Source organism: Phacochoerus africanus, chromosome 1 (assembly GCF_016906955.1).
Source record: "Phacochoerus africanus isolate WHEZ1 chromosome 1, ROS_Pafr_v1, whole genome shotgun sequence".
NCBI lineage: Eukaryota > Metazoa > Chordata > Mammalia > Artiodactyla > Suidae > Phacochoerus > Phacochoerus africanus.
In genome coordinates this window covers 141,003,436-141,147,614 of record NC_062544.1, presented here as the reverse complement: position 1 = coordinate 141,147,614, position 144,179 = coordinate 141,003,436, and positions in this window count along the sequence as shown.

Genomic DNA, 144,179 nt, shown 5'->3' with positions numbered 1-144,179 from the left:
TTTCCACTAGTCAGGACTATTTGCTTAGATATATTTGCTGTGATTAGGAAACTGGCATTTATGTATCAATGATGAAGCAGTTAAGAGCTTGGTTTTATCTTTGTATGTAAGCTCAACTTCCTAGGTGTTTTCTGGTCAAGTAGTTCTAAATGTTCATAGACCTGTACTGAAGATAGCAGTTACCTGAACTTCAGGGGTCATTATTTTGCTTTTACATAGAATTATCTTTAAATTTTTCATGCCTCTGTGGAGCTGGGAAAGGGAGCTCAGAAGATGAGTAGAAGAGAAAATGTGTGTCAGAGCAGCGGTATGAATTACCCAAATTCATGAATTATTAGAAAGTCTTCAAAAATATCCTATTTCTCCATATTGGATGATTTGCTAATTTACTTTAAGCTCTGCTTAGTTGATAATAACAGAATTTTCTAACCACAAACAACTGCCTAATGCAGAACTAACCAAGGTGACAGGGAAGAGCACTCCACGCTTTAAATCTCTTGTTACCAAAATGCATAGAGGCACCTGGGGGTGAGGCAGATCACAGGGGATACTGCAGAATATTTTAGATATTCAAGAGAAACACAGTGATATTCCACATCATTATTAGCTCTGAAATAGTTCAATTTCAACCTTAGATCATGCTACATTCCTTTTGATTAGGTCATATCTTTGTGAAGTTGGGTTTTGGAGATTACTGTAATATAAAACAAGTACCAGTAACAATGTGTGACAGGAAATGAGAATGACAGTTTTCAATCTGATTCTAAGGTCTGAGGAGTATGTAGTGACCGGTAGGTACACATATCCCATTTAAATAACTGTTGTTAAGAATAAAATAATTTTTTTTGCAGGTTATGTGAATTAACCTTCCAAATGGCTAACAAGTGGTTGGAACATAGTTAAGTTGTTTGGATGTAACAGAACTCTTAGGTATTTCTCTTTTCTTAGAGATGTCATGAAAGATGGTTAAGGTTACCATGAGCCGAAAAAGTTTGGTAACCTGTAGGTCAAATAATTTTTAAACTTTGGTTTTGTTTGTCTTTTTTATTTTTTAAAAGCTTTTGTATTTTTTTTTCTCCACAATTTTATCTAAATGTACAAATGAAATCATATACATATTTCAAGGTATATTTTGTTTCTGCTAGCTTTCTTCTACCTCCTCTTTCTACCTCCCCACTTACCTACCAGATAGGAACCTGATATATGTTATTAGCAACCTAGTGTATATCATTTAATATTTGTCAAGGATATGCTTCTATAAGATATATATACATAATTATTTAAATATATGCAGTTGGAAGGGGTACCTGTTTTATGGAAATGAGAGAATGATAGTCACAAAGGCAAGTGATATCTGGGCATTATTATGGAAATAATTTTAACCTTGCAACCCCCTGTAATTGTCTCAAGGAAGCCCAGGGTTTCTTAGGCCATGGCTTGAGAACATTTACAACAGACATGTTTTTACAGCAAGTGAAAACCTAAATCTGGATTGTAGTGGTATACCCATAGCAATTTTTTTTCAAGTTTCATGTAAGTATTTTTTGTCTAAAAATACTTGATGATTTTTATCAATAGTACATAGTGTTATAAACATATATTGTCTTACTATGTTATAATAGCATTATGATGGATTTTTCTTTAAAAATTTTTAAATTATAATTACTTTACAATGTTCTGTCAATTTCTACTGTACAGTAAAGTGACCCAGTCATACACACACATATGGGTGTATATGTATATACATTTATACATATGTGTGTGTGTGTATACACATACATTCTTTTCCTCACATTATCCTCCATCATGTTTCATCACAAGTGATGGGATATAGTTCCCCATGCTATACAGCAGGATCTCATTAGTTATCCATTCCAAATGCTATAGTTTGCACCTACTAGCTCCCAATCCCAGTGCATCCCACTCCCTCCCCTTCCCCCTTGGCAACCACAGGTCTGTTCTCCAGGGCCATGAGTTTGTTTTCTGTAGATAGATTCATTTGTGCCATATATTAGATTCCATATATAAGTGATATAATGTGGTATTTGTCTTTCTCTTTTCTGACTTACTGCACTTAGTGTTAAGTCTCTAGTTCCATCCATGTTGCTGCAACTGGCATTATTTTGTTCCGTTTTATGGCTGAGTGGTATTTCATTGTGTATATATACCACATCTTCTAAATCCGTTCATCTGTCAGTGGACATTTAAGTTATTTCCATGTCTTGGCTCTTGTGAATAGTGCTGCAGTGAACATAGGGATAAATGAATAAGAGACATTTCTCCAAAGAAGACATACACATGGCCAGTAGGCACATGGAAATATGCTCAATATTTTGAATTATTAGAGAAATGAAAATCAAAACTACACTGAAGTACTACTTCACAATGGTCAGAATGGCCATCATTAGTAAATCTACAAATAACAAATGCTGGAGAGGATGTGGGGAAAAGGGAATCCTCCTACACTGTTGGTGGGAATGTAAATTGGTACAACCTCTATGGAAAACGGTATGGAAGTACCTCAGAAAAGTAAGTATAGACCTATCATATGATCCAGCAATCCCATTCCTGGGCATATATCTGTACAAAACTTTCATTGAAAAAGATGATAGATTTTTCTTAGTATTTTCATTCGCTTTAGACACTGATAAAATATCTTTCAAACTTACAGTGCTTTAGGAAGTGAAACATTTGTAATATTCTTCTATATCGTCTTTTTAATTGGCATTTGCCTGATGGCTAAACATAGTGAGCACCATTTCATGTGTTTACTGATTACTTGTATATCATCTTTTGTGAATCATGTGCATGGAGTTTACTCATTTAAAAAATCCATCTGTTGCATTTTTTTCATGTTCCAATTTTATTTTATATATGTATTCATTTATTTTGTCTTTTTGTTTTTTTAAGGAAGCACTCGTGGCATATGGAAGTTCCCAGGCTAGGAGTCTAATTGGATCTGTATCTGCTGGCTTATACCACAGCTCATGGCAACGCCAGATCCTTAACCCACTGATCAAGGCCAGGGATCAAATCCGCAACCTCATGGTTCCTAGTCATATTTGTTTCTGCTGAGCCAGGATGGGAACTCCTATATATACATTTATTAAAGTATAGTTGGTTTACAATGTTGGGCCAATTTCTGCTGCACAGCGAAGTGACCCAGTCACACACACACACACACACACACACACACACACACACACACATTATTTTTCTCATACTATCTTCCATCATGTTCTATCCCAAGAGATTGGATATAGTTCCCTGTACTATAAAATAGGACCTCATTGGTCTAAATAGAATAGTTTGTATCTACTAACCCCAAACACCCAGTCCAGTGGACCTCCTCACTCCCACCCCTGCTTGGCAAGCACAAGTCTGATCTCTGTGAGTCTGTTTCTTTTTTGTAGATAGGTTCATTTGTCCCATATTTTAAATTTCACACATAGGTGATATCATATGAAATTTGTCTTTCTCTTTTTTACTGACTTCTCTAGGCATGTGAATCTCTAGTTGCACTTATGTTGCTGCAAATGGCTTTATTTTGTTCTTGTTTATGATGGCTGGGTAGTATTCTGTTGTATATATGTATCACATCTTAATCCATTTGTCTGTCAGTGAACACATAGGTTTCCATATCTTGGCTGTTGTGAATAGAGCCTCTATGAACATACAGGTGCATGTATCTTTTTGAATTGTAGTTTTGTTCATATATATGTCCAGGAGTGGGATTGCTGGATCATAATTCTATATTCAGTTTTCTAAGGAACCTCCATACATGGAAAATCTTCCATAGTGGTTGTACTAATTTACATTCCCACCACAAGTGTAGGAGGTTTCCCTTTTTCAACACCCTCTCCCCCATTTGTGATTTGTAGACTTGTTAAAGATGGCCATTCTGACTTGTGTGAGGTGATAACTCATTGCAGTTTTGATTTACATTTCTCTAATAGTTCAAGATATTGAGCATATTTCCATGTGCCTACTGGCTATCTGTATGTCTTTTTTGGAGAAATGTCTGTTTAGGTCTTCTGCCCATTTTTCAGTTGGGTTGTTTGTTTTTTGAGTTGTGTGAGTTTTTGTATATTTTGGAGATTAAGCCCTTGTCTGTTGCATCTTTTGCAACTATTTTCTCCCAGTTTGTAGGTTCTCTTTTCATTTTTAAAATTAATTAATTAATTAATTTTTTTGTAGTTTGTCTTTTTAGGGCCACACCATGGAATGGAGGTTCCCAGGCCAGGGGTATAATTGGAGCTACAGCTGCTGGCCTACACCAAAGCCACAGCAACTCGGGATCCGAGTCATGTCTGTGACCTATGACACAGCTCAGAGCAACACTGGATCCATAACCCACTGAACGAGGCCAGGGATCGAACCCCCAACCTCATGGTTCCTAGTTGGACTCATTTCTGCTGTGCTACAATGGGAACTCATCTTTTCATTTTTTAATGGTTTCTGTTTCTGTTCCAAAGCTTGTAAGTTTGATTAGGTACCATTTGTTTTTTTGTTTGTTTGTTTGTTTTTATTTCTGTTGCCTTTGGAAACTGACCTAAGAGACCATTTGTACAGTTGATGTCTGAGAGTGTTTTTCCCATATTCTCTTCTAGATGTTTTATGGTGTCATGTCTTGTGCTTAAGTCCTTAAGCCATTGTGAATTTATTTTTGTGCATAGTGTGAGGTTGCATTGTAGTTTCACTGATTTACATACAGCTATCCAGTTTTTGTAGCATCACTTGCAGAAGAGACTGTCTTTTTCCTATTTTATATTCCTTCCTCCTTTGTTGAAGTTTAATTGACCATAGGTGTTTATTTCTGTGTTCTCTATTCTGTTCCATTGGTCTGTATGTCTATTCTTGTACCAGTACCTCACTGTTTTGACTACTGTAGCTTTGTAATATTGTCTGAAGTCTGGGAGAATTATGCCTCCTGCTTTTTGTTTTTTCCCTCAAAATTTCTCTAGCAATTCTTGGTCCTTTATGGTTCCATATAAAGATTTGGATTATTCCAGTTCTGTGAAAAATGTCATGGGTAATTTGATAGAGATTGTATTAAATCTGTAGCTTGCTTTGGGTAGTATGGTCATTTTAACAATAGTAATTGTTTCAGTCCAGGAACATGGGGTATCTTTCCATTTATTTGAATTTCTTTAATTCCCTTAATGTTTTGTAGTTCTCATTGTGTAAGTCTTTCACCTCCTTGGTCATGTTTATTCCTAGGTATTTACTTTTTGGGGGTTTCAATTTTAAAAGGTAATTTTTATATTCCCTTTCTAATATTTCATTGTTAGTATAGAGAAATGCTACCAATTTCTCAATGTTAATCTTGTATCTGCTACTTTGCTGAAATCATTGATCAGTTTGAGTAGTTTTTTTTGTGGAGTCCTTATGGTTTTCTATATATAGTATCATGTCATCTTCATAGAGTGACAATTTTACATCTTCTCTTCCAATTTGGATACCTTTTATTTCTTTTGTTTTTCTGATTGCTATGGCTTGGACTTGCAATACTGTGTTGAATAAAAGTGGTAAGAGTGGCCTTCCTTGTCTTGTACCAGATTTTATTTTTAACTTTAAAAATTTTTTTAATTTTTAATTTTTTATCTTTTTGTCCACTCTGAAGCATATGGAGTTCCTGGGCCAGGGATCAGATCTGAGATACTGTTACAACATGCACAGCATCTGTGGCAATTCCAGATCCTTTAACCCACTATGCCAGTCCAGGAATTGAACTTACATTGTCGTGTTTCAGAGATGCCTCTAGCCCCATTTTGCCACAGCAGAAACTCCTTGTTCAAGATTTTAGCAGGAAGGTTTTCAGCTTTTCTCCATTGAGTATTATACTGGCCGTGGGTTTATCATAAATGCTTTTATTATGTTGAGATACACTTCCTCTATACTCACTTTAGTAAGAGTTTTTACCATGAATGGATTTGAATTTTGTCAAATGCTTTCTACATCTATTGAAATGATCAAGTGGCTTTTGACTTTTCTTTTGTTAATGTGGTGTGTTACAATGATTGATTTGCATATGTTTAACCAGAGTTTAAAAATTTTTTTTTGTTAATTTGTAGTAATCCTTTATATATTTTGGATGCTATCCCTTTGATATATATGCCATGTTTTTTTTTCTTCTTTTTTTGTTTTTTGTTTTGTTTTCTTTGTTTGTTTGTTTTTGTCTTTTTTTGGATTACCTCTGACTTTATTGTGAATAAAAGAGTCCTTGATTATCTCAAGAAATCTGTCTCCAGGAGAACATTAAGATATAATTCTATTTGCAAAATAAATCAATTTCTATTAGGTTAACAGGTGTAGTTTCACAAGAGGAAAATAATAATATTCCTTGGTTAGAGCCACTCTGATGACATTTATTGGCTGATAAATGGGTGATGAAATTCACTATATAAATTTCTTTATTATTTTATTTTATTTTATTTTATTTTTTTCCCACTGTACAGCATGGGGATCAAGTTACTCTTACATGTATACATTTTTTTTCCATCCTTGTTCTGTTGCAATATGAGTATCTAGACATAGTTCTCAATGCTACTCAGCAGGATCTCATTGTAAATCCATTCCAAGTAGTATCCGATAACCCTAAGCTCCTGATCCCTCCCACTCCCTCCCTCTGCTGTCGGGCAGCCACAAGTCTGTTCTCCAAGTCCATGATTTTCTTTTCTGTGGAGATACTCATTTGTGCTGTATTTCAGATTCCAGTTATAAGTGATATCATATGGTATTTGTCTTTGTCTTTCTGACTCATTTCACTCAATATGAGAGTCTCTAGTTCTATCCATGTTGCTGCAAATGGCATTATGTCATTCTTTCTTATGGCTGAGTAGTATTCCATTGTGTATATATACCACATCTTCTTAATTCAATCATCTGTTGATGGACATTTGGGTTGTTTCCATGTCCTGGCTATTGTGAATAGTGCTGCAATGAACATGCGGGTGCATGTGTCTCTTTTAAGTAGAGTTTTGTCCGGATATATGCCCAAGAGTGGGATTGCAAGGTCATATGGAAGTTTGATGTATAGGTTTCTAGGTATCTCTAAACTGTTCTCCATAGCGGCTGTACCAGTTTACATTCCCACCAACAGTGCAGGAGGGTTCCCTTTTCTCCACAACTCCTCCAGCACTTGTTATTTGTGGACATATTAATGATGGCCATTCTGATTGGTGTGAGGTGGTATCTCATGGTAGTTTTGGTTTGCATTTCTCTAATAATCAGGGATGTTGTGCATTTTTTCGTGTGTTTGTTGGCCATCTGTATATCTTCCTTGGAGAAATGTCTACTCAGGTCTTTTGCCCATTTTTTTCCATTGGGTGATTGGCTTTTTTGCTGTTGAGTTGTGTAAGTTGCGTATATATTCTGGAGATTAAGCCCTTGTCAGTTGCATCGTTTGAAACTATTTTCTCCCATTCTGTAAGCTGTCTTTTTGTTTTCTTTTTGGTTTTCTTTGCTGTGCAAAATCTTGTCAGTTTGATGAGGTCCCATTGGTTTATTTTTGCTCTTATTTCTGTTGATTTGGGAGACTGACTTGAGAAAATATTCATGATGTTGATGTCAGAGAGTGTTTTGCCTATGTTCTCTTCTTGGAGTTTGATGGTGTCTTGTCTTATATTTAAGTCTTTCAGCCATTTGGAGTTTATTTTGGCACATGGTGTGAGGGTGTGTTCTAATTTCATTGCTTTGCATGCAGCTGTCCAGGTTTCCCAGCAATGCTTGCTGAATAGACTTTCTTTTTCCCATTTTATGTTCTTGTCTCCCTTGTCAAAGATTAATTGACCAAAGGTGTCAGGGTTTATTTCTGGGTTCTCTATTCCGTTCCATTCATCTGTCTGTCTGTTTTGATACCAGTACCACACTGTCTTGATGACTGTGGCTTTGTAATATTGCCTGACGTCTGGGAGAGTGATGCCTCCTGCTTGGTTTTTGTTTCTCAGGATTGCTTTGGCGATTCTGGGTCTTTTGTGGTTCCATATAAATGTTTGGATTGTTTGTTCTAGTTCTGTGAAAAATGTCCTGGGTAATTTGATAAGGATTGCATTGAATCTGTAGATTGCTTTGGGTAGTATGGCCATTTTTACAATATTGATTTTCCCAATCCAGGAACATGGAGTATCTTTCCATTTCTTTACATCTTCTTTGGTTTCTTTGATTAAAGTTTTATAGTTCTTGGCATATAAGTCCTTTACCTCCTTGGTCAGGTGTATTCCGAGGTATTTGATTTTGTGAGGTGCAATTTTAAAAGGTATCGTATTTTTGTATTCCTTTTCTAATATTTCATTGCTGGTATACAGAAATGCGACTGACTTCTGAATGCTAGTCTTATGTCCTGCTACATTGCTGAATTTATTAATCAGTTCAAGTAGTTTTTGGCTTGAGTCCTTAGGATTTTCTATATATAGTATCATGTCATCTGCATACAGTGACAGTTTTATCTCTTCTCTTCCAATATGGATGCCTTTTATTTCTTTTGTTTGTCTAATTGCTGTGGCTAGGACTTCCAAAACTATGTTGAATAGCAGTGGTGTGTTTTTGTCTTTTTAGTGTTTCATGTGAGGCACATGGAAGTTCCCAGGCTGGGGGTTGAATTGGAGCTGTAGCTGATGGCCTACACCACAGCCACAGTAACGTGGGATCCAAGCCACATCTGCTACCTACACCACAGCTCATGGCAAAGCCAGATCCTTAACCCACTGAGCAAGGCCAGGGATCGAACCTGCTTAGTCATGATGGGAATTCCCATGTTTTTTCTCAGTATGGATATGTAGGGTTGTTTTGGGATTAAACTGAAGAATTGCATGTTAAGGACAGTACTTGGCAGATAGTAATTATTCAAAATAGGGAGAACAGAGGCTACCAGGGTGTGAGCCCCTCTTTTATATTTTCCTCATCAATTGAATTTTCTTTTGGAACCACAGGCTTAACATTGCTATTATTATGTAAATGAATTATGAACACTAACACTTTTGAACATCATTTTAATGTAGCATTTTACTAAGAAAATGGAGCAATCATAGCGTTTTTTTTTAAATAAACCATTTTTCATTCCAGAGTAAAATTTATTTTACTTTCTCCTGTTTCTTGCTCAACACCAAAAATCACCTTGTAATAATATTAGAAAGATGTGATAACGTTAGAGGATGTTCCCAGCCTTGTTTTTTTATTAATACAGTTTCTGCTTTTTTCCCCGTCTAGATTCATTATAATATTCAAAAAAACATTAAGAAACTATTCAACTTTATAGTCTTTTTATTGTCAGTGGTTATTTTTAATATTTTAAATAAAGTCTTGTATTTATAAATGTCAAAAAACCCTGTATACTTATTCCTTACACAAGAACTGTAACGCACTGAGCAAAAACAAAGGAAAAAAAGTGAACAATTTAGAAATAAAAGTAACCACGTAATTTGGGAATATTGTAAACTGGGGATACTCAATATGTCTTGTAAAGAATGTACAGTATATTCTTCCTGCATACTGTGATATAGGCCAAACAGATGGACACAGCAGATATTTCTTATCTATCAGTAGTATGGGAGGCCCTTTTAGGTTTTATCTTCATGACATATCCTAACAGTTGATTTGAATTAATGAATTGAACTTACAGTTTGTATTGTGATAATATAAAGTTTAATAATATAAAGTTAATTAAGCAGTTAATCTCTCTGCTTATTGCATTACTATTATAATGTTTACCAATCGGTATGGAAGTATTTCAACATTTTAGCAGTTCTAGTATATATCATATAAACATATCAATTCTAGTCTTTGCCTTCTTAAAAGCATCATTCATTCTTCAAATAGCTACTGATCACTTTACAAGTACGAGGCATTATAAATCACCATGGGAGGGCATAAATATGTAATAAGATCTAGGTTGTGTCCTCAAAGAGCTTATAATCTGCTATATATACAGCTATATTTATATATCTATATATATATATCTATATATCTGTGCAAGTAAATAGAACATATGTAAGAAAATGCTATTAGGAAATAAGTATTAATAACATCCTTTTGCATTCACAGAAAGGCACTGCTTTTGTTTGAGAAATTTCATTGTCAAAGGTTCCTTGTTATAATCATATATCCTCAATGTGAAAAATTCAGAAACTCTAGACAGTCACAAAGAAGAAGAATTGCTTGTAATTTCACTTGATGATTACCATCATTAGTATTTTCGTGTTTGAGCCATTTAATTAAGTAGACCATTTTGAAAAGTGCTTTGCAAATTTACTTATTCTGGATACAGTTCTAGGAGTCATATAGATATTATATTCAGCCCTTGCTTTTGGTGGTTCTGCAAGAGGAAATGCTACTAGGTTAAGTTTTATGCACAAGTTGTTTCATGGACAATAGTGATTTGACTGTGTTTGTGTATGAAACTTTACAGTTGTGTTCAAAAGGTCTGAAATAGGTAATGCACCTCCCTCACTTAGTGGCTTAGGAAGAGAAGAATCTCACTCATATAATTATAAGAATGTGATACTCAGAAACAGAAGCAAGTCTCATTTTACTTCAGAGAAAAGAAATACTGTCAGCTGATTTTTAGAGACTGTATACTACTTAAATGAGAGGTGGAAGCTTAGCAAATGTACCATGAAAAGTATGTCCACATAAAGGTTATCAGTTAAATCTTTGTATTTAAGCTAACATTTGCTTATTAATACTTTATTCTCATTTACAGGAAAAGTAATATATTAAATAAGCCCTTTCTCTTACCTTTTTCATATAAAACTACCATTCCTAGATAACTTAAAAAATGACCCCATGCTTCTTTCTTTTTTAAAATTTAATTTTATTGGATTAGTTGATTTAAAATGTTGTATTCATTTCAGGTGTACAACAAAGTGAATTAGTCATACATATAAATATGTCCTTTCCTTTTTCCCATATAGGTTACTACAAACTATTGAGTAGATTTTTTTTCTTTCTTTCTTTCTTTCTTTTTTTTGTCTTTTTGCCTTTTCTAGCGCTGCTCCTGTGGCATATGGAGGTTCCCAGGCTAGGGGTCTAATTGGAGCTGTAGCCACTGGCCTATGCCAGAGCCACAGCAATGCAGGATCCGAGCCACATCTGCAACCTACACCACAGCTCATGGCAACACTGGATCCTTAACCCACTGAGCAAGGACAGGGATCAAACCTGCATCCTCATGGTTGCTAGTCAGATTCGTTAACCACTGAGCCACGACGGGAACTCCTTGAGTAGATACAGTAGGTTTTTGTTAACCATCTAATTTATATAGCAGTGTGTATGTTACTTCCACTCTCCCAGTTCTTCCCTCCCCCCAATGGTTACACCTATGGTAACCATAAGATTGGTTTTTGAAATCTGTAAGTTTGTTTCATTTTTAAAAATAAGTTCTGGAGTTCCTGTCATGGCGCAGTGGTTAACGAATCCGACTAGGAACCATGAGGTTGCGGGTTCGGTCCCTGCCCTTGCTCAGTGGGTTAATGATCCGGCGTTGCTGTGAGCTGTGGTGTAGGTTGCAGAGGCGGCTTGGATCCTGCATTGCTATGGCTCTGGCGTAGGCTGGCGGCCACAGCTCCGATTCGACCCCTAGCCTGGGAACCTCCATATGCCGCGGCAGCGGCCCAAGAAATAGCAAAAAGACAAATAAATAAATAAATAAAATAAGTTCTTTTGTATCATTTTTTATTAGATTCCACATAAAAGTGATATCATATGGTATTTGTCTTTCTCTGTCTGACTTACTCCACTATGTATGATAATCACTATATCCAACCATATTGCTGCAAATGACATTATTTCATTCCTTTTTATGGCTGAATAATATTTCATTGTATACATGTACTGCATCTTCTTTATCCATTCCTCTGTTGGTGGACATTTAGGTTGCTTCCATGTCTTGGCTATATAAATAGTGCTGCAGTTAACATTGAGGCTCTTGTGTCTTTTTGAATTATCTTTTTCTCCAGATATATGCCCAGGAGTGAGATTGCTGTAACATATGATAGTTCTAATTTAGTTTTTTAAGGAACCTCCATACTCTCCTCCATAGTTTTTGCATCAATTTACATTCCCACCACCTGTATAGGAGGACTCCCTTTTCTGCACACCCTCTCAAACATTTATTGTTTGTAGATTTTTTGATGATGACCGTTCTGACTGGTGTGAGGTAATATGTCATTGTAGGTTTGACTCGCATTTTTCTAATAATTAGTGAAGTTGAACATCTTTTCATGTGATTTATCCATCTTTGTCTTTGAGAAATGTCTGTTTAGATCTTCGGCCCATTTTTTGACTTTTTTTTTATATAAACTCCATGAGGTATTTATATATTTTGGAGATTAATCCTTGTTGGTCACTTCATTTGCAGAGATTTTCTCCAGTTCTCTGGTTCATCTTTTTGTTTTGTTTATGGTTTCATTTGCTTTACAAAAACTTTAAAGTTTAATTAGGTCCCATTTGTTTATTTTTATTTTTATTGTTATTATCCTAGGAGGTGGATCAGATAACATATTGCTGCAATTTTTGTCAGTGTGTTCTGCCTATGTTTTCCTCTAGGAGTTTTATAGTATCTGGTCTTATGTTTAGGTCTTTAATCCATTTTGAGTATATTTGTGTGTGGTGTTAGAGAATGTTCTAATTTCATTCTTTTACATGTAGCTGTCCAGTTTTTCCAGCATCACCTATTGAAGAGACTGTCTTTCCTCCACTGTATGTTCTTGCCTCCTTTGTCATAGACTAGTTAACCATAGGTGCTTGGGTTTATTTCTGGGCTATCTATCCTGTTTCACTAACTGTATTTCTGTTTTTGTGCCAGTACTATACTGTTTTTGTTTAATTTTTTATTTTTAGGGCTGCACCTGCAGCATATGGAAGTTCCCAGGCCAGGGGTTGAATCAGACCTACAGCTGCGGGCCTATGCCACAGCCAGAGCAATGCCAAATTTGAGCCACATATGTGACCTACACTGCAGCTTGCGGCAATGCCAGATCCTTTACCCACTAAGTGAGGCCAGGGATCAAACCCACATCTTCATGGATACTAGTCAGGTACTTAACCCATAGACACACAGTGCGAACTCCTATTATACTTTTTTTTTAAAATAATGATTTTTATTTTTTTCAATTATAGATGGTTTACAGTGTTCTGTTATTTTTCTACTGTACAGCAAGGTGACCCAGTCACACATACCTGTATATATTCCTTTTTATCACATTATCATGTTCCATCATAAGTGACTAGACATAAATCCCAGTGCAATACAGCAGGATCCCATTGCTTATCCATTCCGAAAGCAATAGTTTACATCTATTAACACCAGATTTCCAGTCCATCCCACTCCCTCCCCCTCCACTTGGCAACCACAAGTCTGTTCTCCAAGTCCATGATTTTCTTTTCTGTGGAAAGGTTCATTTGCACCATATATTAGATTTCAGGTATAAGTGATATCATATGGTATTTATCTTTCTCTTTTCTGACTTCACTTAGTATGAGAGTCTATAGTTCCATCCATGTTGCTGCAAATGGCATTATTTCATTCTTTTTTATGGCTGGATAGTATTCCATTGTGTATAGATACCACATCTTCTTTTTTTTTTTTTGTCTTTTGTCTTTGTTGTTGTTGTTGTTGTTGTTGCTATTTCTTGGGCCGCTCCTGCGGCATAGGGAGGTTCCCAGGCTAGGGGTCTAATCGGAGCTGTAGCCACCGGCCTATGCCAGAGCCACAGCAACGTGGGATCTGAGCCGCGTCTGCAACCTACACCACAGCTCACGGCAACGCTGGATCATTAACCCACTGAGCAAGGGCAGGGACCGAACCCGCAACCTCATGGTTCCTAGTCGGATTCGTTAACCACTGTGCCACGACGGGAACTCTGATACCACATCTTCTTATTCCAATCATCTGTTGATGGACATTTTGGTGGTTTCCATGTCGGCTATTGTGAAGAGTGCTGCAATGAACGTAATGGTGAATGTGTTTTTTTCAAGTGAAGTTTTGTATGGATATATGCCCAAGAGTGGGATTTCTGGGTCATGTGGTAGTTCTATGCATAGTTTTCTAAGGTACCTCCATATGGTTTTCCACAGTGGTTGTACCAATTTAAATTCCCACCAACCGTGCAGGAGGGTTCCATTTCTCCCTACCCCCTCCAGCATTGGTTATTTGTAGACTTAATGATGGCTATTCTGATTGGTGTGAGGTGGCCCCTCAGAGTAGTTTTAATTTGCATTTCTCTAATAATCAGTGATGTTGAACACTTTTTCATGTACTTGTTGGCCGCCTGTATATCTTCTTTGGAGAAATCTCCATTAAGTTCTTTTGCCCATTTTTCAATTGGGTTGTTGGTTTTTTTGCCATTGAGTTGTATAAGTTGTTGGTATATTTTATAGATTAAGCCTTTATCAGTTGCATTGCTTGAAACTTTTTTCTTGCATTCTATAAATTGCCTTTTTATTTTTTTATGGCTTCCTTTGCTGTTCAAAAGCTTGCCAGTTTGATTAGGTCCTATTATTTTATTTTTGCTTTTATTTCAGTTGCTTTGGGAGACTTACCTTAGAAAACATTTGGAAGGTTTATGTCAGAGAATGTTCTGCCTATGTTCTCTTCTACGAGTTTCATGGTGTCTTGTCTTACATTTAAGTCTTTAAGCCATTTTGAGTTTATTATTGTGCATGGTGTGGGGTGTGTTCCAGTTTCATTGATATACATACAGCTGTCCAATTTTCCCAGTACCACCTGCTGAAAAGACTTTTTTTCCCCCAATTTTATATTCTTGCCTTCTTTGTCAAAGGTTAAATGACCATAGGTGTCTAGGTTTATTCCTGGATTCTCTGTTCCATTGGTCTGTATGTCTATTTTGGTTCCTGTACCACACTGTCTTGATTTCTGTGCTTTTGTAATATTGCTTGAAGTCTGGAAGAGTTATTTCTCCTGCTTGGTTTTTGTTCCTCAGAATTGCTTTGGCAACTCTGAGTCTTTTGTGGTTCCATATAAATTTTTGGATTGTTTGTTCTAGTTCTGTGCAAAATGTCGTGTGTAATTTGATAGGGATTGCATTGAATCTGTAGATTGCTTTGGGTAGTATGGCCATTTTTACAATATTAATTTTTCCAACCCTGGAGCATGGGATATCTTTCCATTTCTTTGACTCCTCATTAATTTCCTGGATTCATGTTTTGTAGTTCTCAGCATATGTCTTTCACCTCCTTGGTCAGATGTATTCCTAGGTATTTGATTTTTTGGAGTGCAATTTTAGAAGGTATTGTATTTTTATATTCCTTTTCTAATATTTCATTTTTAGTATGCAGAAATGTGAATCATTTCTGAATGTTAATCTTATATCCTGCTACTTTGCTAAATTTGTTGATCAGTTCGAGTCATTTTTGGGTTGAGTCCTTAAGGTTTTCTATATATAGTATCATGTCATCTGCATACAGTGACAGTTTTACCTCTTCTCTTCCAGTTTGCATACATTTTATTTCTTTTGTTTGTCTGATTGTTGTGGCCAGGACTTCCAATACTATGTTGAATAACAGTGGTGAGAGTGGGCATCCTTATCTTGTTCCAGATTTTAGTGGGAAGGCTTTCAGCTTTTCTCCATTGAGTATTATATTTGCTGTGTGTTTGTCATAAATGGCTTTGATTATGTTAAGGTATGTTCCCTCTATACCCACTTTGGTAAGGGTCTTGATCATGAATGGATGTTGGACTTTGTCAAATGCTTTTTCTGCATCTATTGAGATGATCATGTGGTTTTTGACTTTTCTTTTGTTCATGTGTTGTATGATGTTGATTGATTTGCATATGCTGAACTGTCCTTGTGCACCTGGGATGAATCCTACCTGGTTGTGGTGCATGATCTTTTTTATATGTTGCTGGGTTCAGTTGGCTAAGATTTTGTTGAGAAACTTTGTGTCTATATTCATCAAGGATATTGGCCTATGGTTTTCTTTTTTGGTGGTATCTTTGTCTGGCTTTGGTGTTAGGGTGATGGTGGTGTCATGGAATATCTTTGGAAGTGTACCTTCTTCTTCAACATTTTGTAAAAGTTTAAGGAGGATGGGTATAAGTTCCTCTTTGTATGTTTGGTAGAATTCACCTGTGATGCCATCTGGTTTTGGGCTTCTATTTGTAGGAAGTGTTTTTTATGACATATTCAATTTCATTTCTAGTGATTGGTCTGTTCAGTTGATTTATTTCTTCTTGATTCAGTTTTGGCAGGCTGTAAGTCTCTAGAAACTTGTCAATTTCTTCTAGGTTGTCAAATTTGTTAGCGTACAGTTGTTCATAGTATTTTCTTATTTTTTTTAATTTTACAGTATCCATTGTGATTTCTCCTTTTTTACTTCTGATTTTGTTTATTTGGGTTTTTTCTCTCCTCTTCTTGGTGAGTCTGGCCAGAGGTTTGTCAATTTTGTTTACCTATTCAAAGAACCAGCTCTTGGTTTTATTGATTTTTCTATTGTTTTTTGAATCTCTATTTCATGAATTTTCTCTCTGATCTTTATGATTTCCTTCTTTCTGTTGACTTTAGGTTTTATTTGTTCTTCTAATTCATTTAGGAGATGGGTTAAATTGTCGATTTGAGACTTTTCTTCTTTTTTGAGGAAGGCCTGTATTACTATGAATTTCCCTCTGAGCACTGCTTTTGTGGTATCCCATAGATTTGGAGTGGTTGTGTCTTATTTATCATTTGTCTAGAGGTGTTTTTTAATTTCCTTCTTGACCCATTGGTTTTTTAGTATCATGTTGTTTAGTCTCCATGTAGTGTGTTTTTTCTCATTTCTTTTCCTGTGATTGATTTCTAATTTCATGCCTTTGCAGTCAGAGAAGATACTTAAAATAATTTCTATACTCTTAAATTTGTTGAGGTTAGCTTTGTGCCCAGTACATGATCGATCCTTGAGGGTGTTCCATGTGCACTTGAGAAGAATGTATATTCTCTTTTTTTGGATGTAATGTCCTAAAAATGTCAATTAAGTCTAACTTTTCTACTGTGTCCTTTAGGATCTCTGTTGTCTTATTGATTTTCTGTCTAGAGGATTTGTCCACTGATGTGAGTGGGATGTTAAGTCTCCTACTATGATTGCATTCCCATCAATTTCTCCTTTTATGTCTGTTAGTATTTGGTGTCAGTATCTGGGAACTCCTATATGAGGGGCATATATATTGGTGATTATAATATCCTCTTCTTGAATAGATCCTTTTACCAATAAATAGTGTCCTTCTTTGTCTTTCTTGATGGCCTTTGTTTTAAAGTCTATTTTGTCTGATATGAATATTGCAACTCCTGATTTCCTGTCTTGTCCATTGTCATGAAATATATTTTCCCATCCTCTCACTGTCAATCTATATATTTCCTTTGCCCTAAGGTGAGTCTCTTGTAGACAGCAGATTGTAGGTTTTTGCTTTTTTATCTAATCTGCCACTCTGTGTCTTTTGATTGGAGCAATTAGTCTATTTACATTTAAGGTGATTATCGATAGATATGTATTTATTTCCATTTTAAACCTTGTTTTCCTGTTGATTCTGTTTCTCCTTTCTTCCTTTCTTTTTTTGGTTGGATGATTTCCATTTATTTTATGCTTGAGTGCTTTTCTTTTTAGTTTTTGTCAATGTAATGTTTGGTTTGGTTTTGTGGTTGTCCTGTTTTTTAAGTATGTTAACACCTTCCTGTATCTGCTTGCTTTAGCCTGATAGTTATATAAGCTCAAACACATTATTTAAAAAGAAGTCTATATTTTGTTACTTTCCTTCCCCACATTCTGTGATTTTCAAGTCCTTTTTTTTTCACATCTTCATGTTTGTCCTTTTGCTGTTCCTTGTGTTTATCATCACTTTTATAGTAGATTCCCTCCGCCCCCAGATCTGTAGGTTGGCTTATTTAAGTGATTGCTTTCCAGTTGTGGTTTCTTCTTACTTCTTTTTTTTTGTTTAGAGAAACCCTTTCAGTATTTCTTTTAGCATGCGTTTAGTATTGCTGTACTCTTTTAGCTTTTGTTTGTTGAAGAAATTCTTTATTTCCCCTTCTATTTGAAATGATATTCTTGCTGGATAGAGTATTCTAGGCTGCAAATTTTTTCCTTTCAGCACTTTAAATATATCTTGCCACTCCCTTCTGGCCTGTAGTGTTTCTGTAGAGAAATCAGCTGATAGCCTTATGGGGGGGGGCCCTTATAATTAACACTTTGTTTTTCTCTTGCTGCCTTTAGAATCCTCTCTTTATCTTTAACTTTGCCATTTTTATTATATTATGTCTTGGTGTGGGCCTATTTGGGTTCAACTTGTTTGGAGCTCTCTATGCTTCCTGTACCTTGATATCAGTTTCCTTTAAATCTGGAAAGTTTTCAGACATAATTTCTTCAAATATATTTTCAATCCCCTTTTCTTTTCCTTCTCCTTCTGGAATTCCTATTATGCATAGGTTAGCCAGCGTTATATTATCACATAGATCTCTTATATTGCTTTCGTGTTTTTTTCATTTGGTTTTCTGTCTGCTGTCCTGATTGGGTGATTTCCATTATTCTGTCTTCAACATCACCAATTCATTCATCTGCATTATTCATTTTGTTCTTTAGTGCCTTTAGTTCAGTTTGTGTCTCTGCAAATGAATGTCCTAATTTTTCTATGTTCCTCCTTATATTTTCTAGTTCCTTTCTAAAGGAATCTGCATTACCATTCATATCCACTCTTAATTCCTTGATAGTCAACCTTAAGTCCTTCAGTATTTTCACTATCTCCCTTTTGAACTCAATGTCTGTCAGACTGCAGAGGTCTGTCTCATTCTTTGCTGGTTCAGGTGAATTCCCCTGTTCCTTTAACTGGGAATGGTTTCTTAACGTCTTCATCTTGCTTATGTTTTTCTTTTTCTGCTAGTTTAGGGAAGCCAAACAGTAGTCTTGGAAGGGCTACTTCTATGCAAGAGCACCCCTTTGTATTTTGTCAGGGGGTTACTATTTATTTTTGGCCTGGGAGTTTGAATATTTGCTGTCTCTTTCTTTGGCATGAGCAGGTGTTATCCCCAGGGTTCTGAGTGTGTTTCCAGGGAGAATGAGGCAATGGATAGGGCTAGAAGTCAGTGCCTGGTTGCTGGCTCCTTAACAGCAGCAAGGACCTGCAGGAAGGTGGTGCAAGCTACTCCTAGTTGCAGGGCCCTGCAAAGTGGTAATGAGCCTTAGGCAGATTTACAAGGTACCCAGAGCATTTGGTGTTTGCAGAAGCAGGGTGTGTGAGTTTCCAGAGAATTGAGAGCAACAACAGGTAGTGTTCAATTGCAATGCCCTCCTCTGAGATGATTGGAGCCACAAGCAGTGCCTGTTCAGGCACCCCTAGTTGTAGTGGGCCATGCCCACCTCTGGAATCAGTGATAACTGTGGTGGTTTGCCCCCACCAACTTCAGACCATGGAAGAAGCACCCCATCTCACTTAGCCCCCACAGGAGGTGCTGCACCAGCTGCTCATAGCTGTAGGTTCCTGGGAAGGGACAGTGATCAAGCATCTGGGTACTGCCCAGAATGTTTGGCAGTGGCAGTGGCAAGGCAGGTGTGCTCCCAGGGGTGCAAGAACAACAATAGGTGGTGTTCAGTCACAGTGCCTTCCTCTGTGGTGCCCTTGAGGTAATTGGGGCCACAATTGGTGCCTGTTCACAGACTTCTATTAGCGGTGGGTCATGCCTCCCTCTGGCTTCTGAGACTACTGCTGCAGTCTGTCCCTGCTGCCTGTAGATCATGCAAGAGGCACCACATCGCATTTAGCCCCCTGCTGCCCTTAGCCCACACAAGAGGATCCCAGCCACCTATAGCCTGCACAAAAAGTGCCTTGTCTCCCTCAGCCTGAGCAAGAGGCTTCTTACCACCCATAGCCTGCACCAGAGGCATCCTGACCTCTGAGAGCCCATGTGCACATGCACAGGGAGATTCCTATGGTGGTCCACCCCTCCTCCTCTCACCTTCCCCAACAATGGCACCTTGCTTCTCCTGTGGGCCCAGATGTTCTCCTTGGTTCCCTCTGCCATGGCGTTCCACTCCTCAGCATGTGGCACACTGCTCCTTAGCCTCTCAGGCTGTCCCCACACAGCCAAACCCAGTCCTCTCCCCAGAACTGACCTCTGGAGCCTGTCTCAGTGCCCAGCTCCCACCTGAACATCTCAGGCTGTGGTGTCTGGGCAAGTGGTACAGATGATCTGTGTGGCTGTCACTCTACTTTGCCCTCCTCTGTCCAGCTGCTGTGCTTTTCTCCAAAACTTTGAGGTCCCTCTGTCTTGGCTGATCTCCCTGTCGGTTAGGTGGCTTCCCAGGATGTGGGTTCCTTTTCTCTTTCATAGCTCCCTCTCAGGAATGCTAGTCCTGTCCTGATTCCTTTTTAATCTCTCTCTGTCTTTCTTTTGTTCTACCCAGTTATGTCAAGAGTTTCTTGTCCTTTTTGGAGGTTTAAGTTCTTCTGCCAGTATTCAGTAGGTGTTCTGTGTGAGTCATTTTACATGTAGGTTTTTTTTTTTGATGTGTTTGTGGGAGAAGGTGAGTGTGACATCTTACTCCTCTGCTGTCTTGCTCCTCCTATCCCTATCATACTGTTTTGATGACTGTAGCATAGTCTGAAGTTAGGGAGCCTTATTCCTCTAGTTCCATTTTTATTTTTTAATATTTAAAAAATAGTTTTTATTATAGTTGATTTTCAATGTTCTGTCAATTTCTGCTGTACAGCAAGGTGACCCAGTCATACATCTATATACATTCTTTTTCTCATATTATCTTCTAGCATGTGCTATCACAAGTGATTGGATATAGTTCTTTGTGCTATACAGCTGGATCTCATTGCTTATCCATTTTAAATGGAATAGTTTACATCTGCTAACCCCAAACTCCCAGTCCATCCTATTCCCTCTCCTGCACCCTTGGTGACCACAAGTCTGTTTTTCATGTTTGTGAATCTGTTTCTGTTCTGTAGATAGGTTCATCTGTGCCATATTTTAGATTCCACATATAAGTGGTATCATATGGAATTTGTCTTTTTCTGACTGACTTCACTTAGTTATGAGAATCTCTAGTTGCATCCTTGTTGCTGCAAATGGCATTATTTTGTTCTTTTTTATGGCTGAGTAGTATTATATTGTGTATATGAACCTCATATTCTTAATCCACTCATCCCTTGATGGACAATTAGGCTATTTCCATATCTTGGCTATTATGAATAGTGCTGCATTCAATGGAAGGGTGCATGTATCTTTGAATTGTAGTTTTGTCAGTTTTGTCTGGATATGTGCCCAGGAGTGGTATTGCTGGATTCTATTTTAGGTCTATATTCAGTTTTCTGAGGAACCTCCATACTGTTTTCTATAGTGGTTTTACCAATCTACATTCCCCAAAACAGTGTAGGAGGTTTCCTTTTCTCCACACTTTTTCCAGCATTTGTTATTTGTGGTCTTATTAAAGATAGCCATCCTGACTGGTGTGAGGTGGTAACTCATTATAGTTTTGATTTGCATATCCCTAATAATTAGTGATGTTGATTTTTTTTTCATGTACCTGTTGGCCATCTGTATGTCTTCTTTGGAGAAATGTCTATTTAGGTCTTCTGCCCATTTTTCAATTGGGTTGTTTGTTTTTGTTTTTTTCTGTTGAGTTGTATGAATATTTTGGAGATTAAGCCTTTGTCTGTTGCATCATTTGCAACTATGTTCTCCCATTCCATTTTTTTTTCTGTTTCTCAATCTGTGTCTCCATTCTTTTTCTGAGATCTTGGGTCATCCTTACTATCATTACTCTGAATTCTTTTATAGGTGGGTTGCTTATTTCCTTTTCATTTAGTTGTTTTTGTGGGCTTTTAAAATTAATTTTTAAATTAAAAAATATCTGATTTACATTGTTTTTCCAATTTCTGTTTATAGCATAGTGACCCAATCATTCATATATATATATATATGTATATGTGTATATATATATGTATATATATATATGTATATGTATATATATACACATACATGTACACACACATTCTTTTTTTCATCATATCTTCCATCCTGTTCTATCCCAAGAGATTGGATTCCATTCTAAATGTAATTGTTTGCATCTCCCAACCTCAAACTCCCCTCCCATCCCACTCCCTACACCCTCCCCTTGGCAACCATAAGTCTGTTCTCTATGTCTGTGAGTCTATTTCTATTTTGTAGATAGGTTCATTTGTGCCACATTTTAGATTCCACATATGTGATGTTATATGGTATTTGTCTTTCTCTTTCAGACTTAATTCCCTCAGTATGAGAACTTCTAGTTGCACCCATGTTGCTGAAAATGTCATTATTTCATTTTTTATGGCTGGGTAGTATTCCATTGTATATATATACCACATCTTCTTAATCCATTCATCTGTTGATAGATATTTAGGTTGTTTCCATGTCTGGGCTATTGTGAATAGTGCTGCAATGAACGTTGGGGTGCACATATATTTTTGATTGATAGTTTTGTCCATCTATATGCCCAGGAGTGGGATTACTGGATCATAAGTTAGTTCTATATTTAGTTTTTTTGAGGAATGTCCATATTGTTTTCCATAGTGGTTGTACCAGTTTATATTCCAACAAGAGTGAAGGAGGTTTCTCTTTTTTCTACCCTTTCTTCAGCATTTGTTATTTGTAGACTTGCTGATGATGGCCACTTTGTCTGGTGTGAGGTGGTAATTCATTGTAGTTTTGATTTGCATTTTTTTTTGGTTTTTATCTTGTTTCTTTATCTGAAGCATATTTTTCTGTCATCTCATTTTTTCTAACTTTCTGGGTTTGTGTTCTCCTTTCCATAGGCTGCAGGATTGTAGTTTCTCTTGCTTCTGATATCTGCTCCTTGGTGGGTGAAGCTGATCCAGGGGCTTGCATAGACTTCCTGATGTGAGAGGACAATAGCCCTGTCCATTGGTGGATGGAGCTGAATCTTGTATCTCTAATGGTCAGGGCTGTGTAAAGGAGTGTGTTTGGAGTTGGTTGTGAGTTGAGGATGACTTTAGGCTATCTATCTGGGTGTGATTTTTTTTGTTGCAAGGTATATTTTTATTGTGGATGGCTGCCACCTCTTACCTATGTGTATGCTGGCCATTATTCCCTTGGTAGAAGGTGTAACTGGTGTTACATGGATAAACAAGCAGATGAAGAATATTGATGCTCCGTTTGCATGTAGATAGCAGATAATTCCTCCATACATTCTACAATGTTGGTGACCAGAACTTGCACTGGATATTGAATTGGGCCTCTTCTTTGCTTTCTGTCAGGGGCAGACTCTTCTCCCTAGTTTTGGAAAGAGGAGCTACCAGATCTGCTTTTTAGCTGTGTTTTTGATCTGTGGTGTGAGGTAGGCAGAATTGGAGTGCTCCTATTAGGAGAGGAGCCCCTGAGTATTCCTCTGCTAGAGCTGTTCACCTGTGAGTATGCTCTGTTTTATCACCTTTCACCTGTTGTGTGGGGTTACGAAGTACACTATTTCTGGCGCCGCTATGCTAGTAGTTGGCAATGGTGCTTCTCAGGTGTTGTTTTCACCAAACCATCAACACATATCCAATGATGTTTGTTCCCAGGACTGTGGTTTTTGTGCCCTTGTGCCCTCTGTGGGAGCTATTGAGACAGCTTAGACTCTGGCCTGGTCCAGTCCCCATGTGTATGTTTCCACAGAGCCCACAGATGTTAAAGCCAGACCTGTCTCAGCTGCAGGAACACTTGTTGCCTGTTGGGATGTTTTGCAGGTACCGAATCTACAATGTTGGCAGCATAGGTGTAAATCTGCAATTCTTGCTGCTGGGAGGAGAGGTTTCAGGTCTTCTTTCTTAATTGCAGGGCCCCTTGGGCTCATCTGTGGTTACGACCCCACCTCTGAGTGTGAACTACCCACTGGGGTCTGTTCCCAAGGTAGCAGGAATACAGGAGCCTATCCAGAAGGGTGGCAGGTGGGGCAGTGATCAGGCACATGACATTCACTTTGCACTCTTGGTACAATGGTGGCAGGGTTCAGGGCCCACTCTCATGTTTCCCGGGCTTCTGCAATTCTCTGCTCTCCTAGGATAGTGTGGGTAGAGTTTGGCGCCTGCTCCCAGGTTTCATGGGCTGTCTGCACTTCATTGCACTTCTGGGGCACTTGAGCAGATTCTGGTGTCCATTGTCAGTCTTCATGGGGTATCTGCAAGTCCTTGCATTCCTGGGACAGCTGGAGTGGAGTCAGGCTCCCACTGGCAAATTTCATGGGGTGTCTGCAACTCCCTGCACTCTCAGGGCAGCTGGAGCATATTCTGGTGCCTATTAACAAATTTCACAGGGCATCCATGCTTCTTTATATTTTGTGTTGAAATCTATTTTTCCCTAGTAGATTTCCCCATTTAAGAAATTTAAGTATTTTTTGACATTAGTGTGAATTCCTTGGTGGAGCTAGCTTAAAGACATTTTTAGTGGCAAGAAAATAATCACACTGGAGGAAAAGATATGTCAAAGATATTTAAAGTGAATCATTCACTTGTAGATAATGGAAAGTTGGTAGCAGTGCTGCCTGCATAGCATGCTCACTTTTTTGTACTTCTCCACTTTTTCTTTTAACATTCCTTATTCTTCACTTCCCTTGCTATTTTTCTAAGGTCACTTTCTGGCGGGTAACACCTACATCTGTCCTCATTATGTGGTATCCAATACTTAGGCTTATACTGTGTTTTCTCCCTTTATCAAAGCTTATGCGTATTGTCAGCCATTTTCTTTTTTATCATATTGGAATATAAGCTAATGTGCTGATCCCCTCAAAGATTTTTTTTAGGATGTATTAATTTATTAATCCTTCACTCCTATTTGCATTTTTGCAAACAGTTTTAACCAAGAAAGAAGAAATATTTAATGTTAAATTTTCAGGTAGGTTGGAGAAAGTATTGGGAGACAGGGTTAGCATTATAGACCCCTCAGTTCGTCCTATAGAGAGCCAGACATTTCCAGTTGAATATATACTTTTGTGTGTATCAGAAATAGAAGAGAGAAATGCTATCTGTGTCTTTTAATGCAAATAGGCATGTGGAAATTCCTTTTCCACAAAGTTTTATAGACTTTACTGTTGCCTCCAAAAGTTGAAATGTGGGGGCGATTTTATGTAAGAGATTTAAAGGAATAGTAGCACACTCATAGCACATTTTCAAGCCTTCTCTTGTTAGTTGTTTCTCTCTTTCTGTGAGTCTAAAGATCCTCAAGGGAAAGGCACCACATACAGAGTGTCAGTTCCTTTCAGACCCACAGAATGAACTCCTACAATGGTATAAAATGCAATCTGGAAAAGAAAGGCCATCATCTAATTCATTTTGTTCTCAGAGTAGAGAAGTGTAGTTCATGATTACAGATTGAGCCTTTAGGAGAGCAATAAAAATAGCTCTGGCAGTCATTTCCAATAAAAAATAATTTTTCAATGGGCAGAGTATCAATCAATAAAGACGTTTTTGGAGTTCTTGTTTGGCACTATGTTTGAAGATATTTTGTCTCCAAAAGCAGTCACAGGGAAAATGAATACATGATTGAGGCAGGGCAAAAAGCAGACACCTTATTTTAACAGAAATGCTTTATGACCTTTATGTTTTAAAGTAAGATTTCCTGTTAAGATCTTTTTTTCTAAATAAGAATTGACTGAGCAACAGTTCTCTCACATTCTACTTTTGTCTGGGTATCATTATTTTCACTGGAAAGTGCCATTTAGTATAAGAGGGTTGAAATTGTAATCACTGTGGCTAAGAGCCATTCATGTTGCCATAAAGATGTTTTCCCCCACTCTTTTTTAGTGATAATAATTTTATTTTTTTAATTTTATTTTTGTTTTTTAATTTTTTATTACTCAATGAATTTTATTACATTTATAGTTGTACAATGATCATCACAACCCAATTTTATAGTATTTCCATCCCAACCCACCAGCACCCCCCCCCCCAACCTGTCTCATTTGGAAACCATAAATTTTTCAAAGTCTGTGAGTCAGTATCTGTTCTACAAAGTTCATTGTGTCCTTTTTTAAGATTCTACATGTAAGTGATAACATATGATATCAGTGTCTCACTGTCTGAGTGACTTCACTTAGCATGGTAATTAATAGGTCCATCCATGTTGCTGCAAATGCTGTTAGTTCTTTCCTTTTAATGGCTGAGTAATTTTCCATTGTGTATATGCACAACATCCTCTTTATCTTCTCCTCAGTTGATGGACATTTAGGTTGTTTCCATATTTTGGCTATTGTATATAGTGCTACAATGAACACTGGAGTACATGTATTTTTTTGAGTCATGGTTTTCTCTGGATAGATGCCCAGGAGTGGGATTGCTGGATGAAATGGTAATTCTATTTTTGGTTTCTGGGGAATCCCCATATTGTTTTCCACAGTGGTTGCACCAATTTACATTCTCACCAACAGTGTAAGAGGGTTCCCTTTTTCTCCACACTCTCTCCAGCATTTATTGTTTGTAGCCTTTTTGATGATGGCCATTCTGGCTGGTGTAAGGTGGTACTGCATATTGGTTTGTATTGCATTTCTCTAATAACGAGTGATGTTGAACATCTTTTCATGTGTTTTCACATGTGTCTTCCTTGGAGAAGTGTCCTTTTAGATCTTCTGCCCATTTTTTGATGGGGTTGTTTGTTTTTTCCCCACTCTTGGGACCAAGTTGTTCTGTTTAGTTTGATGATGCATGAACTAGGGAGTAGAGAAATTGTGGAAGATTTGTGTGAAATGATTTTTGATCCCAATTTAAATGACTGTATAAATTAAATAGAAATAGCACTTCATTAATTATACATCATTTTCCCCTGTGTGTTTCTTCTCTTTAAAAGCAAGATTAAAAATTCTTAGAATAGTATTTTTTTAATGACTGGATCTTACTACTGGTAAAACTGCAAAAACAAAACAAAACAAAACAAAAACAAAAACAAAACTTCTCCTACCTTCCCATTCATTTGGATGTGATTTCTTTCTATGGCTAGATAAATACACTGATTTAATGTTTCATGGAGATTAATAGGTTAACAAAATGCTAATAGAGATTATCAATTCTAATTTTTTCTACATTGTTATTGGACTTAGGAGTCTTTTTAACCCATGCAGGATCTTTAAAGATGTTTTCTCTTTGTTCTAGACAACATTAAGTAAAATGCATAATGATAAGACAAATCAGGTGTTAAGTAAAGAAAATTAGAATTGCGGGTTTTTACCAAAGAGTCAAAGCCAGCTTCTAAGTACCTATATAATCTTCTGCATTCTGGCTTGATTTTGCTCTTCCACTGAATTGCTTTTTCTTTATAAATTGTTTTATGCTGCTTTTTGAAAATGATATACGTTCAAATGGATAAAAAAATCTAAACTATGTCAAAAGTTTGTGATAAGGATTCTCATTCCCACTCCTGTTCCTATTTTTCTTCTTTCTCTGCTCCTTACATTTTATTCTCTAGGTAACAACTTTTTTTAGTTTCTTTAAATCCTTCCAATTTTTCCTCATCTAAGTATGTGTATTTATTCTCCCCACCCATTTCCCTGATCCCCCCACCAAGGTCACTTAACATATAGACTACTCTAAATCTTTCTAAGTGTTGTTTTTTTTTTTCTAATTATTTTCTCTTACCCTTTTCCATTATCCCGTCCCTGAGTTAAAGGTATAATAACCTCACAAATCATCTCTGTGTCTCTAGTATAGCTCCTGTCCATCTAGTCTTTTTGCCTTTTCTAGGGCCGCTCCCATGGCATATGGAGGTTCCCAGGCTAGGGGTCTAATTGGAACTGTAGCTGCCGGCTTACGTCACAGCCACAGCCATGCCGGATTTGAGCCACGTCTGTGACCTACACAGCAGCTCACGGCAATGCCGGACCCCTAACCCACTGATGGAGGCCAGGGATCAAGCCCACAACCTCATGGTTCCTAGTTGGATTCGTTAACCACTGAGCCACAATGGGAACTCCCCCATCCCTCTATTCTTCACACTACAAGTAGAAGGGTCTTTTTGTAGTTCCTGTCACCTGAACCGAGGATGCATTTCAAAGACCATATGATACTTTTCATGATCCAGCTTCATTTTATGCAATTCCTCTTTTCTGCTCTATTATACATACTTTTCTCCCTGCCCAGAGTTCTCATTCCTTCCTTTCCAACTTGACAAGCTATTGTGGGTTGAATGTCCCCCCTCCCCCCAAAAAAGAATGTTAAAGTCTTAAACCTCAGTACTTGTGGCTGTGACCTTATTTGGAAATAGTCTTTGAAGATGGTTAGGTTAAAATGAGGTTTTCAGAAATGGTTCTCATCCAATATATTTTCCATATAAAAGGGGACATTTGGGCACAGAGTCAGACACATCTAGGCAAAATGCCATTTCAAGGTTGGAGTACTGGTGCCATAGCCAAGGAACTATCAGAATCAAGGTGAGAGGCCTGGAACAGATCCTTCCCTGGTGCTTTCAAAGGGAATATGGCCCTGCAAACAACTTGATCTTGGGCTTCTAGTCTCTAAAATTGTGAGACAAGTAATTTCTGCTGTTGAAATCACATAGCTCATGGTATGTTGTATGGCAGCCTCAGGAAACTAATGCACATGAGTCTTCAAAATTTTAATCTCAAATATCACCATTTATAAAGTGTTGCTGTCTGTGTGGTTTTTGTTCTTTTCTCTATTGGATTATCTTGCTTTATTAAAATTTTAAAGTACTCTGAGTACCTCTGGACCCTCAGCTACTTGAGAACAGGCTTTGTGTCTTTTCCCTTTGAATTTCCAGTGATCCATATTACATATCATGGAGCAAGCAAACCTGAATTAAGTGAACCAAGTAGGCTAAATCTTTGTTACAACCCTAAATGTTGGACTAGATCCTTAGTTCCACTAGTAGTGCATCTTTAAAATTCCTCTTGGCATTGTTATTTATTACAGATGGCTATTGTTTTACTACGGTTGAGTCACTTCCTTTAATGAATAGAATTTAAAGTCATCTTTAAGATATTGTGAAAGTTACCTTTAAAAATCCTTAAAAAAATCTCATATGGTACATACAGTGTATTGATATATACCATCTGGTAAACTAATTTTTATGCATACCAAGATAAGAATTGGTCTCCTTAAGTAAAGCCAAGAGCTGGGAAAAAGTGGTCCAATTTAAAAATTATATTCCATCCTGCTGAGGTGGCATATATAATTTGGTTCATATTATAATACTTCTCTCAGAGTGTAAACAACAAAAAAATTTTTTTTGCATTTGTTGCCCCCAGCTCTGTTATGTTGAACCTCCACCTCCCACAGAGAATGTAGTCACAGTTCAGTTGCATAATTTGCAAGTACTCTCTGTTCTTAGAACAACCTCACTTGATTTCTTTAAAGTTTAGTCCTTTTCACGAAAAAACTTCAGTCTCCTATTTAATTTACAGCTTTTTGACTTTAGCAGTTCTGGATAGTGAGCAACATTGGAAGTGTGGATGCTTCATCGGACTCTGCTGACAAATATCTTGCTCTCAGTATATTCAACTCTATAATATTCGACTCTATAATATTCAACTCTATAATAATGGTCCCTTTTAGGACCTGACCACATTCTCTGGCTGACCCCACTTGACAGCATTATGTCACATTATTTTTGCCATATGCTGTAACTGTAACCCTCAGTTTCATCTTTGGCCAACTATTAGACAAACAAAGTGATCCATAGGAAGTGGGTTACTTCAGATTGGGAGTAGATTTGGCCCTTTTTCCACCTGGCAGTCTCCACCCACATTTTATCTACCTAATGCTCTTCTCCATTTAACCAATAATACTGGGTAAAGTCAGCAAGTTTATTTGCTAATCTAGTGTCCATTCTGGATACAAATGACAGCTCTAATTATTGTTATTTTTAGATCCTTGACAAAAATGATCTATCTATGTATCTATCCATGCATCTATGTTTCTATCTATGTATCTATCTACCTAATCATCATCATCATTTATGTATATTCTACCTCCCTACCTAATTACCTACTTACTTACATTTTAATTTTATTGAGATATAATTCACATACAATAACATTCACTTCTTTAAAGGGCACAATTCAGTGTTTTTTAGTACACTAACCAAGTTCTGCAACTATCACCACTGTCTAATTGCAGAACATTTTCATTACATCAAAAAGACACTCTGTTCCATTAGTAGTCACCTCCCGTCCCTCCCTCCAGTCTCAGACAGCTAATCTTTTTGTCTCTGTGGATATATACATTCTGGACATTTTATATAAGTGAACTCTTACATCATGTAGCCTTTTGTGTCATATCTTTCACTTAAGAGTATTTTCAAGGTCTCCTTATGTTTAGCATGCTTCAGTACCTAATGCCTTTTAAATGGAATAATAGTCTATGTATGGATATTCATTATGTTTATTTATTTGCCAGCTGATGGCCATTTGTGTTCTTTCCACTTTTCAACCATGTTAAATAATACTGCTGTGGACATTTGTGTACAAATTTTTGTGTGAACATAGGTTTTCAATTCTAGGAGTGGAATTGTTGGGTTGTATGGAAATATGGTATTTAACTTAGTGATAAATTGTAAACTATTTTCCAAAGTAGCAGTACTATTTTGTATTATTATCAGAAATGAGTGAGAGTCCTGTTGAACTACATCCTTCTAGCATGTGGTATTGTTAGTCTTTTGGATTTTAGCCATTCTACTATGTGTGTGATGATATCTCATTTTTGTTTTAATCTGCAATTCCCTAATGACATATATTGTAGAGCATCTTTTTAAAATTGAGATATAATTGACATAGCATTCTATTAGTTTTGTCTGTTTTTTTTTTTTTATTATAGCCATCCTATCAGGTAGGCATTGGTATTTCATTGTGTCTTTGTCTTGCATTTCCTTAATGACTAATGATGGAAAGCGTCTTCATGTGCTTTTTGTGGCTGTTTGTATCTTTTTTGGAGACATGTCTATTCAAATCTTTTGCCCGTTAAAAAATTGGGCTGTCTTTTTATTTTTGAGTTGTAAGAACTCATTGTTCTTAATATTAGACTCTTACCAGTTACATGATTTACAAATATTTTCTCTCATCCTGTAGTTTGTTTTCACTCTATTTTTTTTTAAGGGCCTCACCTGTGGCATATGAAAGTTCCCAGGCTAGAGGTCCAATCAGAGTTACAGCCACCGGCCTACTCCACGGCTGGCCACAACAATGCGGGAACTGAGCAGCGTCTGCAGCCTGCACTGCAGCTTATAGCAACATTGATCCTTAAACCACTCAGCAAGGCTAGAGATTGAACCCACATACTCATGGATCCTAGTCAGGTTTGTTAACTGCTGAGCCATGAAGGGAACTCTGATAGTGTCTTTTGATGCACAAAAGTTTTAAAATTTGTTGTTATACAGTTTACTTATTTTTCTTCTCTTTCATGTGCTTCAAGTTCTTAGATATCTAAGAAATCATTACCTTACCCAAAGTCACAAAAATTTAAATAACCTAAAGAATGGTATATTTTGCAATTAATGAATATATAATGTCTTTCCATTTATTTAGGTCTTTAATTTCTTTCAAGTTTGGTTTGTAGTTCTTAGTGTATTAATTTTGCACTTTTTTGGGTTACATTTATTTCTAAATATTTTATTTTTTTGATGCTACTTTAAATAGAATTGTTTTCTTAATTTTTGGTTAGTTCATTGCTAGTGTATAGAAATACAACTGATTTTTGTGTACTGATTTTTACAGTGCATGTGGAAGCATCTACTAGGAAGTTTATTGTACTAGTATAATGAAAATAGTGGGAAACACTTCTTTACACAGATAAATTTAAAAAACCCAAATATTGAGGTAAAACTCAAAATGCAAAATCTTTGGTAATATGGAAAGCTGTATTTCTGTAAATTAAAAACCAGTGCACTCTACTGTTAACTTTATACTATTTATGAGGACATATATATGTAATAATAGTGTAAAATGTGCATGAGGAAAATAGACATCAAATTTATAATTACAGTTACTCTGCAAGGACAGAGGTGGGGAAGATGATGAAACTAACAGTTTCTTTAATCTTTATTTTATTTTACTGTATTGTATTTTTTTTGCAAATATATGATGAGAAGCCAATTTAGCAAAAAGGTAACATTGTGTTAGTCCTTATTGGTGTAGATATAGATATATGTTATATTGTATCTATTACATTTTTTCTGTACTTTGCTGTTAAGTGCTTCATGTTACAAATTTAAAATGGTGGAGGGAATTTCCCAGTGTGGCTCAGTGGTTAACAAATCTGACTAGAATCCACAAGGATGCAGGTTCGATCCCTGGCCTTTCTCAGTGGGTTAAGGATCTGGCATTCCTGTGATCTGTGGTGTAGGTCACAGATGCAGCTTGGTTACTCTGTTGCTGTTGCTGTGGTGTAGGTCAGGAGTTACAGCTCCGATTTGACCTCTAGCCTGGGAACCTTCATATGCCATGGGTGAGGCCCTTAAAAAAATATGAAACTAAAATATTAGACAATGGTAATATAAAAAGTGGAAGGGGCATATTTAGGATCAAATAAAAGTTTTATATATTAATAAGGGCCATGGTCTTGTTAGTCTAATATATGTTGGATAGTTTTCAAAATGAAGCATTGTTTAAAAATTCCTGTCTTAGTTACCATGCCCAGTCCTCTGTTCCCACAGTCCTCTGTTCCCTGATTTGATTCCTTTCTTTACAACAAAACTCTTTCAAAAGAATGGTCTATACTTGATATTTATAGTTTTTCTCTCCCATTCTTTTTTCAAATAATTTCAGTCTTCTTCTCATTCTAATGCCTAACTTCCCAGACTTTTACAAGGCAACCACTGTTCCCAGGTTCTTGAGAGTCCTTCCAGAAATCCCTTCAAATAAGTGTAGAGTTGCATATATACATATTTCAGTTTTTTTCTTATATAAATGGGATATAGCACTTACTCTTCTGTAATTTGCTCCTTGCACTTTATATCTTGGTGATAGTTGTGCATCAGCATACGCAAAGCTACCTGTTCTTCTTCACAGCTCTATTTTATTCTATCATATGAATATGTTATAATTTACTTAATTTTTGATGGGCAAATAAGATAGGTTAGCATTCTTTTGGGTATTGAAAAATGTATCTGCTCTAAAAGGGACTTGACTTTAATTTTGACAGTTTGAAACCACAAATTAACAGAATAAAAGATTAAGAGCATTTAGATGACTTTCTTCACATAATTATTTTTAATAAGCTATTTTAAGTTATCAGAACTCTAATGTAATACTTTAGTATAATACTAATAAACTTAATCTGTCAAATGAAGTGGTTGATGAGTTAGTCATTCAGTGTTATAATAGAAATATCTAATTTAGTCACACAGGATTGAATTAGAGTGATTCTTTCAAACAATCCGTGGTGAAAAATTTAGGTTTAATTTTTTTCCAAATTATTGGAAAATTTATAAAGTGAAGTAAAAACAAATTATCAGAAAAATTAAAATTAAAAATGCATACAGAATTCAAAATCTAATGTGTCATTTAAGGCCAGTGTTTCCTTGAATCTCTGTTTGACTTATTGCACTTAGCATAACGCTTTTGAAGTCCATTTACCTGGTTGTAAATCATAGGATTTTCTTGTATTTTTTAAAATGAATAATATCTCGTATATACATACCACAAATATACTACAAATAATAACTCATTGTATATACATATCACAAATGATGCCATTCATCCATCAGTGGATATTACATTGTTTCCATGTCTTGACTGTTGTAAATAATGCTGTTATGAATGTGGAGGTGCAGATATCCTTTTGAGCCACAGTTTTTATTATCCTTCAGTATTTTTCCAGAAGTGGAATTGCTGGATCATATGATAATTCTATTTTCAGTTTTTTTGAGGATCCCTCATATTGTTTTCAGTGATGGCTATACCAGTTTATAATCCCACTAATAGTGTACATGTATTTCCTTTTCTCTATAGCCATATCAGCATTTGTTATCTTTGGTATTTTTGATTATGGATTTTCTAACAGGCATAAGGTGACATCTCATGGTGGCTTTAACTTGTATTTCCCTGATGACTAGTGATGTTGAGCCTCCTTTCATGTACCCATTGGCTTTTCCTGTATTTTCTTTGGAGAAATGTCTATTCAGATCCACTTCCCATTTTTAAATTGGGTTATTTTATTTTATTTTTTTGCTCTTGAGTTGTATGAGTTGTTTATATGTTTCATATTAACCCCTTATCAGTTATATGATTTGCGAATATTTTCTTTCATTCCATAGGTTGCTTTTTCCACTTTTTAAAAAAATAATTATTTCCCCAATACAGTTTTTTTCTACTATACAGCATGGTGACCAGTTATACATACATGTACACATTCTATTTTCTCACATTATCATGCTCCATCATAAGTGACCAGACATAGTTCCTGGTGCAACACAGCAGGATATCATTGCTAATCCATTCCAAAGGCAATAGTTTGTATCTATTAACCCCAAGCTCCCAGTCCACCCCACTACCTCCCCCTCCCCCTCGGCAACCACAAGTCTATTCTCCAAGTCCATGATTTTCTTTTCTGTGGAGATATTCATTTGTGCTGTATTTTAGATTCCAGATATAAGTGATATCACATAGTATTTGTCTTTCTCTTTCTGACTTATTTCACTCAATATGAGAGTCTCTAGTTCCATCCATTTTGCTGCAAATGGAATTATTTTGTTCTTTTTATGGCTGAGTAGTATTCCATTGTGTATATATACCACGTCTTCCTAATCCAGTCATCTGTGGATGAACATTGGGGTTGTTTCCATATCTTGCTATTGTGACTAGAGCTGCAATGAACATGCGGGTGCATATGTCTTTTTTGAGGAAAGTTTTGCCCAGATATATGCCCAAGAGTGTGATTTCTGGGTCATATGGTAGTTCTATGTATAAATTTGTAAGGTGGCTCCATACTGTTCTTCATAGTGGCTGTACCAGCTTACATGCCCATCAACAGTGCAGGAGGGTTCTCTTTTCTCCACAGCCCCTCCAGCATTTGTTATTTGTGGACTTATTAATGATGGCTATTCTGACTGGTGTGAGGTGGTATATCATGGTAGTTTTGATTTGCATTTCTCTAATGATTAGGAATGTTGAGCATTTTTTCATGTGCTTGTTGGCCATCTGTACATCTTCCTTGGAGAAATGTCTATTCAGGTCTTTTGCCCATTTTTCAACTGTTTTTTTGGCTTTTTTGCTGTTGAGTTGTATAAGTTTTTAGTATGTTTTAGAGATTAAGCCCTTGTCAGTTGCATCATTTGAAACTATTTTCTCCCATTCTGTAAGTTGTCTTTTTGTTTTCTTTTTGGTTTCCTTTGCTGTGCAAAAGCTTTTCAGTTTGATGAGGTCCCATTGATTTATTTTTGCTCTTATTTCTGTTGCTTTGGGAGACTGGCCTGAGAAAATATTCATAAGGGTAATGTCAGAGAATGTTTTGCCTATGTTCTCTTCCAGGAATTTGATGGTGTCTTGTCTTATTTTTAAGTCTTTCAGCCATTTTGAGTTTATTTTGGCACATGGTGTGAGAGTGTGTTCTAATTTAATTGCTTTGCATGTAGCTGTCCAGGTTTCCCAGTACCATGTGCTGAAAAGACTTTTTCTCATTTTATGTTCTTGCCTCCTTTGTCAAAGATTAATTGCCCATAGGTATCTGGGTTTATTCCTGGGTTCTCTATTCTGTTCCATTGGTATGTCTGTTTTGGTACCAGTACCACACTGTCTTGATGACTGTGGCTTTGTAACATTGCCTGAAGTCTGGGAGAGTGATACCTCCTGCTTGGTTTTTGTTCCTCAGAATTGCTTTGGAAATTCTGGGTCTTTTCTGGTTACATATAAAGTTTTGGATTGTTTTTTCTAGTTTCTGAAAAATGTCACTGGTAATTTGATAGGGATTGCATTGAATCTGTAGATTGCTTTTGGTAGTATGCCCATTTTTACAACATTAATTTTTCCAACCCAGAGCATGGAATATCTTTCCATTTCTTTCCACCTTCCTTAATTTCCTTGATTAATGTTTTATGCTTCTCGGCATGTAAATCCTTTACCCCCTTGGTCATGTATATTCCCAGCTATTTGATTTTTTGAGGTGCAATTTTAGAAGGTATTGTTTTTTTGTATTCCTTTTCTAATATTTCATTGTTAGTATATAGAAATGTGTTGGATTTCTGAATGTTGATCTTATATCCTGTTATGTTGCTGAATTTGTTATCAGTTCAAGTAGTTTTTGGGTTGAGCCTGTTTTTTCCACTTTGTTGATGTTTTCTTTGGCTGAGAAGAAACTTTAGTTTGACATAGTTTTCTTTCATTTTTGTTGCTTGTGCTTTAGGGGTTGTATCCAAAAATTCATGACCAAGGCATGTGTCATGGAGCTTTTCTTCAAGGAGTTTCATAGTTTAAGATCTTATATTTAAGTCTTTAGTCCATTTCAAGTTAATTTTTTGTGAATGGTATAAGATAGGGGGTTCAGTTTCCTTCTTTTACATTTGATTATTCAGTTATTTCAGAACCAATTATTGAAGAGGCTATATTTTCTCCATTGAGTATTCTTGGCTCTCTTGTGAAATATTAATGGCATATGAATGGGTTGATTTTTAGGCTTTTGATTCTATTCCATTGATCTGTTTGTTTTTATACCAAGGCCATACTGTTTTAATGACTATAGCTTTATAGGATAGCTTGAAATTAGGAAATGTGATACCTCCTGCTTTCTCAACATTTCTTTGGCTATTTAGGGTCTTTTGTACTTCCACGTAAATTTTAGGAGTTTTTTTTTTTACTTTTGTAAAAAATGTCATTGGAATCTTGATAGGAATTGCATTGAATCTATATATGACTTTCAGTAGTATTGCCATTTTAACAATATTAATTCTACTAATATGTGAACATAGGATACTTTCTATTTATTTGTGTATTCTTTGATTTCTTTCTTCAGTGTCTTATAGTAGCCAGTGTAGATATCTTTCACCTCTTTAGTTAAATTTATTGCTAAGTATTTTATTATTTTTGAGGCTATTGTAAGTAAGATTGATTTATTTATTTCTTTTTCAGAAAACTCATTGTTAATGTGTAGAAACACTGCTGATTTTTGTTTTGGCTATTCCCTTGGCATATGGAAGTTCCTGAGCTAGTGACTGGATCTGAGCTGCAGCTGTGACCTATGCACAGCTGCAGCAGTTCTGGATCCTTAACCCACCACACTGGGTTGGGGATTGAACCTGTGCCTCAGCAGTGACCTGAGTCACTACAGAGACAATGCCAGATCTTTTAACCCACTGCGCTACAGTGGGAACTCCTGATTTTTATATGTTGACTTTGTTCCATGTGGTTTTACTGAATTCATTTATTCTAATAGTTTTTTGGTTGTTGCCATCTTTAGGGTTTTCAATATATAGGATCATGTCACCTGAAACATCAACAGTTTTACTTCTTATCCAATATGGATTTCTTTTTTTTCTTTTTCTTGTCTAATGTCTTGTGGGTAGGACTTCCAATACTATATTGAATAAAAGTGTTTCTGATCTTAGGGGAAATATTTTATACTTTTCACTGTTGAATATGATGTTAGTGGTGGGTTTGTCATGTATGCTGAGGTATGTTTCCTCTCTGCATACTTCATTGTGTTTTTTTAAAAGTCATATATGGATGTTGAATTTTGACAAAAGCTTTTCTTGTATTTATTAAGTGATTTTATGATTTTTATATTTATACTTTGTTTTGTTAATGTGTATCACATTGATTTGTGAATATACAAACATCCTTGCATCCTGGGGTAAATTCTACTTGATTGGGGTGGATGACCTTTTTAACATATTGTTGAATTTGGTTCGTTGATATTTTGTTAGTATTTAATTCATGATCAACATCAATATCATTAGCATGTAATTTTCTTTTTTTGTGTGTCTTTGTCTAGTTTTGGTCTGTTGCCCTTGTATAATGAGTTTTTTTTTTAGAATAATTTGAGAAAAACAGGTCTTAACTCTTCTTGAAATATTTCTAAGAGTTCACTTCTGAATCCACCTTGTCCTGGACTTTCTTTTTGTGATAGTTTTTTTCTTTAAATTACTGATTCATTTCATTGTTGGTAAATGGTCAGTTTATATTTTCTATTTACTCCTGTTTTAATCTAGGAGGACTGTATGTTTCTAGGAATTTATTCATTTCTTCTAGATTATCAAATCCATTGGTATATAATTATTTGTAGTTCTTTCTTATGATCTTTTATATTTCTGTGGATGTTGATTGCAGCTTATTTTTCATTTATTTATTTTTAAATTATTAACAAAAATTTTAATTTTCTTTTTATGGTGGCACCCAAAGCATGTGGAAGTTCCTAGGCTAGGTGTCAAATTGGGAATGTAGCTGCAGATCTATGCCACAGCCACAGCAATGCCAGATCCAAGCTGCATCTGAAACCTACCAATGTAGCTTGTGGCAGTGCTTAAACCAATGAGAAAGGCCAGGGATAGAACCTGTATCCATGATGGGAACTGCCTCTCTTTAATTTCTGATTAATTTGGGGCCCATTTTGTTTTCTTGATGAGTCTGGCAAGAGGTTGATCAATTTTGTTTACCTTTTTAAAGAATCAGCTCTTAGTTTCATTGACATTTTCTACTGTTTTTCAGACTTTATACCATTTATTTCCCTTTTGATCTTTGTTATTTCCTTCCACTAACTATACATTTTGTTTGTTCTTCTTTTTCTAATTTCTTTAGGTGTATAGTTAGTCTATTTAAGATTTTTCTTAAAATTACTGATACAGTCCTGTGTCATTACAAAATTCCATCTTAGAACTGCTGTTACTGCATTCCACAGATTTTGGATCATTGTGTTTCTGTTTTCATTTGTCTTTCGGTATTTGTAAATTTCCTCTTTGATTTCTTCATTGACCTGGTGGTATTTAGTACTACATTGTTTAGACTCCATGTGCTTGTGTTTTTTTGTAGTTTTCCTTATAGTTGGTTTCCGGTTTCACACTGTGTATTTGGAAAAGACACTTAATGTGACTTCAATTTTCTTAAGCTTATTAAGACTTGTTTTGTGGCCTAGCCTGTGCTCTAGCCTGGAGAATGTTTCATGTGCACTTGAAAATAATGTGCCTTCTGCTGATTTTGGATGAAATGTTCTGTATGTATCTATTAAATATGTTAGTCTAATTTAAGGGTAATGTTTCCTTATTGATTTTCTTTCTGGATCATCTATCTAGTGATGTAAGTGGGGTGTTAAAGTCCCCTACTATTGTTGTATTACTGTCAGTTTCTCCCTTCATGGCCGTTAATATTAGCTTTATGTATTTAGGTCCTCTAGTGTTGACCGTATATTTCTGAGTGTTATATAATCTTGTTGAACTGATGAATTTATTATTACATAATGCCTTTCTTTTTCTCTTGATACAGGTTTTGTTTTAAAGTCTGTTTTGTGTGGTATAGTATTGCTGCCCTGCTTTCTTTTCATTTCACTTTTTCGTGGAATGACTTTTTCTATCTGTTGGTTTTTCAGTCTCTCTGTTTTTAGATCTGGTTAGTCTCTTGTAGGAAGCATATATATGTGACTTTTAAAAATCCATTCGGCCACCCTATTTTGGAGTTTCTGTTGTGGCTCAATGGTTAACAAATCCAATCAGTATCCATGAGGACACAGGTTTGATCCCTGGCCTTGATCAGTGGGTTAAGGATCTGGCATTGCTGTGGCTGTGGGTAGGCTGGCAGCTACAGCTCCAATTTGACCCCTAGCCTGGGAACTTACATAAGCTGTGGGTGTGACCCTAAAAAGACAAAAGAAAAAAAATCCTTTCAGCCACCCTATTTCTTTTAATTGGAGCATTTAGTCCATTTATATTTAAAGTAATTATTGAAAGATATGTACATGGCCATTTTGTTAATTGTTTTTCAGATTTTTTTGTAATTCTTCTGTTATTTCTTCTCTTGCTTTATGTCCCCATGATGTGATAGATGTATTTAGTATTATGTTTGGATTCCTTTCTCTCTTTTTTTTTGTGTATGTTTATTATAGGTTTTGGTTTGTGGTTACCATGAGGTTCATATGTAATGAGCACTGTATGTTCTTTTCTTTTTTTATTTTTCTGTTTTCTTTTCTATTTTTGTATAGGATACTGAATATAGTTCCCTGTGTTATTTATCAGGACCTTATTGTTTATCCATTCTGAATGTATAGTTTACATTGCTAACTCCAAACTCCCAGTCCATCCCACTCCCTTCCCCCCACCTTGGCAACCTCAAGTCTGTTCTGTATGTCTGAGTCTGTTTCTGTTTTTTAGATAGGTTCATTTGTGCCTATTTTAGATTCCACATATAAGTGATATCATAAGGTGTTTGTCCTTCTTTTTCTGACTCACTTAGTTGCACCCATGTTGTTGCAATTGTCACTATTTTGTTCTTTTTTATGATGAGTAGTATTACATTGTATATATGCACCACATCCTCTTAATGCATTCATCTGTTGATGGGTGCATATATCTTTTCAAATTTTAGCTTTGTCTGGGTATATGCCCAGGAGTGGGATGGCTGGATCATATGATAACTCTTATTTTTAATTTTTTGAGGAACATTCATACCGTTTTTCATAGTGGATGTGCCAATTTACATTCCCACCAACAGTGTAGGAGGATTTCCTTTTACCCACACCCTTTCTAGCATTTGTGTTTTTGTAGACTTATTAATGATGGCATTCTGGCTGGTGCGAGGTGGTGCCTCACTGTAGTTTTGATTTGCACTTTTCTAATAATTAGCAATGATGACCCTCTTTTCATGTGCCCATTGGCCATCTGTATATCTTCACTGGAGAAATATTTAGGTTTTCTGCCCATATTTCTTTGTTGTGGTTGTTGTTATTATTGTTGCTATTTTTTGGTTTGTTTTTGTGCTTTTTAAAGCTTCATCTCTGGCATATAGAAATTCCTAGGTTAGCAGTTGAATTGGAGCTGCAGCTTCTAGCCTATGACTCAGCACAGCAGTGTGGGATCCGAGCTACATCTATGACCTATACCACAGCTTATGGCAATGGTAGATCCTTAACCCACTGAGCAAGGCAAGGGATCGAACCCACATCCTCAAGAATAATAGTCAGGTTCATTACCACTCAGCCACAGCAGGAACTCCCTTTTGTTGCTTTTGAATTGCATGAACTGCTTGTATACTTTGGATATTATGCCTTGTTTGCATCATTTGCAGATATTTTCTCCCAGTCATTAAGTTGTCTTTTTGGTTTTTAAAAAATTGTTTCCTTTGCTGTGCGAAAGCTTATTGGCTTGATTAGGTCTCATTTGTTTATTTTTGCTTTTATTTCTATTGCCTTGGGAAACTGACCTAAGAAAACACTCGTTCAATTTATGCCAGATAATATTTTGCCTAGATTCTCTTCTAGGATTTTTATGGTGTTGTGTCTTTTTTTTTTAAATTAAACTATAGTTGATTTACAGTGTGCCAATATGGGGTCATTTCTCATATTTAAGTTTTTAAGCCATTTTGAGTTTATTTTGTGTATGATGTGAGGATGTGTTCTAATTTTGTTCATTTATTTGTGGCTGTCCCACTTTCCCAACACCTCCTGCTAAAGAGACTGTCTTTTCTCCACAGTATATTCTTGCCTCCTTTGTTAATGATTAGTTGACTGTTGGTATGCAGGTTTATTTATGAGCTTTCTATTCTGTTCTATCAATCCATATGTGTGTTTTTGTCCCAGTATCATGCTATTTTGATTATTGTAGCTTTTTATTGTAGTATGAAGTCTAGGAGAATCATTCTTTCAGCTTTGTTGTTTTTCTTCAGAATTGCTTTGGAAATTATGGGTCTTTTATGATTCCATATAAATTTTAATATTATCTGTGAAAAATGTGATAATTTGATAAGGATTACATTAAATCTGTAGATTACTTTGTATAGTATGGATATTTTAACAATATTAATTCTTCCAATCCTGGAGCATGGGAGATCTTTCCATTTCTTTGAATCATTTAGATGTATATTTTAAGTTGATGTTCTCTTAAGTTCCAAAACATTAACAGCCCTATAGTCACCTGATAGTCTTCAGGAGTTCCCTTTTTGTAACTGCTTGCTTTTCGTCTTGCTACTTTTAAGCTTCTTTATCTTTAATTTTTGACTTTTTAATTATAATGTGGTTTTTTTTTTGTGGACCTCTTTGTGTTCAACTTTGAGAATTTCTATGCTTTCCAACCTGAATATCTGTTTCCTTTCTTAGATTAGAAAAAATCTCTGCTATTATTTCTTCAAACAAGTTTTCTGCTGCTTTCTTTCTCTCTTCTTAGTCTAGGACCTCTATAGTTCAAATCTTAGTATGCTTGATGATCTTTCAGAGGTCCTTTAAACTATCTTTTTTCTTTTTATGTTCAGTTTGGGTGATTTCCACTACTCCATCTTCCAGATTGTTTATCTGTTCTTCTGTATCATATAATGTACTCCTGATTCCATCTAGTGTATTTTTCATTTCAATTTTTGCATACCTCAGGTCTGATTAGTTATTTTTTATATTTTTTAACTCTTTGTTGAAAGTCTCTCTGTTTATCCAATCTTCTCCCAAGTCAGTTTGCATCTTTGCAATCATTACCTTGAGCTCTTTATTGGGTAGATTGTTTATCTCTGTTTTATTTAGATCTTTTTCTGAGGTTTTCTCTTTTCCTTAGTTTGGAACATATTCTTCTTTATCATCATTTTGCCTAATTTTCTCTTTTTATTTCCATGTACTAGGTATTTCTTTTATGTCTCCTTTATCTTGGATAATTTGCCCGGTATAGGAGATGTCCTGTGGGGCCCAGCAGCACAATTCCCTCTGGCTACCAGAGCTCATTATTCCAGGGTTGTCACTCACATGGATTGCATATGATTTTCTATTGTGTGTGGTTAAATACTGTGGGCATGATAGTAAGTGGGGCTGTCCCCCTGCTTGGAAGAATGCAATGCCAGCTTCACACAACTGCTGAGGATTTATTGTTGGGTGGTTGGCTGTGTGATCTGGTGGTGTACAACTGCTTGGGGCACTGGTAGTCAAGGCAGGCCCTCCGCATGGCTATTTGTGGAGCCTGGTGGTGTGTGACTGTCATGTTCATGTGTTGGGGGCACCTCCCCACACTTTGGTTGTGTGGCCATATTGTGTGCAACTGTTGTGGTTGCACTTGTGTGTGGGGCAAGATTCCCATGCAGCTGGTTATGAGATCTGGAGCTATGCAACTTTTGTGGGTATGGTGGCTGGTGAGGTAGGTTCTCTGTGCTGGTAGGCTAGTGGGAATATTTTAAACTGACATCTGCTAGTACTGCTATCATCATGGTAGAATGATATTACAAGAATTGTTACTGCCAGTGTCTCAGTCCCCATGGAGTCATCCCAGTTGCCTCCTGCCTCTCTGGGAGGCTCTCCAAAATCAGCAAATGTGCCTAACGAGGCACCTTTTAAACTTCTGCATCAACACTGGGACTTGGATTGTGTGGGATTTTGCCTGTGTCCTTTAAGAGTAGAGTCTTGGTTTTCTATAGCTCTCTAACTGTCATGAATGTAAGCCCTGCTTGTTTTCAAAGCCAGGTGTTTTAGAGGCTTGCTTTTCTCCTGCAGGATCTCCAGGCTGGGGAGCCCAGTCTTGGGCTTAGACTCTTTTCTCCTTAGGATGAACCTCCACTGTTTTCATATTCCTACCACTTGTGGGACACTGACTCAGGGTGTAAGTCCTGACTAGACCATATCTCCAACCCTCCTGCCCATATGATTGTGGTTCTTCTTTATATGTTTAGTCTTGAAAACATTTTCTGTTAGACTTTAGGTCATTTTCAGGGATAGTTGCTCCTTAAGTATTTATAACTTTTATATGGGAGGAGGTGAGCTCAGGTGCTATTTATTTTACCATCTTGATACTTTTCATTTTGCCTTTCTTGCTGCTTTTAAAATTATTTCTTTGTCTTTGCCTTTTGACTTTTAATTATAATGTGTCTCAGTGAAGCCCCATTCAGGTTCAACCTATTTGGGGTCTTCTGGGGACTCATGGATCTGGATGTCCATTTCTCCTTACAGATTTGAGAAGTTTTCAGCCATTATTGCTTTAAATATACTTTCTGTTCCTTTCTCTTTCTCTTCTTCTGGAATTCCAGTAATGATAATAGTGTTCTTTTCATTGTGTCCTCTAATTCCCATAGCCTTTCTTCAATCTTTTAAAATTCTTTTTTCTTTTTTCTTTTCTAACTGGGTAATTTCCAGTGTCCGATCCTCTAGGTCACAGATTCTTTCTTCTGCACAGTCAAGTCTACTTTTGAAACTCTATTAAGTTCTTCATTCTTCAGTTCTGTTATAATATTTTTCAATTCTAAGGTTTCTTTTTGTTTGGTTTTTGATATTTGTGTTTCCTTGTCAGACTTCTCATTTTGTGCATTATTTTCCAAATATCTGTTGGTTGTGTTTTCTTATAGTTCACTAAACTTTCTTTTTTGGCTACACCTGTGGTATGTGGAAGTTCCTGGACCAAGGACTGAATCTGAGCTACAGCTGTGACATATGCCATAGTTGCAGGAATGCTGGATCCTTAACCCACTGCACCACAGCAGGAACTCCCACTGAACTTTCTTAAGAGGATATTTTGAATTCTTTTTCCGAAAGTTCATAGATCTTTTTTTTTCTTTTTTTCCTCTTTGCCTTTTCCAGAGCCGCTCCCGAGGCATATGGAGGTTCCCAGGCTAGGGGTCTAATCAGAGCTGTAGCCACCAGCCTACACCAGAGCCACAGCAATGCGGGATCTGAGCTGCGTCTGCGACCCACACCACAGCTCATGGCAACACCGGATCGTTAACCCACTGAGCAAGGCCAGGGATTGAACCCCCAACCTCATGGTTCCTAGTTGGATTCGTTAACCACTGTGCCACGACGGGAACTCCTAGATCTTTTCTTTAGGGCAAGCGATTAGAGCTTTACTACTTTCCTTCGGTGGTATCACATTTACTGGATTTTTCATGGTCCTTGGTTCCTTATGTTGGTATCTGTGCATTTGACTAAAGGGGCTCCTCTTCCAAACTTTACAGGTTTGCTTTGCAAAAACAGTTCTTAACCAGTTGGCTTAGTTTATGTTTCTGATTGTGTCTCTTGGTAATGTTTTTGTGCAGACGATCGGTTTTTGGGTGAAGCAACTGAGCTCTGATGATGGGAATGGGGGTGTGTCACCAGCTAAGATGATTTGGATAAGACTGCTGGCTGGATTCCATACCCACATGAGGTTTTAGGATGATCTCTGAGTTGATTCTGAATTCTCTGTTCAGGCTTATTAGATGGTCAGGAATGGGTACTATACTCAGTAGTAGATGGGACTATGACTTAGCTTCTCTTCCCTGACAGGGCAAAAGTCCAGGGTTCAGGGCCTGTAGATATGTACAGTTTGGGAACCCAACTCAGGCCTGAGTAAATTCCTGGGCAACTGTGGACACTAGTTTTGCTCTGCAGACAAGGGAAGTCATGAGTTGTTCTCTATGTTCAATGCCACTATATGTAGGGATGTTGAATGGGCTATGTAGCTCCCGCTGTGCTCTGGTTAGATTCTCTTGTCAGACACCTGAAGGCTATATTCAGTAATGAGCCAGGCTACAAATTAAATTCCCTGCCTGGGTGCAATGAAAGATGGAGCTCTGAAACTGGTCAAGCTGTTTGTTGTCTTAACTCAAGCCATCCCTACCCCATGTTCCCTGTCTGAATAGGTCTACTGGCTTTGCTCTACAAACTGTTATCTCTGTCTTCCCTTCTCTATCTTAAGTGCCACAAGTCTTCATAGATTCTAGGAGTTGTGGCCAGCCTACTGGACAGATGGGGCCAAAAGACTCTCTCTACAGCAGGTGGGGCTATGTCTGAGACCCCTTGACTGGGCAGGACTTGGAGGAGCCTCTCTAGGCTACTCTGAATTTCCCAAACAGGATCTCCAGTTGGGAGGGGCTGGGAACTACCCTTAGCCTTGCCTATGAATTAATTCCCCTGTTTGTGCATAGCATGGGAAGCATGCACACCTGGTGCTGGCTTTTCTTTAGGGGCATTGGCTTTATCTACTGGCCTCATGGCTTGAGCACTGCTGGGCCACACATCTTCCAGGAGTTATCATCAGCCCTTCTTGTTAGATATCCTGGAAGGCACCCTACAGCAGGTGGAGGTATGACTCAGCATCTTGCCTGAGTGTGGTGAAGCTGGGGTCTAAGATGGGCAAAACTTCTCATTTGAGGATTGGAATCAGGCAGACCTGCATTGTGCCAATTTCCCTGGTCAGAATTCACCCCTGACCTGGTTCTTCAGATGAGCAAAGCCACTAGTTGAGATTACTGCTTGGGAACTACAGGTACGAACTGATATGGCATGATCCTTGTGCTGGTTGTTGCAAGCCCTTCTCTACTTCTCTGTTGCAATCAGTTTCCCAATGATTTAGCCTTGCAGATTCCCCTTTGATCTCTGTGGTGAGAAATCAATGTAGGGATTCCCACAAAGTGACCCCCAATGCTATGGAAAGCTGATTGTCTCCTCTGGGTTCTCTTTTCCTAATGGAGGAACCAGAAATTCAAGGGAGACTTCTTTGTGTGATGCTGAACTGACCTGGGAGAAGGGCAATGTGGTCTGTCTTGGTCTTTGAGGTGCAGGGGGTGCTTTAGCTTCACCACTGTGTTCTAGGATTTTCTCAGTGGTGTTGAGTTGTTCTTGTGAGGGAGAGCAAAGTCAGTATTTTGTCATTTAGTCCATACACAGTTTTTTATCATTGGCTTTTTAAAAAATCATTATCTAAAAAAGGGATTAGTATCAGATTTAATGAATTAGTTTTATGGTGATTCACAATTTTTCCTTTGTCACTAAGCACGCTGTTTAATTCTGCTGACTTTAAAAAAAAAAACAAGATTTTTCAGTGGAGAAAGTAGTGCAATGATTTACATTTTGGCTCAAACTCCTTAGTTGGAGTAACTATTCCAAAAATATTTCCTGTCATTGGAGCTGTGCCATCTGAACACACTCATATACAAAATTTAAATTCCAAATCCCATGTGTTTACAGTGTTGACAACTTAAGAGTTTTATTCAGTGCAGAACTAGTTGTGTTTATCAGCAGTGTAGTTGGAAAACAATCACAAATATACAAAAAAATTGCCATATTAGCAATGAAAAATACTTTCCTGGCTATATTTATTTCATGAGTTGGGCTTCCATATCATTAGCCAGTGCCTGGTTATGTTGGGGTATTGTGTCATTGAAAAGTTGTTTTTGAGCTACTTTCTTTGCTCTAGATTGACCTATATTTCCAAGAAAACTTTTTTTTTTGGTCTTAGCAACCTGAACTGCTACATAAAAAAGGCTGAGAAGCACTAGTATTCTATGTGAGACACTGAACATCTGCTTTTATTAGTTTTTTAATTCAATGCCCTTTCAAAGAATTATTTGGCTTTATTTCTTTATGATTTATATATAAGATCCACTCAAGTTTTGATCAGTCAGCAGTCTTCACAAATAACACATTGTTATTTTAGTATTTCACCTTCAGTTGTGGCTACAAAACTGAGGTCAACACATAAGGTATCATATGCCTAATAGAATTAGTACAAACTTGTTTGGTCCTCATTTATTTGAAATAACTTCCATCACTATCATTTGATTTATTACCACCACTGCATTCAGAAAAATGAGTGTCTATTTTGACAAGAAAATTTCCAGGAGGTTTATCTTTGCATATGTAAACTAGGGTTAAAGACATAAAAGTTTTGTATTCCTAGTTTACCTTATTAAAGTATAATTAAAAATAAGCTTGACCTAAAATCATAATAATTATAAAAATAACAGGTTTTAGAAGGTCCTGTCATCATGCAGTGGAAACAAATCTGACTAGGAACCATGAGGTTGCAGGTTCGATCCCTGGTCTCACTCAGTGGGTTAAAGATCTGGCGTTGCTATGAGCTGTGGTGTAGGCCGGCATCTGTAGCTCTGATTCGACCCCTAGCCTGGGAACCTCCATGCCCTGCGGATGCGGCCCTAAAAAGCAAAAAACAAAAAAATCCACCCCCCAAAAAACAAACAAACAAAAAAACAGGTTTTAAATATAAACAGATACCTACATTTTATCAGGTTTTTGCTCCCTTGTGGGTTACAGGTAACAAACTGACCTGAAGTATCACATATTGTAGGTGGCCTTATTGTGCTTAACCAACATGCAGTTTATGTCCCATTCTGCTCACCATTTGTGTTTGACAGCATCCAAACTTTTTTATACTTTGTCAAATGAGTCCACTGATTCCATGCTTGAATGTTGTGGCAATGCCAAATTGTTAAAGCCATTGCAAAAACACTTACTGTCATATACTGTACTTATCCTTTCAAGGACTGGTAACAAACAGCATTGGTTTCTAGACCACACTTTGAATAGTACTGGCCTGGCAGATATTACGTGCCATAGTAATAATAGCTAATGTATATTGAATTTGTATTGTATTCCAGGGTCTTTGGCAAGCAGTTTACATGTTTGACTCATTTAATCCTCACCATGATCCAGTAATATATAGATCACGTTATCATCCCTACTTTACAGACAACTAAAATAAAGCTTAGGGTTATTCAGTAAATTTCTAAGGTCACACAGCCTTCCTGGTTGGAGCTGGGATTTGAGCTCACCTGTTGACTCCAGAACCTGAGCTCTCCATATCTGAATTCAAATTCCATAAAGGATTGTCCTAGAACTTATAGGGTGAATTATGGTGAAAAAAATGAGGAACTGGGATCTGTTCTTAGTTTTGGTGTAACCTAGTTTTGTGGCCTTTGATAAGTTACTTTATCTATCTTGGTTTTGGTTTTCTATCTGAATGTGACATGGGCAAAGTACAGTTATCAATTATATGGTCTTTAAGCAGTGGAGTGCTAGAGGCAGCTTATGCCAGTTCAGAAGAGCCAGCTGTTAAATTTGTAGGTATTTGGTTAGCTGGTTGATGTCATCCTGATAGCTTGAAACTTACCATCATGAGAGTATTGACACCATGGAAATTAGCAAACACTGTTAAGTTAGGGCTTTCCCTTGATTATTAAACATTTACCATCATAACTCTGCCTTCAGATCTCTTTGAGCTAATTCTGTTTCTTTTCAAACAGGAAGCAAGTCCTTTGTCTCTTTATTTACAGCAGTTAGAACAGTGGATGAGTATCCAGTACATATTTGGTGATGATGATGATGAGGATGATACTGATGATCAAATCACCACATCTATATCTTAAAACTTTGCATGGGCCCTGCTTGAAGGTACTTGCCTAGAAATAGTGGATCCTCAGTGGGAGTTCTTCTTATAGTTCGAGTGACCTGTGTTGGCCTAATTTTTAGTGTAGATACTCTAATGCCACTTATAGCTTTCTTTTGCAATCTGATTTTCCTTTATCAGATTATTATGCTGAATGAGCAATATATTATAGAAATGGTACAAATGAAGTCATTCTCTTTTGTGCTGAGTTGTTCTGGATGTAAAGAATATGTGTTTTCCATTTTTAGTTCAATTTAAAATCCTACTGTGTTGGTCTGTTCTCCTTTACTAACTCAGAGAGCATTCCTGCCTTTGCTATTGCCTACTTTTACCTCTTCACTTCCCTCTTTCTTATTACCTCTGGGTCTCTCTTTTTGCTTTAATTCATACCTTTATGAATTGTTTCCCTGTAGCTCATCCTCATTTTCATGCTTTCTCTTGAATAATCTTACTTCGTAGATCCAAAGAATTATAACTAGTTCTTAATTCAATGTTAATCATATTATTTTAATGTATGTTGTATATTGATGAAGGAATAGAAATAATCGCAGGCTTTTGGTAAAGAAGATCTAGATCTTTTGCTTTTGTTCTTTTTCTTCAACTATTTGAACTTTATTTTTCTTAATTATTAAATAATGCAGTTAGACTATATCAATGTTTCCCAAACCTGCCTGTACTTCATTTTCACCCAAGGAATCTGTTTAAAATATATGGCCAGTCTTACCTTACTGCAGAACCAATGAATCTCTTTTAGGGATGGGGAAACAAGGAATGGTGGGGGGAGTTTTTCCATTCAATGGGTGGCAGAACTAGGGTTACAAACAATTTCCACAGGGATAGAATTTCTTCTTTCATTTTCTTCTTATAATGGAAGCAAATAGGACTATTACTACAACCAAGTATTAGTGGAATGGTCTACTGATATTTAATTATATTCAAAGTTCTCATTTCTCATAGTTAAAGACAGAGTTACATTTTAAATGTAATAACTGTATTAAGGGAATCAGTTAAAACAGTTCTTGTCACATAAAGTCTTTTCAGCCTATTTATTCATTTAAATCAACTTGCATATTCATAATGTGCTACCAGAATCTTAGTTTTAGGAAATTTAATAAATAGTATTTTTCTGCCCATTCAGTTAAGCATCCCTGCTGTCTTTTGCATAAGATCTCTACAAATCTCTTGTTAGAGAATAATGTTGAGTTTTGGGGATGGATGGTTGTTCAAGGAATTCCCCCAGGGGACTTGGAATATGAAATTACTGTCTCATGCTTCTACCCATGAACTCAGGTAACAGGCAGAGTAGGTTTTACCTATTTTATTTTAATTTTTTTCTTTTTATAATGATTTTTATTTTTTCCATTATAGCTGGTTTACAGTGTTCTGTCCATATTATATGATATCACTTATATCTGGAATCTAAAATATGGCACAACTGAACCTTTCCACAGAAAAGAAAATCATGGACATGGAGAACAGACTTGTGGTTGCCAAGAGGGAGGGGGAGGGAGTAGGATGAACTGGTAATTTGGGGTTAATAGATGCAAACTATTGCCTTTGGAATGGATAAGCAATGAGATCCTGCTATACAGCACTAAGAACTATGTCTAGTCCCTTATGATAATGTGATAAAAAAGATAATGTGAGAAAAAAGAATCTATACATCTATGTGTAACTTTATTTTTTAATTTTTTTTAACTCAGTGAATTTTATTACATTTATAGTGGTACAACAATCATCACAACCCAATTTTATCACCTATTTAATTAATTTATTTTTTTGTCTTTTTGTCATTTTAGGGCCACGCCTGTGGCACATGGAGGTTCCCAGGCTAGGGGTCTAATCAGAGCTGTAGCCTCTGGCCTACGCCTGAGCCACAGCAACGCCAGATCCAAGCCAAGTCTGCGACCTACACTATAGCTCATAGCAATGCCGGATCCTTAACCCACTGAGCGAGGCCAGGGATTGAACCTGCAACCTCATGGTTCCTAGTTGGATTCGCTTCCACTGCACCATGACGGGAGCTCCACTTATTTTATTTTTGATGTGTAAGGTAACTAGAGACACAATGAAATGAAACTGATTTGGGAAATTAGCTTCCTGGGAGGCTTTTATTTTTTTAGATGTAGAGTCTCTTAGGACACTAGGATATGGGCAGAAAGAAGCCAATGTGATTTTTTTCTCTTTATGTTCCCAAGCTCTTGCTTTTGCTACTTCTGACTTTTGTACCATAATTGCTTGGGAAGATGACAATTGCTGATTTCAGCAATAGAGCACTTATGCAGGAAACAATCCCTCCCCACCCTCGTATTGTAGTAAACTAAATGACACATGAAGAGTACCTAGTTCAGTGTTGAACACAGTATCTCTCAGTAGAGGTTAGGTTTTTTTTCCCTAGTCTCACTCCTGCCTTTGGCCTCTATGAATTTTTTATTTTGGTGAAATTAAGTTAAAATAAGCATCAAGGACAATCTTGAATGGAAAAAAATGAGCCAAACATGGTATTATTAAACATGTTTGTATAGTGTGTGTGTGCAGTCATCCCTCACTATCCATAGGGGATTAGACCCAGGGCTCACTGTGAATACCAAAACCCAAGGATGCTCAAGTCCTTTATTTGGAATGGCATACAGAAAGCCTCCACATCCACAGGTCCTGCATATGTGCATGTGGAGAGCCCACTGTAATTACGTTTATATGTATGTTTCTATACATGAAGAATGTCATTTTTCAGTCTGGGTGAAGATGGAGATTTTTAGAGGTATACCAAATGTATGTATAAAGAGTTATTTGTTCCTTTGTTTATTTGTTTGTTTTTAATATGACCAACAGGCAGGTCTCCTACTAGCTTCCTTAGGGAGGTGACTATCTATACTGTTGATAAGTCCTGGTCTATGCTGAGCCTTCCCCAAAATGAATTTAGTCACTAACACTGAAGTTCAGGAAACTGCTGATCTGACATATTCTGATAGATGTAGACTAGGATTTTATTTCAACCCCATGGTTCTAAGTTCAGAGAAAAAAAAAATACTGATCTGGTCTTGGAACTTAGTGCATGATGAGAAAGGATTTTCAACCAACCTTCCTTTCTCCCTTCTTTCCTCTTTCTCTTTCCTCTTTCCCCTTTTCTCTTTTCCCTTTCTTTCCCTTTTCTTTTCTTTCCTTCCTCTCTTCCATGTGCTTGAGTATAATTTATTTATTATGAAATTTACTAATTTTAAGTATTCTGCCCCAAGATTTTTAGTAAATTTACAGAGTGGTACTTATTGCCACAATCCAATTTTAGAACATTTCTGTTGCTTTCAAAACATTGCTGGTGCCCGTTTGCAGACACTCCCTATTTATACCTCCAACCTCAGGCAATTATTATTAACATTATTATTTTTGCTTTCTAGGGGCTATACCTGTGGCATACGGAAGTTCCCAGGCTAGGGGTCGAATTGCAGCTGTAGCCACCAGCCTACGCCACAGCCACAGCAACGCCAGATTCAAGCCACATCTGTGACCTATACCACAGCTCATGGCAATGCTGGATCATTAACCCACTGAGCGAGGCCAGGGCTCAAACCTGCATACTCTTGGATACTAGTCAGGCTCATTTCTGCTGAACCACAGTGGGAACTCCCAGCAATTCTTGGTTTGCTTTCTGTCTTTCTAGTTTTGCCTTTTCTAGGCAGTTCATATTAAGGCAATAATGAAATATGCAGTCTCTTTTGGCTTCTTTTGCTTAGCAAAATGTTTTTGAATTTTGTTCATATTATAGCATGTATGTATCAGTACTTGTTCCCTTTTATTACTGAATGTTATGCCATTCTATGAACATAACACATTTTGTTGTATCCATTTACCAGTTGATAGACATTGAATTGTTTCACTTTTTGTTCTACTTTGAATAATGCTATTATGAACATTCTTGAATAAGTTTTTTGTAGACATATATTTTATTTTCATTTGTATTCTACCCAGGAGTGGAATTACTAGATCATATGGTAAATTTATTTTTATGTTTCATGAGGCTACCAAACTGCTTTCCAAAGTGCTTCATTGTACCATTTCCTGTATTTATTACCTTTGAATTTTGTAATTATTTTAAGAATAGTTATACAGTGTTTATTAAACAGAAAGTTTTTAACTATAATAGAGAGTAATTATGTAGCAGACACTGTGCTATGACACCCAGATTCTCCTTCAGGACTGAAGGATCTATTCTTTCAGTTTCCAGAAGTGCTGATAGCTGACAGTCCTCAGGTGTCAGCCCTTTTCAGAAATTGCCCTTGGCTAAGTAGTCACATTTGTCCAGGGTCATGGCTCCTTTCTAGGGGCAGCCTGTATGCAGTGACTGCTTGATAGGAGGCTATGAAAGCACTGTCTTTTTGTCACAACTCAGGACAACTGAGCTGGCCATCAAGCTTCAGAGTTCTCTGTGGAGCTGACTGAGGCTCTTGTGGAAAATGCATTAAAGCCCCAACCTCTGCCTTTGTCCAATTCCTCCAGAAGAAGGGTTGTTCCCCAGACTATTCTCTAATGAACTTTCTGCATGTTTTTGTTCATCCGAGTTGGCTCTTGAAGGAAGCCTGTCTTGAAAGCAACAAATTGCTACCTTTAAAATAATACAGATTACATTTGCGCTTGTCTTAATAAGTAGATCCCTCTGCTGGCAAGAATCAGAGTGTTTTATTGAAGCCTAACGCCAAGTTCCAATCCCTGCATAGAAATCAGCTTCTGTTATCTCAGTATCTACCAAGAGAGGGCAGTGAGATGATAGTTAAACTATCAGTCTTGTGGTGAAAATAAAGTAGAATTTATTTATAACAGAAATTCTCAGCACTTTGTTCTCCAAAAAATTTTTTTTTGTTGGCTCTTCCTATATTATCCTGGGATCTGTAGGAATAAACTTCATTTATTATGCTCTAATAAAAAGCAGAATTCCAATGAAGTTTTTAAAGGATACTTCTGAGCACAGACTAGTTTTAATTTTTAATTAATGTTTCACTTGAAGCATTTGAACAAAGTGGATACTTGAAAAAATCTAGTCATGAATGACTTATAAAAAAAGTCAAAATCTTCATTTCTCTAGTTTAACCCCCTTATTTTATGGGTAGAAATACATGGCATCAAAGACTTGGAATGGTTAGTTCAAGAGCACCAAGGGGAGCCATGACTAAGATTTGGTCAAATGTTTTTTTTCACTACGCCTTGCTCGCTTTTTTCTCTTATAGGACTTTGGTTATTTCTAATTTTTCAGGGAGTTAAAGGCATTTATTCATAAAGAAAAACACTACAGAGATCCTCTTGAATGTGATTAGTGATGGCTATTAGCATCAGAGAATCAGGCTGACTGTGATATTTCCATTAATTAGAAATTGGCATATTTGCTTTCTTTCTCTGCATTTCTAGTCTAGTCATTTTAAATACTGCTCTTATAAATCTTTTTTAATAAATATTTTCAATGTGTAACTATGTTGATTTTTTTAAATTTTATTTTTTTAATATAATGATTTTTACTTTTTTCCATTATAGCTGGTTTACAGTGTTCTATCAATTTTCTACTGTACAGCATGGTGATCCAGTTACACATTCATGTATACATTTTTTTTTTATCACATTGTCAGGCTCCATCATAAGTGACTAGACATAGTTCCCAGTGCTATACAGCAGGATCTAATTGCTAATCCATTCCAAAGGCAATAGTCTGTATCTATTAACCCCAAGCTCCCAATCTATCCCACTCCCTCCCCCTTCCCCTTGGAAGTCTATTCTCCAAGTTCATGATTTTCTATTCTGATTTAAAAATATTTTCTACTTGCTATCTTGAAAATTTATATAATTAGTGCGGTCAGATCTAGTTGATCACTTAACATTTTTCATGATTTATTTTCACTTTGTGGGTCCAAAACTCTTCTGGGTGAAATGGTATTGTTAAGAATATAAAACCTTATAGGGAAGTTCTTAACAAAGTGAAAATTAAATAACTATCTTTGTTAATATCAGGTTTAAGTTGTCCAACATGTTTGCTTGGCAAAACCAGGAAATATCTTACTACAAGTTTGATTTTTTTTTTTGGTCTTTTTAGGGCTACACCCGTGGTATATGGAGGTTCCCAGGCCAGGAGTCGAATCGGAGGTAAAGCTGCTGGCTTAAACCACAGCTACAGCAATGCCAGATCTGAGCTGCTTCTGTGACTTACACCACAGCTCATGACAACACGAGATCCTTAACCCATTGAGCAAGGCCAGGAATTGAACCTGCATCTTCACAGATGCTAGTAGATTCATTTCCATGAAGCCACAATGGGAACTCCAGATCTGATTCATTTTTCATACTATTTATATTTCAGAAGATTTCCACATGAAGATTTTGTTAAAATCTCAGGCAAAGTTCAATGCCGTTTATTAATTTTTTTTGATGACCTTCTTCTTGCCATGAATTAAAATTCCTCTTATACTCAATTCCTTTGTCTCTGTAAATATGTACCCTTGTTGTGGCAGAATCCTAAAGAATTAGGAAGTGTAATTACAAATGCATTGCTTATTAGATAGTTTAAGTTTTCCATCTCTTTATCAGTGTGCTTTGAATTTAAGTGGTACCTGTTTGTGTCTGAGGGACAGAGAGAAAAAGAGAAAGGGAGAGAGAGAGAGGGGAGGGGGAAGGGACATTTTCTCTGTCTCCCTGCTAGTTTCTTCTATATTTAGACTAGGGCCCCTTTATCACATGTAGAGTTGGTTGTGCTTCAGCTATTGATTGTTTCAATTCTTTTTAAGGAGCCCAAAGTCATTGACTCAGCTTCAGTTTAACACCAATTTAGCTTTTCTGATGATCCAGCTCTGACCTCAGTTTCTTCATGTGTTTTCCCTGAACTTTGGGTAAATGATCTAACTTTTCTGAGCCTTATTTTCCTTGTATATAAAATGTGGTTAAGAATACTTATAGCCTGGGTGAGGATTAAATGAGATAGTAGCTATAAACTATTTATTAGCACAGAGTAGTCATTAAGTATGTGGTATCATTACTTCATTGTAACCTCTTTATGTTCACAAATTTCCCTATTTTAGAAGGCCAGTTATATGAATTATAGATAACAAAAAGCAGTGTATATTATATGCCTTATGTTTCCCACTCCAACTCCCAAAGCATGGAACTCTAGTAGGGTCAAATCCTCAAACAGAAAGGATGCATGTCTGGCAGAATTTAAAGCATTAACCGATCAAATGGAAAAATATGATGGTCTATCTTTGTTAGTGTCTTCCTGGTTTCCAAAATTATTCCACATTAGGAATTTTTCTATTTTGCTTTTGGGCATGACTTTTGGGTTTTGGGAAAGTTAAAATTTTGACCATCAGGATGACTATTCATTTTTCCTTTCCTCCACTTGAGGCTTTATCCACTCTGTTCCTCCCCTTTAGTAATGCCCTATCTTTTGTATATAGCAACTAATTGGAAATATTTTATTTTTATTAAGATTGCTTTATAGTTGCATGTATCTACTAAGCATCCTTTAATTATGATATACTAAACTAGATTAGAATTATATTTCCACATTTAAGGCTTGAAAATTTGAATGCTATAGTTCCAATACATTGTATTATATACTTTGATAAGTGTGTACTGCTAAAAACAGCCTAGTTAAGCCCTCAGATTTCTTTTTTATTTTTTATTTTTTTTGTCTTTTTGTCTTTTCTAGGGCTGCACTTGGGGCATGTGGAGGTTCCCAGGCTAGCGGTCTAATTAGAGCTGTAGCCTCTGGCCTATGCCAGAGCCACAGCAATGCCAGATCCGAGCCACACCACAGCTCACCGCAATGCTGGATCCTTAACCCACTGAGCAAGGCCAGGGATCGAACCCACAACCTCATGGTTCCTCGTTAACCACTGAGCCATGATGGGAACTCCAAGCCCTCGGATTTCTAAATATGGTCCTGTAATTCTTTCATTCTTTAAAATGTATATTTTGCTACTTAAAAAAATTGGGAAAATTTAAAATAGTTTTGTCTTTTTATGAAGTACTATAATTTGTGCCTAGTTAGGTTAAGCTTGGGGCAATTAACAGAGATACCAGTGTGAGATTTAAATAGTATCTTTTGTGAAAAAGTGTTCTATAAGCCATAAGATGTTATTTATATGAGGAATCAAAGCTGTGATTGGCAAAGAAACTGACAAACCAAACTTATAGTTAACTGTTATAAATAACTAGAGGAATTTTATAGGAAAAAAATGTGGCCCACAAGATTATGATCTCTGGGTTCAAGCTTTGTCTTTAAGATCATCAACCTTGAGATTCTCTGAAAACACACAGAAATTCAAAAGTTAAAAAACAATGAACACAACCAGTGTTTTCCATGTTCCTGCTAGATTCAGAGGACACATTTTTGTCCTGTTTACTAAGTTATGAGAATTGGGATTAGACGTGTTAGAAAATGCTGCCATTGATGAAATCTGATATTGGTTAAGTATCACTTTTTTAGTCTGATATTCAGGATACTCCTTCTCTGATGAAGCCCTTTGATTTACAATGAGCCTATGTTCTGATGATATATTTTTTAACAAGGTCCATTTTATATTCCAGTTAATCAGGCTTGATGGAAAACCTAAATGAAGGTTTCTTATTTTTCTCAGAAGAAAAGCACTGTAAAGGTGGTTAAAGGGCACCTGAATTAGGTGTTTGCAAGTCATATCTGTGGAAAAATAAAATGCGAGCCTTTCCCTGCTGTCTTTCCTTTATAAAAGCATTCTGATTCTGCAAATCACAAAACATTTATGGCTTATGAAATTTTCATTACCCCAAACTCCATTTTCCCCTGGCTGTTAATGTGGTAATGCTTGATGGCAAGAAAGCGACTCTGGTATTTTGAAGAAGCATAATACTAGTCTATGGCTTGTGGTGAGTCTTGTATTAAAAGTCTCACTGTTCCTTTCCAGTGACTCCCTAATTAGCTCAGTCTCTTGCCTAGAGGACTGTGCATGGCTGTATTTAACCGCCTGGGAAGTGGCTCTGCAAAAATGCTGGCTCAGCGTAAGTAACTGGGTTGTATCCTGGCTGCCTTTTGGGTGAGAACTTTATTTTTAACTCTATTCCCTATTTCACATGATTGCTGAAGTCATATCATAGTGGGGAGAGCTTGATATCATTCTTAGACCTTTGTTTCCTATTTGGTAGAATTCATAACTATTTTATTCTTTTCCTTTGGCACTAGGGGAAGGAAATAAAATGATAGACTTCTCCGGAAGATGTTATGTGCATAATACTCAAGATTTGCTGTATATTTTCTTGTTTACAGTCTTTGTAGAAACAACTCTATCTTCTTTTTTTTTAGTTCTTCTATCACTCAATGGTAAAAATAAATAAAACAAAAGCAATTCAGTTGCAATTTCAGGATTGGAAAAAGCCTATAAATATGTAGAAAGTGATACAGGCTCGCCTACTAAGAGTGCATCCTTAAGTATGATATAAGACAGTCTGAAATAAGGGACAGAGGGGAGTATTAATAATATACTTTGAGAGCTCAGAGAACTTAGTAAGGGGTTTGGAGAATGCTCCCTGGAAAATGTGGCGTATGAGTGGGGTTTTTAAAGGTGAGAAGGGTTTTCTAGTCAAAGAATAGGCTGAGGGCATTTCCCAGTCAGTGAACTGAGTGGAAGAAGATAGGAGTCATGAGAATGCTTGGTGGGTTGCTGGAACAGAAACAGACCAGTGTTGATGTGTGTGGGGTATATGAGTGGATGTACTATGAGACAAAACCAGAGAGACAGGTTGGGACTGGATCAAGCAGGGTCTGGAATCTGCTAGACTAAGGAATGTTACACTTCTAGATCTCTCCCCATCCTGTTTAGAATTAGCTTGAATAATTTACTCTTTGCTTTTTGAAAAACATCACACATCTTTCCCTTGAACTGTTTTGGAGTCATGCTCTGGGTTTCAGAGCAATACATTTTAGTGAAGCAGAAATCATTTGGAAGACAAATTCATGATGTCATTTGTCTTCTTTAGTCATTTTCAGAAGGAGTGACTTTTAAACTAATCCGATAAGATAATATACATGGAGGCTTTAGAAAGAATGATGTCTGTTATACATGGTAGATTCTCTTAGGAAACCCTTGACCTTTACATTATCATATCTACATTTATTTAAAACTTAGCATTGCTTTCCTTTCCTTTACTCCATGCCTTCCTAGAACATGATGGAAGATGAGAAAAAAAAAGACTGGGTCACAATTACTGTGTAGCAGAAGACACAACACTGTAAATCAACTCTACTTTGATAAAGATGCTAAAAAATAAAGACAATATAATAACAGTAAAGAAAATTTGTAAACAGGAAAACACCTACAAGTCCCCTACTGTCATTGAGCTACTGCCATCACTCTGGCCGTGGCTTAGAGCAAAGTTGGACTTTGGTTGTTTTTGCCAGCCTGGCTGGCATTTGTTCCCTTTTATCCTTGAGTAGCACTCTTATTTTCTTTGGAGCAGCACACTACTCTCGGACCATGTGGTTGGGATTGAACTGATCTATTGCTATGTCTGAAATGACCCTGACATGGCCAAATGGCAGTTGTATTATCCTCATTATGATTGGCTTAGGGATTGGCATGTGGTCAAACTAGGCTATTCTTTTTTTGTTTTTCTTTTTATGATCATAGCAATAGCACATGGAAGTTCCCAGGCTAGGGGTCTACTCAGAGCTTCAGCTGCGGTCTATACCACAGCCAGGGCAACACCAGATCTGAGCCACATCTGTGACCTACCCCACAGCTTGTGGCAATGCCAGATCCTTAACCCACTGAGCGAGGCCAGGGATTGAATCCACATCCTCCCAGAGACAATATTGGGTCCTTAACCCACTGAGACAAAACAGGAACTCCAAGCAAGGCTATTCAGAACCACAGACTTAATTCTAAGACTTATGTTGGAACTTTTGGAAAAGAAACATGCTTTTACCCTGGAGTTGCTGAAAATAATAAAATGTAGGTCTAAAGCTGCTGATAGCCCTCTTTCTACCACTTCAGGAAAAACGAGTCTAGCTTGGAGGAAAGCAGAATTAGGAGCAAGAGGGAGAGGGAGAAGGAAGAGGGGAGAGAGAGAGAGACAGACAGACAGAGATGAGGAGAGACAGACAGACAAAGATGAGGAGAGAACTTTCTGATGGTGTTACTTGAGAACTGGCTATGCCGGCAATTGGTGTTATGGTTATAGTTATTTTTTAGTTATGTGTGCCAATAATTTTCGTTTCTGCTTTGGCCACTTTGAACTGTATTTCTGTCACTGGTGAACACACAGAGAAATACTGAAGGAATTAGGGTTTGAACTCAGAGGAAGAAGATCATTAATGGGAGCTGAAGTGGTTTGGAAGTCATAATTTTGGAGGTGGCATAATTAAAAGCTTTGAGGGCGGCTAGGATTGCTTTGTTTTATTAGGCTCACTTCCTCCATCACATGCTAGGGGTTTTGCTGAGCAGTGTGCTTCCTCCTACCTCACCGAGGGTCAGGGCACTTCCATGTCCCCTCAAGGTCAGTTTTTAGGAAAGGAGGGGCAGTCACTTCACCTTTCAGCTGTTTGACTGAAATGAAACATGGTTTAGACATACTTTAACTTCCAGCAGCTCTGAATGTGCAGAGAAGATTGGAGATGCCATCAGTTTGGCCATTTTGATTAGATGATGGACAGACCATGTTATGTCCTTGGTTTCTCCCTTTGTTCTCATCCCAGAAGATTCTGGTAAATTTGACTAATATGAATATCAAGGACAGTCTGAAATGACAACCTGTAGTCTATTTACAGAAATGGAGCATGGATGTTTGCTGTGGACTTTTATAACCAAAAAGTAGAAACATCTCCTGTCCACCGTCTTTATGCATCAGTGCTCAAGTGCCAGCAACACGGGTGTTAATTGTGGCATTTTTGGAAGAAGTCTTTGTGTGATGCCAAGGTGTTCTTCTACACATTGGAAGGGGAAGCAGAAGTGAAAGTGGACAGATTTTCCAAGCAGGCTTAATCTCTCATGTCCTTCACGCTGCTGACTCTGGCATCGCTCTTGACGTCGAGCTGTGATTGCAATCATCATCTCGGCAGGCATGTTACAGCTCCAGTTATACTGCAGATGGTTGACACCCAAGCCAACAGAAAATGTGCATAATCCATGGGCTAACAGATCCTTACAAATCCTCTAGAGACAGCAGGACATGCAACTCATGTCCAAGCTGTTTTAATTTCTGCAAATTCCAAACTGATTAGACAGTGAAGGATCAAAAGCAAGCATTTAGATAACAATAAAAAGGTAGACAGATTATGTAGTAGAGTTGCTTTGCATTTTTAAATGGATATACCCTTTCTTCTTTTCATTTACTTGTCCTTTTATCTAGCTCTGAATCCCACACCAAATGTTACTACTCCAATAAGTCCTAATTAAACAGAATTTTCTGTATTTTTCTTTTTCTTTTTCCCTTCCCTTGCCTTCCTTCCCCTTCCCTTCCCTTCCTCCCTTTCTCTCTCTTTCTCTCCCTCTCCCCTTCTTTCTTTCTTTTGTATGCTCTTGAATTGATTGATTCTGCCCTAATGGGAAAATCACATAAAGCAAACCAGAAAGCAATCAAAGCAGGCTGATTCAGAGGGAAGATCACCAAATGTGTTTTTTTGCCTAGTTTTGTCTTTATGCTCTGTGGGACTTAGTTTTCAAAATCTATAAAATGTCAAGCTAGGACCACTGTATTATTTTGGTACTGTTGTTCTAACAAATGATCATAAACTTAGGGACTGAATACAGATTTATTATCTTACAGTTCTGTAGTTCACAACTTCAATACAGGGGTCATTGGGCTAAAATCAAAGTGTTAGCATGGTTTCCTTCTTTTCTGGAAGCTCTAGGGGAGAATCTTTTACCTTGCCTTGTCCAGCTTCTAGAAGCCTCTGCCTTCCTTGGTTTGTGGCCCCTTTCTTCCATCTTCAAAGCCAATAACAGCCGGTTAAGTTCCCATGAACCATCTCCTGACCTGCTCTTACCCCTTTCTTCTATTTTTAAGGACTCATGTGATTAGATTGAGCCCACCAGCATGATCCAGGATAATCCCCCTATTTCAAGCTCCTTAACTTTAATCACATCTGTAGTCCATTCTGCCGTGTATGGTAACATACCCACAAGTTCTGGGATTAGGGCATGGTCATCTTTGGGGAGGGTTTGGCATTAGACTGCTACTGGTAACTGAATCCTTAAGTCTCTATCAATATTGAATTTTCTTTGTGAGAGCTTAATGTTTTCCCAGCATTGTCCTACAAATCAAGACTATAATCTGAGTCCAACCCAGATGTAACTCAATCTCTGATAACCAGTGCTGCAGACTGGTAGTCAGTAGGTCAATTTAGGCTCATAGTCATATAAATTAGCCCACATGTTTTAAAAAATGTCTGTTTAATTGAAAATTTTAAAATCTGGACGTTTCACATAAAGACATACATTTTTAGCTTCTCTCAAAGGAACAACAAGAAAATAGAATTTGATAACACTAGGCTTTTTTTTCTCTCTCTCTCTCTTTTTTTTTTTTTTTTTTAAATTTGCATGACAGCCCTTAGCCAGAATTGAGTATGCCTACTGGTTATCTTCTACAGACAGGAATTTTTTACCTGCTTATTTATATTACCTGCTTTATCTCCATGTGAGCCTTTGAATTTTCAGGCTCTGCTCTATCTCTTCTATGATTTCAGCCCTACTATAATATTGATCTTCACTCTGATGGTCCAGAAGTACTGCAAGTCATTAATTATACTTCATTCATTAATTATTGAGCAAGGCAGACTGCTGTATTTTTATCTCCTTCCATTTTTTTTTCTTTAGTTCAAAAACAATACATGTTATTATGGCATTTGAAAAAAACTTTTCAACTCCCCTCTTTCAAGGGTTATAGTTAATTGAAGTTTTCAGTATTATTGGCTTCCTTCTGTTTGTAAAAAAGCACTTGAAAAATGGTAACTGCTTCTTGGTGGTAATTTATGAGTTTTTTTAGTAGACTTCTTTTAAAAAATGTATTTTCTAGCTATCCAAAGTGCAGGTGATACTTTTATAATCTGAAAAAATTTAGTGGAAGTTATTTATTTCATAAACATCCTTTACCACTAGAATTTGTGCTACTACCACTGAGCTCTGGGCAGAGAGAGTTGAATGGAAAATTATCTCCTTGTATTTTGAAACTTGCAGTTCCGTTCCTCGATTATTCAGGGTCATATATAACCCAGAAGGCAAGATGCTGAGATTTACTGATTAAAAAACCTTAAGTATGGTCCAAAAAAGTCATGTGTCCCATATCTAATCCAAATATTACTTTAATAAAAAGGTAGAAACGTGTAAATAACTCACACCTGATATTTTAATCCTATGTTGAATGATAACATCATTTTAAACAATTGTATATTTCACAAAGATGTCTTTTTGCCTCTGTAATATATAGAGCACTCAAATAGAGTGCTGTTCATTTAATTTCAAATTGTGATAGCTATGAAAATTCAGGAGAAATTGAAGGAAACTTTGCTAGAGGTAAGTGAGATTCATCTTCACCTTTTTGAAAGCATCACAAGAGTTGGAATGTAAACCAAGAATCAGTTGTTACATAAATTGAACTTATGTCTTAAAAGACTTTACAGTGCTTTTTCCCCCCTTTTTTATACTAAGACTCACTGGACATATAAAATTTAGCAGGATTAAAAAAAATTAAACCTTTATGAAAAAGCATATAATTAAGTCTAATTGGTGATGAATTACATTGAGAGTTAGATGATAAATCCAATGTTCCCTAATTATGGTTTCAGAAGAGCAATGAGCCAGTGGAGAGGCCAGCAATTTACATAGGATACACCATCAACACTTTTGTTTTAGGCTATCTTTTTGAATTTAAATATCAAGAAACAAGAGTTCAATTTCAGATTATTTGTTGACTGCCCGAGTATTCACCAAGTCAGGCAATTTGCACTTTTTCATCTTGAGGGTAGAGTTACTTCCTTTGCTATGATTCTCTACTGTACCTGGTAAAAGAACATATTTTCTTCTTTATTGAAGAGGTTGGCTGGGTGCATATAGTAAATTGAGAAGAAAGTGATTTGATGGAAACTGCTTGAGGTTGTAACTTTCAATTTTCTTAGTTTTTGTTCTCTCTCTGGGACCTTTGAGTTCATTGTACCCTTAAAAAAGGCAAAAAGTCAGACTGGTAATGAGCTTGGCTGTCTTCATTCTGCACTCCTGCCACTCGGGGTTTTAGTTCTCAAAATTTGAGAGTTCAGCAGTTTCAAAAGGGTGAATCTATTTAGGGATTACTTTATTTTTGTATTTTGGGATAACAGATAATGTGGGAGATTGTACAAATGTTTTTCAAACAGTACAGAGTGTATGTGTGTGTATGTGTGCTTGTGTACACATTTGAAGGGGAATCCAAAACCTCCTATGGAACTATTATTTTCTTCTTTCTTGTTTACTTTTCAGGGGATTTGGTTGTCTCAGAATGATACTTATGTAGCCCATGGAAAAGAAAAGGACATATTTCAAGCATTTAATTCTATCTCTACTTTTTGGATATAGTATATTTTGTGGGTGGTTAGTATCTTTTTCAGAAATGTATTAATTTCTTCAGGCAAAACACCCCAAATTGCAAATTTCTTAATTTAATTATGTTAGCGGTGTAAGGACAATGAAGAGATTAGGGTGGAAATTACCATTGTCTATAATATATTTGATTTGGAGTTTCAGTAGAATGCATAATTTATAGTTAACTGAAATTCCCCTGATAATTGGTTTGCTAACTGTTAAAACCAAATGGCACTCAACTCTGCTAGAAAACAAAGAGCTTATTTATCCCTGCTAATTTTCTAAGCCAGTCCATTAGGAATATACTTCATGAATTAGGGACAGGAGCCCCCTTTGCCATCTGGGTCAGGAAGCCCCAGGCACATGACCAGATGCCACTCAGTGAGAAAGGAATAATGGAATGGAAAACTCATGCACATGAGCCACCATGGCCTCTGGTACTCTCTCTGTGTTTCTTTCTTTGAATGACCTTTTTGAATGCATGTCAGACTTCTGAATCCGCTGATCCTCTCAGCAGGTCTGCAGGCCCCAGTGGGGCAGTTTGGGAATGTCTGGTTTTCTTCATTATCACATGTAGGCTCAAGGAACATGTTACTTTCACAAACCCTTTCTCTGTTTTCCTAGTGTTCCAAGTTGATGAAACAGATTGCTAGAGATATTATGTACAGGGTATAACTGCCTTCAGAGAAGAATACTGTTAGACAAACTGTGGTTTTCTAACCACTGTGATTTGCTGAAGGTTTCTGGGCCTTCTCTCCCTCTGTCTATAACTACTTCTTTCTCTACTACAGTCTCCCTATGTTGGTGGAGTACACTGAAAGATTGCATACTCCTGGGATTCTAAGTGAAAACAGGAAAAAAGTCCCTTCTACTTTTGGATCCTCAAAGTGTAGCTGAGGGATGGGTGTTTCTAGTATCCATTCTCTCATTCTAGAGCGCTCTATGGGGATGTGTGGGAGGTCGTGAAAGATGCCCATACTTACATCTAACTCTTCTCTTTTTCCCCCTCAGCTTCTTAACCCATCCCAGGAATGGTTTGGAGGGCTTTCCTTTGTAATGGAAAATTGCACTTGCATCTTGTCCTATATTTTTCTTACTCTCTTGCTCACAGGAAGAAACTAATAAGTAGATGCCTTAAATTAGTCAATTTCTGGTTTTCAAGATAAAGGGAAGCTTCTGGATTTTAGAAAAACCTTTTCCTCCTAAGAGCATGGTTCTTGCTGTTGAGACCTATTGCTTTCATGGTTATTGTTTTTATGACTTAAAATTGAGGTTGAACAATGACTCCTTTGTTTTCTGCTCTCCAGCAGTGGATGCTGCAGCCTCAATAGCTAGAGGGGCAGAGGGCAGCAAGGTTTACACTGGATGAAAATATATCCAACAATATTCAAAATGTTATTCTATCAAATCAATACTGGTAATATCAACAGCCATAGTAACGCCACCACCACTTTACATTTGTGTGTCACTTTTCCTCTTACAAATAATTTTCTGATGAAATGCTTAATTTCTTCCACAAGGAATTTTCACAGTAACTTAAAAAAATTCCCTTATTGTATGAAGGGATTAAGACCAAGAAATCAAGGGAGCAGTCTCAACATCATCTACACTGTGAGTTTTTGAATCTAGGTGGAATTGAGGCATTCTGATTCCATATACTCTATGCATTTTTTTAGTCTTGGTTTCTGCATTAGTAGGTCTTGTGGCAACTTGTCTGGGTCATTACATTCTTCTGCTTTATGCTTTTCTAGGCCTAGTAGGCCACTATTCTTCCTTTAGTTCTTGACTGACTTTTTCTGTTTACATTGGAAATTTGCTCCTCTGATTTTAGTCTGAATGTCAGCTGCTTGCTGCAACTCATGTCTCGCTTAGTCTCATATCAGCTGGTATTCCAGATCTCCAGCTGGGCTTCTCATTCCTTTTAATCCTCCTTTGCCTGTTTACTCTAATAGATTATAATCAGATTTCCTGAATGGTTAATGTAATGAATAGCGAACAGTGCCACTTTCTAAAATCCTGAATTCTAATTTTTGAAACTGATGTTGAAGTAATAGCTTTACATAGAAATCTTTATTGGTATTTTGTGCCCTGTTGATTTCACTCTAGTGTAGAGTTTAGAGTTGAATTTATGATTTTTGCTCTTCTTGGGACAATCAAGGACATAATTAGCTTTGAGTAGACTAGGCCAAATATGGAAATTGTAGAACACATATTCCTGAGAAGTGAATCTTTTATGCAATGGAGGTTACGTGCTGAAGCTGAATTAATTAGTTGGCCTTGACTCTGGTCCCACTGCTGCTGCTGACTCACTTTTTCACCATCTGAGCAATGTAGATTATATGCTTTCTTTGCAATGTATTGCCATACTGTTTTACTATATGCATAGAATCCATTTAAGTAGCAAGAGAGAAGATAATACTTAAAACACGAAGTCAACTCATAATATGACTTGACATCAATTGCCCATGATATATGCTTTTTAAAGCTCCATCGTTTCTAGGGACTCATTAACCATGAACAAAAATTGGTTAAACTTAACCAAACACGAATTGTATGTTAAGAAAAGATGTAATAAAAAACTGTGGTTCTGTGACCTACAGAATTAGTGCTATACTTCTGCAAGTTACTGTTATATTTGCCCTTTTATTGGGTCATAGGGAAATGTGGAAATGTCAGGAGTTAGGGGACACTTGTCTAAAGCTGGCAACTTAACTGCTTCTCTTGTTGGCTTCTAAGATAGCTTCAAGTAAAAGACATCAAGAAATGGAGACAAAAACCAAAAATCTCAGATGCCAAGGGCAGCTAAAAGGGAATGGGAGTTTCTGATGAATTTCTGTATCATAAAGTCATATACCAAGGCCAGCATTTATACAAATTGTGGCCAAAATATGATAATGTAATTACATTAGTGGACAAAGTAGCCAAAGGTTGTGGGGTCTGGAGGAAATATTTCTCTATTACAGAAACAAAGATAGGTGTATTTAGCAGAAATAATACAAATTAGCAACTGGTCCCCACTATGTACTAGAAGAGGAGTGGTCCTGATAATTACTGAAAATTTGAGTAGTCCTAAGAAAGGTAGATTCAACTCTGCTAAAAGAACAGAATCATGATTTAAGTAAATAAGGTAAAAGAATTATTATTTGCTTTAGAGTCCAAGGATTTGAAATAGACTTTGAATGAGATATATGCACTGCCACTTGAGATATTTAAAATATTGAAGTATTTTTATACTGTTTTACATTTTTTCCTCTTTAGATTCTTAGTATGTTTTTGCTTTCATGTTTCATCTTAAAATGTGAGGAACAAAATTATAATTTGTTTTTACCATAATACTATGTATATGGTAGATACTCAACTATTTGTTGAATTGAATGAATGACTGAATCAATAAATAATTACAATAAAAATACAGAAATTATGTTATTATAATTTTAATACCTTATAGTTTTATATTTTCTCTGGTTGCATATTGATGGCCAGGCTTAAGGCAAAAATTGATTGAGTTTATTGAGCTTTCAGAGCTGATTTTAGGGCTTTATGTTTCAGAATGACAGTTTGTGGAGAAAGCAATTCATTTACTATTAAAAAATGTATAAATGGGTAGGCCCCTAAACACCTTTATAATTAACCTTTTTTTAAAAAAAATCCTTCTGTCTTTCTGACACCTTTTACTCCCAACAGGGCCAGTTTAGACAATGGTGTCATTCACCTGACACTTTCAGTGAGTTATGCTTCTCTGTATTTAAAGCCATTTAAAGAAAAATGGGAAGAGTTTAATTAAGTTATTTTAGGAGCAGCAGGGATTTAGGGTTGGTATAATCTAGCTGTTTCTCTCTCCTGTCATTCGAATAAGAAGTGTGATTTTGGTAGACAAGCCTCCTAGAGCCAATTAGTTACTTTGAGTGTTGATGTAACCATGGCAAAAAGAAGAGTTGCAGACCAATGAATATTTTCAGTTATTCCTCCAAAAAGACATTGTTCAGTCAGTGACCCTATTTTTTCAAGAAAAAGGAACTCATTTCTAAGACTAAAAATGTTGTTCAATCATGACAACATGTGTAGGAAGGAAAGAAGCATCATGTAAAATCAAGGGAGGAAATAACAAATAGATGTAGAACAGGGCACTGTGGCTTTTTTTCTTTTTATGGCCACAACTGTGGCATGTGGAATTTCCCAGGTCAGAGGTTGAATCATAGCTGCAGCTGGGGCCTGTGCCATGGCTGTGGCAACACCGGATCTGAGCCACATCTATGACCTACCCCGCAGCTTGTGGCAATGCCAGATCCTTAACCCACTGATTGAGGCCTGGGATTGAACCTACATCCTCACAGAGACAACGCTGGGACCTTATCCCACTGACCCACATTAGGAACTCCCACTGTGGCTTTTTATTGTGCATGTGGAGCACAAATCAGAGAGACTTCAGCAGGAGGTGGAAGAAACAGGCAGAAATTGAATAAACTGTTAGGAAGAACCTGTTGGTAAATGGTAATAGGTGTTGGTAGATGTGAGGCAGAAGGTACAGAAACAATACTTTTTTTGCCAGGGTCCACGTTCTTTCACAGGTGTTCTCTCATTTAATCTCTGTAACAGCTTTGAGAAGTGGGACTTTTTAGCTCTGTTTGTCTTCTGCACAAAAGGAAACTGAAGCACACAGAGATTGAATAACTGACCTCAACTTGAGTTGTTGGTAATAGAGCCAGGATTTGAATCCAGGGTGATTCCTTATCCCCACATCTGAAGCATCTCACACAATGTTTCCCAGTTCATGCTCCGCTCTTTGTAGTCTTCCTCTGACTTTTCTTCAGTCTCTAGGTCAGATTTCCTTGGGAAATTAACTTCTCTTACCACAAAAAGTATATGCTTCTTTTTGGCTACCAGTATAGACCTTGTCCTCTTGCCCTCAGCGAGAGGCACACAATCAAGACTGAAGTCAGCTTCGTTACTACCCTGTTCGTCTTGCCAGTTTATTTAATCCCCACCTGTCCCTTCCAGTTCCCTGTGAAGTCCTGTACCCTATACTCTCAAGGTTTGGTCTCTGGCTCCTTTTAATAGCTTCTTTCATCTTGGATTCTGGGTCTTGTTATTTTCAGTGTCTGGGTCACTGCTTCTGTGTTCTAACTGAAGCTCTTCTTGCTATGTATTTATACTACCCACACTGAGACCCTTTGATAGCTACCTGGCTCCTTCTTACCTGTGCTTGTCTCCTGCCTCTCTAATCTGGGCCACTCACTTCATTTTCCTTTGCCAAGGGACCTGGACACCAGATTTTTCCTGACATGATGCATAGGATGGGTGTTATACATATTTTTCTCTCACAAGTGAGAGTGGGTTTGGATAAAAATCCAAAGTAAATAAGCAAATAGTTCCAACTACTTTTATTCATTTGTTATGACATTCTTTAAGATACTGTTTTGGATGTAAGTAATACAATTTACCAATTTTATAACCTCAAAGTTATGTTTACATAGGAAGATCAATTAACATGATCAATCTGATTTGTATCTTCACTTTAGGAGTTATGCTCTACCAGCTCGTGAAGCAAACAAATATATGGCATCAAAGGACAAACAAAATGCTTTATTTTATTGTGATGAATAAGACTTATAATGTCAAGATTTTAAATAAATTTTCTGTGTGACTAGCATTTCTATAAAGTTTTCTTGTACTATCACATGGTTTTTGACCGAGAAATTGTGACTGTTGTGCCATTATTATTAGCAGAAATGTTATTAGCATCACTTTCACTCGTGCATTAGGTAAATGTATGTATCATTCATGTTCTTAATCTGTGTTTGATTTATTATTAAATATTTATGACTATGTGAGGAAAAAATAAGAAAAATAAAACTTACAGATAACATGTGGTACAATAATTTTTAAAATGTTTTCATTTACCCATTGTATACAGTTGTCCCTTGGTATCTGTGGGCGATTGCTTCCAGGATACCCATGGATACCAAAATCAGTATATGCTCAAGTTCTTTATATAAAATGGTATAGTATATAACCTATACAATCCTCCTGTGTACTTTAAATTATCCCTAGATTACTTATAATACCTGATACAATGTAAATGCTATGAAAGTAATTGCTGGCATGTAGCAAATTCAAGTTTTGCTTTTCAGATATTTTTGAAATTTTATTTTTTGATATCTTCAGTCTCTGGTTGGTGAATCTGCAGATATGGAACCTATGAATATAAGAGTGTGACTGTATTAGGGATAAGAGGACAGTGAAGTTTCTAGCACAAATAAAATAGTCTGTAGCTTGTGTGCACTTAATGTCCTAGTGCTATAAGAGCTTGTTTCTCTTTCATTCAAGAAAGTATTTTAGAATGGATATTAAGGGAATAGAGTTATTACAGGGATATCCACAAATCATTAATCACCTAATAACTTTAGTGTGTAGGTACTCATACTTTGTTAGAATCCAGTTACTTCTGACATCTCACTGTTGATCATCACATTAGTATATCTTAATAATGAGGGTAAGAACTCCATTCTAGCCATTGATTATCAAACTCACAGTACTTGCTAGAATTTACTAGTATTTTTTCAAATTTTGGCCCTTGCCTCTTTTAATCTATGTTTTCCTTTTTGTTAATCAAAATATGTTGGTATACCATGTTGGACAAGGATGAAAAATGAGGCAAAAAGTCATTACATTTTATTAATTCCTCCCAGTCAATATTGATTAGGTTAATTTTCACCAAGAATCTCTTGTTTTTGATCATCAATATTGTCTTAAAGAAATAAGGTCAAGAAAATCCAAGTATTTTTTTTAAGGTTATTTCCCCAATATGATTTTTTTTCTACTGTACAGCATGGTGACCCAGTTACACATACATGTATACATTCTTTTTTCTTACATTACATGTTCCATCATAAGTGACTAGACAGAGTTCCCAGTGCTACATAGCAGGATCCCATTGCTGATCCATCCTGAAGGCAACATTCTGCATCTATTTACCCTGAGCACCCAATCCCTCCCACTCCCTCCTCTTCCCCTTGGCAACCACAAGTCTGTTCTCCAAGTCCATGAGTTTCTTTTCTGTGGAAAGTTTCCTTTGTACCATATATTAGAATCCAGATATAAGTGATACCACATGGTATTTGTCTTTCTCTTTCTGACTTAATTCACTCAGGATGAGAGTCCCTAGTTCCACCCATGTTGCTGCAAATGGCATTATGTTGTTCTTTTTTATGGCTGAGTGGTATTCCACATCTTCCTAATCTAATCATCTATCGGTGGACATTTGGATGATTCCAAGTCTTGGCTATTGTGAATAGTGCTGCAATGAACATGCAGGTGCATGTGTATTTTTCAAGGAAAGTTTTGTCTGGATATATGCCCAGGAGTGGGATTGCTGGGTCATATGACAGTTCTCTGTATAGTTTTCTAAGGTACTTCCATACTATTCTTCATAGTGGTTGTACCAGCTTACATGCCTACCAACAGTGCAGGAGGGTTCCCTTTTCTCCACAGCCCCTCCAGCATTTGTTATTTGTGGACTTATTAATGATGGCCATTCTGACTGGTGTGAGGTGGTATATCGTAGTAGTTTTGATTTGCATTTCTCTAATGATCAGGGATGTTGTGCATTTTTTCATGTGCTTGTTGGCCATTTGTACATCTTCCTTGGATAAATGTCTATTCAGGTCTTTTGCCCATTTTTCAACTGTTTTTTTGGCTTTTTTGCTGTTGAGTTGTATAAATTGCTTCTATATGGTAGAGATTAAGCCCTTGTCAGTTGCATCATTTGAAACTATTTTCTCCCATTCTGTAAGCTGTCTTTTTGTTTTCTTTTTGGTTTCCTTTGCTGTGCAAAAGCTTGTCAGTTTGATGAGGTCCCATTGGTTTATTTTTGCTGTTATTTCTGTTGCTTTGGAAGACTGACCTGAGAAAATATTCATAAGGGTAATGTCAGGGAGTGTTTTGCCTATGTTCTCTTCTAGGAGTTTGATGGTGTCCTGTCTTATAATTAATTCTGTCAGCCATTTTGAGTTTATTTTCATGCATGGTGTGAGGGTGTGTTCTAGTTTCAGTGATTTTCATGCAGTTGTCCAGGTCTCCCAGCAATGCTTGCTGAATAGACTTTCTTTTTCCCATTTTATGTTCTTGCCTCCTTTGTCAAAGATTAATTGACCAAAGGTGTCTGGGTTTATTTCTGGGTTCTCTATTCTGTTCCACTGGTCTGTGTGTTTGTTTTGGTACCAGAACCACACACTGTCTATTTATGACAGTGGCTTTGTAATAGTGCCTGAGGTCTGGGAGAGTGATGCTCCCTGCTTGGTTTTTGTTCCTCAGAACTGTTCTGGCAATTCTGGGTCTTTTGTCATTCCATATAAATTTTTGTATTGTTTGTTCTAGTTCTGTGCAAAATGTCATGGGTAATTTGATAGGGATTGCATTGAATCTGTAGATTGCTTTTTGGAGTATGGCCATTTTTACAAGATTAATTTTTCCAACCCCTAAACATGAAATATCTATTTCTTTACATCTTTCTTAATTTCCTTGATTAATGTTTTATAGTTCTTGGCATATAAGTCCTTTACCTCCTTGGTCATGTATATTCCCAGCTATTTGATTTTTTGGGGTGCAATTTTAAAAGGTATTGTATTTCTATATTCCTTTTCTAATATTTCATTGTTAGTATACAGAAATGCGACTGATTTCTGAATGTTAATCTTATATCCTGCTACTTTGCTGAATTTGTTGATCAGTTCGAGTCATTTTTGGGTTGAATCCTTAGGGTTTTCTATGTATAGTATCATGTCATCTGCATACAGTGACAATTTTATCTCTTATCTTCCTATTTAGATGCCTTTTATTTCTTTTGTTTGTCTGATTGCTGAGGCTAGGACTTCCAGTACTATTGTTGAATAACAGTGGTGAGAGTGAGCATCCTTATCTTGTTCCAAGTTTTAGTGGGGAGGCTTTCAGCTTTTCTCCATTGAGTATTATATTTGCTGTGGGTTTGTTATGAATGGCTTTGATTATGGTAAGGTATGTTCCCTCTATACCCATTTTGGTAAGAGTTTTCATCTTGAATGGATGTTGGACTTTGTCAAATACTTTCCTTGCACCTCTTGAGATGACCATTGGTTTTAGACTTTTCTTTTGTTAATGTGGTGCCTGACATTGGTTGATTGGCTTATGTTGAACCATCCTTGTGAACCTGGGATGAATCCCACCTGGTCGTGGTGTATGATTTTTTTTTATATGTTGTTGGATTGAGTTGGCTAAATTTTGTTGAGAATTTTTGCGTCTATATTTGTCAAAGATACTGGCCTATAGTTTCCTTTTTTGGTGGTATCTTTGTCTGGATTTGGAATTAGGGTGATGGTGGCATCATAGAATGTTTTTGAGAGTATTCTTTCTCCATCAACCTTTTGAAGAAGTTTAAGGAGGATGGGTACAAATTCCTCTTTGTATGTTTGGTAGAATTTGCCTGTGAAGCCATCTGGTGTTGGACTTCTATTTGTAGGAAGTGTTTTTTTTTTTTTTTCCCCACTGTACAGCAAGGGGATCAAGTTATCCTTACATGTATACATTACAATTACATTTTTTTCCCCACCCTTTGTTCTGTTGCAACATGAGTATCTAGACATAGTTTTCAATGCTACTCAGCAGGATCTCCTTGTAAATCTATTCTAAGTTGTGTCTGATAAGCCCAAGCTCCTGATCCCTCCCACTCCCTTCCCCTCCCATCAGGCAGCCAATGACATACTCAGTTTCATTTTTAGTGATTGGTCATTCAGTTGATTTATGTCTTCTTGATTCAGTTTTGGCAGGCTGTAAGTCTCTAGGAAGTTGTCCATGTCTTCTAGGTTGTCAAATTTGTTAGCATACAATTGTTCATAGTATTATCTCATGGTTTTTTTTGTATTCCTGTAGTATCCACTGTGATTTCTCCTTTTTGATTTCTTATTTTGTTTATTTGGGTTTTTTCTCTCCTCTTCTTGGTGAGTCTGGCCAGAGGTTTGTCAATTTTGTTTACCTTTTCAAACAACCAGCTCTTGGTTTGATTGATTTTTTCTATTGTTTTTTAATATCTATTTTATTGATTTCCTCTTTGATCTTTATGATTTCCTTCCTTCTGCTGACATTAGGTTTCTTTTGTTCTTCTTTTTCTAATTCATTTAGGTGGTGGGTTAAGTTGTCGATTTGAGATTTTTCTTCTTTTTTGAGGAAGGCCTGTATTGCTATGAATTTCCCTCTGAGCACTGCTTTTGTGGCATCTCATGGATTTTGAGTGGATATGTCTTCATTATCATTTGTCTAGAGGTATTTTTTAATTTCCTTCTTGATTTCCTCATTGACCCATTGGTTTTTTAGTATCATGTTGTTTAGTCTCCATGTAGTGTGTTTTTTCTCATTTCTTTTCCTGTGATTGATTTCTAATTTCATGCCTTTGCAGTCAGAGAAGATACTTGAAATAATTTCTATGCTTTTAAATTTGTTTAGGTTAGCTTTGTGCCCCAGGATGTGATCAGTTCTTAAGAATGTTCTATGTGCACTTGAGAAGAATGTACATTCTGATTTTTTTGGATGTAATGTCCTAAAAATGTCAATTAAGTCTAACTTTTCTATTGTGTCCTTTAGGATTTCTGTTGCTTATTGACTTTCTGTTAGTATTTGTTGGAGGTATCTGGGTGCTCCTATATTAGCAGCATATATATTGGTGATTGTAATATCCTTTTCTTGAATGGATCCTTTAACCATTAAATAGTGTCCTTCTTTATTTTTCTTAATGGCCTTCATTTTAAAATCTATTTTATCCAATATAAGTATTGCAACTCCTGCCTTCCTGTCTTGTCCATTGGCATGAAGTACCTTTTCCAGTCCCCTCATTTTCAATCTATATGTGTCATTTGGTCTAAGGTGCATTTCTTGTAGGCAGCAGATTGTAGGTTTTTGCTTTTCTATCCAATCCGCCACACTGTGTCTTTTGATTGGAGCATTTAGTCCATTGACATTTAAGGTGATTATTGATAGATAGATATTTATTTCCATTTTAAACCTTGTTTTCCAGTTGATTCTATGTTTCTCTTCTTTTTTGGGTTGGATGGTTTCCATTTATTTTTTGCTTGAGTACTGTTCTTTTCCGTTTTTGTGAATGTAATGTTTGGTTTTGATTTGTGGTTGCCCTGTTTTTCAAGCACGTTAAGCCCTTCCTATATTTGCTTGCCTTTTCCTGATAGTCCTATAGGCTCAAACACATCATTAAAAAAAGAATTTATATTTTCTTACTTTCCTTACCCACATTGTATGATTTTGATGTCTTTTTTTTTTTTTTAAAACATCTTCATGTTTTCATCTGTATGCTGGCTTATTTAAGCGACTGCTTTCCAATTGTGGTTTCCTCCATCCTAATTCTTCTTTATCTCTCTCTCTCTTTTTAATTTAGAGAAGCTCTTTCAGTCTTTCTTCTAGAATGGGTTTAGTATTGTTGTACTCCTTTAGCTTCTGTTTGTTGAAGAAATTCTTTATTTCCCTTCTACTTGAAATGATATTCTTGCTGGATAGAGTATTCTAGGTTGCAAATTTTTTCATTTCAGCACTTTAAATATATCTTACCACTCCCTCTGGCCTGTAGTGTTTCTGTAGAGAAATCAGCTTATAGCCTTATGGGGGTTCCGTTATAATTAACACATTGTTTTTCTCTTGCTCCCTTTAGAATCCTCTTTTTATCTTTAACTTTTGACATTTTTATTATAATATGTCTTGGTGTGGGCCTCTTTGGGTTCAATTTGTTTGGGGCCCTTTGTGCTTCCTGTATCTTGATATCAGTTTCCTTTAGATTTGCAAAGTTTTGGAGTTCCTGTCATGGCACAGTGGTTAACGAATCCGACTAGGAACCATGAGGTTGCAGGTTTGGTCCCTGCCCTTGCTCAGTGGGTTAACGATCCAGCGTTGCCATGAGCTGTGGTGTAGGTTGCAGACGTGGCTCGGATCCAGCATTGCTGTGGCTCTGGCATAGGCCGGTGGCTACAGCTCTGATTCAACCCCTAGCCTGGGAACCTCCATATGCTGCGGGAGCGGCCTAAGAAATAGCAAAAAAAAAAAAAAAAAAAAAAAAAAAAGATTTGCAAAGTTTTCAGCCATAATTTCTTCAAATATATTTTCAATCCCCTGTTCTTTTCCTTTTCCTTATGGAATTCCTATTATGGGTAGATTGGTCCACTTTATATTATTGCATAGATCTCTTATATTGCTTTCATGTTTTTCTTTGGTTTTCTGTCTGCTGTCCTGATTGGGTGATTTTCATTATTTTATCTTCCACGTCACTAATTCGTTCCTCTGCATTTATTCATTCTGCTCTTTATTGCCTTAAGCTCAGTTTGTACCTCTGAAAATGAATTTTCTAGTTTTTCTTGGCTCCTTCTTATATTTTCTAGTTCCTTTCTAAAGGAATCTGCATTATTGTTCATATTCTCTCTTAATTCCTTCAGTATTTTCAATACCTCCCTCGAACTCAATGTCTGTCAGACTGCAGAGGTATTTTTCATTGTTGACTGCTTTAGGTGAATTCTCCTGTTCTTTTAGCTGGGAATGGTTTCTGTGCTTCTTCATCTTGCTTGTGTTTTTCTTTTTCTGTGAGTTCGGGGAAGCCAAACTGTAGTCTTGTAAGGCTACTTCTACGTAAGAATACCCCTTTGTATTTTGGGGTGGGTAACTATTTATTTTTGGTGTGGGAGTTTGAATATTTGTTGTTGCTTTCTTTGCTGTGAACAGGCTGTTATTCCCAGGATGCTCAGTGTCTTTTCAGGGGGAAGGAGGCAATGGGTAGGGCCAGCAGTCAGTGCTTGGTCATTGGGCTCTCAACAGCAGTAAGGACCTGCAGGAAGGTGGCACAGGCTACTCCTAGTTGCAGGGCCCTGGGAAGTGATAACAAGCTCTAGGCAAATCTTCAATGTGACCAGAGCATTTTGCAGTAGAAACAGCAGGGTGTGTGAGTTCCCAGGGGATTGAGAGCAACAACAGTTTGTGTTTGATTGCAATGCCCTCCTCTGAGGTGATTGAAACTGCAGATGGTGCCTCTTCAGGGACCCCTGTTGGGAGCAGGCCATGACCATCTCTAGAGTCAGGGATAAGTGTGGTGGTTTGCCCCCACCACCTATAGACCATGCACGAAGCAACCTGTCTCACTTAGCCCACATAGAAGGTACTGTATAGGGTGCTCCAAGTTGCAGGATCCTGGGAAATGACAGAGATCAGGTGTGTGGGTACTTCCTGGAACATTTGGCAGCCAGGGGTTGTGTTCCCCAGGGTGTGAGAGCACGGACAGGTGGTGTTTGGTAACAATGCCCTCCTCTCTGGTGTCCTTTAGATGAATAGGGCTGCAAGTGATTTTTGTTCAGGTGTCTCCAATGGCAGTGGGCCATGCCCACCTCTGGAATCTGGGATAACTTTGGCGGTTTGTCCCTGCTGCCTGCAGACCACGCAAGAAGCACCCTGTCCCACTTAGCCCATGCAGGAGGTGCTCCACCAGCTGTTCCTAGTTGTAGGATCTTGGGAAGGGACAGTGACCAAGTGTCTGGGGGTCACCTAGAGTGTTTGGCAGTGGCAGCTGCAGTGTGGGTGTGTTCCCAGGTGAGTGAGAGCAACCGTGTATGGTGCTTGGTTGCAGTGCCCTCTTTTTTTTTCTTTTTTGCCAACACTGAGGTGACTGGGGTCAGTGGTGGAGTCCACTCACAGGCCCCCAGTGGTGGCTAGCCACACCTCCCTCTGGCCTCTGAGATGACCACCGCAGTCTGTCCCTGCCACCTGTAGCTTGTGTAAGAAGTACCACATCACACTTAGCCCCCTGATGCCCTTAGTCCTCACAATAGGTGCCTGGCCACCAGTAGGTTGCACAAGAAGCACCTAATCTCCCCTAAATGAGCAAGAGGCTTCTTGCCACCCTCTAAGTCCACGGGCCTGGTCACACTCTGGAGCATGGAGTTTCCTATGGTGGCTTGCTGCTCCTCCTCTCCCCTTCCCAACAATGGCACCTTGCCTCTCCTGTGGGTCCAAACTTTCTCCAGGGTTCCCTCTGCCATGGCATTCCCCTCCTTAGCCTATGGTGCACTGCTCCTTAGCCCCCCATGCCATTCCCAGTCCTCTCCCTGGGACTGAGCTCTGGGGCCTGAGTCTCAGTGCCCAACCCCCACCCAGGCATCTAAGGCCGACCAGTGGTTCAGATGATCTGTGCAGCTCTCACTCTGCTTTGCTGTTCTCAGTCCAGCTGCTGCATTTTTCTCGGCAACTTTGAGGTCTCACCGACTCGGCTGATCTTTCGTCAGTTAGGTGGCTTCCCAGGAGGTGGGTTCCTTTTCTCCTTCACAGGTCCCTCTCAGGAATGCTAGTCCCATCCTGATTTCTTTTCTCTCTCTTTTTTTCTTTTGTTCTACCCAGTTATGTCAAGAGTTTCTTGCCCTTTTTGGAGGTTTAAGTTCTTCTGCCAGCATTCAGTTTATGTTCTGTGTGAGTAGTTTTACATGTAAATGTGTTTTTTTGATGTGTTTGTGGGAGAAAGTGTACACGACCTCTTACTCCTCCGCTATCTTACTCTGCCTCCAAATCCAAGTATTTTGAAGTAAAAAGTTTAATAGAAAAATTTCACCTGTAGGACCTTATATGTAACTCTGTGTGTATAAAAAATTACATGGAAAGTGTATAGTAACCTGACATCCTGATGCATTATGCAGAGCAATATTTCAAAATATAAAATGGATCATGTCACTTCTATGTGCATTTGCTTTCAATGGCTTTCATTGCTCACAGAATAAAGACAGAAACTCTTAACATAGTCTACCTTTTTACTCTCATCTTATGCCTCCTTCATTTTTTATATGTCTGTACTCTGGACACACTGTCTTCTTTTCAGTCTCTTGCTCTCTCTCTCTCTCTCTCTCTCCTTTTTTTTTTTTGGCAGCACCCATGGCATATGGAAGTTCCTAGGTTAGAGGTTGAATCGGAGCTGCAGCTTCCAGCTCATGCTACAGCAATGCAAGATCAAAGCTGTGTCTGTGACCTATGGCAATGCTCTTGGCAATGTCAGATTTTTAACCCACTGAGTGAGGCCAGGGATTCAACCCACTTCCTCATAGGTAGTAGACGAGTTCGTTAGTGCTGAGCCACAGTGGGAACTCCCTCTTTTCAGTGTCTTGAATATCACTGTCTTGTCACATAGGACCTTTGCTAATGCGTATCCCTCTACTTGATCCTTTTACTTTTCTCTCCCAACCTATTCATTTTTCAAGTCTCCGATCAGGAAAGACTTCACCAAACTCATTGCCTCAGATCATCCCCTTCAACTAAATATTCTTTTTTTTGTCATCACAATTTTCCTTTTATATGTATGCAATTATGTGATTGATGTTTGCTTTCTCTTCTTGGTGGGGGCTCCAAGTATGCAGAGCATTTTCTGATTTTTTTCATTATTATTTGCTTCCAGTGCCATGCGCATAATCTACTCTGAATAAATATAAATGAGTGAATATATAAAGCAATGCAATATAACAGTAGCTGGTGATGTATTTGAGAACTTATTTGGTTCCAGATTGAAAGCACAGCTACAGGTAAACTTCAGCCAAAGATTGGCCTTTGTCTTTCAGATGACCTGACAAGGTCATCTGGCTTTTGGATTGAGATTCAGTGGTACTGCATGCAGAGTTGCCAGAGAAGAAGAGGTTGCTTGTCTTGACATCCAGATGTCTGTATGGATTAAACCAAGGGTTGAATTTTTGCTGTTCTAAATTGCTATTGGAGGCCAAATAATCTGTGTTAATAGGGTGAGAATTTTTTATTATAAAATGAATTCTATCTGCTTAGCATTCTTAGCTCTCATTTATGTGAACTCAGTCCTCATGATGACCCTATGATAGAAACAGAGCTGGTATCATTAACAAATGAGATCGCTTGTTCCATATTGGTTGTGTGACTTACCCAAATCATGCCCTAAATAAGCAGGTAAGCTGGGACTTAAACTTGGGCCTTCAGGCTTCAGTCTAGGACCTAGGCAACCAATCTGTTTCTTCTTTAAGTGGGCATATTATTTTTGAACAAGAAGTCAGTGAAATTTCACTTCGTAGCCCCTTACCCCAGAGTGAAGGTAAATGATAGACATAGCCAGATGTAGTGTATATCACAGGGTTTCAGAAGTTGAAGATCCTTTGCTCTCTTTTGAGATACCATGTTCACAGAGATATTTGAAGAGCCCTTTCTGGTTCCTGGCAATAATTTTCTCATTTATCCTTCAAAACACACAAATCTCTCTTCTAATTATCTCAGTTCTCTCCCTAATAAACCAAACTCTACTAATTACTTCCCACTAATTTCCGCTGTGGAGTTTTATGTGTGATTTGGATGCTTCAAATCTACTTCATGATAACAATAGGAAAAGGCCACTTATCTTTATTTTGGTCTGGTGTCCTGAAAAACAGATCATTTATCACTATAAATCTTATTTTGAGGCCTTTTATAAAAAACTTAAATCCTTCCTGATCATAAAACTAATATACATCATATAAAAAATAAAAATAAAATCCAAGACTCCACATTTCTTATTTGAATTGATAACATTTTGTATAATTCCTTCTAGGAAATTAAAAATTGTTTAAAATATTATTTTAAATAGCTTTATAACATTTCACCATCTGAGTATAATATCTATTTTTTATCTAATCTTTTTTAGGTTGTTTCCAATTTCTTATGATCATAAATAGTATTGGGAGTGCTGCTGTGGTGCAGTGGGTTAAGAATCTGACTGGAGCAGCTCAGATTGCTGCAGAGGTGTGGGTTTGATCCCCAGCCTGGTGCAGTGGATTAAAAGATCCAGCATTGCCACAGCTGTGGCATAGGTTGCAGCTGCAGCTCAGATTAAATCTATGGTCTGGGAAATTCCATATGCAACAGATGTGGCCATTAAAAAATCGTATTAAATAAACATTTTTGTCCAAACCTCTGGTTATTTTCTTAGAATAATTGCTTAGAAGTTGAATCATCAGGTTCTTCATCCTTATAAAATGTGGAATTGGAAACAAAATAAAATAATACTAACATATTCAAAATGAAAATTAAAAGCACTTTTAGCTTTCATAAAAATTAACTGAAAATGAGTTGCAGACCTACATATAAAATGGAAAACTTTAAAACTTCTGGAAGACAACATAAGAGAAAACTAGATGACCATGGGTGTGGCAATAACTTTTTAACAGAAGACCAAAGGCACAATTCATTAAATAAATAATTGATAAGTTGGACTGCATTAAAATTATAATCTTTTCCTCTCCAAAAGACATTGTCAAGAGAATGAGAAGATAAGCAGCAGATTGGGAGAAAATATTTGCCGAGAACATTTTTGACAGGACTGTTATACAAAATATATAGTGAACTCTTAAAAGGTAACAATAAAAAAAAGAATAATGGTGTGAAAAATGAGCAAAATATCTGAACAGATACCTCACCAAAGAAAATATATAGTTGGACATAAGCATGAAAAGATGCTCAACATGATAGGTCGTTAGGGAATTATAAATTAAAACAGTGAAGTACCACTACATGGTTATTAGTTTAGGATGGCAAAAATCTGAAACAGTGACAACACTGAATACTGGTGAGGATTTGAGGCAACAGTAACTCTCATTCATTGCTAATGGGAATACAAAATAGTACAGGCATTTTGGAAGACAATTTTTTTTTGTCTTTTTGCTATTTCTTGGGCCGCTCCCGCGGCATATGGAGGTTCCCAGGCTAGGGGTCGAATTGGAGCTGTAGCCACCGGCCTGCGCCAGAGCCACAGCAACGTGGGATCCGAGCCGCGTCTGCAACCTACACCACAGCTCATGGCAATGCTGGATCGTTAACCCACTGAGCAAGGGCAGGGACCGAACCCGCAACCTCATGGTTCTTAGTCGGATTTGTTAACCACTGCGCCACGACGGGAACTCCAGGAAGACAATTTTCTTACAAAGCTAAAACACTCTTCTAAGATCTAGCAATTGTATTTCTTGGTGTTGAAAACTTGTATCTATACAAAAATCTACATGAGACTATTTATAGCAGATTTATTCATAATTGCCAAAACTTGGAAGCAAAGAAGATGTCCTTCAGTAGATGAATTTATAAACTAATTGTGGTATATTAACACAATGAAATATTATTCAGCCCTAAAAATAATAAACCATGAAAAAACATAGATGAGTCTTAAATGCTTATGACTGAGTGAAAGAATATCTGAAAATGCTACCTACTGTATAATTCCAAATACATCATATTCTGAGTGGGAGGAGGGATGAATAGGCAGAGAACAAAGGATTTTTAGGGCAGTGTGTTTTGTATGACATTACAAACTCATAGAGTGTAGAACACCAAAAGTGAACCCTAATGAAACATATGTACTTTGGGTGATAGTGATGTGTCAATGTTTCAGTTGTTACACATGCACCACTCTAGTGCAGGGACTCTGTGTTGCATGGGGTGGAGGCAGAGGGTTATGAGAACTCCTTAAACTTTCCACTCAGTTTTACTGTGAAGCTAAAACTGCTCTAAAAATAGAGTCTTATCTGTAAAAAAAAGAAGCTCCTTCCTTTTTCCCCTTTCTGTTGGCTCACTCATTAGAAAAAAAAATCCATCTTTGGTATTTCTCATTTCTCTCTTTTTTTTCCCTGATAGTTGCTTTTATCTTTAGTTCAGTTTCTCAGCTTGGGAAGTTTCTATTGATGCTATAGTAAGATGAAGAATTCAGCTCACATTTATTATCTTCTGCCAATTTTTGTTGGATATATGGTTTTGCTGTTATTTTCCTTTGTAGCTTTTAAACTAAATATTGGTACCTTAATTTTAATGTATTGTACCCCTTGGGATAGTGGTATATTTGTCTTTCCCTCTCAATACTTCCCCATTGTCATGAAAATCACCTCATAGATGAAGAATCATGGTGGGAGGGGAGTGATGTGGTAATTCAGGGCAGCACTGAGTGTGAAGAAGGGAGGGAGATGGCATTCTTACCTTCTAGCAATGCCAATTCAATACTATGCTTACACATAGAAAAATACCAGGAGGTATAAGCAGTACCTCCTTTGCTTCTTATCCCAGCTTTCTACCACCATGAAAAACATGAGGGCATGAGGTTCTCTAAGAATTACCCCAAAGAGGGCTTGTGGGTGCCCCCATTTAAATACATAGTGGCAATAGATTAAGTTTTATGGGGTGACTTTTAAATGCAACATAATATCATGAAATATTTTTCCTAATTGTAGTTTTTATTACTTAGTTTCTACAGAGCTGTATAAGTTTAACCATTTGCTGATTATTTCTGAGAGTTTTCTTCTGGGTCCTCTTTTCTTCTTTCTCAGTGTATCCTCCCTAGTTTGTCCTCCCTTCAGTATGTTGATGATTGCCAAATCTGTATCTCTAGTATAGTCTTTTATCACTTTCCTGAACTGGTGCCTGAAACTTATGAAATTTATCCTTTCTGTCCAGAACTTGTTAATCTTCCACACTATAATGAATGATACCAGCATCAAATAATTGCTCAAGCAAGAAAACTAAGAGTCAGTCTTGAATCCTCCATCTCCTTAATGCCCCTACATTAGGTTAGTCATCAAGTCATACTGATGTTCCCTGCTACATTTTTTTTTGTTCCATTCACTTCTCTGTGTCTCTACCATTTTCATCCTTGCCCACCATTGGCCACCATCATTTCTCAACTGGATTACGCACCTGCTTTCTATCTGGTTTCTCTGTCTTTAGTGTTACCTTCTTGAAATTTTTCATTGTGCTGCCCCCCAGAGTGATTTTTCTAAAATACCAATTCAGTCATTGTTACTCTCCTGCTTAAGCCATATGTATGTGTATGTTTCTATCTATTTATCCATTATGTATTTGTCATGGATCTCCAGAGAAACAGAATTGTTCACATGTACATATGTAATTGGAGATTTATTATAGGAATTATGTGTGAGGAAAAGATGTAATAAAAAACAGTGGATCTGTGACCTATGGATGTTTCAGTTCAAGCAGAGAGAGTGAATTCTCCATTCCTTTGCCTTTTTGTTCTATCTAAACCATTAGCAAAGTTGATGAGGGCCATCTTTTTTACTCAGTCTGCTGGTTCAAATGCTATCTCTTTTTGGAACACCCTCAGAGATGTACCTAGAAATAACATTTACCAGGTCTATGAGAATGTCTTAGCCTGTGAAGTCAGCACATAAAGTTAGCCATCACACTATGAACATGAACACACACACACACAGACACACACACACACACCATTGATGACATGTGCCCACAGACCTTGTTAACCTTATCTCTTGCTAGAAGAATTTCTTTCTTTTCCTTCACTGTGCCATGCTTTCTTTTGCTTCTGGAGTGCAACACAGGTTATTTCTTTTGCCTGGACTCTTTATCCTGTACATCTTTAATTACAAATTCTTTCTTATCTTTAGTATCTCAGCTTGGCTTACTTATTTCTTTGTCCTGAATTTTTTCTTAAAAACTAAAGTCTGGAATGGATACCATCCTAGGTGCTTCCAGGGAAATATTTTTACTTCTTCCATCAGCGTATATATCATGCTGTGAGGTAATTGTTTGTACATTTGATCCTCCTGGGCTGTGAGCTCTGTGCATGTATGAATATAGACCAGCATTCATATTCATTTTTGTTGAATGAATACTTTGAGGAGCATGAGAAATGGAAACATTTCATCCAGCACCTACATAGGGCTTTGGTGCTCCAAAGAAGTTTGTGTGAGGAAAAGAAATAAAAACAGGAACATGAAAGAAAACAATAACCAAAGGTAAAATTTTCAATTGCTGCTCTACTTGGAGTGAAAAGGCATATAATATGTAATATTTCCCTTAAACTTTGGTAAATTGATTAATTTCCTTGAACTTAATTCATAAAATAAAATGTTTAATGGTGAAAATCATTCATGTAGTCTAACCCCTAATTTTAAAAGTGAGAAAACAGAGGGTCAGAGAGATTAAGTGACTTGTTTTGGGAATAGAAACAAGACCCAATTCCAGCTCTTTTGACTCTCAGGTGCTAGGTATGAATTAAGCCTAGCATTGAAATGGCTAGCATTTGGCTTCCTATACAGAATTGTTTAAATTTCCAATTTAGGCACTATAGAAAAATGGCCATGATTCTTTTAGGCTTTGAGATAATCACTTCAGTTCATATAAGACACTGATGGACAAAATGTTAATGACTAGTTAGGCAGGAGTGAGTCTAGTTGTTGGGAAAATCAAGTCAATGTTGGGGTACCTCTATCTACACTGAAATATTTATTGGTGTATCATTGGAAACACTGTTTCTTTTATTCTGAGGAAGGGGACAGCAGTACCCAGCTTTCCCCACATGCCGTTCTTTCTGGGGATGATTTAATATAGACTTCAGCTTTATAACTCATATCCTCACCTAATTCATACAGGTTCAAGGATTCCCTCTAGAAACTTCTATAACAGCACTTCGTGTCTTTGCATCTGTGCCCAAATAATTTTTCATGACTGAAATCTTTTGAAACTGCAGTGTGATATTTTAAGGCCTTACTGAATTGCGCAATTTATGTTAAACAATTCAAATTGGCTGTTTGTTCTCTTAGTAGAACAGGGTAGCCTTTTCTGGATGTTCAAAAACACACCAAATTAAATTGGTACTTTTTTATAATTTAGTAATTGCTGACTGAAAACATGTAGGCTGACTACTTCCTTGGGGAATGGTAAGAACAGCTTGTAATCATTTTATATTAAAAAATGAAAATTGGTTATAAAAATATAAGAAAATTGTCCACCGTAGGTAATAAGTCCCTACAAATTTTATTATTTTAACTTATTCCTCATTGTTCTGTGAAGTAAGATTTGAAGTAGATGGTTTTTGAAGCACAGCAACTCACACTGACATGATAGGTCATAATGACATCCCTCATGATGTCATCTGCAGATCTCAGGATAAGTGCTAAGTTCCCATGGAAGGAGTAGTGTTCACTCATTGATCTGCATAGGGCATGTTGCTGCCAAACACCCTATTGGTGCCTGGATGTGAGGATGAGTCTTCCTAAGTCCAGATCATTTGTTTTAGATTCACTTTCGAAACCCTGGCTCAAGAGAGGGCACAGATATTTGCCTTACCTAAATCCATAGGCTTTTGTTAACTACAGCATCTCATATAAAGTAAATTCGAGAGTTAGTGACTCTTGGTGAGACCTGTGTAACCTCCTGCCTTTTCTACCTTTCTTTCAATGAGGAAAGAAGTAAGGACAATAACCCAACAACCAAGAGATTGGACATTCTTGTTTTGAGTACAGGTATAACAACCATGTTGGAATCACTTTCTTTCTTAATGCATAACAGCTTGGTCATCTATGGTAGTGAGACTTTACTTTTTGCTGGTGAGATCTTCTTTGCCCTAAGATTGTCTTTATAATATATGACCTTGAAAGCTTTCTTAAATGATAAATAAGCACACATACAAGCTGTTGTCTATAGCTTTCTTTTTTTATTTCTTTTTTTTTCCTTTTGGCTACAAGCAAGCAGGAATTCTTCCTTCTGAATAATACCCTGATTTCCATTGAGAGAATTGTCCTCTATCATTTCATGTGGTGTAACTGGGATGGTATATTTCCAGGTGCCTGTCTCCCCTCCATGGAGTCTGAAAAAGAAAGCCTTCTGCTCTCTGCTCCCAGTGAGTGACATGTGACCTAACCCTGGCAATCAGACTCTCTCTCTTGAGTGAGTGATTTAAAGACACAAAATACAGTTGGACCTCATTCAACATGGGGCACTGCTGCAGTATTCATTCTGTTTGAACTGCCACAGTGAGCTGTTGTGTTTCCTACTTCTTGGCTCTTGGGATTTCCTTGGTTGCTGCTTTGTGCTAAATCTGTTCCTCTAGGCTCTTGTTGGTTCTGTGACACTTTTTATCCGCAATATATTTGCTTTTAAGTTAGTCAATGTCTATTTTGTTGCTTACAATCAAGAACTCTGATGCATGTTCAAGACTGGTGGTCTAAAATGAGCTCCACTTATATTTATCAACAAGGTACTGGGAGGGACTTATTGAACACTTGCTAGTTTTATTGTTCCAGTCATTCCCATTAAGTTAATTCTCTCCAGCAGTACCTATACTCTTTGCTACTCAACAAATTAAGAAATTCCCGTCTTTCCAAGGCTTAATAAAACATGGAATAAATTCCTCTCTAATGAGATCACTCTGAATGTCAATAATATCTTTATGACTGTGGCATAAAGAAATGTGGGGTGATTTTTATATCCCAGATACCCATAAGCACACATGCATTTATTTCCCATTGCCAGGATTCTCCCTTGTTTGGAGACAGGGAGAAGACAGTGACAAGTCACTTGTTGACTTACTCCTCCAATAAATGTATTGATTGTCTAATGTGAGGAAGTCTATGCTATCAAGGTATGGTGTTTTCTTAACAGAAGGCTGTTAATGCCTTCCCTTAATAGCTCAAGGGGATATCTCTTTCCCAAAACTTACTTATCAGTAAAACCAGAGAGAGAGAAAAAGAAGATGCCTCCTTCTTTGCATGTAAAAGCAGGAAAGGGTGTATCAATGGAGCTATCAGGATGGTAACCCCCTCTGTGACCTGCTCCTCAAAATCAACAGTTCAGGTTTCATTTCTTGCAGACTAAGTTGTTCCCTGGTTTGGCTAACAGTAAGGGACAGGGTGAGAGGTTGAAATAAAATAGCATGCTTTCCATTTGAAGAGTAATATTATTTGAGACAAGTTCTCTGTATCATTTTCCCTGGGCAAATGGTAGCCTTTCTATGGTTATTGCATATGAAAGCAAAAAGGAGCCTGAAAGTCATCTCTGTACAACTATCTCACTTCATCAGCAAGGAAAGTGAAGTCCATAATGGTTATGTGATCTGGCTAGCATTGTATGGTTAGTACATTACCTTCACCTTTCTCGATATCTTATAATAAATTCATTCCCATCTTTCAAAACTGGGTCATACGCAGCTATTAACAGGCCAGCTCTGTAGTTGCTTCCAGGGTAGAAAAATTTGTGTTCTTTCATTTTCTTGCATGGTGAATTGTTTGGAAAAATTGTTAGCTGGCTTAATTTCTAGAGGTAGAAATGGGCAGGTCTTTTTTGATAATACTCTTATCCCTTCTAGAAATCATTTGTGGACATAGGGTTTTTAAGCCCCATAATTCAAAGGTATTTTGCCTTACCCCAAAGACTTTTTTTTTTGAATGTGAAACATTAACTTTCGTGTACCCAGGTGTGATATGGTAATAAATATGGATTTAATCTTTGTCCCAGGTTCCTGGCACATAGCTCCTAAGACCCTTTTTAATCTGGGTTGTGATCAGAATGCCTTTTGTATCCTAACAAGATAACTGATGGCTGGGAACCCCAGAAAGCTTCAGGATTGGGGCTGGTCACCAGAAAGACCATGGCTTGATTAGAAGGTTGAAACTTTCAATCAAACCCCTGACTTTCAGAGAGAGGGCTTGGAGAATGAATCAATCATCAGTGGTCACCAATGGCCAATGATTTAATCAATGGCACCTATGAAACTAAACTTCTGCAAAACCCCCTAAACAACAGGGTTTGGAGAGCTTCTAGGGTGGTAAGTACATTGAGGTACTGGGAGGGTGTTGCACACAAAGAGAGCATAGAAGCTCTGCATCCACCCACCTCCATGCATCTCTTCCATCTGACTATTTCTGAGTTGTATCCTTTATTATAAACTGGTAGGTATAAGTAGAGTGTTCCCTGAGTTCTGTGAGCTGTTCTAGCAAATTAACAAACCTGGAAGGGGATGTTATGGGAATCCTCAACTTTCCAGCCATGAGGGACAGTAGTGTGGGCACTTGGGAACCCAGTACTTGCATGTGCATCTGAAGTTGGGGAGGACCTGTGGGACTGAACCCTTAAACTTGGAATCTGTGCTAACTGGGTGGTTAGTGTCAGAAATGAATTAAATTGTAGGACACCCTTTTGATGTTTGGAGAGTTAGGGAATTGGTTAGTGTGAGGGAAAAATCCCACACCTTTGGTGTCAAAAGTGTTGTGAGTAGAACTAGCATAGACCAAGTCCCATTTGTAACACTCTAGGGAAAATTTCTATCTAAAAAAGGAAGAAATTTCCTATGGGAAATTCTTATAAAGGAAAAATTGTTCTACTATTGTTAATAATCTTTAACTAATTTATCTATTTGAAAATTCTGATTTTTAGACATTATATTTTCTTGGAGCAGATCATATATAATAATTTGGCCAATGAAAGCTGCAATTTATAAAGTATTTACAAGGTGCCAGACACAGTACCAAATGCCAAATGCTGTGCATGAATTATTTCATGTAATCTTCACAGCAACTTGATAGGGAAAATGATTCCACATATGAAAGAATGAAGGCTCAGAGAGATTACATAATTTGCCTTGTATTACCCAGTTCAAAAGGAGTAGAGCTGAAACTCTTATCAGAAATGAAATGTTGGAGTTCCCGTCGTGGCGCAGTGGTTAACGAATCCGACTAGGAACCATGAGGTTGCGGGTTCGGTCCCTGCCCTTGCTCAGTGGGTTAATGATCTGGCGTTGCCATGAGCTGTGGTGTAGGTTGCAGACGCAGCTCGGATCCCGCGTTGCTGTGACTCTGGTGTAGGCTAGTGGCTGCAGCTCTGATTCGACCCCTAGCCTGGGAATCTTCATGTGCCGTGGGAGTGGCCCAAAGAAATAGCAAAAAGACAAAAAAAAAAAAAAGAAAAGAAATGACATGTCTAAGATAAGTTGTGGTTTCTCCTCTTGGATTTGGGGCTGTAGACATTTAAAAGAAAGGTTGATTGTCAAAGTCTCACCAGAGGATTTTATAGGAACAAACTGTCTGCAGCCAGATGATAGATTATTAGGGAGGATGGTTTGTGGGATGAGCAATATATCTATCATGTGACAACTAGGGAAGAATGCGGGAAGGAATAGGGCTACACCTAGGCCTTATGTTTAGACCAGCCAGGGAGAAATTGGCCACACAGAGTGTGTTTACCTGTCCAGCATTTTACTTATTGCTCTGGATGTCCTTTACCTGTTTGATTTCATTGGAGCTTACTTTTCTTGAGGCTAGTTGTTGTCTTGATTGAAATTGCTTTGTACACCAATCAGTACAGTTTCTTGATGATGAAGCTCACACAGCAAGGTGAGTCTGGGCATACTCTTTGCATTTGAGTTTGATTCTTATTTCCTACTTGTACCTGCTGGGCATCTTTTGTCATACAAATTTACCATTGAGTGCCTCAATTTCCCTATTTGTGATTTAGTAAAATTACAGCATATGCCTTATAGGCTTATGAGACAGAGGATGTAGGGGCTCCCCTCAGTGCCTGGCATGTAGAATGGCTGTCAGGAGCATCTAGCACTTCTGCTCTCACTGGTACTTCTGTTATTAATTAAAGTGGTCTGTTTAAAAGACATGTCAGGGTTTAAGAATTTACAGTGTGTCTTAGGATTTGGGACCTTAGAAAGTGGAGGAAAGAATATTGAATGTCCTTTACTTGGAGCAGGTGGTTTCAACTCAGTAATCAAATTTTCTGCCATTCTTAAATTCCCTAAATTCCCCTTACATCTGATCTAGAGAAGCAATGAAACAGAGTTGTGGAAAGGTGAGGGCGGATCAGAGAATATAGCTACCGCCACCAGTTAGAATTTGATATTGGCTCTAATTGGCTCCATGGGGGGTCACTTTCCTTACCGGAACAGCCATGTTATCCTGAGTATTCTGTCTCCTGCCATCTGCTACCAGAGGATGTTGTCCTTTGTTCTAGCCTAGGATGAGAGGAATTTGGGCCCAGAATCAGCTGAATATAGTAGGAAATATGTATATTGAAAGAGACAAAGTAGACTGGCTTGGTTTGGGAATGGTTATATTTTGAGTTAGAGAAGGTATCTAGGAAAATTAACATTGGCTAAAGTAATTTTAGTTTAAATCATGGCCTTAAATGTAGATTTATGGTCATGTCTAATATAAAAAAATGAGTTGCCAAGTCCTCCACAAAGCCTGCATAATCTGACCCTACTTACCTCTCCCATCACACTGGTCCTCCATACCACCCCTGCTTTGAGTTTCTTCAGAAAGTTTTTTCCCACTTCAGGATCTTTGCTTATCTTATTCTCTGTGCCTTGAACCTTGACTTCCAACTCTTCCCTTGGTTACTCCTCTTACTCATTCTTGAGGTCTCAGCTTAAATGTTAGTTCTTCAAAGAGGCGTTAATATCTAGTGTAATTTAGGTTTCTATGTTTGTAATGGTTATATCTGATAAAATGCTGAAAATTAGGCAGAAAAAGGAATTTACTGGTCTCTGAACCAAGGGAGCCCAGGAATGGACCTGGAGCTTCAGGCACAACTGGTTTTAGGGACTTAAAAACAACACCTCCTAGGTTCTGGCTCTGTTCTGTCCCTCCTTCTGTTCAGCTTGGTGACTTGTTGAACATTTTTTTTTTTTGGTCTTTTTGTCTTTTCTAGGGCTGCACCCGTGGCATATGGAGGTTTGCAGGCTAGGGGTCTAATCGAGCTGTAGTTGCGACCTACACCAGAGCCACAGCAACGAGCCGCATCTGTGACCTACACCACAGCTCACGGCAACACCGGATCCTTAACCCACTGAGTGAGGCCAGGGACTGAACCTACAACCTTATGGTTCCTAGTCGGATTTGTTAACCACTGAGCCCTGACGGGAACTCCTGTTGAACATTCTTATCATCTGGGGACTGGCTCTACCACATAGTGGGGGAAAAGAGATGTGTCTGGAGATCACCTCATATCCTTCTTTTCTGGGGCTGACTAGATCTGGTTTGGGAGAGGGCCATGGAGCATTGTATTTGAGCTATTCCCCCAAAAGGGTGTGGGTGTGAATGGGGTGGGGTGGGGTGACAGGTACAGAAAGAAGGAACAGGGAAAAATGTACATTGGATAGACAAAAGCCAGTGACTCTCCACTAATGTTTCCCTCATATTTTTTTTTCCTTACAGAATATAGCTTTTTCTTCATAGCACGTGTACTGTTTGAAATTTAGTGTACCTTGTATGTTGATTTGGTTAATATCTGCTGTAGACTTCTCCAGGTTGGCCATCACTTCTGCTGTATTTGTGATTATATTCCCAGTGCCTGTGACTAGCACATAGTAGGGGCTTTGTAATTATGTGTGGAACAAATCAAGAAAACCACAGTGTAAGAAAAGGAGGGAGATAGATGTGTTGTAACCATAAGTTCAGGAGTACTGGTCATTTTACTGATTAATGGAGACATGAGTTGAGGGCTAGAGTAGGGCAGGGGTTGCTAAAGTGCTGTGCCCAGATCTGTAGTATCATCATCACTAGAGAACTTGATAGAAATGCAAATTCTCAGGCCCCACCCCACACCTCCTGAATCAGAAACTTTGGGGATAGGGTCTAGGTATCTATGTTTAACAAGCTCTCTGAGTGATTTGTTACAGGGTAATGTTTGAGAACCACAGGAGTAGAGTATAGGAAGGAGCAAAAAGGGTACTTACATGATTGTATCCTATAAAAATTACTGGCTCTCTGGATTTTTGAAACTTCTTTAGAGCAAAAAAAGGCACTAGAGTATAATGGTTAAGAGCTCTTGAACCAGGTTTTCTGTTTTAGAATCCTGGCTCCTCCATTAATTAAGGTTTGTACAGCTCACTCAATCTCGCTAAACCTCCAATTTGTGATCTATAAAATAACCATAACAAATAGTACCTACTTCATGGAAATGCTATGAAGATTAAAAATGATGATGATAATGGTAATTGACATTTATTAAGACATTACTAAGTGTCTAAACACAGTGTCAAGATTTTTACAAGTGTTAACTTATTCAATGAATATGGAGCAAATGCCTGCCATGTGGCTAACATTTATTGAATGCTTACTATTATTTCTTACAAATGAAAAGTAAATAGACCTTGTATATTTGGGGGGGGGGGACAAAAGCTCCCCTACTCAAGGGGATCATGGTGAAGGCTGATCATACATCTATATGCCCTGGGAGAGATTGGGTCTGATATCCAGCCTCCTGTTCTGTCTGCTCCTACCATCCTGCTTTCTGATGGGCCATCTATGCTACATGTGCCTGTTGTATTGGCTTTCCTTGACACACAGCCTTATAATAAGCCACCAACACTTGTAAACCTAGTGATGTCTGATGGGGTCATCTGACCATTATAAAGAACTCTTACAGATGGGATTAACTGAAGGCATTCTCTGTATAGGCTTTACCTGAGCTCTGCATTTTTTTTGTTTTGTTTTGTATTTTTAGGGCCACACCTGCAGCATATGGAGGGTCCTAGGCTAGGGGTTGAATCAGAATTGTAGCTGCCAGCCTATGCCACAGCAACCCAGATCCTTAACCCACTGAGCAAGGCCAGGGATCCAACCCATGTCCTCGTGGATACTAATTGGTTCACTAACCACTGAGCCATGACAAGAACTCCTGCAGTTTTGAATATTTGCACTTAAGAAATTTTCCTTAGAACCTAATGAGACTTTCCTAACCTCAGCTGACCTTTCCCTATTTACCACTCATGATCAAGTTCACCCAGATGTGGGTCTGACAAGCCCATGGGTTTTGGTCATTTGAAGTCTGGTACCCAGAGATTTGCACCAGTTAGCCAGTGCTGTTTGCTTGCATGCATATAAATGAGGCCTGTACACCATAGTCAGAGGCAGCTGTCCTGCCTAGTCAGTTTGGAGACTGAGAAGCTTTGCATTATGTTTTTTGGTTACTCCTTTGTGACCTAAACTTTCCTTGGGTATTTACTGTGAACAAATCCCAGAGCCTCCATTTCTGGGGAATGCTAAGAAAGTAATAGCTTGTCATAGTGGAATTTGCTTGGTGGATACAACCTGGGCACAGGGGTATCATGGCACAGGAGAAGGTGCATATTAACTTTATGTGAATTGAACACCTGAGACCTGGGCGGCGGTGGGGAGTGGGAGGAAGTTAGCATGGGACAGAGGGGTTCCTTGGGGACTCCTGGGCGTAAGTTTTAGCAAATATTTATCTAAGGTTAACTATCACCAGTGGCTGAATATGTTGTGGGTGGAGCTTTCTTCACATCAGAGCCAATCCCCAGGTATGGGTTCGTTCCCTCCTTTCTCCTTGTAATGGTTCCTTATCTTTCTACCATAATTAATTTGGTACACAGTCACTTTTTGTGAACAGCTATGGTTTGCCACAATGAGCAGAGGAGTTTTACTCAGAGCCCTTGATTATATGTGACAAATGCGAGCTGAACAAGCTTAAGGAATAATAAAGGGTTGACTGGCTCGGGTAACTGGGAAGAGTGATGGTGCTGGCCACAGAATTAAAGAACTGCAGGACCCAGGGACTGGAGAATCAGAACACAACTTCATTGGGGTTTGCTCTTTGCTCTTTTTTGCCTGTCTTTGTTTTCATTCTGCTCTCTAATCTCAGGCTTCATGTCTGAGCTATCCTAATGAAAAAACTTTGCTTCTTTTTCCTAAAGTCTGTTTGTTACTTTAGAGAGAGAATTGTCCTTACTTGGTCGTGGGTCCACGGCCGGACTCATCATCTGCCCAGGGAAGTGGACAGGGCTGACACTGGTTGTACTGGTTAGCCATTGTAGGAGCTCGTCCTGACTAGTACCTCATCTGTGCCTTTGCTGTGCTGGTTGTGAAGTATTTTGAGTAGCATCCTTAGAAACTGTTTCCTTGACCAGCTCTGGGTCTCTATCTATCTTTTTGAGCCCAGTGTAGAGGTTGTGGTGCTCATGGCATGATTTGTTATAAAAATAAGGGAGGGGGAAATGTGCTAGGGAGCTCCAAAGTATTATTATTACAATATGCCTCAAACATTAGGTAGCTGAGTTCAACATGAAACAGTCCATGTTGTATCTAAGCATCCTACCTAGGTCATCTGTTTATACATACTTGTGAGGCTAAATTCTCACCTTTTCCTCCCTTTTTCAAGTCTTTCATGATGCCAAGCTCACCTGTTTTGTTTTCTGATAGAAACTATTATCTTCATTAGTCTTGTGGCATGAGCACTCTGCCTCTCTCTTTCTCTGGGAATCATGACTGTCTTTTCTCCTAAAGATGGACATGTCCCTACTGTGTTCCCCTTGACTGAATTCTTATCCATTTCATCAGCCCTCACAACTACCCACCTGCATCCTTTTGTCTACCCTTGATTCTTCCTCCCCTCCCTTTTTGGCTTGATTTATCCTTAATGCTCTTTTATATGGTGCTGTTCCTGACAGAAGGAGTGGCTGGAGGGATTATGATGCTTATTTAACAGATTGAAGAAGTGAAGGCTCAGAGAATTTAAGGTGATTTGTTTGTTCCAGGTCACACAGCTGGTGGCTGTCAGATTAGCAGTTTTTAGTCAGAGCTTTCTGACATCAAAGCTTAGGATCTTTCCTCTTCCCCCAGTTCTCTCACCATGTTTGCTCATTTTATTTAACTACGTTGTCACCCTCTCAATAATTTATTGTAATTTGGAAATGAGAATTTTTTGTGACAGTGATTTAGGGATCATTTTTGGAGTGGTGAATCTTGAGGTGAGTCTGGAAACTCAGGGTTTTGATGGGTAGAAGGGGAAGGGCCATTCTGGGGAACAGCTGTTACCTGAGTGAAGCAGCTGAATGAGAAGTGGCCTCTCATTTGTTATGAAAGCAATCTGGGAGTAATGATAGTAAGAATAGTAGCCTCAAGGAATGTGATGATGAAAAACTAGTAGGCAAAATGAGCAGCTGCTCTGCTCCAGGCACTTTTCTGAGCACTTTTATAAATTATCTCGTTTAATTCTTAGGGTAACCCTGTGAGCTATATAATATTATCATCTCCATTTTCCTGCTGTAGAAACAGAGGCACAAAGAGGTTAGTTAACTTGCCCAAATCAAACAGCAAAGTTTATATACAAACTCGAACCTGTCTGATCCTGAAGTCCATCCTCTTAACCATAAGGCTCTGCTGCTAGAGGATGTGGCAGGAATTTGATAAGAAGCCAAACAAGCTGTCCTAGAAATCTATCCAAAGAGCTGATGCTAGGAGTAAGAATCATTCTGTTAGATATTTTTATTTTAAAATGGTATATCTTTATTAGATTCTAGCCTTAATAATGAATTCAGAAATATTGTGCAGTCTCATTGTAAAAGATTCAAACAATACAGAATCAGAGGCAAATGTAAAAGTTTTCCTTTACCATTAGTGTCCCTTCATTCTGTGAAGATTATTTCATGTTTTTATTTATCTCTTTGGCTGCTGCAGTGAGGGAAGTAACTCTGCCCAAACTTCCTGGGGGACCCAGGGCATGTCAGTTGTTACCTCTGTACCCCATTTCCTCATCTGTAAGTTTGATCTCCTTTGCTTCCCTTCAGACTCCAGATTCTCTGAATCTCTTTTCATGCCCAGCGGCAGTGACTCAGGAATCCTGTGGGTAATAAATTATGTTCTATCATAATGAGCCCTTCCTCCTGTTCTGTCTGCTCGTTCTCCTTTTCACAGTGATGGGTTGAGGCAGAAAAACCCAAGAGTTTAGAAATGAGCTCCTACCCCTCAGAGGTGCCCTCTGTGTGAGAAGATGAACATGACCAGCACTCTGGAGAGAGCCAGGGGGCCTATCGGTAGCAGTGATACTGCCTGCATAAATCACGACCCAACCCCAAATGCTAGTGACAAAGTGGACGTGAGATAATCAGTGAAGCTCCCAGTTCCTGACCATGATCAAATACTAGTGTGCATGAAAGAACTCAAATACATTGTAACTCTCTCCCAAGAAAAATAATTATGAATGGTATCTTATGCTTGGTGTTAAAGTTACAATAGATTCAATAAGGTTTATAGGTGTTTAGCAGAGGAAGATTGTGTGGGATGAGAGTGGAGATAGTCAGAGAAGGCTTCTCAGAGGAGGTAAGATTCTAAGGATAAAAAAAAGTTACTACGTGTTCAATGTAGAAAACTTGGGTAATTTTACAAAAGCATAAAAGATAAAATGATTATGCTACCAAGGATAATTGCTATTAGAGTTCTGGTATATGTCTTTCTAATTTGTTATTATTGCATTATATAATAAAAATGAAATCTTATACATGCTGTTTTGTAACTTTAATTTTTCGCAATAGATGACATTTTTTTCTATGTCAATAAATCTTAAATGCATGAAATTTTTACAATGGAAATGACTTTTTTCTCATTGTAAAAGTATAACACTTGCAAAAAAAAATCAGAGGATATGTAAGACATTATAAAGAAGAAAAGAAAAAAGACACATAATTTTACCCCCCTGGCAGTTATTACCATTAACATTTGCATGAATATACTTCCTAACTTTTTTCAAAATATGTATGTGTATATATGTAAAATATATATGTATGTATAATATATGTTACATTTTATTCCTATATATATTTGATTGATATGTTTATCCACTTTCTCCCCACATATTTTAAACACTATGAAGGCAAAGACTATATCTTTCCTATTCACCAGATGATTCCCAGCTCCCTGCACTGTGCCTGGCCTTGCACAAGCAATTAGTAAATATTTATTACATGAATGAATGAATGGTAGCTCCCTATTGCGGTGGAAATTGAATAAGGAGACAATAAAAGGAGTGCTGTCTAATCACTGGGAAATCGGACAGGGCTTTCAGAACTATGGGCATCAGGTCATGACTCTGCTTATATATGGTTGACATCCATGCATTTTAAAAAGCCAAAGCAAAAAATAAAATAAACCCAAACCAAGCCAAAACCAAACTATTTGCTGCTTTTAACTTGATGAAAAGTTGAATTAAGATTCATGGCAATTTGAACTACTCCTTCTCTCATTGTCCCCACCTCTCTTGCTAGCTCTTGGAAGGTATGGGACACATATTGCTCATCTTAGTATTGCTAATTCAGTGCCATATGCGTCCTTGGCATTAGCACGTTTCTTGGTGAGTGTGGTGGTAGGAGGAGGAAGGCAATGGAAAATTATCCGCAGAGAGACCTGTTGTGAATAAAATGGATGCAACACTTCTCTGATGTGACCAGATGCTAAGATGACTGCTTATTGCGTTGGTTCCTTTATCTTACCTAGTTTTTCTAGACCTGATTAAAGAAGTTTCAGTGAGAAATATGTGTGGGCAGACAGTTAAGTAGCTAAACCAACTTTTTTAAGCTCCACTGCTATAGCATGACTCTAGTGCACATTCTGAGAGACATTTTAAATGCTCTGAACTCAGATGAACCAAAGAATAATTTGCATCCAGAAAATTTAACTTTACTGTCGCTGAGATCCAGAGAGGTCAACTTAGAATTGTAGAATATCTGGATTGAAAAGACCTTGGATACTGGCTAGTGCAGTCTTATTTTACAGATGGAGGAGCTGAGTTCCAAAGGGAGAGTTGAATTACCCAAGGTCCTATAGCAAGTTAGTGGAAAAGATGGAAGTGGAGCTTAGGTGTTCTGCGTTCCAGGCTCATGCAATTTCTGACTATCTGCTGTGAGAAATATAACAACTTAAAACATCCAAGAGCAATGCGTGACTGCCATGTGAATGTGTTTTAATATAGATAGAAAGGAGATAAGAAGAAAAAGGGGGTTAAGTGAGGATAAAAGATAAGGGAAATAAATGAAAATGAGAGCCTTCCTAGGTAAGCACTCTGTGGTTTCAGCTCCTAGGGAAAAAGATGTGTCACACAAAATGATTTGTAAAGTTATGCTCTCATGAACTTCTCCAATGTGCACTAAAAGCACCCAGGGTTATAGTTTTAAAAATGAATTTAAAAAATGCTTTGGGCCCCCATAGTAGAAATCACTACGTTTTCTTTGAATCTAAAGGAATTTATCAAAGGAACTCAGTTTTAGTCATAGGAGACTAATTAAGCCATCTTGCTGGACCATAGCAAAATCCCCCTGTATGAAGAACAGCACACCCACGGAGAGAGGCTGAGCTGTGGCACAATGGACTATATTCAGAATCAACTTGGCCTCTTAGTAATGGGCAATGGAGCCTCAGTGCAGTGAAAGGAAAAAGATATAGACATTTTGTAAATGATGAGAGGAAGTTATAGTGCCTTTTGTAATTCTCCTTATAGTTTTTCTTTCTATTTCTGTATTTACCCTTCCTTCCCATTCTGTTCCTCAAATTGGGCTACTACAGTAATCTCAGACCCCTGGACTCCAGTCTCTTTCCACTCCAGTACAATCTAAACACTGCTTCCAAGATGATCTTAAAATAATCCTTTAATGATTTTAGTTTCTGGCTCAAAACATCTTAGTGTTTTCATTGCTGAAACAGTGGTTTTCAACTTTAAAGCTGGTAACAGCACATGCGGGAGCTTGTTAAAAAAATACACATTCATTTTTTTCTTAAAAATTTTTCATCATTGTTGATTTACAATATTCTGTCAAATTCTCCTGTACAGCAAAGTGGCCCAGTTATACATATATATAAAAACACACATTGTTAAATACACCACCAAGGGAATCTGATTCCATGGATCTAACATGATGCCTGGGAACTTATATATTTTTCAGTGTATTTCTGATATAGGTACCTCAGAGACAGTACTGAAAAAAATTTGCTTATGTGGTCAATTCCAGCTCTTTAGCTACAGTTATGACCTTTAATGGTGGAAATTCACATCTTAGGGCAGGTAAAATACAGGGAAGAGAAATTTGGGGAGACTGGTCTCTAAAATATCTCTAGGTATTAGATGCATCGGCAGTCATGATACTATATATAGAAAACCCTAAGGACTCTACCCCAAAACTACTTGAACTGATCAACAAATTCAGCAAAGTAGCAGGATATGATTCACATTTAGAAATCTGTCTCATTTCTGTATACTAACAATGAAATATTAGAAAAGGAATACAGAAATACAATACCTTTTAAAATTGTACCCCAAAAAATCAAATAGCTGGGAATACACCTGACCAAGGGGGTAAAGGACTTATATGCCAAGAACTATAAAACATGAATCCAGGAAATTAAAGAAGATGGAAATATATTCCATGCTCTGGGTTGGAAAAATTAATATTGTAAAAATGGCCATACTATCCAAAGCAATCTACAGATTCAATGCAATCCCTATCAAATGACCCATGACATTTTTCACAGAACTAGAACAAAGAATCCAAAAATTTATATGGAACCACAAGAGACCCAGAATTTCCAAAACAATTCAGAGGAACAAAAACCAAGCAGGAGGCATCACTCTCCCAGACTTCAAGAAATATTACAAAGCCACAGTCATCAAGACAGTGTGGTACTGGTACCAAAGCAGACATACCGACCAATGGAACAGAATAGAGAACCCAGAAATAAACCCAGACACCTTTGGTCAATTAATCTTTGACAAAGGAGGCAAGAACACAAAATGGGAAAAAGACAGTCTTTTCAGCAAGTATTGCTGGGAAATCTGGACAGCTGCATGCAAATCAATGAAATTAGAACACACCCTCACACCATGCGCCAAAATAAACTCAAAATGGCTGAAAGACTTAAATATAAGACAAGACACCATGAAACTCCTGGAAGAGAACATAGACAAAACATTCTCTGATATCAACCTTACAAATGTTTTCTCAGGTCAGTCTCTCAAAGCAACAGAAATAAAAGCAAAAATAAGCCAATGGGACCTAATCAAACTGAAAAGCTTTTGCACAGCAAAAGAAACCAAAAAGAAATAAAAAGACAAGATACAGAATGGGAGAAAATAGTTTCAAATGATTCAACTGACAAGGGCTTAGTCTCTAAAACATACAAACAACTTCTACAACTCAACAGCAAAAAAGCCAACAATCCAATTGAAAAATGGGCAAAAGACCTGAATAGACATTTCTCCAAGGAAGATATACAGATGGCCAACAAGCACTTTAATCAATCCTCAACATCCCTGATCATTAGAGAGATGCAAATCAAAACTACTATGAGATACCACCTCACACCAGTCAGAATGGCCATCATTAATAAGTCCACAAATAACAAATGCTGGAAAAGGGAACCCTCCTGCACTGTTGGTAGGCATGTAAGCTGGTACAACCACTATGAAGAACAGTATGGAGGCACCTTAGAAATCTATACATGGAACTACCATATGACCCAGCAATCCCACTCTTGGGCATATATCTGGACAAAACTTTCCTTGAAAAAGACACATGCACCTGCATGTTCATTGCAGCATTATTCACAATAGCCAAGAAATGGAATCATCCCAAATGTCCACTGATAGACAATTGAATTAGGAAGATGTGGTATATATATACACAATGGAATACTACTCAGCCATAAAAAAGAATGAAATAATGCCATTTGCAGCAACATGGATGGAACTAGAGACTCTCATCCTGAGTGATGTAAGTCAGAAAGAGTAAGACAAACACCATATGATATCACTTATATCTGGATTCTAATATATGGCACAAAGGAACCTTTCCATAGAAAAGAAAACCATGGACTTGGAGGATAGACTTGTGATTGCTAAGGGGGAAGGGGAGGGAGTGGGAGGGATTGGGTGCTCAGGGTAAATAGATGCAGAATGTTGCCTTCAGGATGGATCAGCAATGGGATCCTGCTATGTAGCACTGGGAACTATGTCTAGTCACTTATGATGGAACACATAATGTGAGAAAAAAGATTGTATATATGTATGTGTAACTGGGTCACAATGCTGTACAATAGAAAAAATATATCTAAGTAAATGATAAAAAATAAAACATCTCTAGGTATTAGATGCATTGGCAGTCATGATTATGGAAGAATCATAATTGATGGAAACTAATTTGTAAATTCATGTCACCAGATTTTTGACTTGAGCTTGCTAAACAACTGGCATAGAAGGAAGTCTGGAATAAGCTCAGAAGATAGGCATGCAATGCTATCCATTTTGGGGCTGTATAACTTTTTGGCTAGCTGCTTAACTTCCCTGAGTCTCAGCTTTCCCCATCTGTGAATTGGGGATGTAAAATGCCCTGCCTCCTCAGTAAGTTATAAAGATCAAATATATGAAAATGCTTTGAAGTTTGGAAAGTGTTGGATAATATGAGGTATTTCTTTATATTAACAGCCTGGTCTCTTCACCCTTTGTTCTCTTCACCTTTGCCATGACAAAAAGATCTTGCTCAGGAGAGTAATTGCAGTTAAACAGGCTAAGCCTGTGGGGGAAGTCTGCATTGTTGACATTAATCCTGCTATAGCTATTTGCAGGAGGTAAAAAAAAAAAGTCATGTAGCAGTCAACAGAATGTTTTTTTATTACCCCATGGATTTGGTTAGCTTAGAGATCTAGCTGTAGAGCTGTAGAGTTGGAATCTGACTCCCTCTGTGAGTAGGAATTTGGCTGAGTTTAATAGTGAGAAAAGCTTAAGAAAACCCACACATGCTGGAAACCCAAACGGCTAATGAGGAGAATAAACAGCTTGTGTAATTAGACCTTGTACATTTCCCTAAAAAGAAATCTTAAAATATGGACAAAATGTTGTCTCTGAAGGCTTCATGGTTACTTGGTCTAGTTTTCAATTTGGAAAATATGCTTATTGCCTGCAGCAATCTCAAGAACAATAGGCTTCTGGCTGTTTATGAATTGATGCCCTCACATGAATTCTGACATTCAATGTCCTGGCCTTGGCCCCACTCACAGCAGCAGGGCACTCATGCAGGCTGGGCTTTACTCTCTTCTGAGCGCTTACAGCTTAGTGACCTTAGGTGGCTTTATATTGTGACTTCTTGATGAACGAAAGTCTTCTGTTATTATTGACTTTAAACATGTTTATTCTTCACTGTAGGGCTTGTCCACAGAAAACAATGAAATGCTTTGACTTAAATAAAATCTACTATTCTTCTCAGAGTCCCCTGGTGTTTTCAGTAAGAAGGACACAACTGAACTTTTTCCCCCCTACCATCCAGGTTTAAAAAAATCACTGCATTTTGCTACTTTTGCTCCATGTCATTATATCTATCTATCTATCTATCTATCTATCTATCTATCTATCTATCTATCTATCTATCTATCTATCTATCTATCTATCTATTAAAAGAAATAAAATGTAAAATGTAGGTAAGGTTCAGGCCCCTATGAAATTCTCCCCACCCCATTCCTATTTTATTCTCTTCCCAGAAGAGACCACTGTGCTAAATGAAATAAGCAATGTGATGTTCAACTGAATGTTTTGACTAAGAAATTAGATTTCAAAGTGGAGTTGCCATCCCTTGTGGAAATGTGAAATTAGGTGTCCTAAATCAGGCCATGTGAAAGTCCTATGAAGTTCTGTTTCTCCTGTAAACCATTTCTTAGCTGGTATAAACATTGATTTTTTTTCCCCCAGATGAATTTTAGTAGCAGTACTTGTGAGTCCCATTTTTTTTCACATTTTTTTCAAATAGCCACTTTTTTTAATGGTTAAAAGTTCAAAATTATTTCCAAACAATATATATTGAGGTTTCTTTCATCTTCTTTGTTTTCCTCCTTCCCAGTCTTATAGTTAACAATATTTATTAGTTTCTTGCTTGTGCTTCTGGTGTCATATTATACACATAGAAGAAAATGTGAATATTGCTTTCTTTACCCCAAACACTGTATTCCGTATTCATTTTTTACACTATATTTTTGGCTTAATAATGTATCCTGGAGAGCTATTCATACCATCACACTAGCATCTCTCTCTCTCTCTTTTATAATTTTGTATGTTTTAGAGGTTCATAACATTTCACACAGTACATTTTAATACATAAGACTTCATTTTTTACAGTTACGTAGTATTCCATTGCTTGAGTATAATATATGTATGTGTATATATATGCATATATATGTATGTATGTGTGTATATATATATTTATATATGTGTGTATGTGTGTGTGTGTGTGTGTGTGTGTGTGTGTGTGTGTGTATATATATTGCTTTTGAGGGCTGCACCTGTGGCATATGGAATTTCCCAGGTTAGGGGTTGAAATGGAGCTGCAGCTGCTGGCCTACATCACAGTCAGGGCGATTCAGGATCTGAGCTGAGCTGAGACCTATACCACAGCTCAGGGCAATGCTGGATCCTTAACCCACTGAGCAAAGCCAGGGATTGAACCTGTGTCCTCATGGATACTAGTTGGATTCTTAACCCACTGAGCCACAACGGGAAATATTTTTTCATCTGTCTCCTATTGGTAGATACTTGGGTCACTTAATTTTTTTCCTATTTCAAATAATATCCTAAGGATTAATCTTATACATATATAACTTCATATGTGTTCCGGTATGTCTGTGAAATTCTAGAAGTTAGATTGTCAAAAGGTAGATGCAGTGATTTCTATGGGTTGCAACATTTTTCATTTCCAATAACAATGTTAGTTTGCAAAGAGAGCATATTAAATAATTTTTGGAGTTAACCAGTGACCATGAATGTGTGCATTTGTTTTTGGACTCCTTATTCTGTTCCATCAGTACACATAGCACATTGCTTTAGCTACTGTAGTCTTTTTAGTTTGGAAATATACATGCACCCCTATGTTCATTGTGGCATTATTTATAATAGCAAAGATAGGGAGGAAACCTAAATCTTCAATGGTAGATAAATGGATAAAGAAGATGTGAGACACACACACACACACACACACAGAATGGAATATTGCTCGGCCATTAAAAAAGAATGAAATCTTAACCATCTTCGACAACAGGAATGGATCTAGAGGGCATTATGCTAAGTGAAATAAATCAGACAGAGACTGACAAATACCATGTGATCTCAAGTATATGTGGAATCTAAAAAAAAAAATACAAAGGAGCAAAACAAAACAAATCAGACTTACAGATACACAGTACAAATGTGTGTTTGCTGAAGGGGAGGCAGGTGGAAGGATGGGCAAAATAGGTGAAGGGAATCAAGAGGTAAAGACTTCCAGTTATAAAGTAATAAATCACAGGGATATAATATATAGCACAGGGAGTATGGTTAAGATTACTGTAATAACTTTGTGTGGGGACACGTGACCTCTAACTTATTGTGGTGATGGTTTTAAATGTTGAATCACTATATTGTACACCTTAAACAAACATAATATTGCACACCAACTACATTTCATATAGTTATGTATATATATATTTTTTAAGTACTGACACCTGGTTGTATAAATCCCCCAGTTTTATTCTTTTTCAATATTGTATTTGCTCTTCTAATTCCTTTGTGATTCCATGTAAATTTTAGAATGTATGGAAAGTCCCAGCTGAAATTTTGATTTGGATTGCACTGAACATACAGATAAATTTGGGAGAAATTGACATTTTAACATTTCTCAGTTTTTCAATTCATGAATATTTATTTAGGCATTCTTTAATTTCTTTCAGCAATGGTTTTTTTTTGTAGTTCCACAAAATTAATTAGATGAATTCCTAAATATTTGCTGTCTTTCATTGCTTTTTAAATGTTTACCTTTTAAAAATTGCATTATCTGTTTGGTTGTTGTTAGTGGATGGTTAATTTTTTTCTTTTTTGTCTTGTTAAGGCCACACCCATGGCATATGGAGGTTCCCAGTCTAGGGGTCATATTGCAGCCATAGCCACTGGCCTGTGCCACAGACACAGCAATGCCAGATCTGAGCCACATCCACAATCTACACTGCAGCTTGTGGTGATGCTGGATGCTTTAACCCACTGAGCAAAGCCAGGGATCCAACTCACATCCTCATGGATACTAGTCTTCTTAACCTGTTGAGGCACAATGGGCACTCCATTAGATCATTGATTTTGGTATGTTGAACCACTTTTCATGTATTTAAGGACCATGTGTCCTTAAATGGTGAATGGATTTTCTCCTTCTATTGCTTTGTGAATTTCTTCTTGATTTTCTAGGATTTCCTTATAAATTAAGAATAGCATTTCATCTGTTCTATGAGTTATAAAAGTTTTTCTCAGATTGTCATTTGTGGTAAAATTCATTTTTGTGCTTCTATCATAGACCAAATAATTAAGTAATGAAATGTTCTTAGAAATCTACTCTAATTCTCATTTAGCAATGAGGAAACTGTGGCTTAGGATGCCTAAGTACTGAAGCCTAACTACCAAGTAAAGACAGATGTTGAATTTGAATACAAGCCTCAGCTCAATGCTTTGCCCACCATAGTGCCTGTATATAATCAAATAGTGCTTTTTATTATGGCGTGATTGACTTTTGTAAACTCACACAGATAGGAATTTATGACTTGCTCAAAGACAACTGTAGAGCTACATATATCCTATGAAGAAGAGTCCAGCTATAGATGGTTTAACCAGGGAATATTCTAAGACATTTAAGGAAAATACAATACTAACTTCACACAAAGTCTTTCAGAAGATAGATATGAGAGAACTTCCTCCTAATTCGTTTAATTAAGCCAGTATTACCCTGGTACCAAACCCAGACAAAGATACCACAAGAACACTATGGACCATTATCTCTCATAAACATAGAGGCAATAATTCTTAACAAAATATTAGCAGCCTGAGTTAGCAACATGTAAAAAGGCTTTTCACTGTGACCAAATGGTATTTATTCTAGGAATGCAGAGTTGATTTATCTCTTTCTTCTCCTTTAGTTATTCCCATTATGTGTATGTTACACTTGTTGTAGTTGTCTCACAGTTTTTGGATACTCTTTTCTGTTCTTTTATCTCTTTGCTTTTCAATTTTGGAAGGCTTTATTGTCATCCTCAAGCTAAGAGATTCTTTAGAAAACTAGTAGTGTGTACTAATGAATATATCTAAGGCATTCTTCATTTCTGTTACAGTGTTTTGGATCTTTAGCATTTCTTTTTTAATTCTTTATTAGAATTTCCATCTCTCTGCTTATGTTACTCATCTGTTCTTGCATATTGTCTACATTTTCCACTAAAGCCCTTAGTACATAAACCATAGGTTTAAAAAAATTCTTTTAATTCCACTATTCATGCTGCATCTGACTTTGGTTCTCATGGTTTTCCAATCTCTTCAAATTCTGCCTTTTGCCATTTAGTATGCCATATAATTTTTTTGTGCAAGGGAACATGATATACTGGGTAAAAGGAAACTGTGGTAAGTAGCTCTTTTATAATGCAGTGATAAGGTGTGGGGAAAGGGGACATATTCTCCAGTCTATCATTTAGTCTCAGTCTTTTGATGACCCTGTGCCTCTGGATTGTGAACATCCACAGTGTGTCCTATTCCCCGCCTTCCCAACCTGTTAGGTGGGACAGGATGGTAAAGGGAGCTGGAGTTTGATATTCCTCTTTTCCCAGGTAGATTAGGCTCTAGTAAAATTGTTTCTCCTGAAGGCAGGACTTGTTAAGAAAAATAGAATGGTCTGGTGTGTTTCAAAATGATTCCTTTTTCCCTTCCCCTACTGGAGCATAAGAAAGTTTTTCTCTCAGAGTTGTAGGAAGAACAGGGTAGAGTTCTTAGTGGTAAAACTTAGAAAAGTGTGCCTCCCATCCCATGACCGGGTCCTCCTGGAGTTTTTCTCTCTCAGTCTTGTGCACACTGAGCCTCTAACAATTGTCACTCAGAGTTCACATTTTCCTATCCTGGTATGTCCATGGATGTTTCTCCTTGTGGGTTTCTGCTTCAGTGGGTTTCTGTGATTCTCTGTATCTGCCTATCTGTATATCCAATTTTTGGAGCAGGAGTTTGTCCTGTGGCCTTGCTTCTTTGATGGATCTAAGAAGAGTTGATTTTTCAAGTTTTTTATCTTTTTATTTGTTACTAGAATGGAGTAGTGACTCCTAAGCTCCTTGCATTTCAAGATTGATTTATTATGTAAAAATCTATTTGTGTAATACACCACGTTAATAAAAAAAGGACAAAACATATGATTATCTCAGTATATATAAAATATTTTAAAAATATCAATCATGCATTTATGACAAAGTTTCTGAAAAAATTAGGAATGGATGAAAATTTCCTCATCCTGATAAAGAAGTATGGCTAACAATATGCTTAATATTAAAAGCTTGAATGCTTTCTCTCCTTAAGAGTTGAAGAATATCTTCTCCTGTCTCTTTTATTCTGCATTTCCCTGGTGATTCTACTCAGTGCAATAAGGCAAAAACAAGAAAATAAAGATATACAGATTATAACATAAGAAGTAAAATTATTTACAGACTGTGATTTGTATGGAGGGGGATATCTGTCAAAAATCTACTAGAAGTACTAAGCAAGTTTAGGAAGTTTACAAGATCAGTATCTAAAAATCAATTATTATTTTTCTATATATTAGCATTTCATAATCCAAGGATAAAATTAAGAAAATGATGTTCACTATGGACTCAAAAAGATAAAAATATTTAGACGTAAGTTTAACAAAAAGGAGCAAAAACTGTATGCTGCAAACTATGAAACATTGCTGAGAGAAAATAATGAAGACCTAAATAATTGGATAGTTATACTATATTCATGGATTGGAAGATTCAGTTTAGTTAAAATGGCAATTCTTTTTTTCAAATTGATGTATAGATTCAAAAGAGTCCCTATCAAATCCCATAAGCCTTTTAAAATATAAATTGACAATTTGATCCTAAAATTTAAATGAAAATTCTAAGTACCTAGAATAAACAAAACAATTTTAAAAAGGACAATGTTGAAGAACTTTTTCTACTTAATTTTCAAAGCTTACTGCAAAGTTACAATAATCGGTATAGCATGGTATTAGCAGCAGACTAATAGATCATTTACACAAAACAAAGAGTCCAGAAATAAACCCACTTATAGTCACTTGATTTTTGACAGACTTGCAAGGTAATTCAATGGGATAAGAGAGTCTATTCAATAAACGATACTGGAACAGTTGTGTGTCTCTATGCAAAATAAAAACAAAACCAAAAGAACTGGACTCTCACTTCACACCATACACAAATTCCTATTCAAAATGGATCATCGATTTAAATGTGAGAACTATAAGTATCTTAAGTCTAGAATTAAACAGGGAAGGAAATATTTGTGACCTTGGATTTCTTAGAGAGGACACAAAGAACATGAACAACAAAAGATAATTCAGATGTTTACTTTTCAAAAGATAGCATTGAGAAAATGAAAAGACAAAGAAAAGTAAAAAGAATGGGAGAAAATATCTGCAAATTATTTATATTATAAAGGACTTGTGCCCAGAGTATGAAAAAAATCTTACAATAAATAATCTGAAGGCACAGAACACTCACCAGAGTGAGTGGGTAAAAAAACTTGAATAGACACCTCACCAGAAAGATCTATGACTAGCAAATAAGCACATGAAAATGTGTTCAACATTGTTAGTCCTTAGGAAAATGCAGAATAAAACATCATTGAAAATATACTATACACCTCTAAAATATATATAATCAAAAAAGATTGAGAATACTGAATGTTATGCAGGTTACACAGAAACCAGAACTCTCATATGTTGCTGATAAAAATGGAAAATGATATAATTCACTTTGAAAAATTCCCTGGAAGTTTCCTAAAAAATTGAAATTATATTTTCCAAATTACTAAGCAATTTCTTTTCTAGATATCTGCCCAAGAGAAATGCAAAGACTTGTATCCAAATGTTTATATTACTCACAATATCTCTGAATATTTGGAAACAATCCACATGTCCATCCATCACCTGGGGATTAGAGAAACAAAATGTGGTATATCTACATAATGGAGTGTCACTCAGCAATAAAAAGTAGCCAGCTACTTATACATGGAATAACAGATAAAGTGAAAGGAGCCACACACACAAAAGAATACATACCCTGTGATTTCATTTCTGTGAAATAGCTAGAAAAGGCAGAACTATAGAGACAGAAAGCAAATTGCCCAAAGCTGGGAGTGCAAGCAGGGATTGATGGCGAATGGACACAAGGGAATTTTCGGGGGCGATAAAAGTATTCTAAAGCTTGAGTGTGATGATGGTTACACAACTGTGATATTTACTAAAACTCATTTGATCTGTATACTCCAAAAGCATACATTTTATGCTATTATAAATTATACTTTAAAAAGCTGTTAAAGGGAATTCCTGTCGTGGTGCAGTGGTTAATGAATCGGACTAGGAACCATGAGGTTGTGAGTTCCATCCCTGGCCTTGCTCAGTGGGTTAAGGATCCAGCGTTGCTGTGAGCTGTGGTGTGGGTCGCAGACGCGGCTTGGATCCGTGTTGCTGTGGCTTTGGCAGAGGCCGGTGGCTATGGCTCCAATTAGATCCCTAGCCTGGGAACCTCCATATGCCTCAGGAAGCAGCCCTAGAAAAGGCAAAAAGACCAAAAAAAAAAAAAGCTGTTAAAGAAGGAGAGATATCTAAAGAGGACATTGCATCAGATGATAAGAGCTTGGAAGGTATATCTTGATTGTTTCTTCTTTCTTCCTTTAAAGTGAGTAGAGTTTTAATTTTTTAATTTTTTTTGTTTTTTGAACAGGCTACCTCCTGGTGGCTCTTGGGAGGGATTATTCCCCAGAGCAGATGTACATTATGGCTCATGCTGAGTCTCTTCCTCATTGGAGACAGTTGCCAGCAAAGAGTGTGACTCAGCTGGAGAGGGCTGAGTGAAGCTTCTGGGGTAGGCGCCCCTCAGGTTTTTCTCTAATTATTCCAGCTGAGCATACAAGAAGAAAGGCAAAGCCACAGGGAGGCATATTAATTAAAACGTCTTCTTCTTCTTCTCCTTTTTTTTTTTTTTTTTTTTTTTAGTGGGCCATTGTGTTACTCTTCACTTTTAGAAGGTTACAGTTGTAGGTTTACAGTTTATTTCCTTACATCTCCAACATATTTGCATGATGAAAGAATCCTGTATTTTACTATTCAGAAACAGTCACTTGGGTAGATTAATAAGCAGGAGTATCCAATTAGCAAATGGGGTCAGATAAGAAAAAGTATCTACTTTCAAAATGAGACTATTGGGAACTGTTTTTAAGGGGGGCTTTCCACCATATATTTCCTTCCAGTGTAGTTCACTTGGATATAGGAAAGATCTTGGTTGTTGGGCTCCATAGGAGGTATAACAAGAGATGTGAAAGAGCCCCACTTACTGGTTTTATTTTCGCTTTCTTTAGACCTTTACTTCGAATTAATAAAGAACAGGAGAAACATGCCTGTTAGGGAGTATAGGGAAAATTTTTCCTTTGATCTTATCTGCTGCAATTATTGAATACATTTTCCTTTGACCAGTGCCCCTCTCTCTCTTCCCACACACAAAAAACTAAAACAAACAAAAAGAAAGAAATCATCAACTTAAACTGGTTGTAATTTAGAAGGATTTTTTATTTGATGTTTTAATTTAAAGATTACTCTGTTCATTGTAAGATCAGAGCCTTTATTTTCAGGGCCATGTGCAGCTTTGGTTCCATGAATGGATATCCTGTGGATCTCAGTAGGAGTTAAAACAGAGGTAGTTGCAGGATGGTGCTTTCTTCCTTTTGTTGTAGAAGGCATTTTTCCCTTGCTTTTTACGAAAAGTGTAATCTGCATTTATTAAGACCACTTGTTTGGTATAATCGTCTACTGACATATTTGGCTAGACAATAGCATTTGTTTTACAGGCTCTTTGTAGTTTACTTGCCTGTGGCACTAGACCTGCTAAGGATTCTCCTGTTACAGTGGCTTCCCCATCCCCTCAATGGGCATTGTGTTCTATTTCTTGAATCAAAACATTCTTTCTCCTATTTTCACTGGAGTGGGATGTTCCTTTCTCTGTCCCAGGAACTTATTTCTTCTTCAAAACCTTTCCTTGGTCTATTTAGTCCATTTGGCATGCCTGCTCATCTCCAAAACTTGTCTTTTAGAGCACAGTTTAAAGTTTATTCTCCCTTATGAAATCATCTCCATGTAGCTCAGAGTACACCTCTCTCTTTTCTAAACTCCTGAGCCTGTATTTTCCCCATAGAACTAATTTTCAAATTATGAAAAGCACGTCACCAGCCCTTTTTTCTTTGTAGACACTAGTCACTTAGAATTCCCATAGCTATCATCGTTCGGGCCAATAAAATTGTGGAAGTCTGCTGCAGGGTCTTTGGGAAGATTTGTTTTTCTAATGTAGGTGATGGATTGATAAGTGTTGGGGTGGTCAATTAGGACAGTGAGTCAAACTGAAAGTAAAAATCAAATCTTTCTTTATTGTGACAGCGCCAGCAAGAAGCAAAAAGTGACCTTGCCTCCCTAGTGCTCCACTTTTTTTCCCACGGAACAGCACCAGGCAAAGGTCAGGCACATGCATTGCAGATGAGGTTGTGTTTTATTGCTGGGGAGCCTGGAACGGAAGGCTCTTGCCTTTCTTTAGCTCTGGGTGGGAGTTGGGGGGGAGGGAGGGGAGAAGGGTGAGGAGTAAAGAAGAACTGACTTAAGAGTGGAGAAAGTTCCTTAGTCCTACCCCCCTAGTAATAAGGTCTTGGTGGAGGGTCAGAAGTGCCTCAGCCAAGGCTTCTGGTAGTGGGGCCTCAGGTGAGAGATGTCTGGGCTAGATATGTAGATACTGATATGTGTATAAGGTTGGCTCAGGTAGGTCTCTTTGACTGTAACTCTTTCTAGAAAATTTCAGTGCATTGGTTGTAACCAAGTCTGGTGTGGGGAGGGCAGCTTTCCACTGTGAGAAGTGTGTCCCCCAAAGCCTTCTGGTTGTCCTTGGTCAGGCCTGAATTATCACAAATAGGCTTTTGGTCTAGAGATGGACTCTTAAATAGGTTCCACCGATTCTTTTTATTTTATTTAACCTGAAATGTGGCCTTATGATTGAAACTGTAGCAGCCAACCTGGGTCCATGAGGGAAATATCAAGGGAATTCAGAAGCTCTGGAGTTAACTTAACCAGAACCAACAATTGCTTGCACCTGGACTTTGCCTTATGTGGGGGAGCGGCGGGGGCGGGGGGGGGGGGGCTGTTTTGAATATTTAAGCCACCACAGTCATGTTTTCTGCTCTTCGTAGCCTGAAATTTTCCTAATTGCTATATCATTTAATCATGCAGGTTTTTGTTTGTTTGTTTGTTTGTTTTTTACTGTTATACAACTGATAATGATCCAAATTATCATATGGAGTTTGTGTACCCCTAAAGAACAATCTCAGCCATCCTCTGCTATTTCCCTTTAATCTTATTACACTTCAGGGTTGGTGACAAGTATACTCTGAAGCTGTCAGTATTTCATTTTTGTAACTAAGTCACAAGAGAGGAAAACCGTAGGATTCTTAGTGTATTTGTTAGGGCTCATAGCAGAGTGATGATGAGCAAAACTCCCAGCATCACTTGCCTTGAAATTGAAGACCTGAGTCTTAGTCTGATAATAGTTTCTGGTTAAATAAAGCCTCAGAAATGGTCATTTGCCCTTGAAATATTCAGCACTGCTTTCCATGGTGGGCTTGCATCCTTATCAACTTGTTCCTCCTATTGCCTAGGAGTAAACAAATGCCTGGGATCATAGTAGGATGATTCTAGTAAAAAATGATTTATGATACTTCTAAATGAGTTATCCTTTTTGATAAACTGCTGCTCTAGTTTTCTCACAGCAGTATTTTTCAGACGGAGTACCTGGATTTTAGGCATAGCTCTTGCCTTATTGACCAACATTACCTAAGCTTCATCAGTTTATGAATCAGTTTCTTAGGGACCTTGAAAATGTTGAATTTATTGACCTTCCATCAGCTCTTGGCTTATGCACAGGAAGGGGTTATGCCCTGGATGCAGAATTCTAACTACTGATACTTATGTGAGACCACATAACCATTGACCAGATTCTAGGTCATTAGAATAAGTTTCTGGACAGATTAGATAATTTTAAGGGAGGCAAAGAATGGTGTGTTTCAAATTCTCTCTTAATGTGTATCTTAATGTCTTGATATTATTCCTGGATGAGCCACATTCATGCTTCCCTGCTGTAGGGAACAGACAGATAAGCATTTGTCTAGTACTGATGACAGTTTTATTTTCTCAAATTTAGAGTAGCCTCCACAGACAATGGTGTTTCGATCCAATTACTTTGCTTTAAATCAGTTACTTCAAAACCCAAGTCATCAGTTTTAGCAGAGATCTTCCAGTATTTAATTGGTCAAAATCTAAGAACCTTATGTAGAAGGTCAATTTGTTTACTTACCACTATCTTATCTTGAATAGTTAGTTCATCAGTAAATAATGCTGTTTACAATTCAGTATTACATGGGCACTGTGTAGAGTTTATTAGCACCTCCAATTTTATTATTAGAAGCATATTTTACAGCATGGAATAATTCTTATAATGATGATAAGAGCTAAAATTGATTGAATGTTTGTTATACTAGGCATTATGCCAAGCAGTTACATGCTTTTTCTCTTTAATTCTCACCACAAACTGATACAGTAGGTAGAATTGTGAGGCCTCTTCTCATAAACTGTAGTAAACTCTGGGCTGTTTTCTGAGGAAAACCTTATCCTTTTCTGCAAATGCTACTTTGGCCCACCTCCGTGTCATAGTCAGTGGGCTTTTCTCTAGGCTTATGCCTGAAGTGCAGGCTTTTTGATTTACATAAGAAAATATTAAAACTGCCATTTTCTTAGATGCACATTGAACACATGATACTGCCTTTAACTCATAACTTAGAATTAAGTGGACTTGACCTCTTACCTGCCTAGTCCTTGCCAGCAGCTAGGCTGTGAGGCATATTGTTCATGAAAGAGTTCCCAAAGAGTGTATAGGCTGTCTAATATACCCTTGTTATCTTCACTGTCCAATATATGGTAACCAGTAGTCTCCTGTGGCCATTTGAATTTAAATAAAATAAAAATTAAATACAAATTTAGTTCCTCAGTTAAAATATCCATATTTTAAGAGCTCAGTACCCACATGTGGCTAGTGTTCATATTGGACAGCACGTTTATAGAGCATTATAATCATTGCAGAAAGTTTTATCTGGCAGTGCTGTGATAAACTGTTAGCGAGTTTCACATCCAGACTGTGTCTTCTTTAAAAAAAATAACTGTTTCTATTGAATTGTACTTTGATGTAATGACAGTGGCCTGCATTGAGGTCCATTCTAATAATGTGCATTGAAGTTATTCTTTATCAGTATTCTGTATCAGATATTATTTTAAACACTTTTTGACACAATTATTTCAGCAGTTTCATAAATTAGGCATTATTATCATCTCCATTTTATGGATAGGGAAATAGAGGCTCACAGAGCTAAGTAACTTGCCTATGGTCATCCAGATGGTAAGGAGTGCCGGTGGAATTAAGTCCTGTAAGTCTGACTCAAATCTCTGTTTTTTTTTTTTTTTTTGTCTTTTTGCCTTTTCTCTGGCTGCTCCTGAGGCATATGGAGTGTCCCAGGCTAAGGGTCTAATTGGAGCCGTAGCCATTGGCCTATGTCAGAGCCACAGCAGCGTGGGATCCGAGCCACATCTTCGACCTACACCACAGCTCACTGCAACGCCGGATCCTTAACCCACTGAGCAAGGCCAGGGATCAGCAACTTTATGGTTCCTAGTCGGATTTGTTAACTACTGGGCCACGACAGGAACTTCTCAAACCTTTATTCTTAACCACCGCACCATGCTGCTTCTGAAATCCCTGTAAAGCTGCCTTGGATTTTATTCTCTGGATGTGAGAAGTAACCTCATGATTTTTATCACTTTATTTTTGTCTCCCCATTCCTGGCTGTAGCTTTTTATTTAATTTTTGTTATTACAATGCTGCAATGCAATTCTGATGCCAACCACCTGGAGTTAGCACAGACGCTACCAGTGAAGGGCGCAATTCCCCAACACACTACCCTCACTTCTAATACTAGACACAATTTCAGGAGTCCCCAGACCACTTGCACTTCTGACCAACTGGCTACACATTTAGGGGTTGCTATAACTCCCTCAGATCTGATAATTTGCTAGAATGATGCGCAGAATTCAGGAAACCACTCTACTTATGCTGACAGTTTTATTTTAAAGACTGTCAATCAGAACTAGCCAAATGAAGAGACAATTAAGATGGGGCCTGGGAGGGAAGCAGAAAACATCACTCTTCCCACATATGGATTTGTTTGTCAATCAGGCAGAATTCCTGAAAGTTGGTATCCAGAGTTTTCATTGGGGTTTCATTATAGAAGCGTGATTAACTGAATCATATGCCATGTGATTAAACTCAATCTTTAGCACCCCCTCTCCTCCCTGGCCCAAAGCTTCAGCCCTCTAATGCCATGGTTGTGTTTCTGGTCACTGACCACCATCCTGAGTTATCTCATTGGTATAAATCAGGTATGATGCAGGAGTCTCATGAATAGCAAAGTCCCTCTTAGCAGTCAGGAAATTCCAAGGATTTAGAGGTTATCTCCCAGGAACCAGGGACCAAGACCAGATAAATTCTTTATTATACAACAGTGTGTATTTTTTTCTTTTTTAATTGAAGCATAGTTGACTTACAGTGCTGTACTACTTTCAGGTGTGCAACATAGTAGTTCAATATTTTTATACATTATGACATGGTCACCACTGTGAGTCTAGTTACCATCTGTCATCATGCGAAGTTATTACAATATTATTGACGTTATTCCCTATGCTGTATTTGACTTATCCCTGTGACCTACCTATTTTATAACTGGCAGTTTGTACCTTTTAAACCCCTTCACCTGTTTCATCTGTCCCCCTACACTCCTCCCATCTGAAAACCACTAGTATGTTCTCTTTATCTGTGGATCTATTTGTTTTGCTATGTTTGTTCGTTTGTTCAGGAAAGCTATAAAACTGTGATTAGTCGTCCTCTTGTACATATATAAACATATATATTTATACATGTTTATATAAAATGCTTTTATTTATGCACACACATACATAAATTCTCCACTTCATGTCAAAAAAATACTGGAGACAGCCATGTATCTCTTTAGGCTGACCCAAATCCTTTTTGAAAGGAGGTAAAGTGTGTGTGTGTAGACAAATATATAAATATTTTACATATACATATATATTTCACATATGCATATATATATATTTCAGTATAGGTGCAAAAGAACTACTAACCATAGTTTTGTAGATTTCCAGATCTACAGATTGCCTTGGAAATAACTTATTTTTACACTCTTATTTTTCTGATGAAGAAATAAGCCCAGAGAAGTGAAATGGCTTGCCCAACTTGTTAGTGGTAGAGTTGGCACTTGATTTCAGGTTTTTTTGTGTGTTTATTTTGTTTTTTATTAAAGTATAGTTGATTTACAATGTTGTGCCAATTTCTTTTGTACAGTAAAGTGACCCAGTCATAGTCCTTTCTTATATTATCTTCCATCATGGTCTATCTCAAGAAACTGGACATAGTTCCCTGTGCTATATAGCAGAATTTCATTGCTTATTCATTCTAAATGTAACAGTTTTCATCTACTAACCCCAAGGTCCTAGTCTATCTCACTTTCTCCCCCATCCCCCCTTGGCAACCACAAGTCTCCTCTATGTCTGTGAGTCTGTTTCTGTTCTGTAGATAGGTTCATTTGTGCCATATTTGAGATTTTACATATAAGTGATATCACGTGGTATTTGGCTTTCTCTTTCTGGCCTGCTTCATTTAGTGTGAGAATCTCTAGTTTCATCTATGTTGCTGCAAATGGCCTTATTTCATTCTTTTTTTATGGCTGAGTAGTGTGGAATTCAGGGTTTTTAATCTTATGTTTAATATTCTTCTTTTCTTCATAATCTCAAGCTTTTCCTTTACATTAGTCATATACTTATCACCTCATACTTTTCTCGCCACCTTGCTGTGCCCAGAAATCTCAGGCTGCCCTCAGGAGATAGCTTTGGAGCTATGGGCAAAGCTCAGAACAAACTCTATTTTTGTACCTTCAGCCCTTACAATGTACTATTCTTTCTGCCTCAAATGCCATTTTCAGTCATTGGTCATTTCTTAATTTTTGAAAATGTACAAGCTAAATCCTTGCTTCCCTGTGAAGGCTTCCTTAACCTTCTCTCCTCTCACAGAGTTAATCTTTCTCTTCCTTTTCATTCTTTCTTGTTATTTAGCATATGCCTTTTTCTCAGTGGCAGTTATAACACTATATTTTTAATTCTTTTTCCACATCTCAAACCTAAACAGAATTGTTGATTTTTTCCTTGTTGCCACTAAACCTATTACTCTCTTTGTCTTCCCAATCCTGATAGAGTATCATTAGTGACTCAACTGTTTCATCCAAAAATCTAGAAGTCACCTTGATTTCCCTAGTTCAGATATTGCGTATCTAATTAACAAGTCCTTTGCTTCTACAGCCTAAATATATCCCAAAGCTTTCACTTCTCGCCTTCAAACTAGTCTGACTGCTTCCACTCTTGTTTTCATTCAATTCATTCTCTAAACTGTGACCAGAGTTCTTTCAAAATGTAAAGCATTTCATGTCACTTCTAGTTTTTAATCCTCCATTGATTTCTACTTTCAGTAAAATAAAATCCATACTTCTTACTGTGGCTGGCAAGGATCTACATGATGGAGCCCATCCCGCCTTCATTTTTTCTAGGCTTTCTTACTGGTTAGGTTCTGTCTTTTCTAGATTTCTTTCTGTTTCTCACACACAATGGGTTTCTCAAGGCTGCACCAAGGTATGGTTATTCTGGGGTGTGTGTGTATGTGGTAAGAAGGAGGAAGATTTGACTGCTTTCTTTCCATTTTCTCCATTAGCTTTCCCCAAAGCCACTGCAAAAAGAGAGCTGGCTTGCTATACAAATGCAGCTTCAAGAAAGGAATACCCTGATTTCTCCCTTCCAACTGTACTACTGTCCAGATCTTAGGTTTGTTTCTTTTTTTTTTTTTTTTGGAGTGATATGCTGTTTTATTTTTATTTATTTATTTATTTGTATTTTCCCACTGTACAGCAAGGGGGTCAGGTTATCCTTACATGTATACATTACAATTACATTTTTCCCCCCACCCTTTCTTCTGTTGCAACATGAGTATTTGGACAAAGACTTTGTTTCTTTTCAAGCCTTGGTTAAAATGTATCTTCGGAGGGGCCTTTCTCAATCCATTGTAGCTTCCTTTATCCTCCCAACTATATGATATCACCTTGTTTTATCGAGTTTGATAACAATACTTTATGTTGCTTATTTTAAATTGCTTGTTGTCTGGACTCACTAGAATGCACATTCCAGGGTAGCAGCAACAGGTCTGTTTGTGCATTGCTTATTTCTCAGTCACACTGAACACACAGAAGACCCTCAACAATGAAAAGTTGCTGATTTAATGAATACCTCTGTTGTCTGCAGCAAGCTGTGCGCCCAATGAAGGCAGGCATTGTGACTTATTTTCTAGTGTCCCCAGTGCTTAGCAAGAAGTGGCACAGGGTAAGAAATCAGTAAAAATTCACTGAGAAATATCGAATAAAATTTGGCTTCTATTTTTGCTTTCTATGTGACCTTGGGCAAATCCCTCAACCCTTTTAACCTCATCTATAGTGCCCATTTCTTAGGGTTGTGAAGATTAAAGAAGGTCACTGGATAAGGTATTCTACAAATGTAGGGGATTGTTACTGCTACTATTGGTCACTTTTCTGCTAAACATGCCGTCAGGGCTTATATTAAGAGTGCATTCCTCAGCAATGTAAAAGCTGCTCCTTCATAGGCCTGAGATGCCTCATATGATAAATTCTCAAGAGGCTGGAGGATGTTATCATAACACTTCTGATTCTGTCTGTTTATAGTAATGTAAGTCTTCTTGGTAGCTTGGAGCTGCCTACAGACACATTGCCATTGCCAACATGTAGTTCTTATTTCTTCTATGCTTTCCTAGTGTTTCCATTAACCATGTAATACAGTTTTTTTTCCAGCTAAATGATTAGTGTCCAACTGTTACTGTATTAATCTTTGTGTTCAGTTCATTAAAAACTCCCAATAAGGATTCTTAGTGCATTTAAAAACTGTTTAAAACTCAGAGAATATTTGTTTCTTATTTTAAAAAATGTAATCATTCAGCTCAGGGACCTTTTTTAGGGTGGGACTAAGAATCTTTAGAGATATAAATGATTATTTGGAAAAGTTAAATTGGAGTGCAATTCACTGATGTTGCTAATAAGCACAACAGCTACTGGAGCTATATTTAAAAATGCATTCCAAAGTGAAGGGTGAGGAGAATTGATTTTGCAGATGCTCAGATGAAAGCAGTCATTTTGCGTTAGGCAGAAAAAGGTAGTTTGAGATAATCTCAGTATGAGGCAAGTGTGATTTTGAGACCAGCCAAAGAATAGGAGCACAGTGGGAAGGATGGAATTGTGGAAGGTGTTGTCACTGATCTAAAGGGTATAGAGGATTAGGGAGAGCATGGGAAGATAGTGTTAGCCCAGGTAAGGTTGGGTAATTTATTTTTAGTTTTCTCCCCACTTTAGTTCTTCGACACCCTGAGTCTTTAATCCAGGCCTCCTGTTCTCTTTCCCTACCTTGTATAATTTAACCCTTTCCATCACTTGCCTCATTACAACCTGTGTATCCTCTCGCATAGCCAATCAGCAGTCTGTTAGCTAAGCTCAGACCCTATTTAATGGGTACTAAATGAGCATAGCATGAGCTTGTTCAGGTAACATATTTGCCTATTGGCTGGAATCCTCTGGGAATATCAATGCTGACCCCAAGATGATGATGACTGCTAGCCTGGAAATTTATGCATTTTAAGATGCCTTTTTTTGGAGTTCTCAGTCATGGCGCAGTGGAAATGAATCTGACTAGGAACCATGAGGTTGCGGATTAGATCTGTGCCCTTGCTCAGTGGGTTAAGGATCCGGCATTGCTCTGAGCTGTGGTGTGGGTCGCAGATGAGGCTCTGATCTTGTGTTGCTCTGGCTGTGGTGTAGGAGGGTGACTATAGCTCCGACTGAACCCCTAGCCTAGGAACCTACATATGCTGTGGGTGTGGCCTCCTACCTCCCCAAAAAAAGAAAAAAGAAAACAAAAAAGGAAAAAAAAGAAAAAAAGACACCTATTTTTTCAAAATTTCCCCGGTATAACTTCCCATAGACATCATCAAATCTTCCCAAATGGACATAGTAACCAGTGGGTGGTTAGTTGTGGGTGATAGTCAGAGAAGTGTAGAAATGTGTAGGTTTGGAGTATTTGGGTTCTTCCTTCTCTCAATTTCAGTCCTCCTCAATTGACTTTCTTTGTCCTGAGACCAGATCAGGGATAAAAATACAATATAACCCCACTTTATTACATTCAGAAACTATTACTAATGATTGTGCAGACAGCTGGTTTACCTCTTTTCATTTTCTGATTTTTTAATGATTGAAATGGTAAATTTACTTATTTATTTCTGTTTTTTAAAAAATCATTTTATAATGGAGTATAGTTAATTTACAATGTTGTGTCAGCTGCAGGTTATACATATACATATATCCATTATATGTGATTGTTATACATGTACATATATCCATTATTTTCCCATATGGGTTATTATATAGAATCCTAATTAAAGGTCCCTGTGCTGCAGAGTAGGTTCTTTTTTTTTTTTTTTTTGCCTTATGTTTGTTTGTTTTTCCTTTTTAGGGCTGCACCCACAGCTATGGAGGTTCCCAGGCTAGGGGTCTAATGGGAGCTGTAGCCACCAAGCCTAAGTCAGAGCCACAGCAAGGCAGGATCCAAGCCGCGTCTGCAGCCTATACCACAGCTCCCGGCAACGCCAGATCCTTAACCCACTGAGCAAGTCCAGGGATCGAACCCACAACCTCATGGTTCTCAGTTGGACTCGTTAACCACTGAGCCACGATGGGAACTCCCAGAGTAGGTACTTATTAGTTATGTATTTTATGTTTAGAAGTGTGTATGTGTTAATCCCAAACTCCCAATTTATCCCTTTACCCCATGTTTCCCCTTTGGTAACCATTAATTTGATTTCAAGATCTCTGAGTCTGTTTCCATTTTATAAAACATTCATTTTTATCATTTTTCTTTTTTTTTTCTTCCAGGGCTGTACTTAAAAGCATATGGAAGTTCCCCAGGGTAGGGGTCAGATCGGAGCTGCAGCTGCCAGCCTTCACCACAGCAACACCAGATCTGAGCTGCATCTGTGACCAATGCCATCAACACCAGATCCTTAAGGTCAAGGATTGAACTGCATCCTCACAGACACTATGTTGGGTTCGTAGTCCACTAAGCCACAATGGGAACTTCTATTTGTATCATTTCACAAATTAGATTCCATATATAAGTCATATCAATGCTTCAATTATTAGACACATATTTAAATAAGTATCGTCTCCATATACATATGCTATATTACCAATTGTTGGTGAATATAGATGTGGGATAACTTACGGTTTTTACATTGAAAATAACTTTGAGGAGAGAGGACAAGATGGCGGAGGAGTAGGGGGACACGCTCGCCCTCTCCCACAAACACAACAAAAAAAAGCACATCTACAGAATAAATGACTCGCACAGAACAGCAACCAATCACTGGCAGAAGAACCTAAAATCCAATAATGGCAAGAAGTTCGTGACATTACTGGGCAGAACGGGAGAAAAGAGGAGAGTGAGAGAAGGTGAATCCGAGCGGGACGGGCGCTCCCAAAAGGGAACTGTGGAGGAGAAAGGGGTCCCGCACCCTGGAAAGTCACCTACACGGGGGAAAGATCAAACGAACCGGAGGAATCTCCAGATGCAGAGAAGAGTGTAGCAGTAAGTTGGAGTACGGAAAAGCCGATCAAGAACCATCTGAACTATGGGCACAGTCACCAAAAATTGAGACGCCTGGGTGGGGGCTGGGCACCGAGTCCTCGGCTCCAGAGGTTAGTCCCCGGGAAAGGGATGGGGGACACCTGGGTGGGGGCTGGGCACTGAGACCTCGGCTCCAGAGGTTAGTCCCCGGGCTGGGGGGGTCGGGCGGAGCAGAAACTGCTTGGGAGGTCTAGAAACCATTTGACGGGGCAGAGACTGCCTGGGAGACTAGAAAACAAAGCTGTCTCAGAGGAAGGGAGCAATACTCTAGGGGCGGGGAAGTGGAAAGCCGCATCAGAGGGAACCTGGGAAAAGAGCCTGGTCTGCGCCCATGCTGGGGAGGGGAGAGAAGAAGGGGTGGGTCCCCATAGAATACTCCCCACGCCAAAGCAAGCTTACAGGCCCGCTAGCGAGCTGAAAGCTGAGCTTCCCAGTGCATCCCCTCCTCCCACCCCCGCCACCCCCTATGCTCTCGCCAAACCTGGGGCTGCCTGCCATCCAGGAGGGCTGGCCTCAACAATTGCCTGAAGCCTACCACCGCAGGGGCTGTCCCTGCACAGGCCTGCTTGCCCTTTGGAGGGGCTACACTTCCGCAGAGTAGCGCCAAACACCACCAGCCCCCGAGAAAAGGCCAGCAGCCCAGAAAAGCTAGAACAAGCCTAGCCAGGCCGTGAATAGATCTGCCTAATTCTCGATGGTTTTTCTGAGTCAGGCTGCCCCGGGGAGGAGTCTCTTGGGTTTCCAGTGGCCCTGCTACCCGCCCAAGCCCCCAGGGGTGCCCCACTCCCGCGGAATAGCTGCTCAGCACCACCAGCCCCCTGGAAGAGCCCCTGCAGCCCAGAAAAGCTGCAACAAGCTTGGCCAGACTGTGAAAAGATCCGCCTACATTCGCAGGCCATCCTTCTGAGTTGGGCTGCCCTAGGGAAGAGCCTCTTAGGTTCTCAGCGACCCAGATAGCTGCTCCAGCCCCCAGGGGGTGCTGCATGCCTGAGGAACAGCTGCCCAACACCGCCAACCCCCTGCAAGAACCCCACAGCCTAAAAACACCAGAGCAAGCTCTGCATGACCAAGTGAAATCTGCTACCATCGTGGTGTGGACCTCCCAGTCCTGTCTGCCCTCAGGAAGTCCTCCTTTGCTTCAAAGAAACACTGTTAGCCCCATCAACACTCCAGAAAAGCCACACTGCCTCAAAAAAGATTGACCAACAACGCCAGCCCTCAGGAAATATTCCACGGCAGTGACAAGGCAAACACTGCCCGATCGCGGAGAGTACAACTCCCTCAGGAGAAAGAAAACAACAAGCAAGATGAAGAAGCTGAGAAACCACCCCCAGTCAAACCAACAGGAGAACTCACCTAAAACAGTCAACAATGAAACAGATCCCTGCAGTCTGACAGACCTGGAGTTCAAAAGAGAAATAGTGAAAATACTGAAGGAATTAAGAGAAGATATGAACAGTAATGCAGATGCCCTCAGAAAGGAACTAGAACATATAAGGAGGAGCCAAGAAAAACTAGAACATTCATTGGCAGAGATGCAAACTGAACTAAGGGCAGTAAAAACCAGAATGAATAATGCAGAAGAACGAATCAGTGATATGGAAGATAGAATAATGGAAATCACTCAATCCGGTCAACAGACAGAAAACCGAATCAAAAAACTGGAAAGCAATATAAGAGACCTATGGGATAATATAAAGCGGGCCAATCTATGCATAATAGGAATCCCAGAAGGAGTAGAAAAAGATAAGGGGATGGAAAATATATTTGAAGAAATTATCGCTGGAAACTTCCCAAATCTAAAGGATACTGGGCTCAAGATACAGGAAGCAGAGAGGGCCCCAAACAAACTGAACCCAAATAGACCCACACCAAGACACATCATAATAAAAATGGCAAAAGTTAGTGGTAAAGAGAGGATCCTAAAGGCAGCAAGAGAAAAACAGAATGTTACCTACAAGGGAACCCCCATAAGAATATCAGCTGATTTCTCTACAGAAACACTACAGGCCAGGAGGGAATGGCAAGAGATATTTAAAGTGCTCAAAGGAAAAAATATGCAACCTAGAATACTCTATCCAGCAAGAATATCATTTCAAATAGAAGGGGAAATAAAAATTTTTTTCCAACAAACAAAAACTTAAAGAATACTGCAACACAAAACCCAGGTTAAAGGAAATATTGAAAGGGCTTCTCTAAACCAAAAAGAAAGGAAGGAAAGGGAAGAAAAAAGAAAAGAAAGAAAAAAAAAAGAAGAAGAGGAAGAACTAGGACTGAGGAAACCGCAATCAGAGAGCAGTCACTCAAATTAAGCCAGCATACAGATTTAATCATGAACATGCTTCAAACAAAATAAAATTAAAAAAAAATAAAAGAGTCACCAAAACCATAACATGTGGGCAAGGGATGTTAGGAAGTAAATAACCCTTTTTGTTTGTTTGTTTGTACGTTTCTCTTCTTAATTTTAATATAGTAATGAAGTGTTTGAACTTACAGGACCATGAGGCTAAAACACACAATTATGGGAAGGGGTTAGCATACTTAAAAAAACAGGGCAACCACAAGCCAAAACCAAATATTGCATTTGCAAAAAATGAAAAAAAAATACACTCAAGCAGATAATAACAGGAGACCATCCAACCAAAAAAAAAAAAAAAAAAGAAAGAAAGGAAGAATGGAGAACGATAGAATCAACTGGAACACGAGGTTCAAATGGCAATAAATAATCATCTATCAATTATCACCTTAAATGTCAATGGACTGAACGCCCCAATCAAAAGACACAGAGTGGCTGAGTGGATAAAAAGGCAAAAACCTTCAATATGCTGCCTACAAGAAACTCACCTTAGGACAAAAGATACATATAGATTGAAAGTGAAAGGGTGGGGAAAAATATTTCACGCCAATAGACATGACAGAAAAGCAGGAGTCGCAACGCTCATATCAGACAAAATAGACTTTAAAACAAAAGACATAAAGAAAGACAAAGAAGGACACTACTTAATGATTAAGGGATCCATCCAAGGAGAGGATGTGACTATCATCAACATATATGCCCCAAATACAGGAGCACCCAGATACATACAACAAATATTAACAGACAGAAAGGGAGATATTGATGAGAATACAATCATAGTAGGAGACCTTAATACCCCCCTCACATCAATGGACAGATCCTCTAGACAGAAAACCAATAAAGCAACAGAGATCCTAAAGGAAACAATAGAAAAGTTAGACTTCATTGATATCTTCAGGACACGACATCCAAAAAAAGCAGAGTACACATTCTTCTCAAATGCTCATGGAACATTCTCAAGAATCGACCACATATTGGGACACAAAGCTAATCTCAATAAATTTGGGAGCATAGAAATTATCTCAAGTATCTTCTCTGACCACAATGCCATGAAATTAGAAATCAACCATGGGAAAAGGAAAGAGAAAAAACCTACTGCATGGAGACTAAACAACATGCTCCTAAAAAAACAATGGGTCAATGAGGAAATCAAGAAGGAAATTAAAAACTACCTTGAAACAAATGATAATGAAGACACAACCGCTCAAAATCTATGGGATGCTGCGAAAGCAGTGCTCAGAGGGAAATTTATAGCAATACAGGCCTTTCTCAAAAAAGAAGAAAGATCCCAAATGGACAACTTAACCCTCCACCTAAATGAATTAGAAAAAGAAGAACAAAAAAGTCCTAAAGTCAGCAGAAGGAAGGAAATTATAAAGATCAAAGAAGAAATCAATAAAATAGAGACTCAAAAAAACAATAGAGAAAATTAATAAAACCAAGAGCTGCTTCTTTGAAAAGGTCAACAAAGTTGACAAACCCCTGGCCAGACTCACTAAAAAGAGAAGAGAAAGAACCCAAATAAACAAAATTAGAAATGAAAAAGGAGAAATCACAACGGATACAGCAGAAATACAAAAAACCATAAGAGACTACTATGAACAACTATATGGCAACAAGTTTGACAATCTGGAAGAAATGGACAATTTTCTAGAATCTTACAGCCTGCCAAAACTGAATCAAGTAGAAACAGACCAACTGAACAGACCGATCACTAGAAATGAAATTGAAGAGGTCATAAAATCACTCCCTACAAATAAAAGTCCAGGACCAGATGGCTTCACAGGAGAGTTCTACCAAACATATAAAGAGGAGCTGGTGCCCATCCTCCTTAAACTCTTTCAAAAGGTTGAAGAAGAAAGAACACTCCCAAAGACATTCTATGATGCCACCATCACCCTCATTCCAAAACCAGACAGAGATACCACCAAAAAAGAAAACTATCACCCAATATCATTGATGAATATAGATGCAAAAATTCTCAACAAAATCTTAGCCAACCGAATCCAACAACATACCAAAAAAATTATACACCATGACCAGGTTGGGTTCATCCCAGGTTCACAAGGATGGTTCAACATATGCAAATCAATCAGCATTAACAAAAAAAAAAAGTCAAAAATCATATGATCATCTCAATAGATGCAGAAAAAGCATTTGACAAAGTCCAACATCCATTCATGATCAAGACCCTCGCCAAAGTGGGTATAGAGGGAACATTCCTGAATATAATCAAAGCCATTTATGAGAAACCCACAGCAAATATAATCCTCAATGGGGAAAAACTGAAAGCCTTCTCCCTCCAATCTGGAACAAGAGAGGGATGCCCACTCTCACCACTGCTCTTCAACATAGTTTTGGAAGTCCTAGCCACAGCAATTAGACAAGCCAAAGAAATAAAAGGCATCCATAGAGGAAGAGAAGAGATCAAACTGTCGCTGTATGCAGATGACATGATGCTATACATAGAAAACCCTAAGGACTCAACCCCAAAACTCCTTGAACTGATTCATAAATTCAGCAAAGTAGCAGGATATAAGATGAACATTCAGAAGTCAGTTGCATTTCTGTATACCAGCAATGAAATATTAGAAAAGGAATACAAAGATATAATACCTTTTAAAATTGCACCTCACAAAATCAAATACCTCGGAATACACCTGACCAAGGAGGTAAAGGACCTATATGATGAGAACTATAAAACTTTAATCAAAGAAATCAAAGAAGATGTAAAGAAATGGAAAGATAGTCCATGTTCCTGGATTGGGAAAATCAATATTGCAAAAATGGCCATACTACCCAAAGCAATCTACAGATTCAATGCAATCCCTATCAAATTACCCAGGACATTTTTCACAGAACTAGAACAAACAATCCAAACATTTATATGGAACCACAAAAGACCCAGAATCACCAAAGCAATCCTGAGAAACAAAAACCAAGCAGGAGGCATCACTCTCCCAGACTTCAAGAAATACTACAAAGCCACAGTCATCAAAACAGTGTGGTACTGGTATCAAAACAGACAGACAGACCAAGGGAACAGAATAGAGAACCCAGAAATAAACCCTGACAACTATGGTCAATTAATCTTTGACAAGGGAGGCAAGAACATCAAATGTGAAAAAGACAGTCTATTCAGCAAGCATTGCTGGGAAACCTGGACAGCTGCATGCAAAGCAATGAGACTAGAACACACCCTCACACCATGCACAAAAATAAACTCCAAATGGCTGAAAGACTTAAATATACGACAGGACACCATCAAACTCCTAGAAGAAAACATAGGCAAAACACTCTCTGACATCAACATCATGAATATGTTCTCAGGTCAGTCTCCCAAAGCAATAGAAATTGGAGCAAAAATAAACCCATGGGACCTCATCAAACTGAAAAGCTTTTGCACAGCAAAGAAAACCCAAAAGAAAACAAAAAGATAACTTACAGAATGGAGAAAACAGTTTCAAATGATGCAACCGACAAGGGCTTAATCTCTAGGATATATAAACAACTTATACAACCCAACAGCAAAAAAGCCAATCAATCAATGGAAAAATGGGCAAAAGACCTGAATAGACATTTCTCCAAAGAAGATATGCAGATGGCCAACAAACACATGAAAAAATGCTCAACATCGCTGATTATAAGAGAAATGCAAATCAAAACTACCATGAGATACCACCTCACACCAGTCAGAATTGCCATCATTCATACATCCACAAATAACAAGTGCTGGAGGGGCTGTGGAGAAAAGGGAACCCTCCTGCACTGTTGGTGGGAATGTAAACTGGTATAGCCACTATGGAGAACAGTTTGGAGATACCTTAGAAATCTATAGGTAGAACTTCCACATGACCCCACAATCCCACTCTTGGGCATCTATCCGGAAAAAACTCTACTTAAAAGAGACACGTGCACCCGCATGTTCATTGCAGCACTATTCACAATAGTCAGGACATGGAAACAACCCAATGTCCATCGACAGACGATTGGATTCGGAAGAGGTGGTATATATACACAATGGAATACTACTCAGCCATCAAAAAGAATGACATAATGCCATTTGCAGCAACATGGATGGAGCTAGAGAATCTCATACTGAGTGAAATGAGCCAGAAAGACAAAGACAAATACCATATGATATCACTCATAACTGGAATCTAATAATCAGCACAAACGAACATCTCCTTAGAAAAGAAAATCATGGACTTGGAGAAGAGACTTGCGGCTGCCTGATGGGAGGGGGAGGGAGTGGGAGGGATCGGGAGCTTGGGCTTATCAGACACAACTTAGAATAGATTTACAAAGAGATCCTGCTGAATAGCATTGAGAACTTTGTCTAGATACTCATGTTACAACAGAAGAAAGGCTGGGGGAAAAATGTAATTGTAATGTATACATGTAAGGATAACCTGACCCCCTTGCTGTACAGTGGGAAAATAAAAAAAAATTATATATAAAAAAAAGAAAATAACTTTGATTTTCATTTGCTAGGAACTTCCTTCAACTTATGTCCTCTTCAATTTAAAATCCGCAATTATATGTATTCATTCTTTGAAAACTAATTGAGCAACTATAATGTACCAGGTACTGGAAATTATATACCAGTAAACACGACACAGTCCCTGGACTTTAAGAAACTCACAGTTTTCTGAATGAATAAAAAAAAAATATTTTTTTTATTTTTAAACAAGAATTCAAATGTCTGAAGAAGTGTTTCACTGCAGCATAAGACTTACAATTAACAAAGGTTTACTTAGATGCTTCCTGACATAAAGGTATATGGTTTGTGTTGCTTCATAACTTAATTCTTTTGGCAGGTCAGAATATTCTTGGTCTAGTATCTCATTGCATAGTCACACTTCTTCAGGTCCTTCTGGAAGGTACCAGTAACATACTGGTTTTTATCTTTTAGCTTCAGGGTGATTTGCAATAGATACCTGATTTTAGTAGATCTAAACTTTTACTGGAATCAGGTAAAATTATACTAATGTGATATATAGAAGAAAGAGAAGGGTTTGGCTTACTACATTTTCAGAAACTGCTAACCTCATGAATTCCTGGCATCATGGGAACAGTCAACTTGTCACATTTTCACCAAGGAGAAAATTTTAGTTAAGTTTAAATAGTTAATTTACATCTTACACAGAAGTTACCTTCTGTAGTCAGTATGTAAGACAAAATTCAGGTATAAGAAATACTACTTCTGAATACTCAATAAAATTGGTCCTAATCATAGGGCCAGTCTTATTTTTTTAGCACAAAGTAACCAAGATTGTTTCAGAAACAGTAGATCAGTACATTTCATTTCCCATTCAATCTTGGCCATATACTTATTGAAGGAAATAATGGACAGAGTTCCCCATAATTATTTAAATTATTTCTTAACTCAGGAACATATGTTTGAATTTGTCTAGTTTTAAAGAGCTTATGATGATAATCCACTGAATTGACTATGCCTCTGCTCCTTATAATTCTTTTTCAGTTCAGCTATCCCCCATTATTGTAACACCTCACATGAGTAGAGTCTTAACTGGAAAAACATGGAAGGATTGACTCTCCAAACACAAACTTGACCCCAAGTTTGGAAGTGTTGATCTTCATGTTCTCATCATTCCTTGTGGGATTTTATTGTTTTGTGACATACATAATCTGCCCATAAGGATTAGCATCCAGCTTGATCATAGACTTCCCAATTGAGCTTCCATAGACTGTTTTAATGTCTTAGTGCTCAGGATATAAACTCTTTCAGTGTTTGTAAAACATAGAATGTACAACGTCTTGAGTGTATTTAAAATTGTCCTATCACAAATGATGAAACAATTGGTCATCTTAAAGGTATTATCCATAGGAAAAGAGAAAGAATAAAGGATCTAAATTCAAGGTGGGCTTGAGATATCCATGGAAAGACATGTACTTCTGATATGTCCAGTGCATTTCCATCGAGTTGAATTTGGGAGTGCTTCATTTTAGACCCACCTACCAATAAACATTTTTTCCCCCATGGGAAAACATTCTTAAATAAATAAGAAGAAAATCCTATTTAAGCTAGCATAAATCATAAACTCTGACAATTAGCCCTTGTTTGTGGTTACCTATATACATACATTTTCTTCCCTTATTACTATTTTATCATAAAGTCATGCTCTAAATTACTACTGCAGCATTTATTATAATCTATTAATTTACATTCACTCTAATCAATATTGCTATTATTAACTGTGGCATCTCTTGTTATTGTTTTGGTTCCAAATTTTAAATTTCAGTTTCTGTAGTTCTTGTTATTATGGACTTTGGAGTTACCTTTATTGTGTGCTATTCCACTTTAGGGAAGGGAAGCATTTATGTCTGCTAGGCTTGAGGCTTGGGACATCAGAGACTCAGTGGATTTTCTGTCAAGCGCAGAAGACATTGAAGCTTTCATGGTGGTTACTTGGCTGGAGTAGGATAATGTATCTTACATTAAGTAATTCACTAGCATCTTTAGTTGTCATTAGATTCAAAGAAATAATGAAAAATAAAATAAGTCTATCATCATCTTCTGCAGCTGAAAATTATTATTCATCCATTATTGGTTATTGAGTGTACATATGAACATTTTCAACCCATAAAGCTCTTTCTTTATAGTAAGATAGGGTGTGTATGATGTTGAGATCATCTCTTTGAAGCTTCAGCTGTGGATTGTTTAGTAAGCAAAACCCATACCTTCTGAAGTCTGTATACAACGCAATTTCTCTAGGGGAAGTTTGTAGACATAAAAGGAACTTGTGTAAAACTCCTAACTTCTTGCTGCATAAGATTGCTTCATAGGTCTAACTGGCTCATAACAAAATTTTACTAACAAAATCTCTGTCTTTTTTTTTTTTTTTCTTTAGAGCTGCACCCGTGGCATATGAAGGTTCCCAGGGCAGGGGTCTAATCGGAGATACAGCTACAGCTGCCGACCTATGCCACGGCCACAGCAATGCCAGATCTGAGCCACGTCTGCAATCTATACCACAGCTTCACAGCAATGCCAGGTCCTTAACCCCCTGAGCGAGGCCAGGGATGGCTCCTAGTTGGATTTGTTCCTGCTGCACCACGACGGGAACTCCTACTAACAAAATCTCTGTGTATGACATATGATGATCACACCTTATTTTAATTTAATGATTTTTTTTGTCTTTTTTCTTTTGTTGTTGTTGTTGTTGGTGGTGGTGCTATTTCTTGGGCCGCTCCCGCGGCATATGGAGGTTCCCAGGCTAGGGGTTGATTCGGAGCTGTAGCCACTGGCCTATGCCAGAGTCATAGCAACGCGGGATCCGAGCCGCGTCTGCAACCTACACCACAGCTCACGGCAACGCCGGATCGTTAACCCACTGAGCAGGGGCAGGGACCGAACCCGCAACCTCATGGTTCCTAGTCGGATTCGTTAACCACTGCGCCACGATGGGAACTCCAATTTAATGATTTTTATCTTTTCCATTATAGCTGGTTTACTGTGTTCTGTCAATTTTCCACTGTACAGTAGGTGACCCAGTCACACATACACATATATATTCCTTTTTCTCACATTATCCTGCTCCATCATAAGTGACTAGATATAGTTCCCAGTGTTATACAGCAGGATCTCATTCTTTATCCATTCCAAAGGCAATAGTTTGCATCTATAAACCCCAAATTCCCAGTCCATTCCATTCCCTCCTCCTTCCCCTTAGCAACCACAAGTCTGTTGTCCATGTCCATGAGTTTCTTTTCTGTGGAAATGTTCATTTGTGCTGTATATTAGATTCCAGATATAAGTGATATCATATGGTGTTTTACTTTCTCTTTCTGACTTACTTCACTCAGTATGAGAGTCTCTAGTTCCATCCATGTTGCCGTAAATGGAATTGTCCTGTTTTTTTTTATGGCTGAATAGTATTGAATTGTGTATATGTATCACATCTTCTTAATCTATTCGTCTGTCAGTGGACATTTGGATGATTCCATGTCTTGGCCATTGTGAAGAGTGCTTCAATGAACATATGGGTGCATGTGTCTTTTTCAAGGAAAATTTTGCCTGGATATATGCCCAAGAGTGGGATTTCTGGGTCATATGGTAGTTCTGTGTATAGTATTCTAAGGTAACTCCAAACTGTTTTTTTCTTTTTCTTTCTTTTTTTTTTTGTCTTTTGTCTTTTCAGGGCCCTACCCATGGCATACAGAGGTTTCCAGGCTAGGAGTCTAATCAGAGATACAGCTTCTGGTCTACTCCAAAGCCACACAGTTCCATCCAAGCCGCATCTGCAACCTACACCACAGTTCATGGCATGCTGGATCCTTAAACCACTGAGTGAGGCCATGGATCGAACCCGCAACCTCATGGTTCCTAGTAAGATTCATTTCTGCTGCACCATGATGGGAACTCCTCCATACTGTTTTCCAAAGTGGTTGTATCAATTTGCATTCCCACCAAGAGTGTAGGAGGGTTCCCTTTTCTCCACACCCTCTCCAGTATTTGTTATTTGTGGACTTATTAATGATGGCCATTCTGACTGGTATGAGGTGGTACCTCAGAGTAGTTTTAATTTGCATTTCTCTAATAATCAGTGATGTTAAACACTTTTTTCATGTGCTTGTTGGAGCACATCTGTGTATCTTTGGAGAAATGTATCTTCAGGTCTTTTGCCCATTTTTCCACTGGGTTGTTGGTTTTTTTGCTGTTGAGTTGTGTAAGTTATTTGTATGTTTTAGAGATTAAGCCCTTGTCAGTTGCATTGTTTGAAATTATTTTCTCCCATTCTGTAAATTATATTTATTTTTTTTTATGGTTTCCTTTGCTGTGGAAAAGCTCGTCAGTTTGATTAGGTCCCATTGGTATATTTTTGCTTTTATTTCTGTTGCCTTGGGGGTCCGACCTAAGAAAACATTTCTATGGTTGCTGTCAGAGAATGTTCTCTTCCAGAAGTTTGATAGTGTCTTATCTTACGTTTAAGTCTTTAATCCATTTTGAATTTATTTTTGTGCATGGTGTGAGTGTGTGTTCCTGTTTCATTGATTTGCATGTGGCTGTCCAGTTTTCCCAGTTCTGCTTGCTGAATAGACTCTCGTTTTCCCATTTTATATTCTCAGCTCCTTTGTCGAAGGTTAATTGACCATAGGTGTCTGGGTTTATTTCTGGGTTTTCTATTCTGGTCCATCGGTCTGTATGTCTTTTTTGGTACCAGTACCACACTGTCTTGATGACTGTGGCTTTGTAATATTGTCTGAAGTCTGGGAGAGTTATGCCTCCAGCTTTGTAATTTTTTCTAAGGATTGCTTTGGCCATTCTGGGTCTATTGTGGTTCCATATAAATGTTTGGATTGTTTGTTCTAGTTCTTTGCAAAATGTCATGGGCAATTGGATAGGGATTGCATTGGATATGTAGATTGCTTTGGGTAGTATGGCCATTTTTATAATATTAATTTTTCCAACCCAGGAGCATGAAATATCTTTTCATTTCTTTGCATCCTCTTTAATTTCCTTGATTAATGTTTTATAGTTCTCAGCATCTAAGTCTTTCACCTCCTTCATCAGTTTTATTCATAGGTATTTAATATTGGGGAGTGCATTTGTAAAGGTATTGTATTTCTGTATTCCTTTTCTAGTATTTCATTGTTAGTATACGGAAATGCGACTGATTTCTGAATGTTAATCTTATATCCTGCTACTTTGCTGAATTTGTTGATCAATTCAAGTAGTTTTGGGGTTGAGTCCTTAGGGTTTTCTATATATAGTATGGTGTCACTGGCATAGAGTGACAGTTTTACCTCTTACCTTCCAATTTGGATACATTTTATTTCTTTTGTTTGTCTGATTGCTGTGGCTAGTACTTCCAATACTGTGTTAAATAAAAGGATGATCACACCTTATTTTAAATCACAGGGAAGTTTACAGAACATTTTTAATGTGTTTTAAAAAGATATGAGAAAATATCTAACATATCATAAACCAGGGAAAATTATTTTTCTCTAAATACCTAAAGACGTGAAACTGGATTTAATTTTTTATGATCTGAATCTGAGAACACAGAAACTTAAAAGTTGAAGTGACCTTCAAAACCATCTTGAGACCAAGTCTTTCTTACCTTTTCTCTCTAATGCCTTTTTTTAAAATGGGGTATTTACTTCTTAAAGTAGCCCATTACATTGTGGACCAACTCTCAATTACTTGCTTTAATTAATAGGAATGCTATTTCCTTTTAACTTCTTCCCATTCGTTTTAGATATCCTGAACTGTATATTTAGGCTTCAGGAGAAGAGGAAAATTATATTGATGCTGATTTTTAGTGTGGACATTGATTTTTCTTTAAACTTTTTTTGCTTTAATACCATGGGTTCTTTAGGTATAGATCCTGCCAAAGAAGTGAGCCTGATACACTTTTCCCTCTAATTATTTAACTCTGAAACTAAATTAAATCTGAATCAGCAATCTGCAATAAGTACATTAAGATTATTGTCTGGTGAGTGCTATCAATTTTACTTCTACCTCTGAATTATTAGTCTCGATTTGTTTACATTATAAATTCAATAGGAGTAATTATGTAATAAGAAAATGATACTGTCACTTTAAATAAACTGCTCAGTGACTAAAACATCAGGACTATAATTAAAGGCATCACTCACAGCTTCCATTTTAATACATAATGGAGAAGAACATGATTAGATTTTAATGAACTTGCTTTTGTTTTAGCTGTATTATTGTTTTATTTTAATCTGGATATGGTGATTTCAAAATACCACTAAATGTTACTAAGCATTCTTAATTTCATACATTGGGGTTGTAGTAAATTTAACTGTCCTTGCCTTCAACATCAAGTTTTCAGTTTCTAATCTGTTCCTTAAATGTAGGCACAATTCCTTCTAATACATGGAATGAAGAAATTATCCAAGGCCGATAAACTTCCTTATTCCCAGTTGACTGATGATAAAAATGTATTAGGTTGCACAACTAAAACAAATACTTGAGGCCATCTGTCTACTGTGCCCTTAGTCTAAGATGAGCCTAGAGTTGGACCTGCCTAAGAAGTACTTGGAAGTACTTAGAAGGAAAGGGCTGAGTGTATGAGTTGCTGAGTTACTCCCTCTTTGAGCCTCAGTTTCCTCATATGTAAAATGGAGATAATACAGTCTACCTATAGAGTTGTTGTGAAGAGTGTCTCAGATTAAGAATTTGAGTCCGTTGTGTTAACCATGAAGCCTGGTACTGATGTTGACTATGATTACTATCTAGCAGGACAAACCAAAGTGTTCTGAAACTCTACCAGAGTTCCTTCCTGCAAACCTTCCTATTGTCCTTCCATTGTGCCTGAAATTTGTACTATGAAAACAATTCCTTTGAAATAAATTACTGTTCCTCAGTGTGCCATCTGTAGACCTCCTCAGGTGCTTTTTTAGAACTTTCAGACTCTTGGATCTCACCCTTGACATAGAGAATTAGAATCTCTGGGCTAGGATTCCTGAATCTGAATTTTAACAAGCTTTCTTAATGGCTTGTAGGCTAAGTTGAGGATTCTCCAATAAGGCATTGAAACCTCTGTTAAGACATCAATATTTTGAAAGGGTGATGTGGGCCAGAATTATTAGCCATAACATTTTAACATAAATTAATATATTGGGATATTTAAATTTACAGGGAATAGGAGATAGGCCAGGAAAAATCAAAACAGAAAAACTAGGGGTAGAGGGATGGGCAAAATTGTGGGAAGAGCAAGACTGAGAGTTACTAAAGGAAGGATTCTTGAGTGGCTAGAGTGTGTAAAGAGTTGGGGACACCTTTCAAAGAGAAACACGCTCTATTTAGGAGTTGGTAACTGAATCAAGAAAAAGTGTAAAAGTAAAAGTGACACCAACAGTGGGAGTGAGGGAATGAGCATGTGAGAGGTGGGGGGAGGGAGGAAGAGAGAGAAGGAGAATATGAACTTGAGTGCTTGAATGTCTGGGTGGATATGTGGCAGAACAAAACCCAGTAAACTTATTCTAGCTCCGTGGGACCCTTAAGATTTCTTTATGATTCTAAAGTCACAAATTTCATTCTCTGAACTCAGTTTCTCTTTCCTTTTGGCCAAAAAGGAACAAAAGGGAAATTAATATAATCAGATTTTTAACACTTTAATTAATACGTATCACTAGGAAGTTAGGGTTATCATGTATAAACAGTTGCTTTATGATGCCCTGTAATTGCAAATTGAATAACCTGGGGGTTTAAAGCATTTAAGAATAGGTATAATATTTTATTTTTGAGAAAAGGACAATGACAATTCATATGAGACTCTAAATTATTGTGCACACACCCCATCCATCCCATGCCCACCCACACTTTGCATTGTATGTACTCCTTGTTTTAACTGAAACTTAGAGAATTCAGGCACGTAAATCTCTAAGGCAACCTTTCATATTTTCATGGCCCAGGGAAGAATACAAATGATAGCTCAGTCACTATATCTAAATATTTAAAAGTTATAAATCGGGCTAACAAAATATCAAATATATTCTCTCCTCCTACATTATCAAATTAATATTGTAATGACTTGGAAACCTAGGTTCTGCACCCCTAGGAGTTTGGTGTGAGCATATGGTAGCAGAAGAAACCACTCAGTGGCTTGTGCCTCCACCCACCAGCCCCATGTCCATCCATGCATGTGGTTACTTCAGTCTGCATGGTCAAGTTCATCTCATAACCTCTGCAGAGAGCAGCCTCCATGGAAGCTGGCTAAAGGCCTTTTGAGCAGAGAATTCTAGCATGTTGGGTGTGTGGAGCTTGGTCCAAGGGTAGGCTCATCCCTTTGGTCCTAGGGACTCTCTGAAGTATGGCTCCTAGGATAAGAGCCTTTCTTGCCTATGTATAAGAGCGATTCTGGGAATCTTGCAAAATCTTGGAGTTGTAAAACTGGAAGGGAGCTTGTAAATCATTTGATTCAGGCCTTTACTTTCTTTTTTTTTTGTCTTTTGTCTTTTTGTTGTTGTTGCTGTTGTTGCTATTTCTTGGGCCGCTCCCGCGGCATATGGAGGTTCCCAGGCTAGGGGGTTGAATCGGAGCTGTAGCCACCAGCCTACGCCAGAGCCACAGCAACTCGGGATCCGAGCCACCTCTGCAACCTACACCACAGCTCACGGCAACGCCGGATCGTTAACCCACTGAGCAAGGGCAGGGACCGAACCCGCAACCTCATGGTTCCTAGTCGGATTCGTTAACCACTGCACCACGACGGGAACTCCAGGCCTTTACTTTCTTAACAAAGCAACTGGGATGCAGAGAGTTCATTCAACTAGCCTATGGTCGCATAGTAACTAGTGGCAGAACTAAGACTAGAACTCAGATCTTCTTTCACCCTTTCCTTCCTGTCCAACATTTTATATGTGGTAAAATCCCCAAGTAGGAGTATTTTCTATTGCCTCTTTAGTTGGGGAATGGTTTCAAGCCTTCTTTTAAATAACCATATTCCCTAGAGTACTAGTGACTTATCCCAGGAGCCTTGGTGGCAGTAGCATTGCACTAACAAGGAAGGAGGAAGAGGGTGGAGGTGGGGATATAGGGACTCCTTGAACAAAAGCTCTAATGGAAAAACAGAGCTAAGGAAAACATGAGATAAAAACCGTTCCTTTTACCAAGCATAAGTCAGAGGATAGCGCCCTCACATGGGTGCACAATAGCAGACACTCTTACTGCACACTAGTGTTTCTGCATTATTCTCTGTGTAGAAATCCCTATGACACATTCTGGTATGAATAGCAGGTATGTAAAATGTATTTTCACTCTTTTTACTTGATTCTCTAATCTCCAAAACTAAAAAAAAAGTATTATTATTTTGTTTAGGAAATAAATTTTAAGCTGATTTTCTTTGAATATTCAAAGAGAATTATGTTTCAGTAGGAGTATTCTTAGCAACCACGTTGGGAACCCAAGTTTAATTTCCAGATCGGGTAACTATAATCTAATGCTGGATAATAATAGCTAGTTATATGACTTTGAGGGAATAACTGTTTTTCATTTGTAGAGTGAAGGTTTGGCTAGATGTCTTAGAGATTAAGAAAGTGGGCTATGAAATTTATGAAATTAGCTGTGACTTCTAGCAAGTCACTTAACATCTCTGAACCACACTTTCCTCATCTGCAAAACAGAGCTAACAATGGCACCTATTTTATAGTTATGAGGATTAAATGAATTATGGAAGGAAAGTGCTTAAAGAATCCTTGCAATTCAGTAAAGTTTGTGATTCATTATTCTTCACTGGGTTTTAGGCCCTGTTTGAGCATCTACCTAGAAAAAACACATGTAAATACTACAGACTTTACAAACTCTGTATGTCCAAAATCAAGCCTATCCACCTTTTTCTTCTCCCCCTGTGCTTTTAATCTTGATACTGACACCATCCTTTACTCGGTTTCCCCAAACCAGAAATCTGAGAATCATCTTAGACAGTTCTTCTTTCCCCCTTCTCTTAAGTCCAATCAATTACTAAACATTGTGGACTGTTTTTCAAACCCTTCAAATCAAATCAAGATTTAGATTTAAACACTTTCTGTTCTTTCCCCCTCTTCTTGCATTGCCGCCATCCTATTTGAAATCTGTTTCCTACAGAAACTTTCTGATATCCCTGCCTTCATTGTTGTTGCATATCTTGTCACATACATCATTTTGCTTTTGACAGGCTCTTTCTCAAACATGCATTTGGTAACATCACTCCTCCAGCTGAAGGTGCTTACAAGGGTGAAGTGTGCTTTCATCAGCCTGGTGCAAAAGGATGTCTGGTCTGACCACAGTTTCATTTCTTACCACATCCTTTGGCATATCATGTTTCAGGTATACAGAAAGACTTGTTTGCCCCTGAACTTACTTTGTGCTTTCTCCCACCTCCCACAGCTCCATCTCCTCCCCATTGCACAAGCCCATCACCCACCTGCAATACCAGTCATTCCTCAAAACTCAGTTCAGTGTGAAGTCTCTCTTAGCAAGTGAACAATTTGCTAATTTATTTTTGACAAAATTGTTGGGTCTAATATAAATGAAATCATGTAGACTGAATTATTCAGATGATTCTTGGGATTCCTTTGGCACATTTAGATACAGTTATGAAATTCACCTGTAACTACCACCTCACCAACATCTCAAAGTCAATTTACCCTTTACTTTTAGTTTTATTGCTTATTCTGGGTACCTGCTTCTTATAGACTCCTATGTGCTGACCTGGATTTTGTTAAACGCATGATGAAAGGATTTCCCTGTGTATTAGAGAATCCTGGAATAGATCACATAGCATCTGCAAATACTTCTTGCCACTGATGGTGGTAAAATCCTTAGGACTTGGCAAAATTCTGCATGGTAGTGGTGGTAGGGTGGGCACTGGACCACATACAACAAGGTAGCAATACTGAGAATAGGGTGTACTTTTTTTTTCCTGAAGGTTGTTTGAATAGTTCTTTTACCAAAATATGAATTTGAGATTAAGATTCTGTTTTTTTCATCTTTAGGACTAAGTAATCTTCATATTAGAGACAGAAATATTCTCAAGAGGCTAATTTTGAGTTTGGAAGAATGGCATAGAGCACCTTATCACATTCTTCAAACTTCTTTTATGTTTTCTCTTATAAAACCATTGAATATAGTCCATTCACCAGTGTATGACCTCACCTCATCTGCTTTGGGTTTATCCCTTTTAAAAACCATGAAGCAAATCTGCCTATTCTTTTTGTGCATGAGTGTGAGGAATGGATTAAAGTTCATTTTGGGGGATATCCAAGAGTCCTAGCACCATTTGTTGAAAAGACAATCTTTTTGTCATTGAAATACATTTTCACCTTTGTCAAAAATCAGTTGACTATATATGTGAAGGCTAATTCTAGACTCTTTATTCTGTTCCAGTAACCTGTAGTTTAGCATTTCAACAATGCCACACTGTCTTGATTATTTGCTTTATAGTGAGTTTGAAATAAGGTAGTACAAGCCCTCCAAGTGTCTTCTCTTACCAAATCAAACACATTTTAAAATCAACTGTCCTTCCCTGTCCCCTTTCCCTTAAATCACTTTTTCTGGGTGCATCTCCTCAGTGTAAACTTAAAGCATGGTTCTCGAAGTGCGGTCCCTGGAACTTGTTAGAAATACATATATTAAGCCCCATCCTAGATTTTTTGAGTCAGAAAAATCTGTATGACTCAGCAATCTGCGTTTTAACAAGGCTACCTCCTGATTTAGATGACTGCTAATATTTGGGAATTACCGATATAGAACATACTACTTCAGAGTTCAGCTAACTTTTAAAATAAAGAGCCAGTAAATATTTTATGCCTTGCAGACAATATGGTGTCCGTTGCAATGACTCAACTCTGCTCCTAAAGTACAAGAGCAGCCATAGATAATACATAAATAAGTGAGTATATCTGTGTTCCAATAAAACTTTATTTATAAAAACAGATGGTGGAAAGATTTGCTCGGTGGGGCCACGGTTTGCCTACCCCTGTTGTATTCCATTCCTACCTATTCCACATCTAAAACCTTGACATTTGTCCCATTTCTCTGGTGATCCATATTCACCATAATTTTGGACCTTCTTTGTTTTAAAGCTCCTCAAAGAAAGCTCTCGGTGAAGCTATAAGTAGTTCTTTTAACAGGGCTTTTTCAGTGTTGAGGTCAGATATTTCATCTAGTCTAGTTAACCTTTAAGGCCTGCTACCATCTATCTACTTTTTTTTTTTTTTTTAAAGCAGGCAGTTTATCATTTTGCCTCACTCTTGAGCATGCTACTTTCATGAGCCCTGCATGTTGGCCATATGCTACAGGAGCTTCCAATTTCCTCAGATCAGCAGCCACAAAGAGGGTTCTGGTAATGGTGATACTATTAACCTGCTAGGGCTGTTGTAATAAAGTACCAAAAACTGGATGGCTCTTAACAGCAGAAATTTATATTACAATGGTAGAGCCTAGAGGCCCCAAATCAAGAAGTCAGTAGGGTCATGCTTTCTCTGGCAGTTCTAGGAGAGAATCTTTCTTGCCTCTTTTAGTTCTAGTGTTTGTCGGCAGTCCTTGATGCTCCTTATTTTATAGATGCATCACTCTAGTCACATGGCTCCTTCTTCCTGTGTGTAATTATATTGTATTCTCTCTGAATACGTCTATTCCTGTGTCTAAATTTCCCCCTTTTTTATAAGGACACCAATGGTATTGGTTTAAGACCCACTCTAGTGATGATATCTCAACTTGATAATCTACAAATTTTTTTTTTCTAAATAATATCCCATTTACAGATACTGGGGCTTAGGACTTCAGTATCTTTTGTGGGTTTACAATTCAACCACTAACAGTGATGACGTGAGAAATGAGGTTTAATAGCAGCTATTCTAAATAGAATCTTTGCTTATGAATTTGCAAGCCTTATCTGTTCTAGCTGTTACAAAATGTAATATTTACCTCTGGGAAAGATGCAGAGAGACCGCTTTATGTCACTAAAAGAGACAGTAGGCATAATTTGCTAGTTGAATGTGTGTGTGTGTGTGTGGGGAATTATTTTCATTATCTGTGTAGCAAATGTGAGGAGGAGGCTTTAAGTTATTACGATGAATTTGACCAGTGAGTTCTTTGAACAATATCTAACATGGCTGCTGACACATAACATGTACTCAGTAAGTGGGAGAAATGTCTGGAGTTGAGATGGAGATTAACATTCATTTATTCATTCAATGTATTCACTCTAGCCACCATTCGTTAAGCTCTTCCTGTGTGTTTGGCACTATGCTAAGTGCTTCACATATACCTCACTGAATCTTTACCATGACATTGGCTACTATGACATCTCCTTTTTACAGATGAAGCTTAGAGAGATGAAATATGAAGTGACTTACTCAATGCTATGACCAGAAAGTGGCAAAGCAGGGATTTTAACCCCATCAAAATAGAAAGCTCATCAAAAAAAACTTTTTTAAAGTGCAATATGTACACAGAAAATTATATGTATTTTAAGTGGAAAGAAAGCCCATGTTTTTAACCGCTATGCTACTTTTATCTTTCTGGAATTCATTTGCATACAACTTTTATTGACTACTTACTGCATAAAAGTTTAATGATTAGTAATGTGGAGACTATGCTTCTGAAGAGAGCTGGGGCTTAGGAGGCCGGATATCCTCATCTGTCTTCAGGTCACAAAAGATCCCAAAATCTAAGCTAAAGGGTTTCTTATTCATCCTTAGGCAAACCAGTGTTATTACAGGTTTTTAAGTTTTGATTAATTTGAAATTTGAGGTACATGCTTTGGGCAGGTTTGGGGCGGTAATAAGCAGAGATTTTGTCCACTACTTCCAAAATCTGTCATACGGAGGTTTTAATCATGTTTGGAAAGAGAGACCTTTCCAAATAAAAACAAAATTAATTAAAGTTCTTAATTCTTGTTAAGAATCACCTGTATTGATTGGAGGGCTATAGCCTACTACACTGTAAACTTCTTGAAAGTATAGGCTCTATGTGTTAGATCATGTCACTGCTAAGTACTCAAGAT